Source organism: Perissodus microlepis, chromosome 14 (genome assembly GCF_051167445.1).
Source record: "Perissodus microlepis isolate ML-2025 ecotype Zambia chromosome 14, ASM5116744v1, whole genome shotgun sequence".
NCBI classification, from domain to species: Eukaryota; Metazoa; Chordata; class Actinopteri; order Cichliformes; family Cichlidae; genus Perissodus; species Perissodus microlepis.
This window is the reverse complement of record NC_140474.1, coordinates 5222750-5346410: the sequence shown is the minus strand read 5'-3', so window position 1 is coordinate 5346410 and position 123661 is coordinate 5222750. Positions and strand designations below refer to the sequence as shown.

Genomic DNA, 123661 nt, shown 5'->3' with positions numbered 1-123661 from the left:
TTTTTTATGTTAACCAGTCCTTAAAATATATCCTGGGGGAAGAGTGGGAGGAGGAAAGTCCTTAGTTCAACCCTTAAAATATGGAAGAACATCAATTTTTATAAATGATTTTAATTAAAAACATACTAAAAAGTAATGTTTGTTGTCACCAAATATGTTTTTTTAAACAGGCTAATACTGTGCAGCCTTGTGTCGATCATGCATGAAGCTTTTAATCTGGTTTGACTTGGTCACTTGTTACAGTAAGAGTGGCAGACTCTGATGGGCATTTGAATCCTGCTTTCGTGTTTCATAAGTGTTCTCGGAGCAGAGTGACCGGAGTTCTCCCTGTTATCACATTTAGCAGCTAAAATAACCACTTTGTCTTGGATTACATCACCGTGATATTCTGGATTACAGATTGGATTTCACTGAGCTGTGGCCCTCTCATCGACCAATTTGTTAAGTGGAGGAGTCTCCATGTGTGACTTTTAGATATGGGGTACAGCTCCCTGTGTGATGTAGGGATGCATAGTGACAGGCTGTGCAAACTCAAAACATTTGGCAAGTCAGAGAAGAGAAAACCTGAATGCCTCTTTACATGTTTATCTCTGAAGATGTGAGAAGTTAAGCGTCTGTCTGCTTCCTGTTCTCTCCTCTGGATTTTAACCAGTTCCACTCAGTATCCTGTCTCGTGTGGTTCAGATTGCTCAGGTCCTGCTCTGTTATGTACAAGCGCCAGCATCATTACCCTCCCAGCAGTAATATGATAAACCTGGGTAATCTACACGTAGACAGATGCTAAATCATCCACATCATGTGACAGAAAGTAGACACTGTGGGGTGGAGCTGAGAGGCGCTGCAAATGGCAGTCTCGCGTAAGATCCAGGTTTCCCCAAAGCACAGCAATAACTGAGATTACGCCACATTTCATATCTCACATATTTCTATGCATTCATATCAGGAGATGGATTACAATTATCCCTTCAATCTCACCAAATAAACCTCTTATCTTCTCAACTAAATGAATAATCAGAGTGATGGGAATAAAAAATTGGTGCAATATGTAACAGATAAGTGCAAAAAAAAGCCTGGAGGAAATTTTAGTACAAAAGAAGGAGATTGTACAAAGCTGCAGAACCGGTTTGGAATCAGCATGATTACATGTTAGCAGGAACACCGACCCTGCATCTGACAATAATCACAGCTCTGCTGACGTCTCTGAGACTGTGGCAGTCATAGCTCACGTTCCTTCCTCTAAACTCTTATTGGCTGCAGCTTTAACTGTTCACAGAAATTACTTGTAGCATACTTAAGTATGTCACTTGTACCATGGTTGCTTAAGCGTAAGCATGCAGTGTGTTCCAGCCTGCAGGACAAATGTTGACGTGCCGTCAGAGCTCACAGCCTGCCTGTGGACATCCATCTTCCCAGTGAACTAACCAGACACTGTGTGCTGTATATAAATGTTAATAAGTGTAATTTAATGCGTGATACTTGCAGTCTTCTTGTCTGTGTTCTTATTCTCTTTGAAGAATCGGACATTGCTGGCTGGGTTTTAGAAGACGAGTAGATTGTGTATACATCTCTAGCATTACTTTCTTTGACCTCCATGTTTTAGAAGCAGCTCTAGTTGTCCTGAGAGAGGTTCCTGTAGTAAACTGAGATTTACAAATCACTTATAAGTGTTAACTGCCCTTGTCTGTGTAGTTAGAAGTGATACCTGTCAGATGAAAGCGACAACTTTTTGTGCTACCTTTGCATCAAGCTGAAGTCAGCTCGGCACAGATTTCCTTATATGGTCTTCTTGGGCACTGTGTCTTTGGAAGTGGAAGTGAGCATAGCAGGTCACCTTTAACTTGTGCTTCTGAAGTCGTTGTGAGTAGCAGTGAATGCACGATAGAGCCCAGAGTGTGGAGCATTTAAATCAGCTTATTTTGTAGCAGAACAAGTTTGACATTCAAACCTGTAGAGAAAACAAAACCAAAGACAAAACCAAAGACGTTTCTGTTTAGTAACCGTCACAGGGACGTCATACTGTGTTCAGGTTAAACGGTCCACCGGTCATTTAAATGCCCAGTTTTCTAAAATTTGCTATCATTTGAATATAAATGGATCATCTGTGATTCAGTGTACTTTCACAGTCAGTGTGGAACAACTTTTGTCTTCACACAACACGTTTCTGCACATTTGTGGCTTCAGATTTCTGCAAGAGTGTTGTGTTCATGAGTGCAGGACTTTAGAGAGTCACCCTGAGTCTCTGCTCCTTTGCTCTAAATCAACCAACGGGCTCCAGTTTCACAGCTGTGGCCTGACCATCCACAGACATGGCTTTCCAAATTAGTCTTTCCCTCATGTCGCTGCATGTTGCTCGCCCGCTGTTAACACGCGCTCGCATGAATGAATGTGCACCCACTTATTACCATAACAACCAGTAACAGGACGTCAGTGTGTGCTCTTTAATATAAACAGCGACACTCATGCATAGCTTTTAATTAGTCAGCAAACAAATAAATGTATCCCCTACATACCTCTAACATGAAAAACAAAGGGATAGCCGTTCATATCTGATTCAATTGCATGAATAATATAATATCTAGCAGCCCATAACTGGTCTCTAAACTCTATTTCACATTTTAATGTGCAGTTTTACCCTCCACTGCATCCTTTCAACACAAATCCTCCTCAATAAAATTTAAAGGTCAGGCTGACTGACGTGTGATATCTGCTGTGTGTGTGTCTTCAGCCCATTCAGACCGGTTAGTTCTGTAGCTCGTTTGCCACTGAGGCACAGCTCCAGCATCCCAGTTTAGACTGTCACCCTATCCCCCAGCACTCGCCCATACTGCACTCCACCTCTCCGCCCTCCAACACGTCCCCAGAACCATGCAGCTGCCTTGGGGGAAACGGGCACCAAGGACAGTTATGTAAACCAGGAACACTGTGTGACTCATTTGTAATGATTTTCATCTGAAACTCAGAAGCACTTACATACCGAATAACACAATATTGACGTGAGCACATAATCCAAGTTTGTTCGTTTTTTTCCCCTGATGTTAAAGCGATGTGTTGTTAAAAGATTTGTACATTAGCTCTGACACTCATGAAGCAACAGGATAAAATAGTCTGCACAGATTCAGTTTGTGTGTGTGCAAATGTGTGCATGCATAGTTGCATAATTTATTATAATCAGTTACAACAGGCTTATATTTTTGCCTAGTTTTAGACTAAGACTTAATAGTTTACTTATTAAAAGTAAACATTTTTAACATCCATCCATCTGAAACTGAACTGAAAATAAAATAATAAAAAAAAAACCAAAACACTCAATATAACAGCTGTGGGCGAAGCATTCATACAAACATGCAAGCTCTCATAACAATCAAGGATGTGGCCTTTACCATTATGTTGATGTATCTGTTAGCACTGCATGTTTATTTGTGCTTTTGAGCAGTTATGCTTCCTGATTCCCAGATATTGTTTTGAGCATTAAGGCAGGAGACACGGAGTATTTCATAAACTCTGTTTGGGTCGGCTTCAGCGTGATAGTAGATTCTTATTCACAGCAAAGGCTTCAGGGAGCAGCTGAGGGCTGCATGCATTCACACATTCACACATGGGTGTTGCCAGGAACAGCTGGCAGCCTAGGCCACTGATGGCATCCCCTGATGCATGTTTGTGATATTTCTTTCTACGTTATTAAGCAACAGCTTCTTAATTTGCTGTTGTGGTACTTGTATTCAGAGAAGAGAGATAAATAAAACCCAGAGGATTTAAAGTTTGTGACGCTTCAAAGGCGTGGTGTTGTTTCGAACTTAACCTGAAACAAAATCACCTCTTAATCCCTGGGATAACTTCATTAAGTCTCTCATGAAAGATGTTAGAAATCTTAGGAAGTGGCAGCAGCCAGGATTTGGGATGCTCGTGCCTTCTTAGCTTCTGATCTGGACTAACAGCTTCGAACTAACAAGTCCTGAGCCAGAGGAGCAAAAAATTATGTTAGCAGTTTGCGGCGCCTGCAAATAGACTCGGGCATTTGTAAGACAACTCTGTGGACCTGTGTGGATCGTGTGAAGGTTAAGGCTGTTACACAGTGGAAAGTGCCGGGCTCACTGAAGAAGAATGATGTATATGTATGTTTTAGTTTAGGGTAAAACACTGATGAGGACAACAAGATGTGCACTGAAGAAAAATAACTGCCTTTTCTTTATTTAGGTGCACTTAGGCTATTTTAAAAAGTTCTGCAGGTGAGTAATGTCACCTTCCGAGGTGTGTGTTATGTTCACATAAAATTCATGTTTAATTTAATTTCTATAATCTTAGTTTAGCTCTTTTTTTAAAATAAACTGGAAGAACAGAATTTACTCCATATGTTAGGAGATGAGATCTTAGTTTTTTCTTTTATCCTTGTGTCCAGTGACTGCACACTTACAGGAACACTGGCTTTATTAACATTTGAAGAGCAGCACTGAACAGTCACTGATCATTGCAGAAGTAGCATTCATGGTGGCCTGTTAATACGCTGTCCTACAAAAATAAAATAAAAAACATTAGAAACTATCTGACACATTTACACGAATTCAAGTCTGAACACAACATGACTGGAAAAAATCATCACAATCACAAAGAAAATATTTTTCTTGAAATAACTGTGATGAATTTTTACACATTAGTGCAGAAATGTTTCATAATTGAAAAACAAAAGTAGAGATGCTGAACTAAACTAATACGTATGTGGCCGCAAAATACAGAAAACACAATAAATTCAATTTTCAATTCATTTCAATTTTATTTATGTAGCGCCAAATCATAACAACAGTCACCTCAAGGTGCTTTATGTTGTAAGGCAGATCCTACAATAATACATACAGAGAAAAACCCAACAATCATATGACCCCCTATGAGCAAGCACTTTGGCGACAGTGGGAAGGGAAAACTCCCTTTTAACAGGAAGAAACCTCCAGGAGAACCAGGCTCAGGGAGGGGCGGGGCCATCTGCTGTGTCCAGTTGGGGTGAGAGACGTAAAGGTAAATACATTTTGAATCAAGTAAAAATTTATTAAACTTAATAAAGTCAAATGCACTAACTTACTCCCATTTACCATTTGAATGTATGGTTGGTTGAAATTAGAACATTTTTCAGAAAGTTCTTCCTGATTTTAAAAGAGACTCCTCTGTGTTTGTAAATCAAAGTCTGTCCAGATGTTTGGAAGTGTGAATCCTTATAGTACAACCTGACACTGTGGCTAATGTATTAAATATATGTCTTTGTATTTTCATTTTATTTAACAGTAGAAAGTAAAAGATTTCCTTCTTAAACTTGCCTAAACTTTATACACACAGGAAAATAAAACCTGAAAAATTATGTAAGTCACTGCTATCAGGGGTTGAATGTGCCCTCGTGCAGCATCACCAGTTCTCAGAGAGTGTTTGTCAGTCTAGTGTCCATATTCAGTGATCAGTAAGTGATATCAAAACCAACAGAATGGACACAAAGCAGGGAGATTTATTGAAGAATGACAGGAAGATGATGAGCCATCACTGCAGCATCACTTTTGTGTGAGGAACACAGTGGGAGGGGTTTTTCTGAATACAACATCATGCAACTAGTTTATACGCTTTTCAGATCCCAGTTTGTGACTGTCTGTGATCTTGGTGTGAATCCTGTGGAGGCTGTGGAGGTGAAGCTTCAGTGAAACACGAGCTGCTCGTGAGGGGAGCTCGAGGGTGATCCGTGGAGGTCTATCTTTAGCCCCGCTTTACCGGCCCTCGGATCTCCAGTGCCAGTTCTCCTGATTGAATTGCACTGACTCAGCCGTAAGTCAGGCGTTCCCTCGCTCTGTTCATTCATTCGCCGTCAGTTGAGTCGACAGAGAAGAAGACGGTTTAATAGACACACACCAGGAAACAGTTAATATTTAACAGAGTTTTGTTGTAAAAGGCATTCACGTTTTATCTGGGATTAACTCACAGTATTTATTATTCATAATTTTCCTTTCAGCTTCACATGTATGTCTTTATTTACTATCATGAACCTGCAAAGGTTCATGATAAAAGCCATGCTAGCAGCACAGGGATAGCCCTGTTGGGTGAGCAGGCCACCTCTTTGGTTCACATCTGCTTCATGGATTGCAGTAAAACTTGATATTCAGAAGATGAATCATGTTGACCTTGATGATGTTGTCCTTTACATTTCATCTGCCCAGCTCTTTGGTTTCCAACTAAATGAAACATATTTCTGCCCAGTGCTTACTGGCAAACACAAATTATACAACCATACTAAAATGAGATGAGGAATATAGCCTCAACATGCCCTCAGTGTAGAGCGAGCAGATCTGACACATATGTTCTGGCCTTGCCCACGATCGTCTCCCTTATGGTTAAGAATTTTTAACATTTTCAAAGACAATTCGTACATTATGCTCTTGCATAATAAACTACTTCAAAAATCAGTAAAAATTAATCTAAAAAAAGAAAGGGAGGAAGAGTGATGTTGTTTCTAAAAACATGGATGTTGTTTCTGAGTCAGCAAATTGATGCTAATTTAAAGTGCTCTAAAGCTGCATTTTTAAAGGCCATCAGGGGGCGACACATGTGGTTCCTAAAAGACTTCCTATAGCAATCTCTGAGAGAACAAAGCTCTGCCCTGACCTTCGCTCACGCTGAGACTGAAGAAGTCACTTGGATGAGTGACGAAATGTTTCTCCCACTGAAAACGCTACGTCCAGATGGACAGAACCTTTTGGGACTTTTATGGTCTGAGTAGCAACAACTTTCCCTGAGGGGGACAATAAAGTATATTGTATGGTATCGAATTACTTTGCTGGATAGCCAAGATGGCAGCAGCATGTCTCCTTGTTGAATGTCTGCTTTGAATTTTTGGGGTATTTTGTTTTTGTTTTTTACTATCTTAAATGGATTTTAGTTTTTTCTAACAAGCTTTTTAAGGGTATTTTAAACTATTCTGTAAATTCTTGGAAAGTGATCTTTTTTTGGGGGGGGGACCTCTGCTACTACCAGAAGTTGTCTGCACCACACCAGGGCCTGTGCTGCTAGCATAAACCAACTGAGCCTCAACCAGGGCCTGTGCTGTTTTCTGAGGCCATCTCACTGCACCGGGGCCTGTGCTGCCAGCTGGATCCATCGGCACCACCCCAGGACCTGTGCTGCTGGCTGGGGCCATCTGCACCGCACCAGGGCCTAGCTGGACCCATAGGCACCACACCAGGGCCTGTTCTGCTAGCATAAACCAACTGAGCCTCACCAGGGCCTGCACTGCCGGCTGGACCCATAGGCTGTTCATAGCCTGTACATAGCTTGTACTCACTACAGCCTGTACATACCTATAGTTATAGAATATTCACAACATACTTCATACCGTGTACATTATAACATACCATAATAGACCCATTTCTGTAATATACTTACATATCTATATTATTGCTAATATATATTGTAATATATCTATATCACTAAAGCACTTCTGGATGGATGCAAACTGCATTTCGTTGCCCTGTACCTGTGCATGTGCAATGACAATAAAGTTGAATTCTATTCTATTCTATTCTATTTTAGGAAGAATCACAGTACTATCACAGCTGCAATTAGAGTGGTAAATGATATTACTATTGCACTTGATAAAAAAACAACACTGTGCATCCCTTTTTATTGATTTGTCAAAAGCATTTGACACTGTTGATCACTGTATTTTAAAACTTAGACTCTTCCAGTCAGGACTCTCTGAGAGAGCAGTGTCATGGTTCTCAAACTACCTCAGTAACAGGACTCAGTGCATTAAATCTGACGGTCTATGTTCTGACTTTGTTACAGTGCACAACGTAGTGCCACAGGGTTCTGTATTAGGTCCCCTTCTATTTATCATTTACATAAACAATCTTAGTCTAAATGTGCCAGATGCAAACTTGCACTTCTATGCTGATGATACAGTTATTTACAGCTGTGGTTCAACTCTTGTCCAAGCCATTGACTCCTTGCAGAAAGCCTTTTCTGCTGTCCAGCACTCATTACTTCAGCTTAAACTTGTTCTCAATGCAGACAAAACAAAGCTCATGTTGTTTTCTAAATCAAGGAGACGAGCCCAAACAACCCCATCAGTAACCACTCTTGAAGGTAATAACATAGAGTTGGTTCACACCTATAAATATCTGGGAATCTTAATTGATGACTCGCTTACCTTCAAACCACATGTAGAGAATCTTGTGAAAAACCTGAAGTTAAAACTGAGATTTTATTTTCAAAATAAGTTGTGTTTCTCTTTTAATACAAAGAAGCGGCTTGTTGCTGCAACATTCTTGCCTGTGCTGGATTATGGTGATATTCTATATATGAATGCTTCTGCTCAATGTCTTCGAATGGTTGATTCTGTGTATCATGCTTCTCTGAGGTTCATCACTAACTGTAAATTTCAGACTCACCACTGTGAGTTATACTCTCAGGTAGGATGGCCTGCTTTGGTAAGTCGGAGGAACTCTCATTTATACAGTTTTATATATAAGGCAATACTTGGGTTGCTGCCTTCTTATATATGTTCCCTGCTTGTAATGAAACATGCTGGTCGGTATTCTCTTCGTCCGCATGGCTACTTGTTGCTTTCTGTTCCATTTGCCCGAACTGAACTTGGTAAAAGAGCTTTTGTCCATTTAGCACCCTTGGCCTGGAACAAACTGCAGAAGGAATGGAAAATGACTGAATTCATTTCATTAAGTGCTTTTAAATCTAAACTACGAATCCTTGAGGCCAAGTCCATAACATGTAACTGTAACAATTAGATTGATTGTCATTTTAACTGACTTTTTTATTTTTATTTGCATTTTATTGAATTTTATTTTTTATTTTATTTGTATTCTTTCACTTATTGTTGCATGTGTGTTGTTGCTGCCTGTGTTTGAGTAATTTCTGTAACTGTGAGACATCTGCTGCTGCCTATCTTGGCCAGGTCTCCCTTGAAAAAGAGGTTTTTAATCTCAATGGGATCTTCCTGGTTAAATAAAGGTTAATGGAATGGAAATACTTTTTCATTTTTGCTATGTCATGCTGGGAAAATCCCCATGAACCTGCACTATTTCTGATGACCAGCAGGGGACAATTGCTGTGGCTGCAAAAGAACAAAGAGGTCCATAGGAAAACAACTCTGCTGCCCTAATTGGAGTTGAATATATGTTATCTTTTATATACAGACACCAAATACCTGTGGAATATCTGCATGTTTTTTCTCTACCTTAGTGTATGTGTGTTTTGTCATTGTTCCCCGATCATTTATTTCTCATTTTAAATCAGCAGTGTTGGCCAGACCGCTGTGTGTGTGTGTGTGTGTGTGTGTGTGTGTGTGTGTGTGTGTGTGTGTGTGTGTGTGTGTGTGTGTGTGTGTGTCCGTTGCATTATTCTTTGAGCATGCTCGTTTACATAATGAATCCCTGAAGTGTTTTAATGTGTATCCTTGTCCATGACTGTGCATGCAAACAGGGTGCAGGGACTTCCTTCCTGTCAGCTGCTAGTTGGATCGCCAGCATAAAATACCAGCACCTCTGTAATCCTAGCTTTGATGTCAGTTTCTCATCTATCTCGCCTTTGCACCCAACCCCACCACCCGCAAAAAAAAGAAAAAAGAAAAAAGAAAATAGCAAATATTCAGACATCTCTTGCCTTGTGTCGCAGTCACAGGCAACTCCATATCTGTCATACATGTGATATTTAGCATGTTATGTGTTCGTTAAAAAAGTGTAGAAAAATAATTAAGGATGCAGAGTTTTAATGTTGGTATTTTTAGTGTTGAGGCTGTAATGATAGGCAGTGCTGCTAATGTGTCCTCAGAGCCGGTCACAGTGAGGTGACAGCAAAATGAAATGATATAGGATATCCAGTCATGAAAGTAAAGTGTGTCTCATTAGGGATGTGTGCGTATGAGTATGTTTGAAGATTAAGCCCCTCAATAAAAAAGCTTTCGTTGACATTATATTAAATGATTTAATAAATACAAAGTGTTTAAACATGCCAATTAGAAATGGAACACTTTGCAGAACATTAAAGAAATAAGGCAATGAGTAAAAACTGCTGCCTTAAAGCTGGCATGACTTTACGTTTCGCTGACTCAGCAGCCAAGTCTTAACACATTATTATGAAGGTCATTTTGGTTTATAGAAAGATCTAGAGGGCTGAACTGATTCGGTGGGGCTTAACCTTTGCAGTGCTTGTCCCCACAGGTCCTCAGTGTATAGTTTTAAGGTAACACCAGTGGTTCCAGTGCAGTTACAGTCAGAGAACAGTTAATATTCATAAGCTAAGCCATGAACCAAGGAGAGAAAATTAACCAACCATCAGCTGTCACGGGGCAAGAAGCAGGCTACAAACTGGAAAGGCCACCAGTCTATCACAGGTCTAACACAGAGACCATTCACACCTACAGCTGATTTAACCTAACATGCATGTCTTTGGACTGTGGGAGGAAGCCGGGATATGCAGACAGAACCCACACAGCCATGGGGAAAAGATGCATAAAGGCTCCAATCACCTGGTGGAGTCAAGCCCAGGACCTTCTTCCTGGGAAGAAACTGTGCTACCCACCAAACCACCATGCTGCCCTGAAAATAAAGCAATCATTTTCATTGTTTCTCAAGTATATACTTTAAAATTATTGCTTTGTTTTCAGTTATTGGAGGACCTTTGTAATAAAAGTATATTATTAATACAAACTGCTGCATTTGACTTCTTTCTTTTCACGCTTTTTACTATTGTTGTTTGCATCACCCCCAGCCCTTGTCTGGTGACTTACAAATGTGAAAATATATGGCCTAATAAAAAGACTCACTTTCCCACAATCCTTCTCTACCTCTTCTGCTCCAGATGTGCATGACTAAGCCCATTAGGTCCTCCTGTGAGTTATGGTAAATCTAAGTGACAATCTACAGTTTGAATTACACAGTAAAAGACACTTAAACGTCTCAGTCTGACTCCTCCATCAGCTGGTGGGCGGCGAATCTTTACTGATTCAGTTTCAGAGGCAGGACAGCTTTGCTCTTTATTATTGTGTTTAAGGCTGAGTGGAACTTTCTAAAGACCAAAATAGTGTCGATCATTAAGGCCATTGTGTAACTCCTCTGAGGGATTTCTTTCTTTAAAGGTTGATCACTCTTCTAAACAGCTGTGGTTATATACATGTAACTCATCATCAACATCCCTTCATTTATCAGCATTTGCTTTATTCTTCATAATATGTTACTGTGGTTATTCTTGTATTGTTTTGTGATATTATGGTTAAGTTTAGCTGTGCTGCCTGTAGATGATCAGCTGTAAACAGTTTGCATACATCATTTCCACCTTGACAAACACCAAACGTGGTTTAAAGTCCATTGTAACTAATAAAATCAATTAATTTTAGTAAATTTCCAGTCTTTGCTGTTCCTCTGAGGCTGATGAGTTTCCAGGATGCACTGCAGACTTCAGTGATTACTGGGCTTCCTGTATTAAAGTTTATTTCTTTATTACAGCTGCACAGAATACTGAACCTAAAGTTATGTTAGGAGCCAGTGATGTTAGTAAAACTATTTTTAATTAATTCTGGAACTGACTAGCTCTACTTTAAGACATATGACCTGCGTTTACCTGCAAAATGTCAGCGAAAGACAAACAAAGAGACTGCTTCTAGTTATTCTCACCCAGTCTGCCTTTGCTCCTGTAAACAAGGGTGTGTGAATTTTACATTGTCTCACACTTCCCTCTACACACACAGACCCACACATACACATTTTTCAGATCCTGTTTGTTTGCAGTTGTCTGTTGTTAAGCTGCTGAGCCGCAGCCCCGGTGACTCCCATTAGACCTGCTGTAATGCTCATTTGACTTTAATAAGACTAATGCTGGTTCAACAGTGACCTCTAGGTCTCTCTCTCACATACAGGCACACGCACAGACCACCCAGTTAATCTTACTGAAAGGACGTGCTAATCTCTGACAACGCAGCAACAATACAACAAAATGAGAAAACAGAGGAAGCAAACAGGAACTTAAATAAACCACAGCACCGAAGGGAGCCTGGCTGTTAATATAACTGTCTCCATGGATACATAGCAAAGCTACAACCACCAACCTTTTTAAACACAGGACTGTTTTAAGCAGCAAATAGTCTGCATTTTAAATGATAAAGAAACCAAGATCCAAGTTTGTTTGTTTATTTAAATAAATAAATAAGTTTACACCCACAGTTGTCACTTGTAAGGTATAAGAAGAGAAAGTTAAGAGCAGAGAACAAACAGATGACGTAAATATAATGAAGTGTTATGTGAACATATGACTGATTTTACTTCAAAAATAACACTATGATGCTAAACTTAGCCTCAGATGTGCATTCATCCTCACTTTACCTTTACCTTTAATTTTTAATCGTTTAAAAGTTAAAGACAAAAGATAATCACTTAGAAAGACACCAAATTTTAAAATGCACATTATTGTCAATATTTTACCATTAATTTTAATATTAGAGTTATATTTGACTAATTAATATTAGCTGAAAAAAAATCAATTAATAGCTGTGAAAAAAGATAGATAGATAGATAGATAGATAGGCAGTTCGTCTCTTCTGCAGATAGGTGGCTTTGTCCTGGGACAGGACGTCACAGTCGCGGTGTATGATGGGAAATTTGGGATCAGGTAAGCTTCTGCAAGTCGTTCAGCAGAGCGGACACAACAAACAGACAAATACCGGAAATCATGCGAGTTTACCTTCAAAATTAAAGCCTTTCTTTCATTATGGATTTCTCTTCCTAAAACGATTAATATTGGGGTTTTTAGAATCAGGGATCAGGGAATACAATTTCTTGATGTGCAATTTCTACAGTAATGTGGAGCCATAATACAGCTTCATTTGTCCATCGTACTGTGGAACCCTTGGGTCAAACACAGCATTTTATGTCTCTTTGCTTGTGCTGAGAAATGCCCATCATAAATGTGTTTTATGGAACACGATACCAAGGAACAGAAAGACAAATTATATTCTTCAGAATTGGCGAGCACCTTGTGCCAATTTAGTCTGACTGATTAATAACTTTACCTGAGGGAGAAATAAAATGCAAGCTGTGTTAAAAATAGTTGTGAGGAAAAATATTAATCCATCCATTCATCTAGTGACAGAATGCAGAAATCGAGCTCATCTGACAGGAATTCACTTTTCTCAGTGTTTCCAGTTATTTTTCTTCTTTCGATTGCTCCATTTATGACTCACTATAGCGGATCATCTGTCTTGTTCTCACCCTATCACTAGCATCCTCTTCTGTCACATCAACATGACACACTCTGCATGTCCCTCCTCAATATCTTCTCTTTTCCTTCTGCCTGGCATCTCCATGTTCAACATCCTTTGTCCAACACATTGTTGAGGTATGCAGTCATTAATAATTTTTATCACTAATAATTGCAGTTTAACATTCTTAAACTGAAAATAGATCCATTGATTAAGAATATATATGGATTAAACAAGTGAAAAATACAAGTGAAATCATGAAGTACAGGGTCCTTTGTACAACATTTATTTTGAAGTCGATAAGCGGAAGTTCAGTTCTGCTAAAGCTAGCTTGATGCTAGCGGCTGCGTAATGACAGGAGGAGGCGGCAGGTGAACGATTAACAGCGTTCACTTTTCTCCGTCCCTCCTCTTTAAAAATAAATAAACTGAAAGTTACTGTGAGCGGAGATGTTCCGCAGTGACTGACGGGCTCCAGTTTACACATAAAAACCATTATTTCATTCAAACTGTGGATCAACACGAAAGCGCGCCGCGGGAGTTTGGACTTAGCAGGTAGGCTATAAATAACTGTCGGTTGTTGTGGATCTGAAATGAGGCGCAGCAGTCTGTGTGAGAGAGACATCTTTTGTTTTTGTTTTTTTATTGTGTTGTTGTGCAGGAAGATGTTTCTGTCTTGTAGCTGCAGCAGCCGGTGGTGTTTAGACTCAGTGGACACTTTTAAAACTGTTGACAAACACACAGCTGAAATGTGCTGCTGAAATGTGACGCAGTGCTGTTTGTGTCCAGCAGCATTTTATTATCACCAGCTTCCTTATAAAGGTTGGAAAAGACACTTAAATCCATCATGGCTGCTTGGACAGATGGTCAGACATCCAGTTATAAACACATGGGCGGATTATGAGATACTTGGGCCCTGGGCACAGACATGTCAGAGCCCCCCCAGAGGAACTGTCAGAGGAACTACAACCCCAGTGGCTGCCACTGTGGAGGGATAGGGTGGCACATGATACACACTGGTGCCCAATAAAAGGAGCCGCCAAAAGAAGAAGCAGCTCTTGTTTGTCCATGTAGAAGTGGATTTTGTGTCTTGTCAACTTGTTTCTATTATACATTTGTTTTTCTTAATCTTAAAAGTCTTAAAAGTGTGATCCTGTACTAATGCAGTTGATGACATGACATGCAAAAGAGGTGTTTAATAGTGACTAAAGTGACCTTCATGTTGTTTGTTTGCTTGTGAACCCTCGTATTTAGCTCCAGAGGCTCACTTCGCTTCTGTGTGTGCCCAGAAGAGATCAGAAAAAAGGAAACTGAAAGCTATGAGTTTTTCTTTGTGGTGAAGTTGCTGACAGCTGTGAATTGTGTTTCTGGATTTTATCCGCAACATTCCTGTAGCGGAGTAGCCAAGTACTTCCTGACAGTGCTGAATTACAGTGTTCTTTACATTTTTAATCCACTTTACATTGAAAAAAGTGCATTCAGTGAAACCAATAAGAAATCTGCTTCTGTGTAGTTTTAGGTTGGAGTTACCTGTGAAAGGTAACTCTCCTCACACACTTTGCATTGAGAATTAATCACATTTAATACTGTTTAAAACCAGCAAGCCTTAAAGTGGACCGAGTTAACACAGGATCTGCTTTTATTCAGTCTTACTGACCTTTCACTGAGAACGAGTAGGTCTTTGTGTGGACACAAAAGGCTAAATTTACCTTTGTACCTGCTGTATTTATGTCTAGTGGTCACTCACTCAGCGTTATTGTGGTTTTAATTCTTTGACTAAATAGAGTCTAACATTTTGAGACTGTTTTCTATAAAATGACTATAGCAGAAACTATTTTGACTCAGAAGGAATCTCAGCTAGAAGATGAAACACATGTCAACATGTAGGTATGAGTGAGACGTACAGGGTGATGTGACCCTTGAAGTTTCCTGAAAAAGCAGCAGACATGGTCTTAATGAATCCATCTATTGCACTATAAGTCAGCTTCTGAGTGGTTGTTCCTGTTTCCATTGGTCCCAAAGCTTGTTGCTGTAGTTCTGCCACAGCCCTCGCACTGAGGGACCCTTCAGCAGGCATGAGGCTGACTCATCAGAGAGTCACTCCCTTCATGGGGCTGGATTCAGATTAAACAAACATTATCAAAGTTTACTTCTTCTTTTTCTTGCTTTTCTCACAGACCTTCCATGTAGTCTATTTATCCATCAGCTGTGTCACGTATACACTTCACCAACAGCACTTTTAAATTATGCTTTAAGCCACCTTTCATATTTTAGAAAATAAATCCATCTGTGTTTACTATTGCACTGCTGCTTCTACTACTAGTACTTCAGCGGTTTCAGTTACTGCTGCTGTCAGCTTCTGTTATCACTTTTACTCATAAATATTTCAGCTGCATGTAGCACTGATCCCCCTACAGCTCTCACTCTGCCGTTACTGCTAAATAAATGCATAATAAACTCTCACTGCAGATAATGCTGTAACGATGTGCTGTTCTCAGGTCGGTCACAGTGAGAAAAGGAACCTCGGAGCAGCAGCCATGTTGTCGGGGGAGGAGATCCTGTGTAGCACGCAGCAGGTGATCGCAGGGCTGGAGGCGCTGAGAGGGGAGAACCGCAGCCTGCTGGAGAGCCTGCAGGAGGCGCTGGAGAGCCGGGCGGTGCCAGAGAGCAGCAGCGTTGAGCAGGAGAAGACCAGCATCATCCACCAGTCGCTGGAGAGGATAGAGCTGGGGCTGAGTGAGGCACAGGTACCACCAGGAAATAAAGAAGCAAGCAGTCGCAATGAAATCTTGTGTCACACGTCTTTGTCTTCAAGCTTTTTTTTAAGGCTGAAATGGAAGAAAATAACATTCCCAGATAATTTCAAATTGAACTTCTTGTACTTTACATAAGTGATTTTTTTATGAAATAGTTTTGAGTTTACGTTTAGTTTTAATTATTTTAACTGACTGTGTTTTTATTTGAACCTTAACAAACAAACGTGTTTAGCTTGCCAGGCGCAGTTATTTTGAAAAAGAAAAAATAATTTTCAGACTTGCATTTCTGTCATGAATGGTTGATGACAAACTTAAATTAACTGACACATAAAAATATCTGATGTCTGTCATTTTTTATTTATTTTTTTAAATTTCTTTTTTGTGTTGTTGTTGTTCCTGTTGGTGTCCCGAGGCACTGATGACTGTTTTTCCTTTGATTTGTTTTGTCTGAAGTCGGGCTGTTGACAGGTTTTGAGCTCATTTACTGAAGCATAGTCGTTAAGTCACTGATCTCCCTTCATGGTACACGCAGTCTTCTTTCTGTTGTTTCTGTTTCTGTTGGGTTTACACTTTTAAAATTGTCTTCAGGTGATGATGGCGTTGTCAGCTCACCTCGGTTCTCTGGAGGCAGAGAAACAAAAGCTACGAGCTCAGGTGAGTTTGTCGAAAAGACCTGTATACTTGTGTTGACACTCATCATAGGCTACTTCATTTGGTCTCCCTTTTTAAATGTTTGTTAAAGCAAATATCTAAGTTAGCATTCACCTGTCGTGGAGGCAAATTCATATATCCGTCTTTAGACGATATGAAGCATCATATGTCTTGCCGAAGAAGAAAACGTCCTCTTCACCAAAGAAACAAAATGCAAAGGAGGAAACGATGTCTTAATAAATTGTCTTCCTCTCCCTGCTCATCTCACTCAGGGCTCTAACACATGTGCATAAACATGCTAATCTAGTCCTAATTTAGTCAGCAGATTTGTCTTGTCAGACTCCTTTTACTCGCTCCGCCACAGTAGGTAGAAAAGCATGCTTCACACCCGGCATTGACAGCTGAGGTAAACAGTGGACTGACAACCTGCCACAGAGGGGGGAAAACTGCAGTCTGGGGTCACTTTGCTATCTGTAGAAAACTCGCTACAGATGAACAGCGGCAAGAGCTTTTGAAGTGACTTGGATGAAAACATAACTGCAAAATATTTAAATGGCACATATTAGTTTTTTGTTTCTTATGTATTGATTATTGTTGATATATTTCAAATATGTTAAAATAGAAGGTGTACAAAAAACTTTTTTTTTGTAATGAAAACTGGTAGAAATATGCTGGCGGGATGTGGCTGAATGTAATGTTTTTGATCTCTCTTGGCTGACTAAAACATGTTTGTCCTACAGCGGCCACCGTAGCTTAGATTAGCACTCGAAGTGCTAAGAAAACAGGATTCAATTGGCTGCAATCTGCATTCTCCTGATATCTACTGGTGAAAACTTTACACACTGTAACTTTAAGCATTTAGATATGGCAGTGTCTGCGTTTTTGTTGCATGGCTCCTTCATTCTCTCGCCTGTTTCCTTCCTCTTCTCTTTGTTTTGTATCATCCTCGCTCTCATTTCTGCATCCTCCCTCTCAGGTTCGTCGTCTCTGTCAGGAGAACCAGTGGTTGAGGGATGAGCTGGCTGGCGCTCAGCAGCGGCTTCAGGACACAGAGCAGGAGGTGGTCACCCTCGAGGAGCAGAACAGACACCTGCAGTTCATGTCCTCCATACGCAAGTATGACCAGGATGAGCCGCCTCTGGTGAGGACAGAAAACATGCTAACCCACATATGTCTGCAGAAGAATCTGTTGGTATTTACCAGCCAGCTGAGAGTTTGAGTGACAAAAAACAACCTGCCCTTCAAGATGAGTAACAGGGAGAGTCAGCGCTTCGCTGTGTCAGCACAGGAATCTTAACCATGGTGTTTGTGTGTATATTCATCAAATTAATATGCTGAAAGTTTGTCTGCAGCTGGAGGTTTGGAGGACTTTACTAAAGCTGTTGTAATTATATACTGGGCAGAAGGACGTCATGTCCCATCTTAGCAAGTTTAGCAAGTTTTTGCTGATGTGTTGGCAAACTGTTTAAGCACTCTAATGTCATAGAGCAACATTAGCATTCATTTGGATTCCAGCTGGTTTGCATCTGATGACTGTACCACCACTTTTCACTCTCTCTGCTTTAGCTTCACTCAGCTGCCTTCCTGTCATTGCCAATTAGCGTGTAGGACAGTGTGCAGGTGCGGGTTTATCAGAGCTCGCTGACAAAAAGCAGCTACTGAAACCACTATATGAACCATATAGTAAACATTTAAGCTTACTGTTAGTACTGCTGTCTTCTAAGTCGTGCTGTGTGTGTTTCTTATTTCAGGATGACAAAGACACTTCCTCCAACAAAGAGTCTCTGGATGACCTCTTTCCTGCTGAGGATGAGGAGCAGTCTTCGAGTGAGGCTCTTCTAGGCTTTGAAATGTGTTTTTATTATCGCTTTGAACACCTCCCTGTCTCCAAAATGACAAAACCCTTTTTTGATGTTTTTTTTTTTTTGGATACAGAGGAGGTGTTGAGTAAATGCAAACTGTTTTTAATTTAAATTAGTCAATACATTGAGCACCACTCTCATCGTGATTTAGTTTGAGTGCTTTAAGAAGTCTCAGCGTTGAAACTGGAGGCAGATACTGGTTTACATCTTCACTGGGCATAGATAAGCTCAAGGTGTAACTGTCGCTTCTAATCCTGATATCTGAGTAACTGCTGACACACAACAAACACATTTTATCAGCTTACACATGAATTTAGAGCGCTTGAAGGTGGAAGCATGAAAGCGATCTGTGAATCTCTGTAGTGTGAAATACGACGCCAGTCTGAAGTTATCTTTTAGGACAGCGGCTTCCTTTTAGAAAATGGTGAAACATGAGTACGCATCGTTACCTCCTTTGACTTTTGTTTTTTGACAGCGTTAAAGCCTGACAAAAACTTAAAGATATAAACTTTAATGTTTTTAGAGGTTAGACGACTGCAGGTTGAGTGACCAGGGAGAAAAGATGAAATGGGAAAATAAAAATTTTCACCTGCATTTATTGTTATGCTTAAACTTTTCTATTATGATCAATTTTACTTAATTGCCTAAATAGCAGTGCAATTATTCAGCCAGTTTTCATGTAACATATCTTTATTTGGGCTTAGAACCATCCATCCATTCATCTAAAAAATAGTTTTCATCATACTTTATTTGTGATACATACAGTATAGAAAACAGGTCAAATTAAATATTAGGTTCCACCCTGCCTTGTTTTTGGTCCTCTCTGTTAGACCTGTTAAAATGATCCAAAATGAGTTTCCGTAGCAGGAACTGGGCCCTTCTAAAGTCAGCATGGTCTTGCTTTTATTTGTTTGTTTGTCGTTTAGTGTCCCAGCCTCACCACAGCAGTGCAGCAGCTGCAGCCCAGCAGGGCGGCTACGAGATCCCCGCCCGCCTTCGAACGCTCCATAACCTGGTCATCCAGTACGCATCCCAGGGACGATATGAGGTCGCGGTACCGCTGTGCAAACAGGTGGGAGGGGCTTCCACTGTCCTAACTGTTGCTAACCAAAACAAATCGCCTGACAACCATTTAAAATGATCTCATCGTGTCTCCGCAGGCTTTGGAAGACCTGGAAAAGTCCTCTGGCCACACCCACCCAGACGTAGCCACCATGCTCAATATACTGGCGCTGGTGTACAGGTGATGTCAGTTAGCATTGCAAAAGCGTCTGTATTGGTATTTACAGCTACCGCGGTGGCACTATCAAAGCTGGGTTAACCATTCGAGGTCTTCCAGGCGACTCAGAGTTCATGCTTTATTTGTTCTGGTCGAGTACGTCGTGTGACTCTCCTTCAGTTCAGAAATGTCCTCCCGGCTTTCGTCTTGTCTAACCCATCGGTGCCGTTTAACTTATACGGTGCAGGTTTCATACACGTGCACGTCTTTTCCTTCAGCTCTGCCGGCAGAATGATGCACTTTAAATGTTAAATGTCTTCAAATGTTAAAGACGTAATGATGCTGCAGATAAAGTGATTTATTATTCAGTTTTAGATGGAAAAAAATGGTTTGTTGTGCTTGTATCAGTTGAGGTAGGCGTATAAATGCTTTTCCTGCCCGATTTGAGCCGAGCGTCCTGTGTAAGCAGTTTAATTGGTGTGCAGTAATTGAGCGGATCGTCTTCTCTGTCATCAGCATTATATTGCTCTGACTGGTTGTGGCTTTGACTCTTGCTTGTGATACCTGGCAAATTTGAGGTTTAATAAAAGTTTCTTGTAATAGATGATAGATTATCTGAAACTCTTAGAGAGGAAGTGTCCTTAACAAGCCAAACGCTTCTCACTGGGTGAACAGTGTGGTTTGTGTTGTTTCCCTATAGAGACCAGAACAAATACAAAGAGGCCGCCAACCTGCTGAACGATGCTTTGGCCATCAGGGAGAAAACTCTTGGGATGGACCATCCGGCTGTAAGTTACTCAGCTGCACTGGAAGAAAACTTATAATGAGGCGGCTAAAACTGGTTTCAGCGTTGAACATGAAACATAAAACCTTGTGGGTTACAAGAATTTTGATCCTCATTTGTTGTTCGTTGCTTCCGACATGCCTGACCTGCAAATATTGGCTCCCTTTGTAGTCATTTCATGTGGTTTAGACTTTAGTGAGTGAGCTGGTGTGTATTTGTGTGCGTGTGTGTGTGCATGTGTGTATGCAGGTGGCAGCGACGCTCAACAACCTGGCAGTGCTTTATGGGAAAAGAGGAAAATACAAGGAAGCAGAGCCGCTTTGTAAAAGAGCTCTAGAGATCAGAGAGAAGGTAAGAAAACACGTTTGTATTACAACAGATATCCCAAATTCCTACTAATAACTCACTTTAACCTTAATCTAACCTAGATTATGGATGCCGGACTTATAACAGACTAAATGTTTTGCTAATTTACTTCAATCCATCCATTCTCTGCTGATTATCCTTTTCAGGGTCATGAGGGGGTCTTAGGGCAAGAGGCAGGGTACACCCTGGACAGGTCACCAGTCTGTTGCAGGGCTAACACATAGACAACCATTCGCACTCAATTTAAAGTTTCCAATTAACCTATCTGCATGTCTTTGGACTGTGGGAGGAAGCCGCAGTACCCGGAGAGAACCCACGCACGGGGAGAACATGCAAAGACCCCAGCCTGATGGTGGAATTGAACTCCGGAGGCAACAGTGCTAACCACTGTGCCACCGTGCTGCCCTTGCTAATTTACTTAAACATCTAAATATGTCCTCTATCCTTCGATGTCACAGAGCTGAGTGAGCAGGCATCCCCTGTATCACATACTGGAAGTGTTATGGAAAGAGTAACTGGTTGATCGTCCCTCACCGTGCACCTTTTTTTTGTCGCCTCCTCAGGTTCTCGGTACAGATCATCCAGATGTGGCCAAACAGCTGAACAACCTGGCTCTGCTGTGTCAGAACCAGGGGAAGTACCAGGAAGTGGAGCAGTACTATGAGCGCGCTCTGCACATCTACCAGAGCAAGCTGGGACCAGACGACGCCAACGTGGCTAAAACCAAGAACAACCTGGTGAGAGGAAACCTTGTTGTCTGGATTACTGAGGCTGTTGTTAGTTTACAATATTATTATTTCAATCATCATTTAAACCCCTCCTCCCCCTCTCCCTCAGGCATCATGTTATCTTAAGCAGGGGAAATACAGACAAGCTGAAGCTCTTTACAAAGAGATCCTGACCAGAGCGCATGAAAAGGAGTTTGGGTCCGTTGAAGGTACAAACAGATTACTTCATGTAACTGCTCATGTTTGTGTAATTGTTCTTGTGACACGATGACATTTTAAGAGCGTGAGATAACCACAAGGGATCAGTTCCACCACTGAGTACTGAGAAAACTACCTAACGCTGGCATAACACATTCATTTTTATCATTTTAAAATGAGCTGTGATTCATTCTGCTCAGTTTTAGCTTTCTGTGTTGTCTTTGTGTGTTCATGTTGAATTTGGCTAATGTACCTTTTTTAATGTTTGCATGATTTGCATTCAAATATAGGGGCCGCACCCTATATTTACCCTATAAGCCCCGGAGTTTGTCCTTTCGGCTTCTCTGACAGCAGATACATGACACATAATAGCTTCTTTGCCTCATACACTATTTCATCATATAAGTCTCAGTCAGACTCAGTGGAAATCTGTCATTTTTGTAGTTTTACTTCAGCAGTTTTCATATTTTTAAATGTAGGCCTGTCTCAGTCTTTCTGCAAAAACAGTTTTATTTAGATTTTTTTCGTATACTGTACAGTTTTATATTGTTCTTATCGTATTAATGTCCAACTGTGTCCAAAAAAAAGAAAGAAACGTCAAATTTCAATATAAACAATTGCTTGTTTTATGTCTGTTGTCCAGGTGACGGGCGTCCTAGCTGGTCCGGCGTGGTGGAGGACGGCGGGTCCACACAGGACGGACTTAAGCGCAGTGGCTCCTTCACCAAACTCAGAGAGTCGATCAGGCGAAGCAGCGAGAAACTGGTCCGAAAGCTGAAAGGAGTCGGAATGGAGGAAACAACCCCAAGGAATGCTGGGTAATATTCTGTAAACAAGGTGTTTTAGCTCCAGCTGAATGCTGAAAAACCACCTGATGAACAGTTTGTTCTGCCCCGTTTTCAGGATGAAGAGGGCAAACTCGCTGAATGTTTTGAATGTTGGCGTCAGAGAAAGTCAGGATGGCAGCGAGGTGAGCAGACTGTTAACCATACAGTCTGAAAACCAGAAATCTGCAAGCATCTCATGCACATTTAAGATAAACGTCACCTCTTAACACACATTTTGTGTTTTTGTTGATCAGTCGAGTCAGCTGACGGATACTCGAGGCCTGAGCTCCAGCACTCAGAGTCTGATGAGAAGAGGCTCGCTGGGTGGGAACAGCTAACGCAAAAATAAGAATATCCCCTAAAAACACAACACCTTTCAAAGATGACGATCGGCACAGAGCAATGTGTTTAATCAGTGTGGGAACATCAGGCCTGAGTGGATTCATCATTTTTAGTCTTCAAGGAAAAAAGATAATTGACTCGACTAAGATGCTTCCAAAAATCTGACTTTTAAAATTAGTTTGTTTCATTCTAAAAACGCACAATTTCAGTTTTTTCTTTTAAAAAAAACAAAACAAAACAACAAAGCATAAATAGAGGGCTGGGTCATGTGATGAATTTTAACTTGACGTTATCTGAGTTGCACTATGACATTTTTTTCCAGATCACTTGAAGTTTTAAATCCCGTCATTCCTGGTTTTAGGTTCAGTTCTATGATTTCCAGTTAACTTTTGATCTTGAACTCGTAGGACCTGGCGTCCACATATGTGGACATCACATTTTGGGTTGTCTAGACCACAATACAAGATTTTTCCCAATCAGCTCAAATAGCAAACAGAAATTAAAAATGCATGCCAAGAAAGAGTTCGGGTCTTAGCAGGTTAATTTTAAATTGTGCATTTCCCCTGCAGACTGTGTTTTTACACAAACGTGACCACGTTACACTAAGGAAAGCGGCAATCTGTAGGTTAACATTTGAACTATGGGAAATTTTAAGACACTTCACTTGATGCTTTGATACTAAAGATCATATTTTTTAAATGGAGTTGTTTGTAATTTGAGAAGCAGTGCAGGGATGTAAAGTTCTTTACACAATGATCAAAATGTAAAGTGTAATTTTACGTTCGAGGAAGATGATAAGCTATCAAAGTTTACACTGTTTAAAGTAAAAAAAAAAAAAAATGGTACGTGTATTTTGCCTTTAAAATGTGCTGGTCATGTATAATTTATATTGTTAGACTGCTGCGTTATTGGACCAGAAGTCCTGCTCGGACATGATGAAAATAAGGAACAACTTTAAAGAAAACAAAAAAACAAGTAGGAGCAGTTTCAGGATTCCAGCTGTTGGTTTGCACCTTGTGAAAACAGATTGTCTTTACAAAAGCAAATATTTGACTTTTTAACTTAGTACTTTTTACAGTCAGTACTTTTGCACATATGGACGTAAATCATTCTCTAAGGCTACGTTCACACTGCAGGCGAAAGCGCATCAAATCCCACTTTTTTGACCCTATGCGACTCATATCCGATCATGGTGTGACAGTGTGAACGGCACAAATCCGATATTTTCAAATCCGATCTGGGTCACTTTCGTATGTGGTACTGAATCCGATACATATCCGATGTTTTAGATAGCGACTGCTGTTTGAACGGTCATGTCGCATTAAATCCGTCTTTTACGTCACTGACACAAGACAGACGCCAATTATCAGCGCCGGAGAAGACATCGCGAACGCTTCCTGGCCATCCAGTGTAGATGTCAGTGAAATTGTTGGGAAGACAACGTTGGAGAAACGTGAACATTTTATTTGTACTGCATAATCTGCAGATTCTGACAGAAATCTGCAGCTATCCTTTGAAGCACCGCTCCTCTAAAACAGCAATAAGGATCATTATTAGGTTATTTACATTATTATGTAAATAACAAAATAACTTAAAGCAAAAATTGGGAAATGTCAAGTCCGAAGTCTTTATATTAAAGGGCCATCAGTCAAACAATACTGTTTGCTCTGGGTCTAAACAGAGCGCGTTGTGTGACGTCTTTTGCGCATGCGGGCCGCTTTGAGCGTTCACACTAGAGCGCGTTTGCTGTCGCATTTTATTTGTAGTGTGAACGAGCAGACAAAAAAAAATTGGATTTGATCAAAAAATCGGAATTGAGCATTAAGACCTGCAGTGTGAACGTAGCCTATGTTCAGTATTTATTGATTATCTGTTTGTTGCATTTTGAATTTCAGATGTGTAAAAGTCTCCCTAGGTTTGTTGCTGTGTGCCCAAATGTCAGCTTTGGCCTGATAATTTTAAACTGGTTTTTGAGGTTGAGATGAAAGTCTTTACCGAAAGCCGCCGTGTAGATTTATAAAATGTTTCCAAGGCAAAGCACAAGAACAAGTAGTAAAAATAGCAGCGGCGGTACAGCTTTGCAGCCAAGTTGAAAATGTTTCTGGCAAACATCACTGATGTCTAACCAGGAAAGCAATCAAATCATGAGACAGCCAACGAGCAATGAGAGAGCAAAGGAGGGGACGGGTGGATCGCTCAGCAGCCGAGTGATACATAAATATGATGGTGCATTCGAGGCTTTCACTCTACGCTGGTAGAAGTAGCATTATCAACTACTGAGGTAGCCTACGTTTAGATATTGAGGTATTCGTCTAATGTTACATCTATGCTTTTCACTGAAATGCCTGAAATCTACTACTACAAAAAGATTCAAATAATGTGGAATGTCATTCTACTTTCTGATATTTATTAGAGATATTTTTTAAACTAGTTGAACTGAAGATTTGTTACAAAGAGCGTTGAATAACAAGTTTTACACAAACACCTGAGAATTCTGATAATAGGCTGGGTCCCTGAAAGCAGCATTACCACCTGATCCATGAAGATTTTTATTCCATGAGACTCCTCGTAGGAATCTTGTTTTGCATTTGCAGTGGTAGAAGACAGCCACTGCAGTCTGTTTAAAGGGCTGAAGTCGCACCGTGTTAGCTGCTGTTAAACCACAGTCTGTTACAAGCTGAGTGAAGCACATGTAAGAATGTGGAAAAGATGAATATTTGTTTTATATTTGCAAATTTGAGCTGTAATAAATTAAACTAAGACACTGATAACCCTTGTATGTGTGTGTTTTCTTTCCTCTCTGTGTTTGTGCTGTTTGTCTGTTTCATAAATTAAAGCCCTTTTTGTCTAAATATTAAGATCAGCGAATGATGGATGGACACTTTAGATTCAAACACTTCCCACAGAAGAAAAACAAGTCAACTGTTACATACAAACATTTATATTCCAGCTTCCTGGTTGGAAAACAGTATAAAACAGCATTTATGTATAGCTGCAGTAGAAAAGTAACCTGACAGTATTCTTGTCTATAAGACAGACGCTGCACAGACACCAGTGTTAGTGTCACATCTCTGATGCAACACGCTGACCTACTGACACAGTTTTCTTGCTTCACTCAAAAACATTTCACCAATCAAAAGAAATTTAAAAAAAAAACTAAATGAACTGAAACTTCTGCATTACGGTAATGCTGAAGACTGAAACACACATTTAGAACTTAGTGTTGCTGGATTTTCTGTAGCATGTGCGTCTGCAGAAGCAAAGGCTTCTTCCTTTGATTAATAAAGGGGAAAATAAGTTTCATAGTTTACTGCTCCGTACTTCAGTGAAAAGCTGAACAGAGTACTGAAATATGTACTTAAGTGGTTCAAAGGTCTGCAGATGGTCTACTCTGCAGACTGAGTGCAACCTTAAATACCGACTGACCCATGAGCGGCTTTGACTGAGGCTCACATCGTTGGTGTGGGAGCGGCTCTCCTGTCAGAAGTCATTACTGTCACCAGCAGAGCTGAAAATACTTTAAATACTTTTACAGTATTTTTACCACTTGAGGGAAAACAGACACTTAAAACATAATTCTGAGTTTTTCCTTCCTAAAGTTAAGGTGGACCTGCCCTTTTAGAGCAGACCCATATTTAACCCTAATCTGGTGACAGCTGATGACTCTGTTTATGGTGCTGCTGTGGTAACTGTCATACGGTTCGTGTCACCTTCAGGTCTGATGAGCAATCTGAGTGATTTTCTGCAGCATTTCCTCCGACTCCAGCTGCTCGAGAGTCAGCAGAGACAAACCCAACTGGTCCTCCTGGAGAGAAAGAGAGAAGCAAGCATGGCTGCCTGGTCAGCTGTTGTCCGGAAACGTCAGCGCTCATAAGAGCTGTGCAGCTCCGTGCAATTCAAACTGCTTTACAGCAGCATTTATTCATCTGATCAACAAAGTCAGGTGGCTCATGATCTCGATGGCAGTGGATTTATTTTTCTGGTGCCAGAGTTGTGCCAGTAAACAATGACACCAACAACTCGTCAGACACTTTAAGATTAATTTGCTAGATTATAAAACTTTTCCCCATTTAAGGTATTAAATTATAACATTAAGTTTCATTAAGCTTCAGAAATGAAGCAGACTCTTAGACAAGAGGACAGATGTTTGAGCCAATCACGGGGAGAAGATCACTAAACCCAATGCTTTGCTCCTTTTAAAGCCAGTGTGCTGTCCTGTGTTCGTTTACTCGTTGCAGTGGTGCTTGTGATGCTTGGCGCGTTGTACCTGTCTGAAAGGCTGAGCCATCTGCCGCAGGAAGTGCTTGGAAAGCTGCACGGCCTCGTCCACGGTGAGGTTCAGACTGCCGTCGTTGATGTGCTCCTGAATCCAGCGGGGTAGCTTCCCACGTTTGTCTGCTCGTGCGTAACGCTGCAGAGCACAGAGGAGGTTAGTACAGGCTTCGCTCAGCTACTTCAGCGTTAAACTCGAAGGACTGCCGCTGTGAAGCAGAGTGTAGAAGCCTGGCGTACTGCGGCAGGATCAGACAAATATTCAGACACACCTTGTCAGCAAAAATCATGAGTCCATAGTCAGTTTTGCCTCGGATGGCTCTGCCTACGCACTGAGCCGCGTGGCGCATGGCGTCAAACGTCAGAAAGTCGTTCTCCCTGATCTGAAACTGATCCCGAAGGTACTCCAGCCGAGCCTGAGTCGAGTTACAGAGAGAGAAAAACCCTTAGGGAATCATGACAAAACTATCCAGACTGAGAAAAGGGAACGAACACAAACTAAAATGTGTGGTTTTGTTACTCGTTTGATAATATAAATCCTTGAATAGCAAACATCACAGCTCAAATACAAAATATGAATAGATTTAACTTTCTAAGCTTTGACCCCACACAGAGGTGATTCTGACCTTTAGGATGCGGCTCTGCGTATAAACATACGGCACTCCAAACATGATGACAGCACGGCCATAATGGTGCACTGAACAGAAAACACAACGAGACTCAGAGTCAGCGACAAAACGCATGTTTGCTTCATCTTATCGTCTCCAGCCACGCAGGATTCTTCTTCTGCTGTTTGCTTTAATTTGTCCTGCTGGAGCCGCACAGAGCAACTCGATGACTTACCGAAATCGATCCCTTCAGACACTTTTCCTCTGGCCACAGACAGGAGGATGGCTCCTCGGCCGTTCTCACACGCCTAAACAGCAGAGACAGGAAGGTCAAAGGTCAAAGTCTGTCAACACAAAAGATCTGAACATCTGTTTGTTTGTTCACGGCTCAATTTATGATTTTGGTCTCTTTGTTCTCTCTGTTAGTTAAATGCTGTATACTACTACAATAATGGGTCTGACCTCTTGGTATTTCTCCAGGGCCATGCTCGTCTCTGCAGCATCCTGAGTCTCGATGAAGATCAGCTTGTTTCTCTGGATATTCTCCAGGATACCCTGCAAGCGAACGTGACCCCAGAAACAACAAAAACACACAAAATTAATTTATTATTAATATATTAGTTACTAAACGAACTGGGATTAAATAAGAGAATGCTTCTTCCGGCTCATTTTTGAACATATAAAGTTATCTATTGTGATTATTTTTCTCTTTATGTTTTATTTTGTTTGTGTTTTTTTCCTTCATTGTTCTATTTTTTTACATGTTTAAAATAAAGCCACTTCACAGATTACAGAAAGATATGTCAGATTTCTACAGCTTCACGAAAGAAAAACGGCGGTTGTTTCAGTTACTCAGATGCTTGTGGATTACACACACACTGACCTGTTCATACCAGGACGCCACGATGTTCTCCATGTAGACGTAGCTGGTGAAAAACGCCACAATCCCATCAGGAACGACCGCAGACATCTCCAGAAGCAGGTTACCATAATTCCGAATCACAGCTGGAGAAGAAAACATGAAAATGATCTCGTTACATGTTGATGAAAACACAGCGTTGCAATTTGTAGTTGTACAGCCTTTGATTTGAGAGGTCACGTTCAAATAGCACAAGTTATTTTTACTAACCAAAATCTTCTCTGGTCTCAAACTTGGAGCTCAGGGCCACCTGGTCGTTTCCTCTGCCAACAATCTGTGGAAGACAGAAACAAAGTGATGGAAATGATCCAGCTGATTATGTTTCTCTCCTCTTTTTGTTCATGTCTCCAAGGTGGTGGTGCTTTTGTGACTCCACCCAGGACCACAGTTGTTTTTTAGTTTTTTTTTTCCATATTAAGTGTTGTTACAGACCAGAGGGCAGAGGCAGGTGCGCGCCAGTGTCATGGTGAAGGACGCCATGGTAACCGGGCGAAAGTCAAGGATGCGGGGATAGATGTCCAGGGGGGAAAGTGTCTGAAGAGAGGAGAAACATCAGGGGTAAGATGGTGAAATTAGATCAGGCTTTCATTTAGATCCTTCGAATCAGATCTTTCATTTCAAAGGCTTCAAAGAGGCGATGACCTGATGTCTGTTCACTCAGGAACAAACGAGGTGCTTCTAACGGCTTTACTTAGACGTTTAAAACTAAGAACAAGACACTGCAAGAAGGAATTCAGACTCCTGCACATGTAAGAAAAACTCAGCAGTCACACGTGTCGTTGAATAAACAACGGGATTATATTTCAAGACAGAACGTGTTGAATGGAAGTTTTACAGTATTATGATGTTATTATCGGAGGTCTGCAGGGAAAAAAATGAAGTGAGAACTTCACCTAATTTTGTTTCAAAGAATAAAAAGGAAACTTGATTACTTCACTCACTGTGCGGACGTCACCAGATTGTTTTTGTACCTTTAATGAATTAAAAATTGTAAATTAAATGTCACCGGACTGAAATGAGCAGAAAGGAAGTACGTACCCCTGAGGTGATGATGACTGACTGGAATCTTTGGAAAACTGGTTTGATGGCTATAGACGGGTCCATGCAGCTGAGAGGGGAACAGACAAACACACTGACCTGTGATACACAGATATCAACCTGGCATCTCCTTTTACTTGTGTTAAAACGATTTGTGTAAAAGAATGAAACTAAATGACAATCACAGGTAATCTCCTCTGCAGACGGCGGCACATGAACTCGTTCAGAATTCATTGTGCAGCTCACCTGAAATGCAGCACGGGGTTGGCGATGGTCGGAGTTCTGTCTTCAAAGGGCTCGATGATGATGGTGAAGCCTTTTTAGACACAGAGAGATACTACAGATCATAATCCAACAGCATCTACGTTTATTAATGCCACCGTGTTACTTGGAGTTGAACAGAGGCGGGACTTTTTACTACCTTGGCTGTAGGTGCTGACGAGAGTGGCGAAGTTCGAGATGAGAGTAACAGCTGAGAAGTCTGTGATGTCGGCGATCTCCAGAGTTCGAAGCAACGACTGCAACCGCTCTGCACAAAACCTGGAGATACAAGGAGGATGGATCGGTGATAAAGAGACGGGAAACAGAAACGACCAAGAAACTAAGCGAGGCTGTTCGCATTCGCATTAGAGCAGAAAAGAAGCTGAAACTGACCTCAGAGGCTTGCGGTCGATGCAGACTTTTTCGAAAATGTCTTTAAGGAACTGCGGCGCGCTCTCCTGTACGACGTGTTGGACCCTCAGACGAGACTTCAGATACTCCAGGAAGCGTCTTATGAAACCTACAAAGTGCTCGGCTGTACGAATAGAGCCAGGCACCGCCTCTGACAGAAAGAGAGGAGGACAGTTTGTGTTTTAGATTTTTTTTTGGCTCATGTCTACAATAAGATTCGGCTCTTCATCTAAACCCGTCCAGAAAGATTACAGTTCCAATGTCTGGAGTTTGATGCGGACGGAGGACTTAGAGACAACTTGAAATGCTTACTACCAAACTCTGCTTCTAAACCAGCGCTTCAAAATTTACTCTGAGCTGAGAGAACAATTAAAGGAAAAACCTTGAAGGATTTCATCAGGCAACACCGGATTTGCGAGGTAGATGTCGGTTTCTCTCGCCACATTGGCTTGCTTCAGCCCCTCCACCAAGCGTCTGTACTCCTCCCTCAGCTTAGCAGCATCCGTCTCCTTTATCCTATAAACACAGCAGAAGAGGCAGATTACAGTAGCTTAGATTAATACTCATTCGTAAGATTTCCTTATTTTCTGTCTCTTTAATCTGTTCTGCAAAATTACAGCCAGTGAGAGGAGCAAAGACGTTCCGATTATTGGTGCAATCTTTCATTCGTTCAGGAAAACATGGATGCATTTCCATGTTGCAAGTAATGATGCAAGCATTACTTGTGTATGGTGTTCTGGAGAGTGTCCACGTTGTTCTGACAGCGGTCCAGCGTTCGCCTGGTGATATTTACGCTCATGGAGTCGATGCACACGTTGTCTGAGGAGAGAGTGAAAGAAAGTATGAATTCTTTTAAATAATTACTATAAAACAAATTCCTAAAATAGACAAAAACATTCAGCTAAATGCACCGAATGTGCATATTAGACTCAGATTAATTGCTCACCGATATTATGAGCCTCATCAAATACCACTACAGATTTCTTTGCCAGCTCTTTAGACACCAGATCAGCTATCTTGGGGTCCAGCAGGTAGTGGTAGCTGTACACCACAATGTTGGCATGCAGGATCTGAGAGAAATCAAGAGGAAACAAGCTTCAAGATACAACATTAAACTCTGGATTATTCAGTAATGAGAAGCTGACGTGTTATCATTTATTTTCCAATTAGAGCAGCCAGTGAGAAAAATGTTTTTCCTATAAAAGCATGCAAACAGCATTTTACATGTAATAAAACACTCAAAATCTCATTCATGTTCATATACATTACATGGTCACGGATTTGGCATTTTCACAGTAAAGGTTTTCCCAGTAACTCACTGAATAGCGAGCCAGATAGTAAGGACACCAGCCCTTCCTCCTGCCAAAGGCCTTGAGGTCATCAAGGTTGTAGATGCCAGCAGGAAGAGGCACCTGTCGGCCGACTGAATCGAACTCCTGCAACACAAACCAGGTTTTCCTCTGTTTCCCAGTTTTCAGGCATTGCAAACCTACACAGTTTGTATCTGAGACTCATAAAACTTTATCAGTTCCTGAGTTCATGTAAGTGACAGCCAGAAACCAAAAACACTTTTCTAATCTGCATATCTGATGGTGTCGAGTAGTGGCTGGATTTAAATTTTCAGACTGATTAAATGCTCCTAACTAATCATGTCGAGCCAGTACGTTGTAATCACCCAGCACAGAAATGAAAAGATTACTAAAGAATAGAAACCTGAACTTGTTTTTAAACTTTTAATCCATAAAGATCAAACCCCACCCGTTATGCTGAAGCCTGATGCTGTCATGTCATCGGCCATTACAAAAAACAAAACAAAAAATAACTTCTGCTTCTGTTGAAAAACACCATCTGATGTGAGTTCTTACCTCGTAGAAGCGACAGACGGGCACGTTGGGGTTGCTTTGATGTTGTGCGCGGATGTACGATGCTGTCAGACTGTGGCACTTCCCATCGACTTCCTTACTGAAGCGCAGAGAGCTCACCTGTGTGAAGACAAGCGTGTCGGTCACTTTTGAAAGGAGAAAGCTGAATCCTGAATCGCTCTTCTGGCTTTGTGGGATGCAGGTGTTCATACCTCAGGGTGGATGCAGAGGTTCTTCCTGGAGGAAAGAGCAAGAGCCAGGAAGTTGTTGCTCTCTCCTGTTTCTTTAGTGTAAAACTCCATCAGCTTCCTCAGCTCCTCCACAACCTCATCGGAAAGAATCAAACACAGTCTGAGACTTCGGGGCTTTGAAAGCTTCTTCTTGTGTAACTCAAAAAGAAAGTTACAAAGTAGAAACACGCTTCACTGACGACTGATTTGACGTCCACTCACCTTCTCGATCTCTGGAACTGTTCTAGAGCAGTAAATTAACTTGGTGACCTCCAGAGGGAAAGCCTGAGAGAGAGAGAACATATTTACATGCTAATCTGCCACCAGCTGTTAGTATGAACCGTTTATGAGAGAGGCTGAACTCACCCTTTGGTAGGCCACAATGAGGGACAGTAGAGAGATGGTCTTCCCTGTCCCTGATGGCATCTCCAAGACTCCATGACCCTGAACAGGAACAGGTTCGGTTAACACAGAAAGCAACAGCTGAAAGTAAACACTTTTAAACACGTGTTTGTGTGTTAGTAAAATTTGAGATGGACACACTGTACTTCCCTGAAGGAGCAACAAAACACGACACGATGACACAAAAGGTAAAATCTGGACTAAACACTGTAACTTTAGGAATCATCTCTTCACCTCCAAGGAAGAAAAGGAGGAAAAAAGTAACTCAAATTTCAAAATACATACATGCATGACTGGACTGATCACATCAAGAAAAATGTGAACTTTTCTTTAACTGGAAACAGCAAAGAGCAGAAAATATGATCATCCTAAATAACTGAAATAACAACTGGATAAAAAAGATGACTCGTCTTCCATCTTCTTCAGACCAAAATGAATTTATCGCATCGCTTCCTCCTCTGTCCCCAACAGCAGCTGTACAGGCTTTATATATCACATGTCCTCCTTCACCACATCCATTTCTCTGAGTTCTTCCTCTTCTCTCATGCCTGGCAGCTCCATCTTCAACACCCTCTGACCAATATATCCACTATCCCTCCTCTGCACACGTCCAAACCATCCCAGCCTCTCTAACTTTGTCTACAAACAATCTCAACCCTCTGATGTATTCAACTGTAATCTAACCAGCCTGGTCACTCACAATGAAAATCTCAACATCCTCAGTTCAGCCTCCTGTCTTTTTTACAGTGCCACAGTCTTCAAACCAAACATCATACCAAGTCTCACTACCATCTTGTAAACCTTGCCTTTCACTCTTGCTGATATCATTCTGTCACAAAACACTGGTAACACTCATCTCCATGCAATCCACCTCTCATCTCCACTGTTCATTACTCTCGTTCACACGTGTCATCCAACCCAGGGTATTTGTGTAGATAGGAGCACTGTGCATGAAAACCACACCTTCAGATTAACCTCTAACGCCACCCACCTTGGCATCCAGCGTCCTCTTCAGCTCCAGCATGTAGGAGTACTGCTCGGGGTAGATGTAGTCATAGGGAAAATACACCAGCAGACCCTCAATGTTGAGCCTGCAAGGAAACAGCAACGATGCTAACAGTGCACAGCAGCTGTACAGGCTTCATACTGGACTATCTTTAAGCCAAGTATGTGTGAATGAGTGCGAGACATCTAAAATAAAAGTTAAAACAATGATTTGGATAAACTAGAGCCACAAAACTCTGATTTTATGTGGACTTGGCTCAGGTATGTCACAGCCCATGTTGTCTGTTTGTACTCAGTAAAATACTCACTTCATCTTCACAGCACGTTTAGCGGCAGCTCCTCTTCTTTTTACGTAACTTGTGTTATTTTAAAACAGTCATTAAAATTTGAATGTGCGCCAAAAACACAAAACAAAACGCCGCATTAGAGACGCCACAGCCTGTTACAGCATTTAATTCTTCTTCGTTTATCGTTTAAACGCTATCAGACGGATTACCGCCCCCTGCAGGCCAAAAGGAAAACTAAATACTCCTCTGTAATACTTTGAAGTTACATTTAAAAACCCGTTATTTAATCAGTTTATAGTTATTATCTCCTTTTATTTATTTTATTTATGTATTTATATTTAGATTTGACTACGACTACTTCAACTGGAAGTGTTAGCCTGCTGCTATCGACGCTAACTTGCTCTTGGGGGGGGGGGGGGGGGCACATTCGAGTCATATAACAGTTTCATTTCCGGTGAATAGTTTGAAAAAGAAACGCTAACATAAATGGTATACTGTGTGTTGCCAAACATCGACACAACCAGCTGTTACATCTTACTGTGTAGCGGTAAATGTGACTTTTCGGTCGTCTTGCTTGTTACGTTATAGTTAAAATTCACAGCTGTGCTTTCTCCATGCTTTCGTTCATTATTTAGGCTTCAGCGTCTACAGCAAAGGCATGCATGTGTTGGGTAATTTCATTATATTTTTTGTGTTATTTGGAATACCCTATTATATAACTTTATTTTCACAGGCTTTTCCGGAAGTAGTTCTAAGTCAGCTGCATTAATGAGATTTTAATCATTTTAAAGAGTTGCCATTCCAAAGAGTGACCACACGGGGGCAGCACATAGCAATAAAATCGCCCTTGTGCACACTAGAATCACTAGTCCTTTCAAAATACTCCTATTAGGATGAGTTTTTCATCAAAACAAAGCAATCTGAATTCTCAGAATATATTAATAAATAATTTTAAATAGACCGTCAACAAAATTACAGTCCTTTGTTGTTGTTTTTTGCTTTCCAGGTTCTTCAGTTTCACACATATTAACATTTATTATACAGATTTACACTATTACTGCATCTGCACTGAATTGAAAACTAGTTTTTAGTGATTTGAAATTTAATCTGAAAACTATTAAAAATGAATCTTTTTTTTTTTGTAATTACATCACTGTGGTTCAGAGGTTTGGAAATCTTTATTCACCTCATCGCTGCATGTGAAAAACACCCATAAAGTATGCCTACTAGTATTAATGTCTATAAAGTGTGTGTCTGCGAAGAAGCAACCGCAAAGTTTTTGCAGTAGGAAACATTTTATTCGTACATTTACAGATTAATTATACATCATAGATGACATTTGAATAATAGGCTACTGTGAACATGCAGACAGTGAACGTCAGGGAGGCAGAGAGTGAGCCACAGCATGTATAAAGACAGATATCTCAAAACTCAAAGCAGCACCTTTTCTTATTCTTACCCTTAAAGCTTTTAAACAACACCAACATTAAGCATACCCAGCTTCTCTCTGATGATATAAAAAAAAAAAAACAAGGTTAAACCTGCCAGTGAAATGTTGATTAAATGGGATACAATCATATTAGAGGATGACAGTAAAGTCAGCAGCAGCAGAGTTGATGTAAAAGAGTGAAGATGTCAACATTTCAGCCCCAAATCACACCTTAGAAAGCCAAGATGAAGAATTTAACCTGCAGCATTAAACTAGTAGTATTAGCAGTTTGTAGCTTAGTCTATGTACGCAACGTTAACTCTGCTGCATAAATACACATTTATCCTGAAAGAATTAATAGCTGTGCAGCTGGAGATTCCTCCTGGTTTCCCAGGCCGATCTGGAGACAAGTATATTTGACTCTGCAGAGAAGTGAGCAGGAAATCCTCAGTCAGAGTCACATTAACAGGCGATACAGATTAAAGGGAGCAGTGGTGATGTTACTGCAACTGTGCTGGTTAACTTGGAGCAGGGCTGCCAACTTTCTGCTCTCAGTTGGGGTGAGATGAGGGTGGCGATGTTTATGTGGGACAATTAAACACACAAAAATGATGCATGTCACAGGTGAAGGACAGCCTGTATTTCCTCTGATAACTTGTTTGTTTTGCACATCTCTATCCCACGCTCTCAGCTGGGATGTACTTGTGGATCAGCGCAGCTGTTTTACTTTTCTATACTAGGTCCATTAAAAATGTGGGAAGCTGTCTCAGAATGTGGGACAGATGATAATCCTTTTTTGTGTCATTTTTGGATGCCTCCTCGCTTTAAATAACCCAGAGAGAGGAGCCGCGATGTATTTTAGGTAATTTTCAGGATAAATCTGCCAAATTTGTTTTGCTGGTAAAATTCTAAACACCTCTTGGCTTATTTTATTGGTTAAATTAATGATTAAAGGTGTCATCCTCCTATACAGCCTGCTGTTACGGTAAACATCCATAAACACTGTAAGTTGAAAAGGTTTTTTTGAAAAGCTTTGTTGCAGGGTTAATTAATAGTTCTAAATAACTAATACAGTTAGCTCTGTTGGACTGTTTGGTTAAATATGTGCAGCTGTTTCGCTGTGGGGACTCCCACATGTATCCTTGTGAAACTGCAGGTATTTAATACACTCACAGGAAAGACTTCCCCCATCAGCTGAAAGCAACAGGATGTTTATGGACCTGTTTTGGTTCTAAAATGGGCGGAAAACACCTGCCCAAAAAATAGATGCAAATGGGTGTATTTGTTTTAAATAAAGGAGGGTCTGCAGGTTTGTTTGGACACCGTGAGACTGATGGTGTGCATGTAACCGTTGGCAACCCCGTGTTATAGTTTAAATGTCTATGTGCATGAGGTTCAGCTTTGAAGGCTCGAGCAGCAACGTCCTGCATTTCAAGCTTCTTGAAGTCTTTTATCACCTTCAGACTCGGCTCTCAGGAGTTGGTGAAAAAAAAAAGTTCTCCTCCCTCCTCCGTCAGTCCCTCCATCTTTTGTCTCCATCAGTCTGTTCAGAGTTTTAAAGGATATATTAAACCATGTATAAATATATCTTTTTGTCTCATTAATCTCAATCACAGCTCGCAGTGGTTGTCCTCAGCTTTGTAGCGGTCCATGATGCTTAATACATCCTCCAGGATGGATGGGCCCAGATCCAGGTTCAACCCCGCAATGGAGTCAGAGCGCGACACACCAGAGGGCTTTGTGAGGCCGGCGTGGTGGAAGACGGTGCAGGGCGACTCGCTGCGTTCGCTCCGAAGATCCTCGTTGCTCAGGTAGGTGTCGGAGTCCAGGCTGAGGCCCCGGCGAACGTCCTGTGGCCCGTAGATCTCTGACATGGAGTCCTCGGAGGAGCCCTCAGAGAGGGAGCCGGAGGAGGGGACGAGTCTGCGGATGGCTGGGGAGAGGGAGATGTCACGGCAAGGCTCGGACGCCAAGCGACCCACCACGCCGTTCTCACAGAGCGACACAGTCGGGTGCTGCTGGCGCTGACCGTCTGTCTGGCTGCAGCCATTGTTTTGTTTGGGGCTAGCCGCAGGAGGCTGCTGATGGTGGTGGGAGGGACCATCCAGATGGAGGCGTGGCGGTTTGGGTGGAGCCTGTTCGTGAGCGATGAACACAGGCATGGAGATGGTGTTCTTCAGCAGGCCGCTGGACGAGTGCTGGTAATGGAAGCCGTTAAAGGCGTAGCTGTGCACGTCATCTTTCACGGTGAGGCCCTCTCCCAAGTCTCTCTCCACGCTGTGCGAGCGGGCGTGGCCATTCTGCGTCCGGCTCGTGGGTGGCAGCATGTCCATCTTACCCTGGAGGAAGCCCACGTCTCCAAACATGTCGCCCTCGCCTTCGGGCCCTACGTGTGCGCTGTGACGCACGTCGCCCAGCGGGGGGCTGATCATATCACCTGAGAGGACGTCCCGGAGCTTCAGCTTCTTTCCCTTCTTGGGAGTCGTTGTTTTTAGGTACATGGGCGTCTTTGCAGGCATCTTGATGTGGCGGTTGGGTTCCTCGGGCCGTTTGAGCTCCAGCAGGAGAAATTCAGCGGGAAGCAAACAGTGCTTGATAAGAAGCTCTCTTGGCTGTTTTTCCCACTCTCAGCTCAGATATTCAGTCTGTGCTGCTTCTCCAAGCGAGTAAACAAGTATTTAGGTCGGTCAGAGTAGCGATAGCAACCCGGCGGTTGAGCCTCACACTGACATGTGACTCAGGAAGGGAGAGGAGAAAGGCCTTGATCTCAGATCAGCTCCCTCTGTCTTCCCCTCCTACGCAGAAAATCCATATCAAAGCGAACGCCGAGCCCTCGTCTCCTCAAACTCTCGTCTTTATCCCGGCTCAGGCAAAGAGCACGCAGGGGATCAAGAGTGGGATCTTTGGCTGCCTCGCCGTCTGCTGCCCGGTCGGTCCTCCAAGTTCCTCAGAAACTTCAGGAATGTGACATCAAAACACTGGAGATCTGTGAGGAGAAATCAGAGCGAAAAGGGAGTCAAAAAGAGGCTGAAAGAGATCGAGGGGGAGAGGAAAAGCAGATAGATGGGACAGAGTGAGGAATGAAGCCAGGGGGGAGATTTACAAGCACTTTTTCAGAGAGCCAGAGGACACTTGAAGGAAAACACTCCAAGAATCCACAGTGTTTGCTCAGAGGGCCCTGCCTGCCCCACACTGTGTGAAAATGTGTGACTGGAGGTCCTCGGGCTGCTCTTACAGAGTCACGCATTAGTCTTGCATTCCCAAAGATCCTTCAGCTTCATCAGTGGAAACGCAAATTACCACACCGAAACTGTCGGTTTCAAAACACCTCGTGCTTAATCACAGCATGTCTGTGAAGGTTCTCAGTCATCCAGGTCATCGTAGTCAAAGGAATCACAGCATCTCATCAGGAAATAAAGTGTCTTTCCCGAGAAAGACACAGGGAACACCCGAAGCCTCGAGATCAGAACTCCAGTTATTTAACTGGTTAAACATGTAGAAGTGCAGGTTTTTCAGGACCACAGTTTATCCACAGCTCTTCAGTTTCCACTCTTTTACTTCAGTCATAGCAGATTAAACCTACTAACACTGAGAGTCGTCTCACCAATGGTTAGAAAACAATAAAGGGGTGAAAAAAAACAGGGAAATATCCGATACTGACAAAGTGTCTGAGGTGTGAATTTGTTCTGTGCTCAGTAACACGCTGACCTTATGCATCTGTGTTAAATTGCTTAGGAATGGAAAAAAACAGCTAGTGTGAATGGCTGAAAGAGGCCAGTAGTAAAAAGCAGTTTGTGTGCTCAGTAAGAGCAGAAAAGAGTAAAGTGCCAGTCCTTTTACTCACTTAAGTCCAGTTTTTACACCTACAGTGCTTAAAAAAAATGTATTAGAGCATCTGTCATAAAGACAAGTACACAAATAACTTAGATATCTGTCAGGAAAAAAATGACTGAATTTACGTTTAGATACCCAAATCTGAGCCGGCAACCTGAAGTCTGAGAAGTGAGAAATTAATCAAGCATTCAACCGCTAAAACAAATTTTTTGTTGGTGTTTGCGAAAAACTGTAATTTGGTGCTTTAATTAAAAAATGTTTTAATATTTTTTCAGTATTTTTGGTAAAAGTACATTTGAAAATTCACAGATAACAACAATTATTATAATTTAATATTAAAAATATAATTTAAAGAGTAAATCACCATTAGACAAATATAATAGCTAATTTTTGGTAATTACCAGTTCTGTTCATTTAGGGCAGCTGAGGCATAAACCTTAGATTGGGTGATGATCTATTTATTTAGTTTATTTAAGGTTACTTTAATAACCCTGGAAACGGCAGTACTTCCCTTGGTAAAAGCTACACTCGCTCTCTCGCTGTCATTTTTGACACCGTCTCTGCTGCACAGAGCTGTTGCTTTTGTTTCTGCAGTGACCCAAAGACTTGCATTCTCCTGCAGAGGAAATCAGACAAGCCTCCATCATTTAATAGGCGAATTAGAGAAAAGCTTTCCATGCATCGTTTAGAAAAACAGAGAAACAGTAGAACCAGTTCAGAGCCATCTGGTCGTATGTTAAAAACCAGTTGACCCACTTTTGGCCAACCTTTGGAAGAATTTGGTCTTGAATAGTTTGTTTTCTTGTATAATTTTCAGATCTTGAGAGTCAAATTGCTGCTTTATGTGCGGTCCCCATGTTTAGAAATGAGAGAAGCACGCTCGCAATGAGCAGAAAAACATTTTTCTTTAAATCGCACAGCTGTCATGTGTTTCTTGTGACTGCCCGACCCTCACTGGGTGTGTTTACTGAGGAAGTACATTGAGAATACTTTGGATTGCTTAAACAGATCTCTTTCAACAAATAAAAACTGCTGTCTTGAGTCATATTCGTGCCTCAGTCTGAGTGAAAAAAACTGTTTATCAGCAGGGTTGATTTGTGCAGCTCTGAATCGTTACTGTCCCGGTGTTAAATCTTTGTGTTTCTGATGACTCTTATCAGTTCTGACTCAGTCGTGGTTATTTTTTTTTTAGCTTTTTAAATACTTAATAAACATTAAAAATACCAGAGTGAGATTTTTAGCTCAGCTTCAGAGTTTCCCGCACATCACAGAGGCATCTGAAGGGGACCTGTGAATCTCACACTGGGGTCAGACTGAGGTCAGGTTAGAGTACAAAAAACATGTGGCTTGAAATTTGAAAGAGGGTCTGAAATGAGTAAACTTTGAGTTCAGTTGGAGATTGAACTGTTTGCTTCTTTTATACAAGTTGCTTCACTTCTTCAGAAATTCTCAGTCCTCCTGTGATTTTGCTCCGGGACAAACTCTCATCAGTTCATCAGGATTTTATTTCCGTCTTTTCGTATTTTCCAGCTGCCCCGTCAAACGGAGTTCTTGGGAAACCGCCGGCACAAACGGGAGAACTTTAGCTTTGGTGGGGTCTTTTCGCGTTGCAACATGTATCCTGCGACACATGCAGGCCACCCCGGGGACACGCTTTAATGAGGCCTGAAGTTTCAAAACACTGCTATGTGGAAAAAAAGATTCCTCACAGGTTACACCCTGGAATAAAAACAGTCAAACGAACAGGAGCAAACACATGCAACACAAGTGAAATTTGCTTTTCTCAAATTCAGTGAACAGAAGGAGAGGGGGAGGTTTCTTTAACCAGCATTCAGAGTGTGAAAACAGAGAGTGTGGCTTTGGGTTCAGGTTCATTTAAGACTGAGGTCAAACTTCACTGTGCTGATAAATGATTAGAAACTATTCAGCTTTCATTTATTCTTTTAATCAAACCGACTGGATGTGTTTTAATAACATTACAAGTAGTTATCCTCTCTGTCACAACAGAGCCCACTGAGCATTGGTGGTTTTTAGATATTTGAGTGAAAAAAAAAGTGAAATCTTATTTAAAAGCTGCTAAAAACAACTATGAGATACACTCCCCGGACGCTTCATTAGGTACAGCTTGCTAGTACTGGTTTTTCGTTCAGAACTGCGTTAATTCTTCATAGCACAGGTTCAACAAGGTGCTGCAAGCTTCCCTCTAAGATTTTGGTACATATTTAGTTGACAGCATCACACAGTTACTGCAGATTTATCAGCTGCACATCCATGATGTGAATCTCCTGTTCCAGTACATCACAAAGGTGCTCGATTGGATTGAGATCAGGTGACTGAAGGCCACTTGAGTAACTGTCTGAGATGATTTGAGGTGTGTGACACAGTGTGTTATCCTGCTGGAAGCAGTTATCAGAAGATCAGCATGGCTGTAAAGAGATGGACATGGTCAGCAGCAACACTCAGGTGGACTGAGGACTTTAAATGTTGGTACTAAGGAGCCCAAAGTGTGCCAAGAAAAGCTGACAGGAGTGCGCACTGTGGTCTTCTGCTGCCATAACACGTCTCCTTCAAGGTTTGATGTGCTGCATGCTCAGTGATGCTTTTCTGCACAGCTATTTGAGTTAGTGCTGCCTTCCTGTCAGCTCAGCGCAGTCTGGTCTTCTCCTGTGACCTTTGACATAAACAAAGCATTCTTGCCTAGAAAACCGATGCTCATTTTCTCTCTTTTGGACCCTTCCCTGTAAATCCTACGGATGTTTGTGTAAGAAAATCTCAGCAGATCAGCAGCTTCTGCAACACTCAAACCAGCCCGTTTGTCACCAACAACCACACCACACTCAAAGTCACTTAAATCACCTTTCTTCCCTTTTCTGATGCTCAGTTTGACTTTTAACAGGTCGTCTTGATCATGTCGAGAGTTGCATTAATGAGCATGTGAACAGTATAAAATTAAATTACTGTCTGGTGCAGAGAAACGGTCCGGGCAGTTAAATAAAGCGGCTCCAGTTAAGCAGACCTGAATCATTTGTTGTACCGCCTGTTTTAATTAGCTCAGCTCTGACACACGATGGTCTGATGAACTCAAATCTCCGGGATGAAGACACAAGGCTCTTTTCTGTGATGAGCAATCGGATGTTTAGACAGTGTCTGACGGGTGAAAACACCCCAAACCCTTCCCCCGATACTGGCAAAGACATGAAAGGGTAACTTTCCACTTATTATTAACACTCCAGGTGTTTTCAGCCCAGTTAGTGTCAGGCCTCTATGGAGGCCTAAAGACTTTCTTAATGAGTTTATGGTTTAAATCACGAGTTTGAAGTCTCAATTAACACAATATGATATTCACTCAAAATTTTGGTTTCCAGGAATTAGACCAACAAGGAAGATGAAGCAGAGTATGATTTAGGGTGTGGCTATTTTGTGATTCACAAGTCATCATGAGCGGTTTCTCCCCCAGTTCCACCCCCAGCTGAAAAAAGTCAAAATGGTAAAAGGCTTCAAAAGCCCACTGATGGGTGACGTTACACTGGTTAGATCCATGCTTCTTCATCATTATCATCATGTTTCAGATGTCAGATCTTATCCTGCACGACAGCAATTACTGCAGGATAAACATAGTGTAGTAAAAAGTGAAATGGTTCCTCCTGAGTCTAAGAATGTGGCTAAACTCCAACAAGACTATTTAAAGAAAAAGACACAATTGAGGTCACAGATAATCACGGGTCAATAAAAGGCAATACAGGTCTGATCTGTAACAACAACTGAAACCTCCTAAACCAACGTGGAAGTGCCAAAAACTGCAGTTCCATGAATGACCTCTTAATGTAGCCGCAGTGAGGACTTCACCCACCGGTAAAGTCCTCTGATGAAGCCTCGAACTGAGCGTTTTTGAGCGGCGTATCCAACTTTGAAACGAGGGTCACTGCGTACTCATATCCCAACTAAGGCCAGCTATGAAACATGCTTTATCCTCCTTTGTGACTCTAATGCAGACCAACAGTGCAGTTTAACATAGTCCAAGTTCAAACATGAAACTGATGTAACGCACATAAGTTTATAGCTATTGCTAATTTTCAACAATTGTCCCTTGTTGGGCTGACAATCAAAATTTCCAAAAATAAACATTGCTCTGTGTTCAGTATCACGTCAAACAAGCAACTGACACAACAAACTCATCGGGAAGGTGTTTACCAACGTCATAGAGCGAAGGGGACGTTTTCTATATATCAAGACTAACGACAAGTCGCCCCCTGCTGGACAAGTAAATGCCGGTTTAAGGTATAAATCACTCATTTAACCTGTTTTCAGGCTCTGAGCTTGAAATTATTATCTGAATGACAAGTGGATGCATGCACTGGCGTAGGCTGCCTCTCCACTAACTCACCTCACTGAATTGCACGTCTTGAGTGGAATTTTTGGAGCATTTTGAATGATAAATAATGTGGGTTGTTATGTGGATATTTGTTCTATGAGCCCATCCAAGAAGCTCCAGTTCTGATGGGTGAAATTGAAGCCTATGATTAGGGACAAAACAAGACTTCAAAATATGACTTCACCATCCCATAGATGACATTATGGCATCTTTTATTGCCTATTGTACCAGATGTGATTTACACCCTCATTTCCTCCATTTCTCTCTCTGCTCCTCCATCAATACTTTGCACAAACAGCTACGAGCAGCAAAGGAACCGAGCAGAGCAGCAACTCTCTCCGTCTGACAGCCAGAACATTAAGATGACATCATAAACAGCTCTGTCTAATTTGAGCCTCTGAGAGTCATAAAGAAAGCGACATTAACTTGTCTGCGCTCATTTTAACACAAAGGGGGCAAAAAAAAAAAAAAAAATACCAGTTATATTTATGCAGCACAAGTCCAAGCAAAGAAACACCACGCCCGATGAACTAAAAAAATATAATGAGACAAAGACAAACAGGAATAATGGACCGGTCAGAACTGATACAGAAGGGTGGAGGCATCTTCAGGTGCTGGAGAAACACTTTCTCTGGAGTTTTATGGTTAAATTTGCTAAATTTGACTCAAAAGGCCTGGAAAAGGAGACAAAATGCTTTATTTTTACCCATATTTTTAATGGATCTCTACGTGTCAAAGCTTTTTACGCTATTTATCTATTTTCACATTTGCCAACTAAACTTTCGATAACGTGGCCATCAAAACGTATTTCCAGCAGCTTCATGGTCTAACAATCCCAATATGCATCTACAATTACAACACCTACAGACTCAGGAACAGCTGAGAGCAGCAAACAAACTGCTGGGCCTCTATTTTTGCTCCGGGGGGGGGGATATTTTTTCTTGCATGTCCGGGCACTCTTGTAAATTTGAAGGAAGGGTCACACCAACAAAGCTGGTCAACTTTTGTGGAGAGGTGGAGACTGAGACGTGTGTTTGGGAAGCAGAGAATCTGTCATGTCGTTTATTTTTACTCTGGCAAAAATACTGTAACAGAAAAAGTCATGTTTGTCCACTCACTCTCAACGATATCTTAACAAATACAATGAGGACTCAGGTATAGAAAGAGTTTTTAAATGTATCCCTTAACTGTTTAAAAGAAAAATCTCAAAGAGTTACTCGAGTTATTCCAGTTAATTCATGAAAAAAAACGTGTAAGACGCTTTTAAAAAAATAGTATCAGATATAACTCAATTTCTAACTAACAGGCTTCATTATTAGTTTTGTGGGATGGGCATGGCTGGCTGGCCTCCTTTCTGAGTGACTGCTTTTATCCGGTGATGAAATAATCGGGGAGGTTTCTTCTGGGATGAAAGCAGAGCCTGAAGGTTCAGTAACTAGTCTGATTAGTTAGAAAATGATATGAATCATATTCTATTCCGTCACAGTCATCAGTCATCTTGACCTAATTGAAGTATTTTTGGACCAGTGCTCCCCACCACCATCATCAAAACACCGAATGAGGAAGAATGGCACTCCTTTTCTCCTCTGGAAAATCATGCCTCAAAGTAATCAAGCTGTTCTGGCCCTGAGTTTTCTTTCCTTTTATTTTAATTTGTCACCCATTTGTAGGAGAAAACGTGGTCATATTCCTGCAGCGAAGGCAGTTTTGTGCAGAAGGAGTCGCAGAGCTACAAACTTAGCTTGCATCTAAGTGACAGAGAGGAGACTGTTGTGTAATGTTATTAGTGAGGAAATTCAATCACTGAAGTCATCACGATCACACAGAGAGACGCTCACACTGATGGCTGGGACAGACTTGAATTACTTAATACAAGATCACAAGGAGTGCAATTAATTATGCAGCCAGTTCCCAAAACATCAGACAACCAATCGCAGCGCTTCTCATTTTTTAGTAGATCTCTCTAAAACCAATTTCTTATCCCCGGCTTTTACCACCGTTTCTAAAAACACACACACGTCGGGTATTCCTGTCTTGTGGGGACATCTAATTGACATAATGCTTTCCCTAGCCCCTTACCCTAACCATGAAAAATGAATGACTAACCCTCACCCTAAACCTGACTATAACCCTGTCACCAAAACGACATTTTGAGTCTCAAAATGCCTTCAAACTTGTGGGGACCAGGATTTTGGGCCCCACAAGTAGTAAACTTAGAATTTTTGGTACCCACAAAGATATGAATACACGAATACACGCTTATACACATCCCTACTGGGAGCTTTGTAGTGTCGATGAAGCGTGACTCCAATGTTTGTTGTCCTTGAGCTCAAGCGTGGGTTCCCAGCGCAATTCTGTCTCAACCACAACATAAAACTGACTGACCTCTGAGCGTCACTGTGACACACCGAGGTGGGCATCACATACATGTGTACTCCTCCTATTCGCCCTATCAGCCTAAATACGAACGGAGGGAGAAACTCTCTCAGACGGCTGGTTGGTATTTCTTTGCATCACCTTTCCTGGAAGCTGGAATTTGGGCCACTGGTGATGATGCAATCAACCACAGAGGAGGCCGAACTAACATCTGTTTCTGCTCTCAGGCCCAGTTTGTTTAAAGTCTCTCTACCAAAACGGACCGGAGCCACCCATGAGTCCTGTCATCTCCAGGGACAAACACGCACTACACGCCTGAACGCGCGACTCTGCGGCTGCTTTCATTGTTGTTATTCTCCGCAGAGTGGCGCGTAATTGCGCTCAGCAGGCGACTGTTGACAAAAGCATTTTTTTCTCCTCCTTTAATCCGTTTATTTTTGCCATAAAAGCAAAGCTTACTCCGTCTGTTATCTGGCTGTTTTCCCACAAGGTGGTTTCACGCTAATGCAGTTTGTGTCTGAGAGTTGATGGTGACTAATTTCCCATCTATCATTCGTGCCGTGGGTGTACATCCAGCCTGCTTCTCCTTGGCTGATAACTCACGGCGATTATTGTTAAGTACAGTAAGCAGACTTCACGTGAAACCCCAGGTGACGCAATGTGCGCTTTAACGAGTCTTTAATGTTGAACAAACCCTTTTTTTTCAGGCTTTAGGTTTAACGTTACTGTTCCTCCCCCACCCGCTCATAAATGTCTGGAGGATAATAATCAAAAATATTCTATTTTCTATTCTATTCTACTCTAAAATGCTGCCAAACTGAATGAAGGCGAACTCTAGTTAACTTCCCCTCTCTCCCTCCGTGCGCGTTATGTAACTGCAGCCTCTCAGATCATCCCATGTCCTCCTGAAGCCTTCCTGCAGCTGACTGATTGGTACCATTGGAGCAAATCGACACATGCAGCCACAGATACAGGTCCAGTCAGCTCTGACTGACCCACGAGGCTTTTGTTTTTAAGTATTAATAAACTTTAGCCGATATACTTACATATTTTTTACAAAAACAAAACATCAGACTCTTACAGCGAGTGTCTCCTGGCTGTGACCTCCACTCTTGGGTAGTAGTTTGCTCCTGAAGCAGCACATGTAGCAGTGACGTGCTATAAAATGGAGTAATATGCCAGGCTCCCCCGTCTGGGGGGGGGGGGATGTCTAAGGCGCTTCTTCTGCAACACTTAATCTTCTTAGAAATTAGATCATCACGAGCCCAGATGGGGAGCGATTGTCCAACATCGCCTATTCTGTCACTGCGCGGTGAGTCATTGACTGGTGGATGAAATAAGAGTCTGGCTGTATTGTGTCACCAGAAAAAAAGTATTTTAGAAATTAAATTCTTTAAACACGCATAGATTTACGTTGTTTATGACGTCAGGAGTCGGGGACACATGCTGAAACCTTTATTTTTAAACACTGCGTTCCTTCAGATTTGTCTGCTCGTTGAGCCAAACTGCGCAGGCAGCGCACGCTGAAACTAAAGGGAGTGCCTCTCAGAAAACACACACACGTTTATAAATAAAATCACACACTGCTTCATTCTTCTTATTTTTGTTACACAAAACTACAAATCTCCTCAAAGTGTAATCTGTGACCACAAATCAACAGCTGACCACACACAAAAAAAGATAAAATAAAGTGATTTCTCTGATATTTACCTACAGTTCCGTCATTCTCCGGGAAATAAACCCACTCTTCTAGTTTGGTTGTAAAATCCACCGACACAGGGCTGAGGTGCAGGGCAGGTAAACCTCTTAGTGACGGCTGATTACTGTCTCTTGAGCGCTCTGAGCGGAGAAAGTAAACCGGTCACCTCTTCTTCCCTTACAGGAGTCAAGTCTGCAGCACTGAGCAGGGAATGCTTCCGGTCAGGATTTCCAAAATAAGATAATCCTCCTCTAAAGCGCTGTCGCATTTTGTATCACCCACCACCCTTGGACTCAGTGGGGACACGAAATAAATAAATAAATAAAAAGTATAAATAACCTTAAACGTGATATTAAATCTTGAACATTTTTTGAAATATTTGTTACTTGTTTTATAAAATGTAAATATAAAAATAAATACGTATCCTTTAGTCCTGTCTTTGAGAATCACTTTGATAATGAACCCATTTAATGCCTTTTAATCAACACAGAACAACTCTTTTGGCAAAAACGTGTGTGAGCTTTTATTTTTTTAAAGGTAAAGATCAGCTTCCGGTGTCACTTTGCCTCACAGGCACTGAAGGTGCAGACGCTGTGATTAATAAACTGTTACATGAGCACGTGGGACTGAAACCACCAGAACTTCTCAGATAACACACGAGCGACAATGTTAATCATACAAATGACCATGAAAGAGCAGCGAAGCCGCCGAGACACTGAGGTGATGAAGCACCTCTGCGAGTCTCTTTGATCTACAGGTGCGAAACCATAAAAGGTCACAGGTCACAAGGTGAGAATTAGCCTACTATCAGGACGTAGATCTCAGTTTATGACTTCTTTACTGCAGAATGAACTCGTTCATATTTAATTGATCAGTAATTAAATCATCCCCACTGACCCCGAGTGAAACTGAGCAGTTTACTGACCATCTGTTCACTTTAACCAGCCAATTACAGAGCTCTCTTACTGTTGATCTCCTGATGTGACAGACTGTGGAGGTGATGAGGGTACTGCTCTTTAATTTGATTAGCAGCAGGCGCGAAACCACAGACCTGCTGCTTTGCAGTCAGCAGCCAGCCTGATGCAGAGTGATTCAGAAAACAGAGCAGGTCTCTCAGATGCCTCACCAGACTTTGTTTAGTGTTCATAAAGAAAAATATGGTGAGACGTTTGGAGAGCTGTGAGCTGCATTCAAAATCTCAGCAATTCACGCTGCAGTTTCTTTTTTTTTTAAGTTGAGCACAGAAGATAAATGCTGCTTTATTAATCTGTTTAGACATCGTGGTGCTGTTAGCTTAGGAAATATATCTGACTCAAGGAATGTGAATCACTTAAAAATATCACGACAGAAAAACATTTTGCTTCTGCTGAACTTGGTTCTGTAGTATATGAAGTTATCACAGAGTTTGTACTTGAGTTCATATACCGACGGCTAACAGTTATGTTAATGTCATATATCCTTCTGTTGTATCTAGGTCAGTGAAATAAACATTTATCCTGTTGTCTCCACAGAGCTATAAAGTCTCAGCATTACAGGGAATAATTGTGCATTTTAATTGGCCTTCAGTTTATTTTACTGCTGGAGCACAAAATTTGGAGGCACAGTCTGGTGCTCCCAACAGCATTGGTGCTGGGCATAATTGCTGCAAAGTAATGAGGACTCAACAAATGGAGAATGCAGACGTTTGCTGTTCGCAGGTCAGATTGCAGACACATCTTGTTTACAGCTCCTGAAGGACGCCTGCAAGGCAAATTAAATCCATTCCCTCTTTGCTCATCCACTCGAGTGTGCTTCGAGCCCTTCTGCAAAGAAACGCTGGCGTCTTTTCCGCTGAAGCAGCATCACACAATAAAACTGCACACGTGCAGAACAACCTCCAAAGCACGGGAGATGTTACTTTGGGGATTTGAGGTTTCATTGTGTGCGTTTCTGGAAGCGCTTCATCTTCTTCTGTGACACACAGGGAAGCAAAAAGGGTCCCAGAAGTTCAGCAGCGGTTAAATCTCAAAGTTTCCCGTGGAATTCCTCAAAGCAAGACCAAAACGACGCTCGCTTTATCTTTCTTGCCCACTGTATTACTCTCACTCGCTATCTGCAAGTGTTTGAAGGCGTGTGGAATGTGTAAACTAGATAAGCAAAGAATTACACAAGATGTGGTTAGATCACTGAATCGCAAACACACACACACACACACACACACACACACACACACACACACACACACACACACAGATTTATGACATCACCTAAGTAATTCAAGATGTAATCAGGGCAGTATGGGGTGGGTCCATCTGCAGATCCATGAGACCACTATCATTTGTCTCTCCCTGACACACACAAACGCACAGGCCGCCAGGCCCCCCAGGTGCTGCCCCATGCAAAGACCCCCTGAGAGGTTGGTGTTTCTCCACTTCTTAAACACAAAGTTGGGGGTGGAGGTTTGTGTTTGCATTTAATAACAGAGCTTAACCCCAAAGCAAGGACGAGTGTGAGGTCTGTTTAAGTTATTCATGTGAGAACAAAAACAAGAAGGCTATTAAATTAAATCTAAAACTATGAATTGCTTTCATATGAAGCGTTCTGCTTTGTTTTTTTGCCTGCAGTTCGTTAAGAGAGGGAAGAGAAAAAAGAAGCAGGAAGAAGGAAAAAGGTTGCATTTCCTCACGCTCTGGAACATGGCACCACGTTGGTCCTGGAAGGCGATGCTGGCAGGCAGGATCACAGTCAGGGCCAGTCTGTCCTCTCTTATTGTTGGTTATTATGCAAGAGGCTAACTCAGCCAGGTGGAATTAATCTGTCCCCACGAGACACAGATTTCACAATAAAAGACCTGAGATTAAGTTCCAGTGTCGAGTCATCTCAAGACTCACTTCCCAGGAAGATTACTTTCTGTTACACACAATTAAACCTCCGTAAAACTCATTTAAATATAGATTCCGATCATTTAGTATAAATATTCCATATCTGCTGAAGTTACACAATATTTTTAGTCTACAGTATAAAATTTAGCTTTCATGGTTAGTTTCAAGTTCATTATTTAAGGTTTGTATTGATGTGAAATGAACAGTGCTACTTAACATCTGCTCATTTATTCTTGTCTTATTAGCGCTTGTGTCCGTGTGTCTTTTTTATCTGTATTAGCTTCCTAAAGTACTTCAGATAAACCCAGAAAGCCATAAATCTCAAAAATGCTGTAGCCTCACTGGTCTTGACCCACACAGTCCAGCATGCAGCCCTGCAGTGGCTCTTGGTGAGCGTAGGCGTGTACTTCCATTTCCGAGCAGCGAGAGTCACGAACAACATACAACGGAGACACAAAGTGACCTCATAGGCAGGAATTCTGGGAATCTGTGAGCAAATGAGCCTCCATGTGTTTCCATTTAGTTTGCAGTGATTGAAGCAAACTGCTGCTCCTCAGGGGTGATTGGCCGAAGGAAGAGGGAGAAAAAGAGGAAAATGAATCCTGGAAAACAGATGAGGAAAGACAAAGAGGAAGAAAGACACCAGCTTTGAAATGAGGTAAAGGAAGTTAGTAATACTGACTTGGTTGGAAGTTAGAGGAGTCAATTTCAGATTATATTTACAAATTTCTTTGGAAATTTTATCAAGCCTTAATAATTTAATGGTAATCTAAAAGATCAAACTGGAATTTTTTTAAAGAAAAACACAAGTACACATTCATAAACACAAACACAAGAGACATAAACAAGCCCTCTGAGTTTCAGCAGTGGGTTTCGGCCCTTGACAAAGACACATCCACTGTGAGGACCTGCAGACTGGCCATTTCACGTCTCTTTGCACGTGTTTCTGATCGTTTTGTGGATTTTCACTGCCTTTGTGGTCCTGTGTCTCTGGGTATGGTGACAGAAAATATCTCAGAAACTACACGGTTTGAGATTTTATATAAACAGTCATGTTCCCGATTAATCCTATGAAATATTTTGTTCCTCTAGCTCCAAACGCAGGACAGAATTTGCATTTATGTTGCATTTATTAGGTCAAAAACCACTTTACAGCCACCTGGGTAACATCTATAACACTCGAAGCATTTAATGATGCTGATTTCTCTTTATTACAATTCAATTCTTTCTTATATTCTTCCTGGCAACAACAAAAATGCCTGTGGTTATTAACCCTGTATCACCAAGTCTATCATCTTTGATACACAAGCTTTTGAGACCTCTACATCATTCATTTGATTACCTGCATAAAATACTGGATGTAACAAAAATGATACAAATTAAAACTGATATCTGCAAATTGATATTTTGTTTCTTTTTTACTTTTAATTTGTCTGAAGGTTCACAGTTAAACTTGATTTTAAAAATCGATACACGCTAGTTTACACCCAGCGTCACGGGTGGATGGACTGAATCTACAGGCGGACGCTCCAACGGTAGAATGTTGGTAGAAATTTAACTTCGAGGGGATAAAAGCTTTTTCAAACCTTTTTTTGGGCAAAGCTAAGAAAGTTTTTAAGCTTTATTCATTTATTTAAAATGAAATGTGCCAGCTGAGCTTATAGAGGAGGTTTTTATGTACCAGTGATTGTTGAAGATTATTTTCAGCTTCAAAATAACTGCCCTGATAATTAAAGTAGTCTCTCATATGCTATTGGAGGGAGCTTTGTGAAACTGATAACATGTAGAATGCATGAAAAAAAAGGTTGACTCAGCCACTGTGACGTCACCGGCTGTGTTGTAGACAATTTGAGAGCCTTTTGTTTGGGATTTTGGTCATTGCCATATTTATCCAGCATCTGTTACGAACCATCATATCACAGTAAATGTAAGTCTGGTTTTTGCAGCGAATCGGTCATCGCGTGTAAAATAAAACAATACTGGAAAAACTGGATGCTTTAAAATGTGTTTAGTACAACTGACACGAGGGCTGGATGTGAGGTCACTGCCTGCTCATCATGTAGTGACTTGTATCCACTTAGAGTATGAAATAAACCTGTGGATAAACTACTATAAATGTTTAAATCAACCAAATCTATCTGTTGTTGCAACACAGGCAGCCCCTTTTGTAAATTATCTTGAACATCCTCAGACTGAAGACATAAAATATCAGAGAACAAGTAAATTCAGCAGTGAACAATACACCGCTCCTTTAAAAATAACCACATGGATCAAATTAGCCAGATAAAATCAGCTGGCGTGGCTTTGAACTGTGGGGAGTTAAGTTAAAGTGCTTCATGTGCCACTGGGCTTCCCTGCAGATTGACACTGTAAATGTCATGCCATTTTTCCAACTGGGTTTCCCAGAGAGTCGCCCGGCGGTGGAAACCAAAACAATGAATGATGTAAGAGGACTGAGGGCATGAAAACACAGGACACTGTAAATGTGTCACTGTGGCCTTAAAATATTCAGCTGTTAACATAAATGCTTGACAGAGACGTGCACACTTACACAAATACATACGTTCACCTCGACAACTGCAGTGTGTCGTCGCATTAGACATAAACCTAGTCCATATCTTTCTTATACCATCTACCTCAAAACAGTGTATTAAACACACCCTGAGTTGCTCCTTCAGCCTCTTCAGCCTCCTTCCTTTCCCACAATGCTCTCCTCTTCTTTGGTCTCCCTGCGTTCCTCCCTCTCTCCCTGCACTCCTTCCTCTTTTCCCCCTCCTCTTCTCTGTCAAGGCTCAGAGGTCATGTGGAGGGTCAGAGCCCCCGCCCTCCTGGAACAAACACACCGAAATAAATAGCAGCAGAGAAAGAGAGGAAGGGAAGCGGCCGGATGATTGCTTTTCTACTTATCGCTGTGCCTGAATGAAGCAGGGAAACAGGCTGTATGTATGCGTCCAGAAATTCATTTTGAAATCTCGAAGGTGAGGATGTGTAGCATGGTGCTCACTTCCTCACAGGGGTGTTTCAGGGTCGAAGTGCAATTCAGATGAGCTGGCAGAAGAAAGCTTGCCCGCTAGTGTCAACACACGTTTAAAATACTGGAAGTGCACTCAACAAAACTGGAGATCTGTTGGTACAATTAAACACACAACAGTCCTATTATTTCATTTTTATTCATATATATCGCCAAATCGCAACAACAGTCACCTTGAGATGCTTTATGATAAGATAAGATAAGATAAGATAAGATAAGATAAGATAAGAGAAGAGCCCGGGTTCGAGTCTGACCTGCGGCCCCTTGCTGCATGTCTTCCCCTCTCTCTCTGCCCTCGCTTTCCTGTCCTTTCTCCACTGTATCTGTCAAATAAAGTTGTAAAAGGCCAAAAAAAAGGTAAGATAAAGAACCTAGTCGAGAGAAACCCCCAACAACCACTGATAACCAAGCATTTGGTGACAGTGGGAAGGAAAAACTCTTTTAACAGGAAGGAAACCTCCAGCAGAACTAGGCTTAGGGAGGCATGCGTTTAATTACATTAAAGGAACAAACACCACAAAGACGGCTGATAGACACAGTTCAGATTTTAAAATGAGTTTATGCTTGAGCTTATCACACTGGCACACAGGGGTTAAAAGTGACCTCACAGCTGACACGTGCGGCCGTTTTGCCTCGTGCACCTCGATCATCAAGACAGTTGTTGCTGTTTTTCCTAAACCAGCACTGAAGCTGTTTTTTCTGAGTTGCAATCATGAGGCGTTTGCTGCAGTAAGTCTGGTTCTGAGGTGCCATTAAAATCGTTTATGGGGCTGCGGTGACATCACAGTTCATGTGAGCGTTCACCAGTATCAACCATATTCGCTGTTTGCCTTGCGGCCTAGACGGCGCTCTCCTGTAGGCAGTCTTTACTAATCACTACATCTGAAGCACTCATCAAAGCAGACTAATGCATAGGTTCAAGCCTTAATGTAAATTAAATAAGTGAGTTATATAGTTAAAAAAAAATCTCCCTCACCAGCAGGTATCGTGAAGGGGGACATTCACTAGAGGCCAAAACTGCAGTTGTTTATTTCTGGGATTTTTACCATTACTGAGTTTTGGAGTCAGCCTTATGTGGCCATTAGAGGAACTGGAATTCTGAAGTAGCCTAATTTTTTACAGAACTTACAGATTTTCAATCTATCGATGCAAAAAAAAGTTTCCAGCAACTTAAACAAACAACATATGAACTGTATGTGTGAATTAGCGAGCTGGCAGGTTTATTTTGGTCAGATTTGCTGTGCCAACTTAGACTGGCTAAACACAAGGTGTAGCATCATATTTACAGTGGAGACCTAAAAGGGATATCAGTTTTCTCATCTAACATTCGGCTGAAAAATAAATAGATGGATTTCCCAAAATATCAAACGTTTCCTTTGAGGTTCAGTTCAAGGGTTAAGGTCAATTAGTTTCACGTTAGCGGCAGGTTCAGGGGCTATATGAAGTGTAGTCGAGTTTACAGTCCAAACACGTGTGTTTATATGCGAGTGATTGACAGACAGCATAAACCTGGGAACCTCAATAGTTGAAATACAAGACAAACAAACATCCAGCATGCTTTGTTGGTCCTGGAACGTTTCCAGGGCAACTAAGGTGTGTGTTTGTGTGTGAAGCGTAGGAAAAGCAGAGGAAGCTTAACAGATGGAAGCTTTAAAACACTCACCAGTGTTTATCTTGTAAAACATCAGGACTGAAAGGCAACCGGTGCTTATGTGCATGTGCTAAATCCAGCGTATGTGTGTGCATGTCTGTGTGTGTTTGTGTCATTTGGATTAAGAAGTGTGTATCTCCATTCTTAAGAAGCATCCAACAGAGGCGAGTCCAAAGTCCGGTGCCAATGTTTACTGCACTGTGTGTTTAAGTGTGTGTTTGTATGTGTGTATTTCTGCGTGAGTGAGCGCGGTTCTGGGAACACGCCAGCTGTGGATAGCTACTTTTAAATTTGGCCTGTGGACTGGTTCAGTTTGCTCCACAACAGGAAGTTGAGATGTTGATGTTGGGAGTCTCTGGGAACGGAGGCCTCGCGCAACACTACAAGCTGTGCCGACGTCATCTGAAACGATTCCCCGGAGTTTAATAAAAGTCGGTGAGCTGCAGCTCCGTTTGAGGAATGTGTGTTCAAGCCTCCGAAATGTGTTCACGTAGCTTTGGCAGCTTTCTGAATGGCAGGTCGTGCTGTCATCTTCATTTAAAAAATATTTTAATTGGTTTGTTTTCCTGCTCTTACCAGCAAACTTAGCTGAAGATGATTGTGTTAAATGGTTTAGTGTCATTCAAAGCTACTGTGTGTATTTTCCATCGGCATGCTGCGGCATGCTTTAACAACGCTGAGGCATTCTTTGCTCAGGCGATATCTTCCTGATCGCGCAATCAGACAAACTAGAGTCATGAACACTTGGGTGAAAAAAAATAACATCAGCTATCCGTTTTATATTCCCAGTCAGACACATGGGACATTTTTCACAAATGTAATTTAAGATTTTAATGTAATAATTACTACAAATAAATCTTAAGCAGATGAGAATCATTGATATTTCTATGTTTTGGGTCTTAAAATGATTTAATGAACCTCTAGGCTTGAAAAATAAGGCCAGCGTGGAAGGGCCAAAAACAGCACTTCCTCTTTGAGGCTGACTTCCAACGTGTGATGACGCCCATGTTGAAATACTACTTTACAGCTGAAATAAATATGTTTATATTCTGGTGGAAAAATGGTTTCTTCCTTCATAAAAACTGTGCAGTGCAAATATTTTATAACTCATCTAGGCTGTCAAGTGACAAGTGTTTTGATCCAAGAAGGCGTCGTTCTCTGCTGATTAACAGAGGTGTGTATCTGTGCATCCATCTGTGGAGGGCTGCTGCTTGCTAATCAAGTTTGCTAGCGTTACCTGTTAGCTTCACGCGCCACCCTTTTGTCCAAATATGGCACCTTCGACTTCCAATAACTAACACCGTAGCAGCAAAAACACAAACACTGAGTCTAAAACCAATGGTGACGTCACCGTGGCGATAGCCATCTTACATATACAGTCGGTAAGTGGGTGTATTTATTTACGAGCTTTTTCTCCTTCAGTGATTCACACGTATACGGCAACTATATACAGCCTAGAATGGCAGCAAGTTGGTGGCCTGACCTGCTGAAGTCTGCTCCATCCATACTTTGGCTTCCCTCACCTCCATGCGAGGGTCAAACCATTATACCTGTGATTTGACAAAGCATTCATCATCCTGAGCCACAGCAGCCCAGACAAGATGACACTGGGAAAAATAGCACATTTAAACTGTTTCAGGCAGTGACACGTCCTGCACTGGAAGTAACAAAGGTTCTTTTCCCCTGTTTTCCAGTTTTTCTTCCACAGGTTTATAAAGGTGACGTTTAGTAGTCCTTGTACCCGACCATTTTCAGGTGAATGTTTCTTTTGCTCATTAAGCCACTCAACACTGATCTATGAATCATTTAAGGATTAAAAAAAGACACCTAACATAAAGAACCAATTTTAAATTGTATCTTTAGACACTTTGTTACTTTGTCGCGAAAACATTTGTTCCATTTCCTCCTGCTGAATCCATGAAAAATGCCAACGATAACAGGTCGGCAGGTATAAAATTCTGTTTTTACTTTAGCCTTGAAGGTCCAGATGAAAGACCATACTCTGTTAACTTTCCTCCTGTTTCAGCCGAGGTGCATGGTGACACACTTTCAGACAGTTTGTATCACAGGCTTAAATTTTAGGACATCACAAAACTTCATGAGGAAAAGTCTACTTTAAAAACAGGATCTTATTTTGAAAACATCCAGCCCCTGATTCTCAAGACATCTGTGCTGCACTGCACAGACTCTGTTGACTGTCCCTTTCTAAATAAACAGCGCAGCCTGAACACCAGCATCGCAGTCTAATAAACTATCTCAGATTACACTCAGGGTTTTGGCTTAATAACTTTTAGATGTTTACATATTTGCTGAAAATATACTCCAGGATTTTATAACTCTAAGAGCTCTCTCCCAAAATTCGCACAGCATTTGAAGAATGACATTAAATGTCAGTTTCAGGATGGTTATCAGTGTAGAGAGGAAAACGTTTTTCTTTTTTCAGACTCTGGCCGGGCTGAGAATGTGATGTTCCTTTTGGCTCTGACAGGAAAGCACAGCATTGTTTAGTTGCACAAGCGATCCATCATGGAGGAGGAATGGGACCAGTACAGAGGATGAAGAGGAAAACGGAAGGAGATATGAAAAGAGTTTGTTTTGATGGCAGCAAGGACAGTGACCATCAAACCATGAACTGTAGTAACCTGAGCACAAGGAAAGAAAGAGAGAAAGGAAAGAAAATGAGGAAAATAAAAAGGACAAGGGAGGAAAGTAAATTTTTAAAAAGGAAAAGAAAGGAGGAGTCTTCCCAGGATGGGAGCAGCAACGGGAGGAATTTTTTTTACACCAGGCACAGGAAGCGGCGTAAATGTTTATCTTGTGGGGACCAGTTTGGAGTTATAGACCTTTGGAAGGCTTCCCACTTTCTGCCTTCAAACTGCTGTTTGAGGGTTAGGACCTGGCTCCTGGGTTCAGGTAAGAAAGAGTTTTAGGTCAGGCTTAGGGTAAAGGTTCGGGTCAGGCATGTAATTGTGGAGAGTTAGGATAAGAGGCTAGAAGAGCCTAGGGAATGCAGTATGACTGCCTCTGTGTGTGTGTGTCTGTGTGTGTGCATGCGTCAAGGCCTCGTGGGAACTGCAAACTTGACAATCCCAGACTCTTAGTTTGATGAAGTGGGGGCTAAATGCTGTTATCTCACACACACACTCTCTCACCCTTATGCAAACAACATAACATACATGTGCTCAGGCTCTCAGTTCTCCTTGAAGTCTGATTGTGGAGCTTGGTTTTTGTTTGTTTGTTTGTTTGTTTGTTTGTTTGTTTGTTTGTTTGTTTGTTTGTTTGGTTGTTTGTTTGTTTGTTTGTTTGTTTGTTTGTTTGTTTGGTTGGTTGGTTGGTTGGTTGGTTGGTTTTTCAGATAATGTGTTAAATCAATCAGCTGTTGATTTCATCATCTCACATTATCCGCCTGTAAAGTCCAAGTCCCAGTTAGATATCCCTGACAGCATCAGGAGCAGAGTTCCCACGACACTCTGGGGGGTCTAAAGGTCTCCATAATAATCCAGCAGTCTTTAAAAACATCTAAGTGGAGGCTTCACAGACAGATACAGAAGCAACCAAAACATCAGGACCACTGTAGTCAAAGGGACGTCGTTATTTCCATCTGCATACATGCATGATTCTGTTTTTCCATGTGCACATGTGGAAAGCGTGAGTCCGAAAGTAGCATTAAGATCCCAGCACCGAACAGAGCAGGCCTCAGTGGCAACAAGTCAGATATGGCATCCAGGGAGGAGGTGGGTTGCAAAGTAGCTTCACGTTCACTATACAAACAGACACACTTATGCAGACAGACACATTTGTGGAACCATAAATTACACTTAAAGCAGCTTGAACAGCTCCACCTGTATGATGTCTACCAATCGGATATGTTGAAGGGTATCAGCTGAGCCATCAGCTGACGTTGGTAGGAATTGGCTGAAATGGACGGTGTGGTCCAGAAGTAACACAATTCTGCATGAAAACATGCAGAATTGCAGGGTTTCTTTCGTCCACATGTCGCGTTCATTCAAGGTGATTCAATCAGAACATACAGTGAGTATTTCCAGCACTCAAGGTTCTTTGTACTGTAAGTTAAAGACCCTTTAATAATAATTTAAAAAAACCAATATTCAACCAACCCCCTGTGAGAAGGCACTTTGTGACAGTGGGAAGGAAAAACTCCCTTTTAACAGGAAGAAACCTCCAGCAGAACCAGGCTCGGGGAGGGACGGGGCCATCTGCAGTGAACGATCGAAGGTGAGGGAGGGCAAAAGGGCAACACAAACAGTGTGGAAGAGAGTCAGAGATTAGTAATAACTAATGATCGAATACAACATGGTGTATAAACAAATAGGAGATTGAAGAAGAAACACTCGGTGCATCATGGGAAGCCCCCAGCAGCCAAGGCTTATTGCAGATAACTAAAGGGAGAGTGAGTCTACAGTAGAAAGGGTTCATTCTGGTCAAGATTATCTAATCCAGATGAGTTTGATATCAAACTCACCCTTTGCTACACTGTCACAAAAAATGATCTCAGGGTTGCATTTACTGTAAGTGAAATGATGATTAATACAAACAGCCACACACACGAAGGCCGATACAACACAGATACTGAGCTGTGAGGCTGATCTATAGGAACACACACAGGCACTCATGTGCACAGGCACAAGCATGTGTCTTCCACAAAGGCTCCAGTCACATGTTGAACAGATACATACCAGCACAGTGATGTCAGTTTGTTCATCCCAACCTCACACTGCTGATCTATTCATCAGAAACTCTGCAGCTGAAGGCCACAGTGAACACTGCCAAGTCTTTTAGCTGTCAGAGTCTCTCAGAAATCATTTGTTCTTAGGGTCTTTGACGTCACGATAGGCTGTGTGAAACTCATCGGGTGTAGCTGTGCGCTTACATTTTCTGGAGCACCAGATGGGTGGAGTCAGCACAGTAACAGAAGATGCAAGAAGTGGCACCAGGCGAGTTTTAAAGAAAATCCTTGTGACGCAGCAGGTGGAGCTGACACAGAAGGGAGCCTCCTGTTCTCGACTTTTCTTCTCATGCAGGAGAACCGGTCACGATTCCTTCACCATCTCCAACCAAAAAAAGTCGTTGCAGAACTCGTGTTAATCTGATTCCTGGTGGATCAAATACGTCAGACTTTAAGGGATCGATCATATGATTTGATACATTGTAAGTCTGATTCCCTCAAGAAGGATTCAGACTTTTAATTACTGTAAACAAAAATATGTTTTTAAAATAGCTGATGTTTGCAGAAAGCATCAGCAGAAAATAGAGGTGTTAAACTCAGTTGGATATCAATTTGCTGTATCCCACCAGGTGCGGTTTGCTGAGGGATGTTGCCAGTTTGTGTAGAGGTCACAAACTGGCAACATGCCTCAGCAGAAACAGATTCATGGCTCACCTTCAGGGTTTCTCATCATTTCTACCCAAAGCACAATAAAGAGTCCTGATATTACCACAGAGACAGTGTCATCAAACCTGAACTTGATTCTTTAACAAATTAAACGTTTGATTTTATGTTTTTTTCCTCAGCACATAAAAATAACATTAAAGGGACATTCCACACGTTTGAACTTTTTATCGTTTCCTGCATTTTCTGTACATTTCCTCCCACAAACGCATTACATGAGGCCTAATATGGTCAGTCTGAAACATTCCCAACTGGCTGTTACACTACTGATCACACGGACCACATAGCATTAACATTAGCTCAAAAAAATTAAAGGAACAGGTTTTAATCAGCGTCAGTTAAACTTCTGGGATACCGATCTGGTCGGTAAGTAGCAGAGGGCGCTGTTAATCAGTTTCAGCTGCACTAGAAGGGCAACAATGGAACAAACCTCAAAACAGGAATGATTTTACAGGTGAGGGACACAGAAATTTATTCCCTTCTCATCTTTTCTGACTGTTATTTCACTTGATTTGCATTTGACTCGGGTCATGGTCACTACTGGTAGCATGAGGTGATACCTGGACCCTACAGGCACATGCTTGCTGAGGATGCACAGGTAGTCCAACTCCTCCAGGATGGCACATAAATACAAGCCGATGCCAGAAGACTTGCTGTGTCTCCAAGCTCAATAGCATGGAGGAGATTCCAGGAGACAGGTGCTTACTCTATGAGAGCTGGGCAGAGCCGTAGAAGATCCTTAACCAGTCAGCGGGACCAGTATCTGCTTCTTAGTGACAGGAGGAACAGGATGAGCACTGCCAGAGCTACAAAATGCAGCTGGTGTGAATGTCTCTGACCAAACAATCAGAAGCGTACTTCACGAGGGTGGACCCTGTGCTCACTGCCCAGCACCATCGAGCCCGACTTGCATTTGCCACAGAATACCAGAATTACCAGGTGCACCACTGGCGTCCTGTGCTTTTCACACATGACAGCAGGGTTACCTTGAGCACACGTGACAAACATTAAAGGGTCTAGAGAAGCTGTGCAGAGGGTTCCTCCTGGTCCACGACAATGTCTGGCCTAAATCCAATAGAACACCTCAGGGACGTTATGTTTTGGTCCATGCGACACCTCAGATTGTCCAGTGTCTTTGAATTCAGCCCTCTGTAGGCTGATCATTTTCATTTCCATCAAATAAGTCATTCCATGATAAATCATCGTCATGGAAAGATTCAAAACACATTATCCAGTCAGTATATCTATACAGTCTGATTTTCCCCATTGAGATCTGCTGTTTCTTTATATTTTTCAGCAGTTTAGTGTTACGTGTCATTGAATCCTTAATCAGATGTAAAAGGTCACGTTTCGCCAACCAAATGTTGTTTGTGTGATAAGCTCAGGTTCAAGTGTCAGTGAAGGCTTTCCACATTTGTACATGGTTTTGGAATATGTGGCATAACCAGCATATAACAGTTATTAGCGCTTGTTTACACAACAATCAAAACAACAAAGTAATATCCGGTGGGATTAGGATTTCAGTTAAGACGGCTATGAATCAGGTCAAAGTTTGAGTCTGTTATTTAATTTATTTAAAATAAGCTTTAATCAGGTTACAACACAGCATCTGAGGTTTTTTTGTGTGTATTGTGGATAAAAACTACTACCGTGTGCTACTAACGGTAATGAACAGAACTATGTATGTATGTGGCATTTTCTTTGCTGCTCTGTTTGGTTCAGCGCACACAGTTCCTACTTTCCTGCCAAACACGAGGATTAAAAATAAGCCTAATAACGTCTAATAAGTCTCTGAGCTGGACCTGCTGCAGGTTTCGGTCGCAGTTTTCACAGAGTTCAGAAAGACTTTCTGGCAGTTGTGTTCAAATGATCAGCTTGGCTGTCCCAACATAATAATAAGACAAAGAGGAGAAATGAGAGGTGGAGTTTACATTTGTGTATTTCTGGCATTAACAGACACTCTTATCTGAATCAGCTTCCAACAAGCAGCTCACAGAGACAGACAGACTCCCTGTCTGGAGAGCGTGGGCGCCTGGGAGAGAAAACGACCACAGGACAATAATATGTTCTTTTATTTGACGCAGATGATGGGATTAGTTGGTTAATTGTTTAAGCAAAGAAGCTCTTTAATAGTAATTCCCAGTCCTCTGGGTGCAATAAATCCCTTTAGTCCTTTAACATCTGTGTCCTCCACTCTTCAGCGTGCAGCATGTGGGAATTTTTTAGAGACTCTCATGATAGCGAGACAGACGGGCACAAAAGAGAGAGACATAAGAGATCTTGTGAATGGAGATTGAAAGTTCAGCCTGGCCACCAACGACACCCTTCTCACAGGCGCAGGACCAGCACTGCGAGCACTGCGGCTCACAGACCATCAGAGTCCAAATCCAAGCTGAAGTCGTCCTCTAAGAGGATCACGTCTTCTAAATATACTCTCACCACAGGTAGTTTCCCCGAACAGGGAGCTAAGCAGATTACTGATAACAGATACGCCGAACGCACAACTCAGAGTGTGAGGGAACTCTGGGAAAACACCACTATCAGTACAGGTCATCTACTTAACAATACAAAAAAACCCAATGCATCATACTAAAAGCAGATGACAGCGCTCCATATTTCCCCATTTCAGCAATGAGGTTGCATGTTCTCGGAAGTCTGGATCACCATATTCCATCCCACGGATCTTATCTGGAAAACTTCAGCTGTGCTGAAGAGTGAAGAACGTTTTTGTGATTTCTTTTTTTTGTTTGTTTTAAATTTAGTGGATTTTCCAGACTGTCTTTACTTTACTTTCAGTTTTGTCATTACTAAAAATGTAAACCTATTTAGCTGTTTTAATGTTTTATAAATAAATTATAATGGAGAAAAAGTTGAGAATAGATATTACAATACAAACCAAAGTTTATTGAAGGCAGTTCACGTGCAGATGTCCCAAATTTTGATAAACATCTGCACCACAGCCTCCTCAGGCCAAATTAAGAAAGACCCAAGTCAAAGATAAATGTGACCTAATCAGGGCAGTCTTTACAGAGTTTTAAAAGCGCTTTGTCACATTAAATTATGATATTTTTATTTATAACCATGCTAAAATATTTTCTGATAAAACAATACAATGGTTTAAATCATAGCTGTCTTACCATGAAATATATTTTATTGTCAAGAATGAAAAATCTTGACTTCTAAAACGTTGTTCCACAGGGTTCTGCACACACTTGGGATCATTGTCCTTCTGCAGAGCAGAGCAACCAACCTGTCAGACGGCCTCACATTTCACTCTAGATTACTTTGGTAAACAGAGTAGTTCACTGTCGACTCGGTGACTGTAAGGTGCTTAAGCCTCGTGGCTGCAAAACCAGCCCAAATCATCACCCCTCCAACAGCGTGCTGGCAGTTGGCTTGAGGTGTTTGTGCTGATGTTCTGGGTTCTTTAGTTGATGCTGTGCATCATTGTCAAACATCTCCACTTTGGTCTGCCGTGCTCCTGAAGTCTTTTGGTTTGTTCAGATACAACTTTGCAAACGTGAGCTGGAAACACATCCAAACAAGCCCCACTTGTTCATTCTTTTTATAATTTTGTCGTCATGAACTTTCAAACTGACATGCCAGCCGAGGCCTGAACATCACCGTGGGGTGAATTTGCTGAGACATTTGCCGACTCCATGTATGTCCAACGCCTTACAAAAAGTAGTGTACAACTGATAATCACTGCCCTGTAGTTTTTGTTAAATAATTTTGTAATGTCATACTTTGTTTCTACCTAATCTTTAGACAATATTAATATTTTCCAATTTCTAAAACCTTAGAATTTAAAGTTGAATTTATGATGTTGTAGATTTGGTGTTTTACGTTACTTCGTTTGGCCAAGGAAGACATACGAGATTTAATGTCTGAGACTTCCTAATTAAATAAAGGTAATAATCATTTTAATTAGCTATTGGATAACCTTGTATAACATTGTGTTGTACTGTGCTGAAGGTCACAGGCGGGTACAACACGTAGAACCAAACTGGCAGAGGAGAACATGTGCGCTCGCGTGTGTGATAGGAAACCTTTGAGGTTCGGGATGAATAGTTTGTCTTCCTGGAGCCAGCGCTGCAGGATGGGAGGGTAGCAGGAAGTGAGTCAGTAGTGGATCGTACTTAACCAGGAAACAGCCTGTGTGCTGCTGAGGTACTGATCCAAATCCACAGGGGCCGAGCCAAGAACTGCACGGTTCAGGTCTAAATATATAAAAGAACAAGATAAAAAAAAATGACAGCCTGCTTGTGAAAAATACATCTGAAAAGCAGGCCAAAGGGCGTTTTTAGATAATCTGTGATCTGACTGGAGACGCAGACAGACAGCTCAGCGGTCACAACCTTCATCCGGCTGAACAATCGTGACTTCAATGAATTACTTAGAGACTTTGACAGAAAACAAAAATGCGTCAAATGAATCATCCGAGGTACTGACAACACAGGAAATACTTGAAACTGGTTGATCATGTATTAATTTTATTTAAATACTTACAACCTCACCTACAGTGTACAGTTAGAAAACTCCACTCCTCCAAAGACGGGAACTGGATACTGGTCAAATTTACATAGTGAGGAAAAAAAGGAACCAAACAATAAAAAGAAATCCATAAAGGAAAAAACAAACAACTTTCACACTTGCTATAGCTGACACTCAGCCTCCTGACAGGCTTTTAAATGGACTGGCAGGGAGGAGGACACAATAGTGAATTTTTCTTATCTGAATCTTCATACACAAAACCAGACGTGAACGTCTTTCCTCTCCTCACACAGCTGCAGCACGCCAACGCCCCACTGAGGTGAGTGGTAATCTCTGACATACAAAATGACTCAGCTCAAAATTTACAAGTGAGGAAGTATATTTACTCAAGTATAAAAAAATAAATTAAAACGTTTATACACAAGACGGACGAACACGATCCTGAGAGCTGTTGTACAATCTTCACTTTCTGGAGGTCAAAAACATCTGAACCCGCCACAACTGACCGCTCACGTACAGATTCACCAACGAGACTGGCAATGAAACCGCTCCCTCCTTACAACAAACAGGAACAACCGCTTTCCCTCACCCTGATTCAGACGCTGGATTCACTTCTAATTCACACAGTTCATGGTGTTTATGGCAGACGTTCTGGAGAGAAGACTTGCACTCTCATCTAAGCTGCGAGTCCAAACCGTGAACATTTCCACAATTACACGTCCACTTTTTCAAACTTTTTTTTAGTTTGTTTCATTTATTTTGGTTGGCATGGTTCAGATGAAAAGCAGAGGGGGCACAGATGAATGCGACATGTACAAGTCATCTGAATTTTAGGTCCAAATGTAGTTTATGATTGTCATGGTGCCACCAGCCAAGCGTTTCAATTGAGAATGCAAGGCAGAAAACTTCTCTATTCAGAACAGCTAATAAAACAAAACAAAGAAACTAAACGCTGAGATGTAGATGACTTTTAATTCAGTGGTCCAAATTCGAATGTAATTAGGAGGAAATACATGGAAATAACTTTGACAAAACCAGTTTTGGCAGCAGAGATAAAAGGACATGATTCAATGGATAACTAACCGCTACCTAAATGTGCCAATGGAGAGCGAAGTGACAGTCAGTCATCAGTCTGAGCAGCTAAACCTGTTTCCTGCTTTTTCCTAACGCCCCCTTAAGCTTTACGGAAACTAGAGCTTAAGTGCTCTCCATATTCACAAACCGATAAAAATAAATGTTCAAGTGAAAGTCTGTTTCTCCTCACAGCAACAAGACTGGAGTAAAGGCAAAATCTGTGAGAATTAGGGGCTTCAACGGTTGTGTAGTGGTTAAAGAGCCTGTCACCTGTAAGAGCTAAACACCTGAAATGGAGCTGTACATGAACAGCCTGAAGGGTTACAGCCACTCAAAATATAAATACAAGCCTCAGAGACACAAGCTGACAGTGCAAAGGAGTAGAAAAATACTTAAAAAAGCATTTAAGTAGAATAAAGACCATTTCAGTCATTTCTGCAGAAAAAAAAGTAACGTGGAAAGAAAAAAAATATGCTTTAGTTTGATTTGACGCCAAAGACAGAGGACAGTGGATGAAAGCAAAGGCAGTGATATGGAGGGCATTTAGTTTTTGACAGGTGTAAAGTAAGTTGCCTCAGTGCTCTTGATTCTTTTTAAAGAAACACCAAAAATAAACAATATATTGTTGGGAAAACCAGATATAAAAAAAGCTTTTAATTTGTTACAAAGAGCACAGCCATCTGTAACTAACCAGAAAATATGCATATATACACGAGCACATCAGCTTTAAGAAGAGAAGAAATATGAAACAGAAGGATGTGAGAAACTTAAATAAAAGGAGATTTAAACACATGTGATGCTTAAAGTTTCATTCCATATAAATGTGTTCTGTTGTCAGGATAATCATTTTCATTAAGCACTGAGATGAGAGAATACATCTATTTATACATCAATAAGTCTGTTTAAAATAGAGATTTCACTTTAAACTTTAAATGCTACCCGAGAGTCTTTTATAGAATCTGAAACACTGTGTTTGGGTGTGTGTGTGTGTCTGTGTGTAATATGTCTGCTGCCAATCTTATCAAAACTCGTCTTACAGGCAGTTGCCGCAGTGCACGTTTCTCTTTTCACTGACATTTTCAGTGTCCAAAAACCTGAAACAACCCACACCCAGCTGCCACATCTGGGGCGTCAGGGTCCCAGGATCAGTGTCACTGGCAGAAGGGAGAGGCTGTGGGGTCAAAGCCTTTGAAAACTTCCTTCAGGGAGCCGTTGTCCTGCTCTGTGGCCGCCTGATCAGACTGTGCAGGGCTGTTTCCTCCAAAGGGGCTGCTTGTCCCGCCAGGCTTACTAGCCTGCTTCACAACACCAAATAAAGAGGATACTGGTAGGTTATGGACCCCTGCGGGCCCCTGGTCTGCAGCAGATCCAGGAGCACCCTGACCTCCAGCTGCAGCCACCCCAGCTGCAGCAGCCCCGCCCTGAGCTGTGGAGTTAGGTGAGGGCGCAGGTTTGGGCCGGGGCCTGTTATAGCTGTTGTATCTATCCGTGCCTTGCTCTGTACTTTTCTCTGGCTCAGGTTGGTCCAACGCAGACTTCCGAACAAAGAGGGGCTCCTTGGATTTAGGTTTACTCGTTGTGGGGTCACTGAGTTTGGACTCAGTTTGGCTGGCTGAGTTAGGCGAGTTGTTAGAGCCACTGCTGGTACCAGGGCTGCCTGGTTTGTTAGTCCGAGGGTCATACAGACTAATGCTGCTCAGCACACTGGCACCCCCTTGTGTCCCGGCCCCTACACTGCGCCCTGCCCCAACTGAGGAGAGCAGCCGTGGGTCATAGGGAGCGATGGCAGGTGGAGAAGAACTAGATGTTGGTGCAGGAGATGTGGACGGAGGGGGCACAGGTTCTGATGGCTGCTTCAGTGCCGACTTCGGTGGCTGGAGACGGGGATCAGAGGGGACTTTGCGGGCAACACGGGGGTCAACAGGCTTTTCTATAGAAGCTGCAGGCATGGACTGAGGTTGACCCATAACTGGCATAGTGGTAGGGGGTGTGGGTAAATGAGGAGGAGAAGGAGTCTGGGACGTGCTGGAGTTAACATTCTTCAGGATGCGAGACAGAAATTCAAATTCTGGGAGGGTAGAAGCTGAGGAGGAGGGAGCAGGGGCGTCTAAGGAAGGAGGAGGCTGTACGGAAGGAGGTTGCGAGTGAGAGAGTGGCGTGTGTAACTGCTGCTGCTGACCGCGGGACAGACGTGAGTCAAGGGTGGACACGGGAGGGATGCCTGGGGGTAGAGGAAGAAGGTCCTGCTTGGGAATAGGGAGCGGAAGCAGATCTTCAGGAGACCAGGTGATGGTTTTAGCGAAGGCTGGCATGTGAAGAACAATATCCTTCTTGATGTGGCTGAACTGCTGCAACTGGGAACGTGGGTCTTTCAGAGCCATACCCATGAGCGGATCCAGAGGAATCGGCACGGGCTTGTCCCGTAGAACCCGCTCAGTCTCCTCCTCATCCACTGCCGGGGTCGTGAGCGGAGGGGGCTTATAGACCAGGGGAGGTTCAGGCTTAGCAGCTGGAGGCGAATGGGAGGCAGATCCTGCTGAGGCAGCAGCAGCTAGCCTAGCTAGCCTGGGGTCTGCAGGTGGTCCAGATGACGATGGAGCGAGTGTGGAGTGGGTGGGGTCAGAGATTTGAGCTGACTCAGCAGCACGTGCCAAGCGTGGATCCCGAGCTAAGCGGGGGTCTGCTGGGCGAGCCGGAGGGTGGGAAGGAGAGGCTTTCACAAGGCGTGGGTCGCTCGGATGCCCGTCAGATTTTTGAGGAGCCTGGGTCTGCTGACGGAGGGTCTTCAGGATGGAAGTCACGCTACCACCGCCATCCTCATCCTCACTAGAATACCAGTTCCCTGAGTCACCTGGGAAAAGAGGGATTTGACATTTTGGTCAACTCTAAGCAATCACTGAAAGGATCACCTCCATCTCATTTCTGTTACACACAAAATGGTTTTAAGTCTTAAGTCTTTGGTTTTACAGGTTTCTCCTGTTTTTAGACAGTCATACGGAAAGAGGAATACTTGCAAAGGATGCTACATCTCACTATGCCACAGGAATCATTTATACACAGATGCAGGTGCTGTTCCTCTACCTTCAGTGTCTCTGCTTTTTTCTGCTCCTCCCTCAGCCATCCTGCGAGCTCTTTCCTCTTCCTCTTGCTGCTTCTGTTGGATCCTCATGAAGAGGACGCGCTGAGCAGGTGGCAGAAAGTCAGGCACAGAAATCCCCCCCTGATTGGCTGTGGCTCCATTAGCAGGGCCTTCCTGGTTGCCTGACTGATTTCCAAATGTTCCTGTGCCTCCTCTCTCGTCCATACCGGAAAAGCCCTGGTAACTGTCACCTGATAGGGAACAGACAACATTCTCATAAGTTTAAGAGCCACTATTGTTTGAAGTAAGCTGCTCCAACTCTATTTTGGTATTTAGTATAAAATGATCTCACCTTCTTGAACCACACCCTCCATCTTCATACCCTCTTGCTGATTGTAGAAGTTATTGTAGAAGTTTCCTCCTCCCTGAGGAGGACCTGGAGGCATAGCACCTCCATGTGGAGGGCCTTCTCCTGGTGGAAATCCTCCCATCATTGGTGGTCCACCGGGTCCCATGTTGGGAGGGCCCTGGTTCATTCCAAGGTTGGGGCCCATGTTCTGCATGTCAGGGGGCATCATACCTGGAGGGGCAGGGAATCTGGGAGGAGGGGCACCAGGGGGCCCTTGAGGTCCAGGTGTTGGGGTCTGACCCTGGTTGGTACTGGGGGCCTGGCTTCTAATACAAAAGCGGGAGTGTGATTTAGAATTCGGATAGTGACTCTCAAAGCAAACTTTTTTTTAAATTATTTAGAGTTAATTAAAAAAATGTAGATACTAGTTCCTGTTACACATTATTCTCTCTGCTAGTTGTGCATTTCCTAGAAGTCTGACAAAACCAATAACCAAACACTAAAATAATTATTGCACTGAAAATCCTTTGTCTACTCAACACTCAGGGCCCGCAGGTTTTGGGAGGAACCTTTGAGCTGTTGTGAATCTAAGCAGCTGCTTCTCAGCCTTAAAGCAGTTTCACAGATGTTCAGAAAACATTTTCAGTTCTCAGAGTAAAAACCTCAGACGGTATTCCTACATTCCAAAAACTGAGAACTTGGATCTTCTTACAGACAAAGTCAGGATGCGGATTATACAAATACTCTCTTTAATTCTTTGCATTTCCGATCTCTTACCTAACTGCGAGTTTCTGGGCCAGCTGTCCTGTGGGCTGAACTTTAATCTCAAACAACGAGGGGATCTTCTTCCCCATGCCTCCTCCTCCTCCTCCACCAGCAGGAGGTGGGGGACCCATGTGGGGAGGAGGAGGAAGGCCAGGGGGATTCGGCGGGCCACCTTGGAAGGGACTTCCATCAGGACCGTGGACAGGTGGACCGACGCAGGGACCAGGGACAGGAACAGGCCCTGGTCCTGGGGGACCTTTGACAGCTATGGGCACCTGATTAGGTCCAGGAAGACCCCCAAAGTCACCAGCTGGAGGCCCAGCAAAATCCACACCACCTGTGTTGGTTTCAACAGGAACAGGCCGGGGAGGGGTTGGAAGGAGGCCGACTCCAGGAGGGGGCTTAGGAAGCGGGTTAATTCCTTGCTTCTTCAGCTCCTCCACCTCTTTTTCGTCCTCAGCTCCAGCTTCTGCATCCTCTGCCAGCATCTACAAAACCAAGAAAAATACTCTGCTGGGTGAATCTTAAAAAAAACACAACTGAAGGCAAACAAAAACAACAGTCTGTCAACTTAAACTGGCAGACTGTGCGAGTGACAAAACTTATATACACTTAATATTGTGAGAGTTTACAGAAAATAAACGAGGTGACTGTCTTCGAGGTCGGAGGTTCCTACCTTGTTAAGCAGCTCCCGAGTATCATCATTGAGTTCCTCGTGGGAGAACATACACTCGTCACCATTGACACACTTCCCTGTGGTGTGGAACAGCTTACAGGGGAATTCACGTAGCACAGGAGTCAAGGAGAAACACTCGTGTCACATTATCAGTTGTGTCAACATAGTTATCAGACAAAGTGGGTACGACGACTGATACAGCACTGCATCACATTTAACCTCACTCACATACAGCAGTACATTTACCCTGATTATTGGATATAACAATTTGCTAGTTCATCTTTGCTTCATAGTGTTAATGGTTGTTAAAACTAATATGAAAACTAAATGGTCATTTTAACGATTGGAGCTTTTAAAAAACAAACAAACCCTGAAACAAAACACTGGCGCACATATCGAGCAAGGGGTCAACTTTGGCCTGGTGGCCCGCTGGGATCAGAATAAACTGGTGTAAACCCTGGATTGATTTCACTTATGCAACTTCATACTGGTAAATATTGCCAGCTTGACTCTTAACTTGACTTACTAGTCAGAGATTCAAGTTTAATTTGATTGGAAAAACTGGTTCTGATCCACAACTCCAGACTGCCTTATCTATACTGATAAATAGGCTCTCCATGTGGTCAACAGCAAAGGATATCATGCATGTAAGGACAGTGGTCAGCTCGGGCACAGAATCCAGTGATGTAGAACTTGCACAACTCCTTCTTCTTTGGCAGCTCAATGTCATGGCTGAAGTTACAGTGGTCGCCCTGTTGTATGGGAAAAAAAGTGTGTGTTATGGATGTCAGGGCTGAGACAGCAGCCCACAGATAATTTGTAGACCAAAATAAACAACACAGCAGACATTTCCTCTGCATCTTGCAGCTGTGGTTATTACATGCTGCTGTAAGAGTTTATGTTAGTATAAAACCTTTTATAATATTTGCATTAAGCTATAGATTCCTGGCACCAAACGTTGAAATTTCCACTGGAAACAGTTATATTTTTATCCAGTCAGGAGGTAGCTAGTGTGCTAAACAGTATAGTTGAGTGTAAATTTGTTTCTAAAACATCTTTATAAAACTCTAAAATACTATTTTAAAAATGTGTTTGCGTTTGAGGTCTGAAATCATGAAAAACTATTAGAAAGTTACTTTCAGCACAGCGGACAACTCTGCATGTTTGATTTGGCAGAGATGTGCGCCGGATGCCCTTCCTAATGCAACCTCAAAGGAGATGAGCACATGTCCGATTGGAACTAATGTAATACAAAATTTGTATATGTGCACTTTGAAAAGTGAACTTAACTGTATGTATACAATAAAAGAGCATTAATAATACATATTATTGATATTTGTGCCATCCTACCCAAGTGCATCTCCCCTCGATGTAGTACTTGCAGATGGCCTTTCCTTTCTTGTCCTGGTGCTTTTCATTCTGATTCCTCCTCCCCATTCCCGGTCCATCACCTCCAACACCATCCTGAATCCACCGCACACAACAAGCAAATACAAATTAGCTGTACTGTCCAGTTTGTTACCAGATCAGGGCGCTTTAGGCTGAGCTCATAATAATTATGAAAGTTTTACCCCGTTGTCCATGTCTCCGTTGTCATCATCATTCCCCATGTCTCCTCTTCCTCTCCCTCTGTTTCGACCCTTTGCTCCTCTAATCATGCCACGCCCTCCTTTACCTCTGCCTCGCCCGCGGCCGCCTTTACCACCTGGTGGAGAAATCAAGAGACAGTGTGAGTGAACTTTTGGGCAAAAAAAAGGATATATTTCCCCATTAATTTTGCATAAATCCTAGTTTTAGCCATTTTAGTTCCCTTAACCGTCCCTTTAATGCAACTTTCTGCTGATTGGCCTCACAAACAGGTTTGAACAGCATGTGGGGCTTCAGTGCTCAGCTAGAGCTGTGTGCCATAGTATGGACATTTAGCTTCTACGACATCAACAGGATGAAAGATTTTAAAAGAAATACTGAAACTGAGTGTTTAGAACAGTCTGGTACCTCAGTTTTTGGCTCACAGAAACACTTGCACATACACTGATGGCATTATTTGAGTCTTTGTCCATATTTAATATGTGCACACACAATTATCTCAATAATATATGAAAACAAGAAAAAACAAACAACGTAGGTCAAATTTAAATAAAAGGAAACTTTAGATTTCTGCAAGAAATTAGAGACGAAAAACAAACCTCTGCCTCTGTCTTTGGACTTCTTGTACTGGTTGAGCTCTTTCGAGTAGTCATCATAGTCATCATCACCCATGTCGTAGTCATCATCTCCATACTGTAAGGACAGGGATTATTATTGTCATTTAACTGACTCTTCGTGAACTTGGAGCAAAATATAAATAGAACAGAAGTTGTATGTTTGTCTAAGCCAGATCAGGCTCGTTTTCTGAAGTAAATTATTGCTCCATGTGGTCTTTGTTTACTGGCACACTTCCAGTATATTTAAACAACTGCACACACACACAAAACACAGGAAATGTAGGAGGGAAACATTTTTGCCTTCTAAACTTTGACCAAAGCAAAAGACAATGGGTTTTATTCTGAGCTCTAATCCTCACCTCCATTTCATCTCCGTAGCCGTCTCCATCATCATCTCCTCCCATCTTTCCTCCTCCGCCTCGCCCTCCTCTTCCTCTGCCTCCTCCTCTTCCCCTCCTCCCTCCTCTCATTAATCCACGGCCTCTCTGGTTCTTCATACGACCTCTGGCCCCTGCACAAAGACAAAGAGAGAAGTAAGAATAAGCTACAAAAGTGGGACACCACCTGTCAGCAACTTATCGGTGAAATTTGTATTGATAAAAGAACTTGTATGTATGTGTGTATGTATGCAAATATGCTCGAGTGCAAATTCAACTGTGGTGCAGGTAAAATAGTGAACTTTGAAAGCATCCCCAGAAAAGACGGCTGGCCTTGTCACAACGTTGGATCTTAGGTTTAATTTTTCCGTGTACAGTCTTGCTATGAAACCGTGTTGACTTGTCAGCTGAGCAAATATTTAGCATACAGCAGAATATGTTTAAAAAGTCTATTTTTCAAACTGCCGTGAAATTACCTCGCCCACCACGGCCGCCTCCTCCCTCCTTGGCCTTTCGGTACTGGTTGAGCTCCTTGGCGAAGTCATCGTAGTCGTCATCCCCCATGTCTTCATCTTCCTCTCCCTCAAAGTTGTCATCTTCGTAGTCATCGTAACCTCCGTAACCCTGTTTCTCCATCTTCATGTAACCACCCCTCTTTGAGCCACCGTAGCTCCCACGAGACTAGAGAGAGATAAGACATTGATAAACTGAGAATACTTTCATAATGTTCACATTATATTATGGACACGTAACGTGTGTTGGGAAAGTTTTCTTTTCAGACTTACAGAACCGTACTGGGGGCTGTACTCTCTATATTTCCTTTTCTCACTGGGACTGTAGTCAGACTCATCACTGTAGTCTGAGTGGTCATCATCCGAGGACGCATGACGCTGAGAGAAAAAGGGACAAATGTTAGAGTTGATATCTTTGGGTTAAGCCAGAAAACAAGGGTGTTTTCATCTCTGCGCTTACTACAATTCTTACTTTATGTCGTGATTTGCGTTTCTTCTTGGACCTCCTCTTTTCTCTTTCCCGCTCCTTCTTCCGCTTCCTCTTACGACGGTGGGCTCTCTCGTCGTCTGAATCGCTGCTAGCGTGGCGCTCCCTACTTCGCCGAGGCCGCTCCGCCGACCCATCGTGGCCTCCTTCACCTCCACCCACTTCTTCACCGTCTCCACCTGGACCGACTGCTGACACACCTCCTGCCATTTCTTCCTCCTCCATTTCTCCCCCATCATCTTCCAACTCACCCTCCTCCAGCTCTCCATCTTCTGCCCTGTATATGAAAAGAAAGCCATCTTTAATATTATGGTCACAAAATTTTACAAAGATAAATGCACAATAAATTTATACAAACAAAGAGGAGGAAGCAAGAATGACTTTATACACGCAGCTGGGGGTAAATCGGCGAAAACGAGTACAGAGGCTCGGCGAATTTAAAAATTGAAGATACAGGAATACATGCACAATTCAAGAACGAGTCATCGATCATAATCTGCTGCTAATATCATAGATGGTGCCATTTTTTCACGTTTGAGCCGTTGCGATTTCAGACTTTTCAGAAAATTATCGGTCAAATTAATCTAGATCCTTGTTTACTGTTTGTTGTATTTTTGTATCCTGGGTATGCCGCTGAGAGGAGACCCTGGGATAGATACAGGACATGCTGGAGAGATCATGTCTCTCAACTGGCTCAGAAACCCCTCCGTGTCCCCTTGGAGAGCTGGAGGATCTGGCTGGGGGGGTCTGGGGGTCTCTGCTTACACTGCTGCCATGTGACTGTGATATGAAACACGAGCTGATGGTTGTATATAATTCTAAAAGAGACTATTAATCTGTAGCACGTACCACTTTCTGCCAGGAAAATTTCTGATGCTGAAGATTTACAAGGTTATACGGTGTATTCTGATGGACCGTCTGTCACACCGTTAGATGGATAAATGTAAATTTAACTGCAGAATTTGAAATCTATGGCAGGTTGATGTTAAAGTTAATGATTTTGTATTTGTATACACATGCATTCCTGTAAAGACTGCACATAATAAGTACCTGGGACTGCCATAAGAATCAGCCCAGGATGACCTTTCAATCGTATAAGCCAGGTGAAGGCAACACTAAAATGTCAAACACAACACTTTATGCATACACTGGGAGGGATATATAATCGCACTCAAGATTAAAAAAACAAACTCAAACGCTCCTGCAGTGAGGTTGGACTGCACAGCTGCTTATTGACATATTATCTAGGTCATCCAAATAGAAGGATAGATAAAAACACGCTGAATGGTGAACTAAAATACTGTGTATTCAAGGCGAACTTTCTACATCGTCTACACAGCTTCCAGAAAGCATCAACAGCTTTCCTTTGGATTTAATCTCATAACGTGACGAGCACGAACAATTTCAGACTTCAAATTAGGTCATGTGTATATGTAATACTGTGCTCCTATTATTAACACTCACGACAGCAATACTGGTGTATTTTCACCTCGTGAGCCTCTGTGCGTGTATTATCATACACAGATAAAATGCAATCATCACTCCTACAGCAGCAGAAGTAACCACAAAGGAAGTCTGCGCAATATGCCAAGTGTTTGTGTTTTTGTCTATATGCAGACAGATTTTAGCCACCACAGCTGGAACACTGCCAGAGTAAAAGGATTCGGAGGTAAAAAATACCCTATAAGGCCTTTTTTTTCTCTTTTGAATGTATTTTAACTTCTAATATGAAGGACATCCATCTGGTGTAGAAAGAAAAATAAACAGAGACAGTTCCTGATGTTTGATGTCTGCTGCAACTGAGGACTACCTCAGAGAAGGTTGAGTACTTTAACGTGTTTATGTTTGGCCATCTCTCAAAACAACAACAAGAACTTGCAACAGAGTGCTGCAGTAATGAGTCTTAATCTCAGATTAAATTGCCGAACAAAATATGTATTTATCATAAACTTTTATTTCCCACAGAGCACATTTCCTGCCACAATCTAGAAGCCCGTGGAAACTTCCTACTGGCTTTTAGTTGAGGGAGCCAGATCGATGCCAACTTCTGGGCCGGCCCACAAAAGGAAAAGAAAAACCCTGTGGCACTCTGTTACGTCAAAACTGTGCAAGACACACGTCATAAAATGTTGACACAAAAATGTTAGTAACAAAGAAAAGAAAAAATATTAGTACCTCCCTATTTGAGTAAGACGCTTGTGTGTCTCCTGCAAAGGCCAACACCCAAAGTAGGCTGACAAGCAGTGTCCAGCAGTCAGGGAGAGGTCTGAGCTCTGGATGATGTGAACAGGAGTTAACTGATTCACTGAGAAGACTACTGCCATTCAGTATCAGACTCTCAAAGGCAGGTTTTGTCCTCCTCTGAGCCCACAGTGAGCTAAGATGGAGCAGGTGGTGGAAGACAGTTGATCTGCTTTTGAGGCAAAATGTCAACTCCACTGTACGTGTAGTCTGCACCACATCCTCAGCTCACCAGCTTTCTCAGGGGAAGCAAATTAATCAGCCTTAATCATCAGAGCCCAATTTCTCCCCTCAAAACAGCAAATATATTATTAAAAAAAAAGAGAACGCCACAAACACGTTAGCTTAAAGAATGAAAACTGTCTCCAGCAAAGTCCAACTTCCACCACAAATCCTGGCTGCTACCAAGATGTAGCCTGCCAAGGGACTGCTTCAAGGAGTACAAAGGTCATCTTTCATTAGTAGCTGTTCCAGATTTGACTGATTTTTAGGTTTTACAGTGCAAAGATATCCACAGATGACCTAGTAAACTCTCACTTTTATTAAAAATGGGCTCATAAAACCTGGATTCACTGCCAGAAAAAAAATCAGTTATCTGCTGATTGCTCACAAGACACAATCCAGAATAAACTACAAAATCTGTCTTCATATTTGGTACTCGGGACCATGAGCCAGAATTAAACTACACTTATTCTCTCGGGAAATATGTAGAAAGACACGCAGTATCAGATACCAACTAACCCAGTCCAGTCCATTTTTGACATATTATCTAAAACACTTTAACAGACTCTAAAAGATGATTTGTCCTAAAAAAGCTATCAGCTTTTAATCAAACACCACAAACTCAGTCCCCTACTTTATGACTGGCATTATTGCACAGACCTGTTACAAAGGAGGGCTCCCTTTCATAGCACAGGGATTTGGCTGTATTGTGGAGGCAGGTTGTTGTGAATAGGGGGTGGCTGGGAATCGCTATGGGCACAAGCTGTTGGCCCCCCTGCAATTCTGAAATACCCCCATACACACACATAGCACCTGCTGCTTCCTAATTTAGGGAATAACATAAAACAGCAAACCCCATTCAAGCATACTCTATACTACCAAAACAAGCTTAGCTGTACAGAGCTGTGGAGAGGAAAAACTGTTATTTACTTTGTTATTTGTAAGCTGAGCACAATAAAGTCCAGTCCTGTGCATGATCAGTTCGCCATGTTAGTTACACCAGACAGTTTCCATTTATATCCAAAGTGTAAAATCTCCAAACAAACCTCCTACCAGACAGCTTAGGTTTAGCAGAGCACATGATTATTCCGGATCAAATGGTTTACCATGCATTATGGCACATTATTAGCTCAATATTCGACTCCATAACTTAACTCTATAAACACAAAGGGCCACGATTAAAATGGGGAATACTTACTGTGACGGGCTTTCTTCACATTTTGCACTCAAAACAACAAAAAAATAAAGCTTCTCGCTAAACTTTCGGGGACACTAAGTGGGAGTTTGTGGGGATTGGAAAGTGGGGGACCAACCGGGTACAGCAAATTTTGCCAACTGGGGATAGTGGAGAAGGGAACTTTTGTGTTTGACTTTAAACACTTTTGGGATGCTTTGCAGACGTTTTACACATTTTGGGGGAGGTGGGGGGACTTCGGGGGGATGTTGGGGACGAGTCAGTGTGGGCACGACTGTGAATAAAAATGGCATGTTAGTTAAAATACATCCATAACTACAGTAAAACGAAAAAAATCTAAATTTAACGACAATTAAACTTAAATGTTTGAGGGCGTTCATAAGGGGAGCTAAAGGGTTTTTCTTATTTGAGTTATTTACAATTAATGAGACGATAACAATTTTAAGTGCGTAACGCCAAGGGTGCAATTAAGTGCTACGCTCCGCCAACGGCACAAATGCATTTGAACCGATAATAATCGACGATAGTGATCAAATAACTTAAAGTTGGGCTACTTAAAAAACAGCAGCCATTAGAAATATCGACGACCTTAAAAATCACAGTCAACATAAGTATTAGCCGTTAGCTTAGCCTTTCTCTGTTGTTGCCAACAGCATACGTTGGTAACACCAGCTAACATGCTAACGCTGCTAGCCTGAGAGTAGGCCTCACCGTTAGCAAAAAACCCACCAGTTTAATGTTTGTTTTTTCCTTGTACCGCTGTGATCGCTACTGATACCAAACACACACGATTAATTGAACTAATTAGTTAAGTTTTTTAAGAGAGGGTGATTAGTTAACCAAGGCGCCGTGATCAATCGTCGAATTGTTAAGTATGGTCGCTTAAAGTATGATTTATCAGCCGTTTCAACCTCATCTCTTTTCCTTGAGACAGGCTGGCTCGAGTCGATTGCTCGTTGATTGTGATAAACGTAAATAAAACACAGGGAACAGCGTTATCCCAGAAGTTTTTTTGGCCTCCCAGTTGGCGTTGTCGTATCAACATGGCGTTACCTCTGTACTCGTTTTCCAGAAAAGGCGAATTTAATCCCTTTGACAGAAAAAAAGGAAAAAGAAACCCCGGGCTTTTTGTGTAAAAGCACAGGACAAATAAATAATTTCATTTAAATATGACTGTAGAATTACTCGACCTTTCGTCAGTCAGGAGACTGTTGTGTTCGTGGTTGGTAGTTGGGGAGTTTGGATGGACAGTCATGCTTTCCACAGCCATTTCCTCTAGCTACATTGAGGTGCAAAAAATTACAACTCGACACTGGAAACTACTGGCTTATGCGTCACTTCACACTAGGATCTAATTGTTTTGATTTTAGGAAGAGTTTCAGTTCATAGTAGGCAATTCTCCACTACAGTTGTAAGAGAAATATTGAGTCCTGACGTTCTCCGTCCTACTGTAGCGATGTGAAATGACGACTGATGAACCTAAAATGGCCGACCGTCTTCTCCAAGGAGAAAAGGGGCTGGCCTTCCCGAGAGTGACATCATGACGAATAGCGTACGCTCCTCACGGAAATCAACGAATGGCAAATTTACAGGGTAAATTGAGGCCTGGATGTTGACTTGCAGGTAAACCGTCTTCCCCAAGTAATCTTATTCGATTATTAACGATTTCAAGACGTATATAGTTTTTTAATGTTCGTACCAGATCGATGTATTTCTCCCTGTTATTTACGTTGGCTTGAAGTCAATTTCATTCACTGTATTTTATTCTTACGTCGCTGTATTATCTTTCGTATAATATTTCGTGTTAGTGAATAAAAGATTGGTCATTCTACATCTCATTTTCTCCCGTGGCCTCGTACTTGTTAGGGTCATTATAACACAAAGGTTCAATATGTTCTTAAATTCTCGACACTCTGCGGACAGTCTGATTATAAGGCAATACCCAGGGAAAAATCAGCCCCATTTCCTGCACAGTTACGTGACAAAGCTGAAACTTACTTAATTACGTACGCTTTCAAGTTTAAAATTTAAGGGCTCAGTGACGAATGCTTACGCTAAATCGCAGCACGGCGATATATATGTATATGTTTCTATGTCTATATTTCTAATACTGAACTCTTTAAAAGTTAAAGCGACATTAATTATTATTATTATTAAGTGACATTAATATAAATATAGCATTCTATTTACAACATGTGAAACTACGAATAAGAAAAAGTACATATCCTTAAAAAAAGTTCGTTAGAAAAGGAGCGTTAAAAAAAAGTCATCTATTGTTTTGTTCTGTCGACGTCATCAGCTAGCGCCTGTTCAGCGGGACCGTCGCGGCATTTGAAACAGCTCCATCTGTAGCTGCACAAAATATTCATTTACCCCGGATTTACCTTGATTGGAACGAACTGAAGTGATCGATATGATCGAGAAGGAGGACCCGGTTATTAGTGAGGAGGAAGCGGCACAGTACGACCGCCAGATCCGACTGTGGGGACTGGATGCCCAGAAGAGGTCAGTTAGCTCGGGAGGCTAATCGGTGCAGCCGGAGCTTTGGCTTGCTGTACTTACTCTGCACCGATTTTCAGCAGAGTACATCGTTAAAGAAATCTATCTTGACAAAAAGCCATGATTAAATTATATAATTTACTAATGAATAATAAATGTGTTATATGATCTTACTTGAAAATATTGATAATTAGCTGAGTAGGTAATTTCTGTGATTGCTTCATTCAAACAGATGATGTAAATAATATCGGCACAGACTTCTTGTTCAAACTGGAATTATTACATGTGAATTAACTGTTTAAGGATATATTTCAGTTAATGCTCACGTGATATTAAAGCTTCAAAAAGGCTGCTGAATCTCACAAAATCAAGCTTTAGTTTCACTCTTACACGGCTCAATATGCGTTATTTGTAACAGCTGCTCGTTTTATTCTGTCTGAATGTTTTTTTTTAAGAATCTCTTTAATGTAGTCAAAATGTTTACAGAACATTTCATTATGATTTTCTTCCAATCAGTACACAATAACTTCTGAAACCACACAGTAAGCAGTACTTAAACTGGTTTTTAAATTCTGTCTGTATTCCAGGTTGCGAGGGTCTCGAGTGCTCCTGGCAGGTTTGGGTGGTCTCGGGGCTGAAGTGGCCAAGAACTTAATCTTAGCTGGCGTTAAAGGACTCACCTTGCTGGACCATGAACAGGTAAGCACTCTTCATCGTTATCCCTGATTAGAGATGTCACATCAAGAGCAGCAGGAATTCTTTTACACATTTTTCAAACAAAACACATTTACTCAAATCCAATAAAACAGTGGAATAGTATGCGAGACCTTTAGATTTGCAGTACTAAAAATGCACACTAGGTGGTTCCAGTAGCTAGCTTTTCAAAGCTATTGATAAAAAGTGCATTTAAGTATTAAAATAACAACAAATGAAAAATGTTTTAAGTACAACAAAAGATGAAATGCAGTCCTTCAAAATGCAAACCTTTTTTTTTTATACAGGTAATCCCAAGACAGAAAAAGAACAGTTGCTTTGGGACTTGTTTCTCCCACTGAAATGTTGCATCCAGAGAAACTGAATTAGTTTTTGAGGAAAGCAAAGTTTAGTTTTTGACAGAAAGGATGTAAATAACTAATATTCACTTTGAACATTTCCACATCTTGCCATTGAAGATATCTTCTGTTCAAAATTTTAAATGAGGGTCTTTCTTTTTCTTGTCAGTACAGTATTTGTCTGATAGCCTCCAACCTCAACCCCACTCTGTGCATTTTTCCAGTTCAAGGCCAATAAGACAAGACTGATCAGGGTTTATTTAAGCAGTTTTTGTTGTTGTTTCTTTCAAAAACATCAAAATTCATATAAAAAAATGTTCCTCTGATAATCTGACGACAGGCTTGTATTATTAAGCGTGTTTGTATCAAATTACATCAAACACCAATGTGCAATCTGTCAGCGGGAATTCACATTTTGTGGGAAAGTAAAACTGAACATTGTAATTTAGCTGTTCTGTGATGATTTTATAATAAAAGTTACACACTTCTGTCTTCTTGTTCCTTGTTCTCTGACACTACATGAGGGAAAAGTGGAGTAAAAATATGATAGATAATTTATGTTTATGATCATATATTAACACCTGTCTGTGTGTATTTAGTCTAAAAGGAGATCTGTTATGTGAGCACAACAGCAGTAACGGTTGCAGTAAGAGCCTCATCCAGCTGTGCGCTCCCTGTCGGGGTGTCTTCCAGGTGTCGGAGGAGTCATGCCGAGCTCAGTTCTTGGTTCCAGTCACGGCTCAGGGCCAGAATCGTGCCAAGGCCTCTCTGGAGCGAGCGCAGAACCTCAACCCAATGGTGAAAGTGCACGCTGACCCAGACAGAATCGAAGACAAACCGGACGACTTCTTCCTCCAGTTCGATGCGGTGAGTTTAACACGCTGACTCCTTTCTTCGCTGACTCCCCTCTCGTCACCAGAGGTGCAAGATAAGGAGGTGAGGCGACAGAAATTAAAACAATGAGACATGCTTACCTCAGAGCTGCTGTTTGAAAGTAAATTCCAGTTAAAAATGACACCCTCATGCGCAGTGCAGGCACAACAGTGTTCATGAGAGCTTTTATATTTACGTCTGGTTTTATTTAAATTGATAGTAAAGCCCAATGTGAAAAGATTTAACTTTTTAACGCACTAAATGTAAAAGGTGGAAAGTTTCATCAAATATTTTATCGTCTCTAATAAATAAAACAACTTATGAATGAAAGGAGCATTTGGTTGTTGTTTCACCTCCCACTGTGGTTTGTGGGAGGTGCTTTCTTGATTCATAGCTTATTAACTGACTTCCGAGCCACAGGCCGGAAGATACGTCAAGTCTAGTACATCAAGTCTTGTCCAGATCAAATACACTCCTAAAAAAATTAAACACTTTGAAAAAGAATCAGATCTCAACACGGGGGGAAATGGCTACAAGGTGCCGGGCAGTGAGCACAGGGCCGAAGAGAGGCCTCAGGCCAGCCTCTTGAAGTCTGTTTGGTCAGAATTCACACCAGTGGCCCATTGGAGGTCACTTTATAGCTCTGACAGTGCTCATCCTCTTCCTCCTCACCTAAAGGAACAGATACCGGGTTTCTACGGTCCTGTGCAGCTCTCTTGGAATAACTGTTTGTCTCCCGGAATGTCCTCCATGTTCTTGAGACTGTGCTGGGAGACACAGCAATAACAATAAGTAATCCTGGAGGAGGTGGCCTACCTGTGCAACCTCTATAGGCGTCCAGTATCGCCTCATGCTACCAGTCTTCACACTGACCCAAACCAAATGCAAAACAGTCAGAAAAGATGAGGAGGGAGAAAATTTCTCCACCTGTAAAACCATTCCTGTTTTGAGGATCGTCTCATTGTTGCCCCTCTAGTGCACCTGCTGTTAATTTCAGTGACCCCAAAACAGCTGAAACTGATTAAAAACCCGCCCTGCTGCTTAACCGACCAGATCGATATCCCAGAAGAAGAACTCTGATTAAAAAATGTCCTGTTACATTTTTCAGCAGTGTGTTGACTGACTGCACCTCGCAGGTTGACCACTAGGTGGCGCTAGCAGACCACGTGGTGCACTGAAACACCTGCGGTGAGATAATGTCTGCAAGGTGTGGTAATGACATGAGCTTCATTGTCCAGCCAGTGAAAATAGTGACGTTTAGAATTAGATGCTACACTGATATAATTATATGCAGATTATAAACACAGCCATGCTGCTGTGTATGTGAGGAGATTAAACCTGAAACTGAACAACTTAAACCCCGAGAGGCTGGAAGAAAGAAGGGCCACATTAACCCCCCCCCCAACCCTTACCCACCTTTCACTAAGACCACACTGACTTAAAGCATCCACCTGTCAAACCACGGTGAGCAGACTTTCCCTGTTTGTGTAGACTTTGCCTGAGGGAATTACCCACACTTCAGACTGTTGCAACATTAAACATGGGGGTAACAGGGGAAGCCCTGAAGCTTTAGGGAAAAGGGCAAACAAGGAATAAAAAGACTAAACTAAGCGAATGGATTATTTAACAGCGTCGTTCACTCAGTGAGCCGGCAGAAGGATGTCCGGGTCAGCGAGTCGGTCTCTTTGCTGATTTGGGTGTGAAGATAATCAAAATCTCTAATCAAAAAGCAGCACAGGACACGTTATTGCATGATACATAACATAAGATCAGGTGGTGCACTCCTGTTTATTTAGTCTGAGTCACCTGTGATGGTTTAATGCCGTTTGGGATGGAGCCCTAAATATTGTCACGTATATTTATTTCAGGTAAAGGAGGAGTTCTTACAGTTGTTTTCTTTTTTTTTTTATTAGCTTTTGATTTCTTGGAGTCTTTATTTTATTTCAGTTCAGTGTTTTCATTTAGAGTTTCGGAGCGGTGACGCAGCGGTGCAGCATGGAGGTTGTGGGTTTGAATCCGGCAGCTGGCTGGCTCGGGCACTTCTGTGTGGAGTTTGCATGTTCTTCCTTTGCCTGTGTGAGTTTCTCCGGGTCGTCCAGCTTCCTGGTTGTCTTCCTGATTGCTACTTGTCCTAGGTGCCTTTCACCCTACGCTAGGTGGGCTCTGGCGCGCACGCCATTACCAGGAGATCATGAAAACTGGTTCCAGATCAAGACCTAGTTGAATTTTCTTACTGCATCACCAGGATCAGGAGATACTTTTAAAAGGGGAGTAATAATAATTACCTTTTTCATAGTGTAGGAGCTCAGGATTAAGATATTACATTTCTGTTTTCCTTGTAATAGAAATTTACTTCCCTCTTTGAGTTCATCGTGTAAAATACGATGTAGTGAGTAGCTGGTGCTAAATACCGTGACAGTATTTTTGTGTTGTTGTCAGGAAAAACAAATGAATGATTGCATTTTACATTCGGTTTCATTGCTTAGGCGCGATCTAAGTTTTGTCAGCTGACGGCGAGAATTCATTTGAACACCATCAGAAGAATAACAGATTTTTTTCCCCTCCCATTGAGCCAGAATCGTCGGCAGTCTTCCTCCCTCTGGGGGTGCTAAATGAGTGTCAGGAGGAGGGAAAGTAGTACAGGAGGAAGACGAGGGTGGGAGCAGTAAGACAAAAAAGAGTGAGGACAGGTTGAGAAGGATGTTAGTAGGACAGATGGAGGGAGGACGAAACTTTTAAAGAAGAGAAGGTGAAACAAAAAAATAGAAAGAAATGATTAAAAAAGGTGGAAAACAGAAGGGGGTCTCTGCTGCTTTTATCTGCTTCCACTGATGTATCTGTGTGTGGCTCAGCGGGAAGATGGAGGGTGATTAAAGCGGAGCAGTTGGAGTGTGGTCGCAGTTTTCATCTGAGAAGCCCAATTACTGAGGGATGAATACAATAGAAAAGCACACAGTGTCCATCTGTGTGCCTGCAGAGAGCTGCCGACAGTGTTTACAATTCAGACTCTTTGGTTTCAAGTCGGAAAGAAAAGGAAAAATCGCACGTCATAACTAACAAACACGCTGATGAATCTGAAATGTATCCTTTTACCCTTTTTTTATTTATGTATTGCTAAAAAAATATAATTATCTGCATTTTTTTCCTTTAAAGACAATAAGTCTGTGCTGCTAATTTTACAGGGTTTTCCTGTTATATCTGACAGTTTGATCAATAAAATGCAGTGTTGTGCACGAGTAAATAAAACTCACAATTAACAAAATGGTTAAAAAATAGATGCTTGTCATTTCCCTCTGGCTCGGTTTGAGGCAGGCACCAAAATTCACCAAAGTTTCTTGTTTAAAAAACCTCCTCAAACGTCGACCTTTGAAATGTAATCCAAGGTTTTCCAAGCGTGCAAGAGGTGTTTCCTCTCCCAGTGGCCCAAACTCTTCAGTGTTCAGCCGAACTGAAACATCTGGCTACAGCGAGCCTCTCGTGGTTATTTCTGATGCTGCTCTTATATATAAAACATATCTACAAAAAAGATTTCAGCCTTGCCTCAAAGGAGAATCTGTAACTATTTTATTTTTATTTAAGTGGACTTAAATGTACTTAAGCGTGAAATGGTATTTGATTAATGTAAAGGTAAAACACTGGCTTAGACTCACTGCCTAATCTGTATGCCGATGAATCATGCTTCATTTCCCAAAGGCCAATTATGAGGCAGAACAAACCCAGTCGTGTTCTCAGAAGTTCTTATTTTTACCTCCCTGTTATTATTCCACAAAGACGCTTTTAACAGCTATGTGTTTGGTCCTGCATGCGTCTCTGCTCGTATCTTCATTTTTCTACATTTTCTATATTTGGATGTGAACAAAGGTCCTCTTAAATTATGCTGTTACAGTGAAAACACAGGCACACATTAAAATACCCGTGGTTATCTAATATGAAAAACATAAACATCTTCTTCGGACACTGGTTTGGTTGCATGCAGCTTGTTTGTGAGCAGTAAGAGGTCGTGCATTTGCTGAGACTTGGAAACCACCAGCTATCGTTGGCGTTTGATTTAACTTTTATTTAGCTCCTCAGAATTTATCTGCCATTTATCCTGAAAAGGATATCCAGGCTAGTGTGGGGCGTTTCACTTTGTAAAAGCACTCTGACCTGTGCAACAGTGCATACTGTGAAATGTATAACTGCTATCAGTGTGTTCATTGGACTATAGTTATGCCTCAGTTAAACACTGAAAAGTAATTAATGCTGGAAGTATTCAAAAACGCTGTATGTTTCCATACAATGGCTCACCAGAGCGTGTGTGTGTGTTTGGGTTTGATTTTGTTTGTCTGTGGCTCGACCCCCAGGGGGCGCTTTTGTCTCTTTTTTTCTCGGGTTTATTGAAATTGTTTTCGTGAACCATTTTTTGCAGTTTGAAGCTGAAGTTTTTGCATATTTTCTGACTACGTTCGTTTAGAGAGTAAAGTTTATTTTCACCTCCGTTTTTTGACACAACACTACACCGAATGTCTAGAAGACTCGGCAGGTTTCTTGATTAACATTTGACTAACATGTCAGGTTACTCATACGAAGATTCCCATTATGAAAGCAGTTTGTGCAGCTGCTCGCGCCTGTTGTTGCTCTTTCTATTAGAAGTGAAATGGGGACATTTCGTTTTAATTGCTGGGTTGTGTTTTCAGCTATCGGCCGTCTTGCAGATAATGTGTTGTACTGTACAGCTTGTCATAGTGTGGGTGTGTAAATGATAACAATTATTTGTTATCTCGAGACTCCTCAAATCTCCAGAAAGTGTTTTAAAAACACTGGTCCTGGAGCCCCGGTCTGCCCGGTGCGATGAGGGGGTGTCGGCAGCCGTCTTATCTGTGGGTTTAGGGTGTTTTGGGTGTTCTGGACTGGGTCAGTTGGATAAGGTAGACCCTGCCCACCGGTCAGTTGTTTACAGTCATACATGAGCCCACTCTGGTTATATCATAGCCCACTGCGTCTCTCACCACACATATCCTCATGTTGGTGTTTTTTCTACAACTTCATATCATCATCGCTCCAGGAAGTTTGGCTTTGGTGCTTCAAACACAGAAATACATTTTAATACATGATTAACACTGTAAAAAGGTGGTGTTTTTGTTTTTTGAGCCACCCAAACCGAAACCTAAAACTGAAAATATTTTTTATGATGATTCCACTGGGTCTAAAATAATAATTCTGCTTTTGCTTCTGGTTTCACAAGGGACACCAACTCAAGTGTTGTGGGTGAAAATCATTTGTTTAACCCTTTCACCCACCACAACCTACACTTCCTCTGCTGCAAGAGTAGCCACAAGACTCAAATAATGAGGTGCCTAAAACATAAAATCCAGTTAACCATAAAAAAATTAATGACTAAATAAATAAAAAATACGCCAAACAAACAACCAGGGCTTGTGTTACATGTAGTGTTTATATTCATTCAGTAAATGTAAAAGTATTAAAGGTATTTTAGATTACTATGAAGTGCAGGTAAGTGCCTGCTTTAGTATTTTTTTTCCCTAAGGATGCCTCTGTGGTCTCGCAGCAACGTGATTGGTCAGTTCAGCGATGATCCCGTAGCAACACCAACACAAAGACATCAAAAACACCATCAGTCAGCCTGGCTTTAATATAGTACACTGTGTCACTTTAATGACTTTAATCTCGTTTCACTCGGTGGTAAACTGCTGCAGTAGGTGTGTCTCGAGTGTTTTGGCAGCTCACCAGCTGCTGTTCAGCATCTCTGTTGTTCCAAGAATGAACATGCAGTGAAAGTTTCAGGTGTTTTTTGCTTTTTTTGTTTTTTAAAGGGGGATTACAGGTGATTTTTTACAAGTAAAATAACTTCTTTTGGGACCAAATGTTTCTAAGCAGTTGGGTCTTTCCACGTGAAACCAGTAAATCTGAGAAATGTCCTCAGAATCAGCTGATTTTATTTTATTTATTTATTGTATAACAGCTTCATCATTTAAATTTTACCTTCACAAAATGAAAATTGCGAGAGTTGTAAGCCCTTGAAGTGCATACGGTTGGGTCAGAATTTAGTTTCTTAATTAACGTTTTTTAACTTGCTCCAAGTGTCACAATCTAATTACTGTAAGATTTTATCGACAACTACAGTAATTTAATGTCTGACATAGAGATGAAGTTGTGTGCGCTTATGATGCCTAAAAAATGAGGAAAATAAGACGACTTGTGACAAAAATTTCCACGCACCCCTGTGTTCTTCAAGAGCCTGAACCTCAGAAAGTATTTATAGTATGAAGATGAAGATGATTATTCATTAAATATAGTGACAGTCTTGTACACAAACAATCCTTTAATTCTGGGATTAATAGATGTTTTTCATAGAATGTTTATATCAATGGGAAATCCAGCGTATTTCTTTTGAAAGCCCGGTGTAGAAAGGAATAAGCAGCTGACGTGGTGTCATGTTTTTTCCAGAGCAGCTTACTGGGGCATAGGTCTGAATTTATGGTGTGCAAGTTGCACCCGTTAAGGAAAGAAGTGCACAAAACACAAAAACAGCCAAACAGGATGCAAAAGAGGGTAGAAGTTCATGCTGAATATAAAGTAACTTTAAGAATTTTCCTTTATTCTGCTCAGCCTGTGTGTCTCATTTTAATAGAACAAAAATATTTTATTTAATCTCTGATAAATATTCACGTTTGTTTAAAGGTATACCGTCACAGAGGTGGTTTTCTAGGACGGAATAAAAATAATTAACAGTGCAAAGACAAAACTCCCAACGACTGTGGAGTGGGAGTTAAAGTCATATGTTTCAACCAGTGCAAAAAAAGTGTAGAGATTTTAGAGTAAATGTCAAATTTTCAATAAAATGTAGCAGTAACCATGATCATACGACTTGAAAGTTGTTTGTGTCTCCGTCTGAGAGTGTTACGAAACTGCTCGGTCTGCCCTGAAGAAAAACTGCTTTGTTATCTGTAACTGGAAAGATTTGCTCGTTAGCCTTCAGGTTCTGATGATTGAGATCAAGATAAGACTGGGAAAACGAGAATTTTTTTTGAGTGGGAGAAAAGACTTGATATTAGTAGAACGGGATTTAAAAAAAAATAATAATAATAAAAGGTCACATGAAAAAGAAGTCTACACTTTCAACCTCATGTTTGCAAACTGTAGGATTTGTATTAAAGGGGACCTATCATGCTCATTTCCACCGCAGTATGTTTACTAAAGTATCTTTGCATGACTCAAAGATCATAATAATCCTAATCCTTATCTCATACTGGTGCAGCCTCCAGTTCGTCCTCTGTCTGAAACAAGCTGTTCCAACTCCTTCCCCTTTACACAACCTCTATTCTGATTGGCTGCCCCTCACAAACAGATGGTTTAAATATGCTCGAGATGACCTTATTAGGGATATCTGCACTCAGTGTCATCACACAGAGCCAAGGGTAGAAAAAAGTGTCTGAAACAGAGCATTTAGGTAAACCTTTTTACTCACTGGGATTAATTGTACATATGTTGATCTCATTATGGCTCTCTTCCAGAGCATGTCTTTATCCTGTTTTCCTTCTCTCACCCCAACTGGTCCCGGCAGATGGCCCCACCCCTCCCTGAGCCTGGTTCTGTCGGAGGTTTCTTCCTGTTAAAAGGGAGTTTTTCCTTCCCACTGTCACCAAAGTGCTTGCTCATAGGGGGTCATATGATTAACTTACAATATAAAGCGCCTTGACACGACTGTTGTTGTGATTTGGTGCTGTATAAATACAACTGACTTGAATTAAATTATTTCAATATCTGAATCCCTAACGAGCCTTTAACACTTTGTTTTTGTGTTTTTTTTGGGAATTTTTTGTCCCTCAGGTGTGTCTGACAGGCTGCTCCAGAGACCTGATGATACGCGTTGACCAGCTCTGCTCCAAACACAACATCAAAGTGTTCTGTGGAGATGTCTACGGTTACTACGGTTACATGTTCTGCAACCTGGGACAGGCACACAACTATGTCGAGTAAGTGCGATGGGGGCAGGTTATATTCCCAGTTGTTGAGAATAAAGCTGGTCGTTGTGTGTTTTGTGTATTGTAACACAGCCTCAGACATATTAAACCTTCCTTTATCTTCATTTTTACTTTCTTCTTCTTGTTTCTTCTTTAAAGGGAGAAACCCAAAGTAGTAAAACCCAGCGGTGAGTCCAACGACGGCCCGAAGGCAAAGAAAGCCAAAGTCGACCCCAACGAGACCACCATGGTGAAAAAAGTACGTGCACAATTATCAGCTTTCACCGTATCACAGGTTTATTCGTCTAACTGTGTAGACTGAAAGAACTGACATAAACAAAGATATTTTTTAACTTAAACAAGGAGATGTATTAGCAATCTTGCCTTTAGTTAAGAGAAGGAATATTGACTATAACAGCACTTACCCTCATTTTTAGTTCTTTCTTTCTCAAAGGTTCAAACTAAAATCAATCTTTCTTTTGTATTCTCTTTCTAATTTGTGTTTTTAAAAAGGGCTTTTATGATATCACATTAGCAATAACAGTATCAGACAAATTCATTACTTGTTTTTTGAGGAATTAAACTTGTAACTGGAAAAAAACATAGAAAAAGAACTGTTACACGCTATTTAATAGTCACTTATGAGATGATATTTCTATTACTGGCACATTATCGATGTTAAATGTTTAAAATTAGCGTTCTATTAAATAGGAGGTTGTCATCATATAAATTGCTTTATATTTGTCCTAAAAACAAGGAACGAACAAATCAGTTCAAAACCTATTCACTCCATATTGATCTTCTCCAACCAATCAGACGGCCAGTTTTTGCACTCTGAAGGAGGCTCTGGAGGTCGACTGGACAAGCGAGAAGGCCAAAGCCGGTCTCAAGCGAACACCAGTGGACTACTTCCTGCTCCAAGGTACATAAAGCCATTTTTTGTTTCCAAATGTGGGATGATTTTAAATGTTTTTAGAGTTTTTAAATGTAAAAATAAACTTTCCAGCATAATTTTTAGAAAATCTGTTGTAGTAACAGCTGATAATTTTTCAGTTTGTGAATTAAGTGAAATTATAATCAGAATATCAACATGTTACAGAAAATTATAAAGAATTTTTCGAAGTCAGTTTAACAGTTTCTGGCGTGTACTACTTTTAAACTTTGTCTTTAAAAATGACCATTTTAATTCTGTATAATTATTTCTCATGTGTATGAATACTTTTCTCTAAAGTTTTAGCCTTTAAAGAGTTTGTGAAGAAGTTGCAAAGGTTTTTTAAATTTAATTTAATTTGAATTCTCCTTTAGGTGATGTTGTTTCATTAGCACGTACATGTGAATTGCATAAAAGAGCTGAATATTTGTTGCATTTCTGTGGCAGGCAAGATTTCCCATGCATTGATTTGGGCAAATAACATAAAGAATCCTGAAGGGTTTAAAAAAGTATAGAAAATGGAAACTGAAAAAGCGTAGGGTCCTGCAGCTAGACTGAAACACATACCATGAACATGCAAAAATCACTGTTCCAATTTAGCTGATGAAATATCACCGCACATGCGTGGAAAGTCATGTCCGTAAAGCGTGGTAAATGTCATCTAAATATAAACGCCAGTGGGATTTGAGCAAGATTGTCTTCTAGATAAAACACAGTAGCTTTAGATTTTGTCAAATATATTCGGTAACTGTTGGAAAATAAAGAGTATTCTTAAAACACAGCGATGGTATACTGCTCCAAATGATATATTGGAATCATTTCTGTTAAATGCTCCGTAACCGTGGGCCCAAATTTTGATCCATGAGATAAATTTACCTTCCTGTTTTTCAGGTTATTTATGTGTGTCTGATGACCTTCTCCACAGAGTTGTTATTGTCCCTCCTGTCACCTGGCCCTGCACCATTCCCACACTCTGCACGCTAGTTTCCATCACAAGCTGTCCATGGCCAGTCATGTGCACTGAGCGTAGAACAGAGAGCGGCCCGACACCTACACCGCACGACAACAAGCATATCAGAACAGGAAATACAAAGACAACTATTGAAGGTGTTAACTCAGAAAACACTTGTGTGCATAAATACGCTAAACCACAGTTTATGGGAAATTTCACTGGATGAACTGATCACAAATATTAACCACAATGCGCTACGTTCAAAACGTTTCGTAGAATTTCCCCATGGGGCTGCGTCGATAAGGGCATGCAGCGTAAAAATCTGCCAAATCAAATATGCTGAGCTACCTGCTGTGGAGTTCCCCTGTGAATAAGGGAGCTGCTGAGAGTTAAAGAGTTTGCAGTTACCCTCTATTATCAGCATTTTATTTGTATTCATTTTATTTTTTGCAATAGTCAGTTAACATTGTTGACTAATGCTGTCATAGACTAAATAAAACTGGTATTTTATTAATAAGCTTTTAAATACTGACCTGGAATGATTTCAGAGTTTAAACATCTAAGTGTGTTTTAATCAAAGACGTTTTTAAGTGGAATACACACATAATGCTTTCATATTCAAGCTGTAAAACAGTTTTACTCAAAGCACAAACCTATTATTAACCCCTCTCATTACATCTGTTCCATTTTGATGGAATTGACGGGGGCTGAGTCGGACCGATTGACGCCGGTATGTGAGGAAGTCTTTGATCCGGGAGCAGGCGGCAGGGTGCGATCTGAAGGTGGTCCAGTTTGGTGGTGAGGATGTCTGGGATTATGGTGTTGAACGCTGAGCTGTAGTCCACAAAGAGCATCCTCACGTAGTTCTTCCTCAGCTACAGGTCTGTAGTCATTGTCTATACCAGTCTTTCTGTACGTGATGGTGGAGGCCTACAGACAGGTGGGAAGGGTGGCATGAATCAGGGAGAGGTTGAACAGCCTGGTGAGGATCCCTGCCAGTTTGTGTGCACAGGCTTTAACCACACCCTCTGAGATACCTCTCTTGGGGTTCACCGCGTTCAGTCTCCTCCTGACCTCATGTTCCTTTAGGGAGGGGGTGGTGAGGTGGGTGAAGGGGGAGGGGCGGTCTCAAACCAAGCAAACAGCTCCTCTGGAGTTTGAGGTTACTGTCGGGGGTTGGGGGGCTCTGGCCTTTGTAGTTGTCGAATCATCAGGCCTCATCTGTGCATACCTTTGTCCAGTAGCCCGCCCTACATCGATATATCCTGGTACCTCAAAACCTGACGCAGACTTTAAGTTGGATGATATCTGAGCTGCTTCAGTTATGTATATCTTGCTCATGTTCTGAGGTAGGCTTTAGCACTGGATCTCAGCTTGGGGATCTTTACTGGATGCATAGCCTGGCTGGGATTTGAGCTCATGATCTATTGTTTCAAAGATCATAATCTCTAATTTGATCATCTCAGGCACACAGTTCTGACTGTGAGTGCAAAAGCTCCACCCACTTGTGTTTGACAGACAATCAGAAGAAAGTTGACTTAAAGAGGGACGGGCTAAAGTGGCTCGTTTCAGACAGTGGAGCTCCTCAACGCATCCTCTAAGGCAGTGGTGTCCAAACCCAGGCCTCGAGGGCCGGTGTCCTGCAGGTTTTCGATGTGTCCTTGATCCATCACAGCTGATTTAAATGGCTAAATGACCTCCTCAACATACCTTGCAGTTCTCCAGAGGCCTGATAATGAACTAATCATTTGATTCAGGTGTGTAGACCCAGGGTGAGATCTACGATCTGCAGGACACCGGCCCTCGAGGCCTGGAGTTGGCCAAGCCGGCACTAAGGACTGGTATAAGATAACTATTTTGATCAGTGAATCATGCAAAGCTACTCTATTAGAGCCCAAAAATAAAAATAAGGTTCTGAAAAAGAGCATTAGAGATTCCCTTTAAGACTGTTTCACACCCACTCACAGCAGCCACATGCAGTCATGTGACAGTGGCTGTCTGCTTTATTTGCTTACTAAACAGTCAACCTGCTCCTCAGTTTCTCATCTCGTTCCGGGGGATTTTGCATTGAGGCAGCCTTGTCTGGTTAATTTTAGTTTTTGCCAGCCGTCATGGCCTTTAGTCTAATAGCACCCCATCTGAAACCCACCTACCCGCTGCAGCCTCGCCCTGTCTTCAGTCTGCTGAGTTTCAGGCTAATTTCTGAGTGGAAACACCACCTAGTTGTTGTTTTTTTGTTTTGTGAAGGCGAGATGGGAGGCAGTGTTATTATTCGTCTGCTGTTGCTATAATTGGAAGTTGTGGTGGTTGTTTGGTACCACCAATGAGGAAGTGGCTCTTCCTCTGTTATAACTGCTTCCTGTCTCACTAGGAACAGTCGAGAGATGTGAACCGTGTGTAGGGTGTATGCCTTTGTCTTTGCTTTTATGATCTCTTTAATTCCTCTTTTTATTTAAGATGTAGTCAGAGGGAAAAAAAAATGACCAGCAGAAGATAAGATGACACTTGAACACAAGCGTTTCCTCCTTTTTTTTAAAAAAAAAAAAACAACTTTTATCTGAAACTAAGGCTTTAATTACTATTAAAATCAGCCTCACAGAGATTTCTGAATTGTTTTTCTTTCCTAAAATTATCATTTAAATATCAGCCCCATGCATCCAAGAACTGGGAGAAGCGTAAATTCAAATAAAATTGGCCATTCAGCCAAGATTTTTGCAACATGGCTGAAACTTGTACTACAAATGTGTGTGAGGCATTTTGTATTCTGTGCAGAAAGTATTTCAGACTTCAAAGGATGCGATTTTAAATTCAAGCTCCAGTGTAAGCTGTTTCATTAAGTTAGCTCAGTGGTTCTCAAATAGAGACTGTGCTGTGGAATTTTGTGACAGCGGTACATCATGAATGCACAACATAACAGCACAAAGGGTATCAGTACTTTATATGGACTCATACAAAGTACTCTAACGCAATCCTTTAAAAAGCTCCTGTCATCGAGAACTCGTCGGTTTGCACAACTGTCGACTGCGTGACACATCAAAGGCCCCAACTGACAGCGGGGAGGTTAATAACGGGAAAAGGCATTGCTTTCTTGTGATGAGCAAACTAAAGACAACAGAAAATGTGTCATAAATTCTACATGTCTTATGATTTCAGCTGAAGCAAGGATGTCAGCAGCGCTCCACCCAAGTATGTTGTCTGTTGGATCGTTAGCTAATGCAAAACAATGTGTCAATCAAGGTAAAGAGGCACGTGGAAACCAAATGTTCCTTATAAGAGGAAGTTTTCAAGAGATTTCACAAGTATATATTAGTGGTGTGGGTGCAAAAGATAAATAAATAAATACGAGTACTTTTCCTTCTGCAGAGTGCTGTTTGATTTAGCACCATTAGAAAACCACCATCCATCCACACTTGACAGATAATCACTCCAGTGTGTCCTCCGTGTGTGGTAAGATATGCCTCGAACACCTTAGGTGCCCAGGAGACATCCCCAGAACCACCTCAGCTAGCTCTTTTTAATGTGATCTCCTCATCACCCTATCTGTTAGGGAGAGGCCCGAACCAATCAGAAAGTTCGTTTTCATGGTCCCTGTCTTCGGTCACTACCCAGAGCTCGTGGTCAGGAAAGTAACGTAGACTGCCGACCAATCAGCAGCTTTGCTTTTACACTCAGCTCTGTTTTCACCACAACATCCTCATCACTGCTGACTGATCCTGCTCCCCTCACTCGTGAAGTCCTCCACTCAGGGCAGCAACTCATCCCTGAGTCAACGTGAGCACTTCAGCCTTTCCCTGCTGAGAAACTGTCTGAGGGCATTAGAATACCTACATGGATGTTACATTCAAACCTCACCAGTTTTTGTGTTAGAGGTCCTGATGATGGAGGGATTTCTGGAGTTTCATGTGCTGTGTTTGTGGTTTGTTTGTTAAAACAGTCTCATTTATTTGTTTTAGTCAATTTCAGAGTGGAAATGTTATTTTTCACTTTCACTTTCTGCAAAAGTAAAAACCAATGAATAAAAGAAGAGCTTGTTGGACGATGTCGAGGCTGTTTTACGTAGATAATGCGACCGATATGTTGTTTTAATGTGTTTGGTGTGCCGTGGACACAAACAGGTTTAGTTGTAGGTGCTAATATGGAGATAACACACATTTTTCGTGTCTTAAATCCGAGGTGTACATGTAATAAAGGAAAGATTTAGTTGTGCTAATAAATATCCACCTGCCTACCTCTGCAAGATGAATATGATTCTCACTCTGTCCATTGTTTTTGATCTGAATGTGCAGGATTTGGCATTAAGGACCATCTCGAGCATTTCCCCTCCACTCTAATCTGCGATGGTATCACCGCTGCCTGTGTATGTTCAGAGATGGTATCTTTGTTCCATCCATGTTCACATTATTATATCGTGTTATGAAATTCAGTTTGATTTCCTTCCCGAGCGTGATGCCATTTGTACCAGCCTGTAACTTTCTACTAACAAAGTTTCACTGATAAAGGGCAGAGCCGAGGTGTGAGAATGATTCATCGCTGCTGCATGTGAGCATGTACTGTGTGTGCGGTGTGCCACGCTGGTGGAAATGGCCGTGGGAGGACTTGACTTCCTCATGTGGTTTTAAGTTAATGGACGAACAGGAAATACGGGGGCGAGGTGTTGATGTGTGCATCTGTGTGGTGCAGCTGGAGAAGTCGGTTGTTGTTTGAAATATTGCACATGACCAAATAGTTTGTGCTTTTGATTTTTAATTTCTCAATCGGTCCTAAAGCCGACACAGGAAAGGTTTGGGTTTTTTTTTTTCATCTTTCTCGCTCTGAGAGGCAGACTTAATACTTCCTCTGTGATCCTGTGCAGGTGGATGTGTGTTGCACGCAGGAGTCTGTGACTGCGCGCTCTTAATTTGATGTGGGGGAAACGTGGGCCTAATCGGATGAAATGGTTGATGGTGCAACCACATACTGATGTTATCCTGGTTCAAAGGGAGCAGCAGGGGAGATGTTGTCTTTCCATAAGATGATAATTCACTGTGGAAGTCACTTAAAAGCGTGATGTAATTATAAATGGCAATAGTGCAATAGATTATGTGGAAAATATTGCCTTAGTTAAATGGTTTAAACTTCTTTCCTGCGTCTCAACTGTCATTTCTTTCCTCCCGTCTGCTGCTCTCCACAGTTCTGCTGAAGTTTCGTACAGACAAAGGCCGTGACCCCGACCCGCAGTCCTTTCCAGAAGACAGTCAACTCTTGAGGCAAATCCGTGACGACGTCCTCGAGTCCCTGTCATTGAACAGCGACCTCCTGAATGACGACTTCATCAGGTGACTTTAAATTTACACAGGTCGATTCAGAATAGATCATCTGCTCTTTCAAACACAAACACACCAAACTTCCCCTGATAGACATTATTTTATATAATCAAGATGAATGTACTTTTTTAGAAGGTCGAAGCCACCTTCCTCACTTTGACCCTCTTGTTGGCCATAATGCCTCTCCATGCATCTCTTCTGTGACCTTAAGGAAAGTTAAATCTCTAAACAGGACCATAACTGCGCATGCAGCCTTTATTCCTTTATTTATTTATTCCTTTATTCCTTTACAGTAATGTGTGATCTCTGCAGAGATCAGAGAATTAGAGGCACTAGTTGCAGTTTAATGTCAGCATAAACAGCGATCCACCACAACATAAAATCTCTGAATAACGTTGAAGGTGTTTGCTTTTCCATATTTCCTGTCACATATTTACTGCCACATGGGTGGATGTTCATATTAAAGATGATCAAAATTTCAAATAATGAGCTCACTGTATGTAGAATACCTGTGAAATCCTTTTTGTCTGCTATAAAAAATGCTTCTCAGAAGCCACCAAGGCCCAGTGTTCATGAGAAGCTAGTCTAGTAGTTCAAGGATAAAATTACTGAGCTGGAAATCGCAATAAGAAGTTCACTTTACTGATCCCAGAAAAAAGTCTGAAGTGTTAGCCAAGCTTTCAAAGTCTTCAGACTCCAACCCAGACAATCCCAGACAGCATACATGTACACACACAGCAGTATAGATGTGATTTTAATGTCAGTGCTTGTTGATGTCTTGCATGGCTGTTATCAGCTGTTCTAACAAGAAAATTCAACTTTAAAAAACGTAGCACACACGGGCACGAGGGCCGATGAAGACTCAGCAGCTGGCTCTGATTAAAGGCCGACTGTTAGCTGCTCTCAGTCTGCAGATGAGTTTCCTGGCTGTAATTTCACCTTCACTGCTTTTGATTTTCGACACGGTGGGTTGCCAGTTTTTGGCTTATAAACACAAGCTCATTAATCCACTACTACACCCTCACATCCACCCTGATGGCAGGAAGAAGCACATTAATGTTAGCTTTTCTCAAAGTCTCTCTAATCAATTTCTCACCAGTGTTTTGAGACAAAATAACATCACCTGGGTGAGGGGGCGATGGCAAACCGATTTACCCAAACACACATGCTTCTAGTGTCAGTGAAAAGATGTTTATTTAGTTCACATCAGCCATAGCAAGACAAATAAATCAGCTGGCAGATGAGACTATGGAACATTTTTTTTTTCTTTGTTTTGTGGCTCTTGTGCTCTTTTTTTTAGTTACTTAGTTAGTCACTTCCTTAGCGTTACACTTTCTATTTAGTGGTTAATGTTTCCTTGCACTGTTTATCCTCAGCTACTGCTTCTCTGAGATGTCTCCAGTGTGTGCAGTCGTGGGAGGAGTTCTGGGACAGGAAGTTGTTAAGGTGAGGATGTAAACATGAAGATTTTTGGGGCAGTGTGCAAATTGCACACAGAATTGTATGAATCTTGCAGCTTCAGGAAACGTTGTGAAAGGGCTGATGTCATCCCCTCTGAAGTGTCTAACGGTATTCAGTCGGTGACTTTGTGATGAAGACGGCAGGTCTGGTGTGTCAGCTGACATGTGGCCACTCGGCTGGTCGCTGGGTTGGATCCAGAGAAACGGCGGCGGCTCTGCTCGGTGCAGAAGCGATTTTCGCTGTGACCACAGTGCAGCTCGGTGTGACGCTCTGGCAGCAGCCGTTTAAATGGAGAGATGATTTGTACTGTTCTCAAGCTGAAGCCGTAATAACCCCATTCATAAAAGAGCCTAATGAAAGCTGTTAGTGGGAAGAAAAGCGACTGAACGGTGACACCAACACCTTTCCTACATGCTGTAATCTCAGGGTAACAATCAAGCCTGTTCTGTTGTTTTAATTCCCTCAGGCTAATCAGTTTATTAAAAATAATAAAAGCTCCTTGAAATTGTGCCAAAATCTATGCAGTGAAATATCTTACAGAGCAATCACTCTTTTCTTTGTTTCTACATGAATCAGTTTGCTGATAATCAACAATACTTAAATTCATAAATTCAGCTGATCTCCTCTTCAACCCCTCCTCCTTGGGCAGCATAGCCTCCATGTTTAGATCCCTCTGTGGAAGTCTTGTTCTGTGAACTCTCAGACTTCACCGTGAACCTCAAACTGCAGCACGGAGGTGCTCTGGCTCCCATCCACAGTCCAAAGACATGCAGTTGGTGAGGTTAGGTTCATAGGTGATTCTAAATAGCCCAGAGCTGGGAATGGTTGTCTGTCTCTCTGTGTTCGCCCTGGGTCAGACTGGCCACCTGTCCAGGGTGTACCCCACTTCTCGCCCTATGGCAGCTGGGATAGGATCTAGTCCTCCTGCCCCAGAATTGGATATGTGGAAAAAATTAATGGAATATTGGAAACTGACCTGACTTTCATGTTTCTCTGCTGACATCACACTGGTCCACCTTGCTCTGTTACCCACTCTCTGACAGAACAGTGAGTTTTTTGACAGAGAACCACGTTGCCAGATGTAGAGATGCAGACTCATCCAGGCAGTGACCTTCAGAATTAATCAACAGAACACAAGCAGGAGTACTACACACTGATCACTCAAGCTACGCCTTAAGGTCCTGTCCATAAACATAACGAACAGATCTGAGGACAAAGGGCAGCTCAAGGAGTCCAAAACTCACTGAAAATGTGCTTGACTGTGCACCAGATGTTCTCAGTTCTCACTTTGAGTATACAGGGACCCAACGGCTCGTAACAAATTCGGATCAGCTCTCAAACTTCGTACACTACAGCCCACAGGTGTCCCAGGGGTCGCCCAGTTTTCAGCATTCCTGAAGTTCCCAAAAAATGTGTAGATTGGATGGTCAAACTCCCATACTTCCTCCAGAATTTGGAGGGATTATGGGAATAATGTTATAGTCAATGATGCTATAGTGATTTGATGCCTGCATGTTTCTAATACAACATCCAGATCAGAATCTGGGAATTCTCCTGTCACATCCCGATGGAGACGTTCAGGCTAAAGCTCCTGAACTGTGTCAGTCTCCACTCGTCAGATGCCCTAGTTGCCAGATTTGACTCTCTGTGACTTTGTCCTATTCCCAAACTCAAAAGTCGACTCAGAGAATCCCCATTTTGACGCCTGGGAGGAGATCAAACGCAAAAAGCAAATCCGGGGCATGGAGGGAAGGACAGGCGAAAGAGTTGCAGGGCAACAGCCTTTAAGGGAAGATCAGCTGGATTTAAATTGATATTGTATTTTATTTTTTATAAGTGAAGTCAGGGAGCTTTCTAAGTCTTTAGTGTGATTTTTGCTTACCAGCGACTCTTGTGGTTAAACCCAACAGTCAACATGTTGCCTGTTTTTTGACCTAAAAACATTTCAGATAGGCGCAGTTAAGATTAGAAACCTGTTTTTCTTTCTGGGGTGAGCGCAGGGCGACTGCCGGCTGACACAAATGGGCGAGTTCATTTCAGGGTGAGTGTGTGAGACAGGCCGGGGGGGGAAAGAGAGGACAGACAGTTCAGAATCAGGCTGCGTTATATTGGCATAAGGCCAACCTGCTGTCTGGATGATGATGATGATGATGAAACCTGCTGCAACAGCCAGACTGATGTCTCTCACAGTGAATCTGACTGAGTTCTCTTGTACACAGAAACATTAAGTCCATTTATGAACTGACAGAAGTGTGACAGGCTCTAGTCAAGTTAAACCCCGGCACTGAAACTTGGTTAGCTGCAGTAGAGTATTTCATCCTGCCGACGGAGCACGTGGAGGTTTTATTTCTCACAGATTCGACGAGAGGCCGAACTTTTACAAACTGCCACTGTAGTTCCTCTTTAAATAACATAACATAACATTTTTCTCCCCTCTTTGTCTTCAGGCTCTCTCTCAGAGAGACGCTCCTCACCGCAACTTCTTCTTCTTCGACGGTCGTAAAGGCAACGGCGTGGTGGACTACTTTGGACCAAACTGAACGTGTCAGGTTGCCCTGTCTGATTATTTATGGCAGCGCTTGTTCTACTCGTTCAGTTTCTTTTCTTTCTTTCTTCCTTTTTTTTCACAGTTGGATCCATTTCGCCCCAAAATCTGATACAAGAACAGCAGGAAGTTTTTTTGGGTTTTTTTACATTTGTTAATAAAACATTGTGTAGTAAAATGTTTCAGCTTCTCGTGTCTGCTTTTTATTAAATCTTCCACCAAACTGTACTGATGATTCTCCTTCCTTTGCTGCTGGGGACATTTTAAAGTCCAGGACTTGAGCTGCAGCGTTGCATCGGCATGAGGGAGAAATCACACGCAGGCTAGATTCAGGGCTGATATCAGTGTGGTTTATCTGAAGGGGAGAGACAACCGACAACACCAACAACACATGATGTCTCGCAGAGTGTATGACTGTATTTGGTCATAGCCTCCCATCGCCTGACATGTGACTCATCCAGCCAAACATGGTGGTGTAGTGAGTATGTCACAGCACAGCAAAGAAATAGGAAAGGGCGGTGGCTGCCATTCAAATGAGACGTGACATAAAGTCACAGCATTTCCTCTCTTATGCCCCAAAACAGGGCAGCAACAACAGCATTAGCACAGAAAGGCAGCATCATTAGATCAGCCCCTAGGTGTGGTGTTTATGTTGCTGCCCTCATACCTGTGAAACCTGATGCTCAGTGGAAAAAGTGACTTATGTTTTGATCTTGGCTCACCTCGGCGAGTGCTGACTGCTGCATGTCGGTGATCTCTGAAAGCAGTGCAGATTATAACTGATGCAGCACGTTCACCAGATAAGTGCACATCATCATGATACTGTGAACCTTTGCATGCAAACGAGGCTGTCAGACATGGTCTGCAATAAATGACCTTTCTTATTTTAAAGAAAATATAATGTAAAGTCTTGTTTAAATCATAAAGAGTGAAAGTTACCTCAGGCTCGTCCTCGTTTTGGTTGCCTTTTTCCTTTGGTAACACTTTCTAATACAGCCTCTGACTAAAGGCCATAATTTCTCAGTAATTAAAAAGAATTCCAGTGTATTTTATTTGAAATTACATACAAATACCTAAAGGTAGGTACATTAGAACAAGGGAATAACAACAACAAATAATTATATCTTAAATATTTTTAAGTACTGCCTAATTTCCTGGTAATTTAGCAGGAAAAACAAACAATATTTTCTCATCTTGCAGTACGCTGTAAAGTACTTTGTACTTTTTGAGACGTGGGTTGTGTTATGCAGTGTCTTAACCTTGTCTAACCTCAACTAAATAATAGAAAATCTATTGTGTAAAAAAATAAATAAATAAAGGTTTAAAAACAATAAAAGGGTAATTCACTCAATATGGCCTGCACCCCAAAAAGCATAGCACACTTATGATGTAAGATTGGGAAATTGTGTTTTTCTGCAAAACACTACTTAAAATTATTTACAGTATCATTTGTGTCTCCTTTCCTGTAAAATACCCAAAATATTCTTTCGCACATAAAGACGACATCTGACAACCTCTGTTGTACCCTTAAAGATGAGTTTTGATACCTTATCATATATCATTGAAGTTGTGGTTTGATGACTATTAGAATAGTAGAGATCGGCCTCACTAACGTCTGATGTGAACCCAGTCATTTTGTCTATAAGAAGGTCTTAAAGGAAAGCTTTAATGGGTACTCCGAGCAGGATTTTAAGAGGTAAAGAGTTAATGTTGTGGCTGAACATCCAAACTTTTAAACCACTGAGTTCACTGTAATTTGTTGTGTAAGATTTACACAAATCCTGTAAAGGAAAGTGTATTTTTAAGGTATTTTACAGTAAGACTAATGTGGGACTTGTATCTGCGTTTGTAGAACAGCTCTAACACTCATTCAAGGGGTTTTATGAAAAAGTAAACAAGAAATCTCGGGCAGCTGTAACTTGCCCCACATAAAAGCCGTCATGTCAAATTGGTATTAGTCTGATTCTGTCAGAACTCAAGACTGAGATATTTCTATCCCTTGACTCACACTTGTTCTTGGCTCCTGCTGCAGAAATGAACATATTTTTAAATTAAGATGGGACCGGGTCTATTCACACACGGGGTTCACTGCAAGTTCAACGCAGAACGAGGAGAATGAAAAGAGAACGAGGTTGAGTCCGGGTGCGGAAAAATACCCACGTATGGAGTAACTCCGTGTACTTTTGAGTGGTGTCGTGTTTTTGTCTGATTGAGGGCTATAGAGCACCAAAACAAGCCGAGCCTTGTGATGAAACCAGAGGGGCGATTAGGCAGCACGGGGTGCTGCTCTTTTCCTGGGATTAGCAAAGCAGATTAATTATGGAAGGTCCCTTTAAGCTCATTCTGCCCCTTTAATTAAACCTAAACTCTTATCTACCAACACACACATTCATTTCACTCTCCGTGCTCTCAGGACTACATGCTGACTCCACTGCACTTTATCTCTTTCTCTCCATCCCCTTCTTCTCTCAGCCTCCTTCTTTCTGTCCTGTCCTCCTCCTCCTCCTCCTTTTTCTTCTTCTTCCCCTCCACACACAGTTAAATCCCAGCCCGGTGCTCCTGCTGTGTGGTCACTCTCTCCGTTTCGGCCTCCACTTAGCAGCAAAAACCAAGTGCCTATTGTGGCAGCCAATCACATCCCGAGTTTTACTCTCAGAGCTAAGTGATTGGCTCTTTGTGCTGAGCAGTTTTAGTGAGGCTATCTAGTTCCAGTGCTGCCTGTTGACTCAGTAACAGACAGAGTGTGTGTGTGTGTGTGTGTGTGTGTGTGTGTGTGTGTGTGTGTGTGTGTGTGTGTGGGCTCAGCAGCAGGTCTGTCTCTGATAAAGTTGTGTCTTTTGTGGATTATGTAAAATTTATCAAGGCTCCAACTAACACTCATTTCCAATTCCAGTTGATCGCCCAAATATTTTTTCTTTATCCATTTAGTCTCATAAATTCGTAAAACATGTCCTAATGTTCCACAGGACGGCTTAACAACCTTAAAATATCTTGATTTAACAGAAAAATGTGCTACGTCATACGCTGACATCATTACTTCTAACTGGTCGTGTTTAATACAAGCATCTTTATATTTTTCAGGAAACTTGAAACTTGAAACAACCTCCTTGCTCAGTATCACTGACGCAGTTATTATTGTTGTGTTTGTGTACGCTGAATTTTCTGAATTTGATATCTGAATATGAAACTTTGCCAAAAGATTCACGGAAATATAAAGAATTATGCTTAAATCAATAATTAGGAGTGTCATAAACATTGTTTCAGTCATCGTGGCTTCCAGTGTTAGTGTGGCTGAGAACAGGCTCACCAGAACTCTTTTAGCAGTTAATTGCATGTCTTTGGACTGTGGGAGGAAGCTGGAGTGCACACAGGGAACAAACAAACAAACTGAACAGTGGATCTGAAACCAACTGTTGTGGGCCAACAGCCCTAATGTAGCACCTACCACATGAGCTATCCCAGTCCAGGTGAATACAGCCTGGACAGGCCGCCAGCCAATCACATAACATACAGAGAGCCAGGAGAGGCTCCAGCGCCCAAAAATCAAATGGATGTGTTGCCTCTTATTTTATTTTTCCTTTGTCTTTAAATATGACTTAAATAATGGTTAAATAAAATAAGGTTTCTATAAATAAAATGGCTTTTATTTTTCTCATGCACTGAGTTTACACACTCTTCTTTAACTAAAGCTAGCCCATTACATCAACAGTGCACTGCTAAGAGGAAGTCTAAAGAAAAATTGCACTTTATTACATTTTTAAAAAATTAATCAACCACACAGCAAACAATCCTAAAACTGATAACTGATGAAGTAAATGTGATAGAGAATCTGTTATCAATATCTCAGAGTAAACATTAAATGACAGAGGAGTCACACATGGCCTCTTTAGAAGCCCCCAAACATGTGCCTGCGTACGTATTTCAGTCCTGATCTTGTGTCAGATTGTTGCATTGATAATCGCTGTAAACACTTGTGGTGTGTCTGCGAGCAGCGAGGGTCTCGACCTTATGTCTGCTAATCTGCTCCAGATGTGATGAACACCACCCGCTGTCACGCAGAGCCACAGAGCGCCAACATCTGTAAACATCTGATGAACAACATCCTAAAACGGTGCTGCTGTCCTCGCCTGTATTACCAGAGTGATGTCATCCCACAAATCAAAATGAAACTACAAGCTTCCAGCTGGGCTTCCTGCTAATATTAGTGCGCATATCAGAAAGACGCTGGTTATTTAAACGGATTTATTATTAGCTTTAAATGTATTTTCTTACATTACATCACCACGAGAGAGAATTAAGTGAGCATCTGCCAACGTACACACCTCGGCACCCTTTATGTATTAGCTTTAAGCTAATAAGCCTGCAGACAGTCTTTATCTTTAGACCTTAAAGGCAGTATGAAATCATTGTAAGGTGATAATTAAAGCTGAACAAACAGCAGCTTAATAATCTGTCAGTTGCATGAAAACAGACAAATCCTAAAATCTGGGAACAGATATGAACATTACTGAAGGTAATCCAAAGTTCTCAAGCCACCCCTCATTTCTTTACATTTTGCCTCCAAGGGGCCAGACTTTCTCCTCAGTCTTAAACTGTTCTTGAATCATAGTTGTTTAGACATTTGGCTGCTTGTTCACTCATTTTCAGTCCAGTCCTTGTACCTGACAATTTCCAGGGGAATGTTGTTTTGTTGTTTTGTTTGTTAAGCCAATGCACACTAACCAATGAATCATTAAAACATTTTTACAAGAACCAAACTCCAGCGATGAGCCTGTGTTGTGTCTACATGTGACAGTCAACTTTGCAAAGAAATCATTTAAAACTCTTCCCACCCCCAAGCACGGTGGTGCAGTGGTCAACAGGTCCTTCCTGTGGAGAGTTTACATGTTGTCTGCGTGGGTCTTCTCTAAGTACTCTGGTTTCCTCCCACAGTATAAAGACATACAGTTAGTGAGGTAGGTTTATCTGGTGGTGTGAATGCCACCTCTCACCCTATGGCAGCTGGGATAGGCTTGAGGCTCAGTGCCAACAGGTCTTCTGAAGTTATGAATCCACATTGCAAATTTTTGATTCAAGTAATTTGGGAGGTCAGGTGAGAGGTACAACAGTGACTGTCTACATGCAGCCAAACTTCTATCAAAACTGATGAATAAAGAAAAGTAGCATCAAATTTGACTGTAAAATCAGATGCAGGATCCTCTGGAAAAGCATCTGATTGGAAACGTAATCATATTTCAGTATGATAGTTATCCCAAACACACTGCCAGGGGAGTAAAAGCATGTGAGGATAGAAGAAAACAGAATGGTCAGCCATTAGTTGGCCTCCCCAGAGCCCGGACCTCATCGTTATTATAAAAAGTGTGAGATCATCCTGACAAAGAGCAGAACAAAAGTCAGCCAAAGAGCTTTAAGAATCCTGGAGACCTTTTCCTGCAGAATAATTAAATAAATGTAGAGAAAGATGCCTGGAGAATAAAAAGGGTCATACCAAGTATCGACTTTCAAGCTTGTTGGAAATGTGCTTTTGTGTTTTTGTCTCATAAACTGTACTTTTGTGTATGTTTGCAGATGTTTCAAAAAATCCCTGCACATTATTTCGATTTTCATACTAAAGTATTAAGAAACTACAGGTGGCTAAAGACTTTTGCACAGTACTGTATAAAGAAGTAAACCCTGTGAGTTAGAAGCTCAGGCTTTAGACTCAAGAGAATTTTATGTTTTTACTTTTAGCTCTGGAGCTCCTGGAGTTAAAATCACTTGTGTGAAACAGGTAATGAACTAAAGGCCCGAGGAAAGGTGTAGTATAACACAAATGTGGATTATTTTGAACTGAATCATGCAAAGCTACTCTAGCAGAGTCAAAGAGTAAAAATGTGAAACTAGAAAACAGCATAGGACCTGAAGGACACATCATTCATCCCACTGTCGTGATAAAAATCAAACTCCAAACACGGAAAAATATTTATTCTTATCTTTATTGTATAAAAACAAAAAAAGTACAAAATTCATGTAGAAATTTTACAATAGAAAAAAAGTTGAAAACAGCAAATACAAACTGCATGTGACTGGCCGACCGACACTGAGCTTTGCTGGTAGGAAAGAGGCGAGCGCTAAACCAGGAGAAACATCAGCTGTGAGCTCGCAGAGTTCACCGGCAGCTCTGATGACGGCAAACACGGCTAAAAGCACTGCGAGCAAAAGGCTGGACAAATATAAATATACAGGCTGTGAAGGAGAGTCTACGGAGCGAGCGGTTTAACCTCTGCTCAGTTCAGAGTCAGCTGAACTTCTACAGGCTGTGGTATCATTACGACTTTATACACAAAGGCTTTCAAAAGTCTTAAAAACAAGGCCCCGTGCTAGAAAACGGCGTGGCTAAGGCCGAGTGAGAGCGGCGTTTCAGACAGGCTGAAAGGCCCCACGTTTCCTGAAATAAAATGAAAACCGATAAGTGGGCACTTTAATCCAAAGTACGTTACAGTACATCAATCTGCATTCTTGAGCATGTGTAGCACCAGCAGCACTACAGCTGTCGAATAAAAACAGAAATCACACGGTTTTGGAAATAAATTTACAAAGAAAAACGTCACTGACGATTCGGCGTCCGTTTGGTTCGGCCCAGTCGATTCAAGCTGCTAAACACTGAGTATTGCTATGAGCCTGCGACGGCAGATTTCTTCTTCTTTGTGCTTTAAAAGAGGCTAAAGGGAAACTTTTTGGTACCATTTCTTCCCCATCTCATTTCATATTCACAAATGTGGCTTTCACATGGTTCAGTAATGCTCCTCACAGCTCATTTTTCACATTTGCTTCATGGCCAAAGACAGCAGAGAACAGAGTGTGAGTGAGGCCGTTTGTAATGCTTTCTAACACAGTACTGCTGAAAGTGTTTCTGCATGAATGAGTGTTTTCACTGTGGGTGATTTCTAAATCAGTCTGTTTTTTAACTGTTTCAACTCAAGTAGCGCTTAAATTAAAGTTTTTGATCAGGAATGTGTGAAAAAAACAAACAATAACATAAAAAACCCCAAACAAAAACCATGCTACAGCTAGGCTACTTTTCAAAATAAATTATGCTCTTAATACGAGCAATCGACCCCCCCCCCGCTTTTTAAACTACAATGAAAATAATCCCACAACCAAAGGGCTCACCTGACAAACATCATCGAATACTTTCCAACAATCATAAAGATCCAAATCATATATTTCTCTTTTGCTGACGGAATATCTTCCCAAATCCACTGGATTTAAATTCAGACTTGCTCTACAGTTACAACATAAAAAACAAAACATCTTCCGACTGGGATAAGTTTCATCTTCCAAAAGAATATTTACAGTTCATCAAGTAACTATGAACACTGTCAACACAGGCGGGCGAGCGAGTGAAGCTGGAACGTTTGAATGTAATGTGAACGCTCGAATCCAGTGACTGCAAACCTGCAAACAAGCCACTCCAACATTAAGTGTGTTTTATTCACTGTGTGTGTGTGTGTGTGGGGGGGGGGGGGGGCTGATTGTCCTGGTGTTGGAGATTAGACCTCAACAGAGCGCCAAGCAGAAAGGCACATTGTACACTGACATGAAGCAGATTGAGAGAAAGGTTCGGTCTGTGCTTCGGTCTGTGCTTCGCTCCGTAGCGGAATAACACCCGACTTTGTTTCGTTTTGTTTTTCCCTGCGATGCAACCACAGCGCCCAGTTTTCACAGTTTATAAGAAGAGGGACACAGGTTGCACGATAAAGACACAACGGCAACACGCACACATCAGACGAGGGTCAAATCGTGCCTTTGACAGTCCTCTAATGCTGAACGCCACAGCAGAAAAACACGTTTTTTTATATATTCAGAGGGAAGAGCTGGAGAGATGCAGTCTATTGAAACTGAAATGATTTTGCATCCTCCAGCTGATATTAAAATCAAAAGATTTACCATCCTAATTTTAAATATCATTTCTGTACTTTAACCCTGGAAGAGCATCACAAATCCCAAACTCTTGACAGCACAGCGTTGGAATTAGGGCTGAGGCTCAGAGGTTCACATACCTCATACACTTCTAGTGGCTTTAAACTTTTCTAAGGACCTCACAGCTTCTGTCTGACCCACATCTTCCATGTGTGCACACACACATACACTCCGACTCACACGAGCTGAGTCACACCTGCTACATAAAGAGCTGAGCCCCGAGACACGACATGGAGAAAAAAAAAAAAAAAAAAAATTTTACAAAATATACAGGTCAGTCCATCAGCAGCGGTCCGTTCCAGCAGACGGGCTGACGGGCTGACTGACAGGCAGTCAGATGGACAGGCAGGGTCCAGTTTCCACAGGAAGCAGCCCGATCCAGCTGCCGCTTTCATCTTCCCAACGCCTCTTTTGTTCAACGGATGTTTTCAGTCGCACTTCCAGGTGTGAGTGATGATGAAGAGCAGCAGCCAGTCCGGGTTGTCTTGTTCGCTACAGCAAGTCTATGTGAGCCTGTAGAGAGTGCTGAGAGTCTGGGTGATGAAGCTGAGGAGGCCTCGGCAGACGTCTCTGAAGTCGTGCCAGTGAGGGCCGCCGTGCTGGAGAGAGAAAGAAAAGACCAAATGAAGTCCAAATAAGATTCAACAACATTTCATTATTCAACAACTGACCTTTTTAGATGCTAAAAATGCGCATGCATTGACAAAATGTCCCCGAAACAGCTCATAGAAGAGACTTAATCACATGGCTGCAGCTTCATGCAAGTCAATGTTGTCTCCAGATGCCCTTGTTGACACATGGAGGAGCAGCAGCAACAACAAAGTGATTGAAACTATATAAATGATGTCAGCTGATCATTTATGAACTTTCAGAGATGCTACATTGGTTGAAGATTATGAAGAAAACTGTGCAGACACCTCTTCCTGAATGAAGAGAACGTTTATATACCAGAATCATGTTTAACCTCGATTTACTCAAATCATATCAGCTGCAAACATCTGCCCAGTTATTTAATCCCATTTTTAACTTCTTAGGTGCAAAGGTTAACTCAGGCTCAGTGGATGCTGCTCAGAAACCGCTTATCCTGCAGAGGTAGCCCCGTCGTGACATGGCAAGTACTCGTGACGCTGTAATCGCCTAATCTGACAAAGTCACCGTGTTATTGGACACAAATGTCACATAAATGTGCCATTGTCTTACTCCTAGGAAGAGAAGTAACCAGAAAAGACACACACGTCAACCCCACTGTGACAAAAATAACATCTACTAAAGGAAAAATCTCTCTTATTAATTCTTGAATGGACAAAAAAAATATAGATGCATTTAGATGTTTCCATGTTGAGCTATGAAAGGTGCCTTTTCCTGCTTTTTGATTTGTTTTTCATGTTTTTAAAATATTAATAAATATATGCTTCTGAAACAAGAAGTGTCCAGAAAGAGATAAATGGAGAGAAAGACTAATAATGAGGAGCGCTGAGCCCGAACACGAGGAAAACAAGAGTGTTTCTGTGTGGAGGACGATGAACCTCTGTGGCTGTGGTTGTGGTTACACCTCCCTATATGCTTCCTTTGCAACCTCCATCCCTCCTTCCTCCCTTTCCTCATTGCTTTTGTTTCAAAGTGCTCGTTCAGAAAAACTGACTAGATCATAAACAACACGCACAGTTTCCTCAGTTTCCCCCAGAGACTGAAGTATCTCTCTCAGTGTGAAGACAGAGCGGCAGACAGTTACACGAGAAGCAAACCCTGAAACCTGCTGCACTCGTCTGCAAGGAGGAGTACGCGGGGAGGCGGGTGTGTGACTACATCCTCATAAAGTGAGCAACTCATGTCTGAGTGCGAGCCAGGAGGAGGTGACGTCATCTTTGTTTGTGTGCAAAAGGCGGGATGGTGAGGGAGTGAGAGAGGAGAGGAGGTGGGAGGGAGGAGGAGGGGAGGGGGGGAGGTCACTGCCGACTCCTCACGCGATGTAGAGCACAGAGGCAGGGCGGGGCCGGAGAGGGAGCGAGATAAAGAAATAACAATCAAAAGAAACAGACAGTAAAGGGAGGAGAACGCTGTCATTCAGACAAAAGGAAGAAAAAAAAGGATTAAAGAGCTCCATGTGTGACCTAATTTCTGAATGAAAGGAGAGAAAGAAGAAAGAGCTAGATGATGCAAATTCTGGAGAAACCTCAGGATTGCTGCTATTGCAGATCTTAGTTTCTTACCTGCAGCTGGAAAAAACAAATACTAGACACAAGGCCTTTATTGTGCTTTTATTCTTCATTTATAACTAACTTGGGGCTCTTATTGTGAAAATCTGACATAATTATGACCATTCCGAGGGTTTGATATCTACAAGGGACTTGTAATTTGAAAAATCCAGCAGAATTAAAGCATCCTAATAATTTCCCATCCATAACTGAAGGCTTTTATTTTGAAAACAACAACAGTTTAACATAATAATAGGTTTTATTTTGAAAATATGAAATGCCTGATCTTTCTGATTACTTTCTTCAACTAACAGTGGCTTTTATTTTGAAAAAATTGCATATTTTAAAGCATAGTGTAACGTGTTAGTCCCCGTAGGGAAATTACTCCTCTGCATTTAACCCATTCACCCAGTGAAGCAGTGGGCAGCGCCCGGGGAGCAGTGTGTAGGGACGGTACCTTGCTCAGGGGTACCTCAGGGTAGCTATTCAGTGGAGTTGAACCCCCAACCTTCCGATCATGGTGCAACCACTCTACCTACTGAGCTATCCCTGCCCCCCTAACTTCAACTAACAGTGGCATTTAGTGCACACATAAAGCAACTTTTTATGGAGCAGCTGTTGCCTAGGCTACCATCTAACGTATCTGCCACACCCTCATGTATCAACAGTATCCTTTGCTACAACTGCTTCCCTCCCTCACTTGCTTCAGGGTGAGAAAAGTTTAACTATGGCCTCGCAGCATTCATTGTTGCTGAAACTCAGTCACTACAGAGTCTTTGGGCACCAGGTTGCTCTAAGTCACTTCCTGTGTGGATGCTCCTTCATGGCAAAAAATGTATTCAAACAACTAAGGGCTTTTACTTTTAAAATCTGACATGATCTGCTAACATCCAGCGACTAACTGTGGGTCCTTCCCTGCTGCCCAGATAGAAAACAGATAACTAATGAACAGGAGCAAACAATGAATAAAAGATGGAGATAGGAGCGCACACAGTTGTAATTGATCCACTCGCTCACACTCACAAATATCGATCTCTCTTCGCTCTCATGCACACGTGCAATTACTCATTGAACTCACATCCACTTATAAACCTGATAACAATGAAAGAGCAGGGCGGGGGAAAGAATCGATGTAACTGCGCTGCTTTCAAGGACTAGAAAGCACTTCGCACTTACGTCACCATCAACTCCACACTGAAAAAAACCCCACTGCAGTCGCCAAAACAGCTCAGCGACTTTAGGGTTAAAGGTTAAAACTGAGCCCAGTTATTTCCCGTCACCCTCCTTACCGCTCTGCGGCGGAGCGTGACGTTCAGCTCATCTCCAATTGTCCTCAGCTGGTTCGCCACCCTCCTGATCTCCTGCTCCTGCACTGCTTCTCCCCCAGGAGCTCTGCGGCGAGGCGAAGCCCAGGATGGCCGCTCATTTCGGGGCAACATGTTAGACTGAGGTCGCAGCTGGCTGGAGGGCTGCTGGAGCTCCTGTCTGCTCGAGTCTGCAGAAGAAAAGAAAACTGCATATAAGAATTTCTTTTTACCTTCCCCACGAACTCCATCTGCCTCTCAAGTGAGAAGAAATGTTCACGTGTGAACGGCCAGAAGCTCCTGCAGAGTTTCTGATTATCATCAATTGATTGTCAACAAGCAGCATACATTAATGGCCTCCTTGTGCAGACAGGTTAAGTCAGAGGGGATGTGTGCCCACACAGTAACAGACACTGAACTCCTCCACAGAGGAAAACCGGATTAAAAATTACATACAGAGGAATCATACTAATTTAAATTTTATGCATTTCAGTGGGAAAAGAGGCCGAGGAGGTGGATTTTCTTGACCTCCGAGAGTAAATCAGGCTAAAAATAAATGTTTAGTTTTCTCACACAGACCGACAAACATACAAATTTCTTAAGGAGGAGGCTGATGGGGTGACTTATGTTCTTCTTCATGGAACTTGGGAGAGTAATCTCTTAATCTGCTTAATAAGTCTGGCATAGAGAGCTTTTGTGTGTTTGTTGTGTTTACAGAATGATTTTTGTTTTGTTTTCTTGGACAAGCAGATACCTGAGCCTCCAGTCTGATTCCTCTGTCGTGACAATCCAAACTAAAATCAGACCTGAATCTGTTTGAGATATTATGACTTTAAGAAAACTCGATTTATATCATCTTATTCTTTTCATTTACATATCTGTACTTACTTTGTGCATTTTGGTTTAAGTGTTTCTTAAATCCTTTTTCATAGTGTGGGAAAGCATCGTAACCGGATAAATACTTTAACTACCTCAGTCTTTTAATTTTGATGGAGATGAACTAATTAAAAGTTAATCATCTGCTGGCTTCGGATTTCAGCCTCTTTGATTTGAACAACTCGTCTGTAAAAGCTTAACAGATGCCCTCTGTGACCTCTATACGGCACACCTTTGGTTCCCCAGCTTGTTTTCTACTTCGTCCAATCATACAGCTTCTTTGAAACAACCCCTGTCTCCGGCACAACGCTGAGCGCCGTTGGCACCCCCGGCAACCGCAGCATCCACTTTGCTAGGAGGATTATAACTTATCCTTTAAAGATGCAGGTGACTAGACAGAGAGAGGCGGAGTGAGACGGCGAGAGAGAGAGAGAGAGAGAGGAAGAGAGAAAAGAGAGAGCGGCGAGGAGAAAGAAAAAAAAAACAACACAAACCGGAAAACCCTGGCTTGTTGCCAAGGTAACTCTGAGGCAGCACTCCTGGAGACATCTGCGTGCGATTGGAAGACAGCACAGGGGGCCGAGCTGTGATAGGATGACCTAGAGGAAAGGGGGTGGGTTTCTAGATGAACCTGTCCGTCTGATAGGCTGACGGGGTGACAAGGTGACAGAGAGACCCCCTTGACCAGTTAAATGTGGGAGCCACTAGAGACAGAAGGGGTGGGTGAGGTGAAGAGGGGGTGGCATTAAAAACCTCAGACTAAACCTAAAGACACACGGACGGGGGAGGCAGAAGGCTTAATGGTGAGCTGGATAACTCTACCTACTTTAGTTCTGTTATTAATATTTCACTAATATCTATAAAACTTGGGATGCAACAAGCCTCCAAAACCACCATTTCTAATGATCTTTAAACAGTACAGCTCTCATCAGGCTAATATGGCCATAACGTTATGGGAGGATGTTCCGTGACACGATACTGTGGACGTCTGTAATGCAGTGTCTTTACTTTTATAACACCCGTATAAGAAACAGATACCTGCAGATGAACCAAAACAGAGAAGAGCAAAACAGGGAACAGGGAACTATCTAGTTTATTGAATTTCCGCTGACTGCGCTGGAAGCTCTGAAACATTGTTTCCTTAACAAATACACAACCTAAGCAAATGCGCTGCACATGAGCCCGCGAATGACGTGACCGCAAAGGAGCGCATTGTACGGCAAAGCAAACTATCTCACCTTGATGACTCGCTGCGAGCTTTGGAGCAATTAACTAATGAGTAAACCATTTTAAGACTCGCGGCCACAAACTTTCCTAGACATCACCTGAAAGCATAAAAATCTGGCACATTATCCGGTCTTTAACCTGTCAGCTTCCTGGTAAAAGATAAAGAAAAAAAATCTGTGTAATGTTTGATTGCGGTGATGTGTGAATAGCAGCTATTCAGGTGTCTCTCTCACCTAAAGTACTTCCTGCAGCGACAGAACATTTGAAGCGGACTACTTCCTGCTGTAAAGCATCCTGACCTGATCCTCCAGGAATCATCCAACGTTCATGTGTGAAAACAGTCTGACCCTCTGGTTTATTAAATAATTGGCTGACTGATGATGGCTCAATAATTATTACAGCTTTACGACTAATTGATTAACTCGGTTTCTGTACAGATAGCTGAATAATCAACTTACCCACTCACTGAATAACAAATCCACTTGCCCATTAACTGGCTTAGTGATTGACTCATAAGCCTGCTTAGCAAACTTTTAATCTGATAAACCGACTTTTGTAAAGCTGTTTTTGTAAATAATAATAAAAAAAATACCTAACTGAATAAATCCCTGCAGCTTTGACTCTTTGGCCTCATTTCCTGCTGGTGACACACTGACAGGCTGACCTGACTCTGTGCTGCTGGGCTGAGCCTCTCATGAGGAGGAAACTGCAGATTGTTTCTTTATTGCAGGCGGGGACATGTCTCAACATGCCTGCATGCACAGCTGAACTACAGCTGAGAGAGGAGGAGGAGGAGGAGGAGGATGGTAAGATATTTGTTTACATTGCTACAGCCCTGTCACAACAGCATGGGTTAAAGTCAAACCTGCTGAGCCACTTCTGCAGCCTCACCCGAATTCACCTTTCTGATAAATTTTCCTCCAGGATACAGACTCTTGGGCTTACTTCACCTGATTCCTGAATCGCCCGGAGAGGTGATTTTCTTTCTAAAGCGGAGGGCTGAATGTCTTAAACAGCCTCAGGCACAAATCAACATCTTATCACAGACACCTTATTCAGAGCGACAGCAGCACAATGAGCTTTCAGAGCCCTTTTTACTAATATTACAAAGTGGCAGCGACTCTAATGTCCCCTGAAATGAATCCGGCCTTGCGCCATAAACTCTGAGCAGTTTGAGGCGTCTGTGGCGCCTTGGGCAGCTTCTTGAAAGATCAACATAAAGGCCAGCTGGCCTCAAGGTCACTCTGCCAAAGAGGGACCACATGTTGATCCCTGCGACAGCTGGAGCACATCTCATCTCTACCCTCCACCTGTCCCCACTCATCAGCGCTGCCCAAACAAACTCATGTGAAGTAAATAAAGCCACGGCTCCAGTAAACACATAACCAACCAATACTCTCCTGCTAACTGATAACGCTGGTGTTTACTTAAGGGTGGGGGTCTGGAAGGCAAACACTTGCGTGTGGTTGTGGCTGAGTCACATCTGATCACAACCGCTACTGCTCGTTGTGTATACATGCAGCTTGCTTCCTGCTGCAGCGGCTTTTAAAATCAGATTTGCTAAGGCTCACCTGACCAGCCAAGACAAACTGAGACAGATTCTGACATTTTGATCTGTTACACTTCAAAGAACTGTAAGACAGAGACTTTTTCTTTTCTGGAATATGTTAAAAACTACCACAAATTAAAAGAAATAAAGCTTCAATTAAAGCTGCAAGCTGAAATAATATAAGATGTTTTAAGTGTGCTTCTGTTGCTGCTAGGTGGCGCTACGACTCAGTGGTGGTATGCAGATGTTTTCGGGTTGGGACTCTTATCGCACATGAGAAGTTTGGGGCAGACTGGACGGTTTATATGTGAATTCATACAACATAAAGTGATCAAAATTCACCACGGTGCCACAGACACACCCTTCGACAAACACTTGCTGTAACATCCCTAAAGTCTTTACAGCAGACAGACCACATATGAAGACGAGCCGTCTAAATCACTAGGAGGAGACGTTTGTTAGAAAAAATAGTCCCAAAATTGCATATAATGAAAACTGGGAAAAACCTGCAGCTCAAAAAGATTTATCAGGGGATGGATTGATCTGCATAAGTGTACTGCATAAGACAAAGTTTAGCTTCCCTTTATCCTTGTATTCACGTAGAGTGAATTCAACAAGAGTTGTTGTATTTGTGCTATATCCCTGACAGAATGTGCCCCACATGGCTTCACACAAACATACTATGTCCCACATTTACTCTGTTGGAATCACTCTGGCTGTGGCTGAAAGGGTTAATGATTAACACCGCACTCGGGCTTGGTGTTACATTAACCTTCTTTTCTGCCTGCCTGTCAAAACAAGTAGAACTACCCCACGTAGTTTTAATATTACACCATGCTACAACTCACTGTGTGCAAAACTGTAAATATTCAATATTACCTGAACGCTCTCCTGAGATGTCACCGGGTGCAGGTGCACCTCTGCACCTCAAATCCCTCCGGTTGGGAGGCGATGCTGCGGGTAACTGCTGGTGAACTCGGGGGTCGTCGTTGTCGTCTGGGTGGGAGTACGACAGCGGGTACGACACATAGAGAGCCTGCATGGGCTGCAGGTGATGGTGGTGATGGTGATAGTGGTGGATGTGTATGGCACCAGTGCTGGTCCCGGAGGAGGAGGGGGTGTTGGTCGTACTATTGAGCATCCCAGGCCAGGTGTGGAGGGGGCAAGGCAGCTCCACTCGGCAGGTGTTGTGACACGGAAGAGAGGAGTTTCCTCCAGCAGGGGTTTCTCCAGCGCTCTGTATGGTCTGTGCTCTGGCCATATCAGTTGTAGCCTAATTAAGGAAGACAGAAGTTTTAAAATTTTGTGTTAATTTTCAATTCAGTTGTGTTTTTACAGTTTAAAGTTTTAGTTCTGTTTTTATTGGTTTCAGCGTTGGTTTTGGTTTTTGTTATGGCTGTCATTCATCAGAAAGTATAACACATATCCCAGTCTCCATAAACATAGGCACTAAAGCTTAAAGACTCAAAATTAAGACATCTCCTATATATAGATTTTTTATCATTTTGCCCATTTTTATAAATATACAAAATGATTTTAGTTTTCATTGTTTTTAAAGGTTTTTACTGGTTTTTAAAGGTTACGTTGTTTTTAAAGGTGCAAATATACAAGACTGTGTAAATTCATTTATTATAACAACTAAAAATACGTCAGACAATAATCATTTTAGTTTGTTGAGCGCACAGAGGCAGCTGTGTACGGTGTAAAAACAAGTAAACTGAAGATTTAAAAAAAATAAAATAAATAAAAACAACCCCACAAATCTATTTTTAGCGCCTCTGATTTTTCCTCCGGTATATTCTGCTGTAGGCCGCTAGGAGGCACCAGCGGCTCCATTTTCGGAGCACGAGACCTGTGTTTGTAAACAAATCCGTGCCGCCCGTGCACGAGGCAGCGCGCTCGCGAACTCACACAGTGAAGAACAGGGACGCGCGCGCTGATTTAACGGCGGAACACTTCGATGTTCGCTGTCACCGAGCAGAAAGCGGTGCACGAACAAAACTCAACAAAACCGTTTATTTAATATTTTGTCGCCACAAATGCACCCAATGTTGTTCATTTCCGGGCACAGAGTCAACACTGACAATTTAAAAATAAAATCCACGAGAGGCAAAAAACACAGAAACAAAAAAACAGCGCTGACTTTACGAACTTGTCCGCACTGCCGCGAAACAAAATTAGCTTATATTTATGTTTTTACCGCCACGTTGTTAGCTTTTCGTCCTCTGACATGTCGGGGCTTGTCTCTGTCAGAGCAACGCGAACATCAGCTCACTGCACAAGAAAATAAAACTCTGTGTAAAAATGCACTGTTTGAGTATAAAATCTGAGAGGAGCTTGAAGTAAACGGGCTCGTTCAGGTGAAGTCTAAAGCGCACTCCTGATGCCCACAGCTGGGCAGATGATGCAACTTTGCGCTGCCAACTTCTGCAGAGAGAAATCCGGCGAAAAGCGCTTACTTGGTGGAGGTTTTCTGAAGATCCGCGGCGAGGCTGTCTGCAGGTCTGAACCTGACGATAACAGGTGGCCATAAGACGGAATAAAAGCTGCCGAAAGAAAACGTGGATGCGCCGGTGAGAAGGCTCCGGAGATGTTTAAAGTCCGCCCGGAGGAAGCCGTGTCACTCCATCCCAGGTGTCCCGCTATGAATGGCGTCGGTGAATTTTTTTTAATCTCTTTTTGTCTCGGGTTACGTCATCAAAACAATAATATTGATGAAGATGAGGTGTAGCGGGACTACGTTCTGCCTGGCTTGCTGTCTGTCAGGGTTTTCCGTCTGAGCTGGTCCGTCTCGGCTTTTAAAACGCGATCGGTAAAACATCCGGTCTAGCCTTTCACAATAAACTCCACACAATACAATCAAAATAAACACATCTTTCTCTTTCGGCTTCTCCTGTCAGGGGGCTTACCTCCATCTCTGCATGTCCTCCTTCACTTCATCTTCAACATCTTTTGTCCAATATATCCACCATCCCTCCTCTGCAATTGTCTAAACCATCTCAGACACACAATATATCTGCTTTCCTTTTCCCAATCATAGTCCCTACATTTAATATTCCCCCCTCTCACCTGTATAGTCCCAATCACCGCCTCCAAACACACACCTTCCCTCTTGGACACCAGTCAAATCTAATAGAAAGCCCCCTTATCTGTTTGCCAAATATGATATTTTAAAAAGATTTCCCATCTTTTCTGTGACAGAATTTTCCCATTTCAATCCAAGGATCTGTGAGTCTCATGGCTCTTTAGCATTCAGTATCTGAGTTAAGCAAAATTGGACTCTAAAACTTTCTAGTTGACTTGCATAAAAATAAAATCACTAAGATGTATTTTAACACTTGTTTTAACAAATATCACTAATGATTCAAAAAATTAATGTCTGTGTAAAAAACACATTAAAGAAAAAGTTAGTGCATGTAATAGAAATCACCACATGTGGGCTCACTTTATGTGCAGACTGAGTCACCTATCCAATGATATGTGCTTAATTTACTTTTGCGTTTGCATTGTTCTTGCTTTAGCTTTTATTTTGATGGGGTTGTCTAACTTCCGGTCCCTCCCTCCCTCTCCTCCTCCACAACAAGTGCAGACATGCTCCTTGACAGGATGCTGCTGTCTTTAACTCCACCGCTGTCCCCTCTGCCTGCCTTCTCTCTTTCTTTTACATTTTCTTTATATTTGACATTTTATCAAAAACTTTTAAATCCTCTTCAGCACGTCTCCATGTTTTTTTTGTTTTTTTTAACTCACACATCAAACACTCCTTCATATTTAACAGTTAATGCCCTTCTTGTGCTCTGTTTTTCCTCCCTCCCCCCCTTATCTTTAACTTTTTTCATGCCACAGCCCCACACAGCGGTCAACAAAACACCCCCCACCTACACACACCTCCTTTCACTCACAACCCCCCCCCCCCCCCCTTCCCAGCTGGTTTCCCTCTAATTTCCTTCTCTTTTTCAGACACATCCTCAGCAGCTGTAAACAAACATGCTGTCTTCCTGTTTGGAGTGGAGCTGAGTCAGCCTTTAGCATACAGTAGTGCTGCTAACAACACATTCATTGCATAATCAGTGTGTGTGTGACCAAGACATTAGTGCTTCTGACTGTGGTGAGTTCAGGCTGCATGTGATTCATGCAAAAAAGAATGAACATATCTTCCGCACTGAGGTCACAACCCTGGGAATTCTGTTTGTTGCATGGGTTATCTGGCAGACTAATCCGAGTTTAGATCCAGGAACGTCACTGGTGTACCCATGGCTTTGTTCTGACTCACCTCAACACCGTCAGCAATAAATTCCACCTTATCCAGATCTGGATATGTCTTTGAAATGCAAAGTGAGTGTGTTGAAAGCTTCATTAAAAGTCATTTTAATGGCATTCATCAGGAATTTCCTGCAGCTAAACACTAGAAATTATAATCCTGTATACTCGTGTTTCTCATACCTACAGTGCTTCCTTTATCTTGACAGATGTCTCAAATGTTTTAATGTTGTTAATTATAGTTTTCTACAAAATCAGCAAAAAATAACTGACATCACTTTTCATCGAAATCTTTATGCCATACTTGGCTGGTTTAGAAGGGATGTGTTGCCTGAAGCTGCACCTGCTTCTGAAAGCTACCAACTGTTCATCCACAGAGAGATCAGTAGGAGGGAGAGAGAGGGGGAGTATTTTGGTAAACGGGCTCCAAACATGGTCTAAGAATCCCTGGAAACAGCAAGTTTGTCCATGGCCTGCCTGTGTGCTCCGGTTACCCGTGTGTTAAACCTGCATGTACTTCAGGATATCTCTAAATCTGCTCTGTCAGCCATGGCTCGCTGCAGAACATTGACAGCGTACAGAGATTAGAAATGGAAACTTACAATGTCCCCTATCCTCGTGGCACAAATAGGCTAATTCCTATAAAAAAAATGATGAAAAGCTGAAGGAGAATTAGACTGAAACATTCTTCTGAATATTAACACGACTGAAGGTTCGCAGTTAAAGGTTATTATTCTTTTACTACCACATAGTTACCCGAGCTGAACCCTTCACCTCACAGCAATGCTCATATTTAACATATTGACATAAACCTGCAGTAAAGTTTAAAGTCACAACAACAACTCAGCTGTGCAAGCTTTTGTTCCCCCAAGTCTGAGAGTTCTGCATAACATTAGCATCCTAAATGACACCAGAAACTCCGTCATCTCGACCCCTGACCCTCAGATCATTGTTTTCTGGATGCACCCCTCAGCTGCAGGGCATGTGACAGGGGGGCTGCTCAGCTGAGCAGCGGGGTTGGAGGTTGTTTAATCGGCTGGAAATGGCAGCTTGAGTGAGGAACGCTTTCCAACTCTTCCAGCAGCAGATTGCTGCACATGCCTTTGTTTTGGTGCAGGGGGTGGGTCTCCTGTCAGGTACATGCCCGGGCGAACACCCTCTGCCAGCTCTGACACGGGCAGACTTTGCATGACATGTGGTCAACAGTTAGCTTGTAGGGACGAGATAATGAATGGTAATCTGAGTCAAGACCATCAGGCTGCGTCTGTTACTGGTTTGATTATGAATACGATGAATTATTTTAAATATAATCAACTTTCTAATATTTGTCAGAAGAGTCTGAAATAACTCGATTATTACTGAAGGAGAATTTCCTTCAGCTTTGCCTCCCTCTTTGTTCTTCTTCTGTCGTCTTCGACCTTTCTTCTCAGGAGCAGCACATTCACCCTGCAGCTCGGATGCACTTCTGCTTTCACACATGCTAATTTTGTAGGAGTTTTACTGTCACACTCATACCTTGATCACAAACAGGGTTATGAGTGGGGCTGAGGCCTGGATCACATTCAGGAAAACAGATGCTGTTTACAGACTTTCCATGTAGAAATTTATCCCGGTCATTGTTTTGGATTTTTATATTTAAACACTGTGTTTGTTGTACACCTGCAGTGCATCTGAAAGCTGTGAACACACCTGTGTGGTTACTTCTCAAGGCAGTGTGATAAGCTGATTAGACTGAGTAAATCTAATCGAAATAAATGTATTTAAACATCCAGACGTTTGCACTTGTGTTTGTTCATGAATGCAAGTCCAATGTTTCCTCTTTTGTGGTCTCTACCAACTCTTGAGGATGATATCAAGCTCTCGCTGTTAAATGTTGTTGGTCTTTCTGTATAAGCAGGTCAACTATCAGAAAATAGTGCACTATTGTAGTTTTAATGGAATAACAGCCTCTCACTGCACAGTATCCTCTGAGGTACTGCTGTTGTGTCCTTGACAGGGGGCTTGTGTCTTACATAAACTAGACTTGAGCCTCTGGTAAAGATTTTGTACCTTAAAGCAGCATTTTATTTTTATCCATTTATATATATGTGAAACCCATCTGCACATGTGCAG

The 123661-nt window shown here is 41.9% G+C and overlaps 6 protein-coding genes across 11 annotated transcripts; 2 read left to right on the top strand and 4 right to left on the bottom strand.

Moving 5' to 3' along the window:
- Window positions 1–13557: 13557 nt before the first annotated feature.
- On the top strand, window positions 13558–25734 carry klc3 (kinesin light chain 3). The gene is made up of 14 exons (XM_084950647.1): window positions 13558–13785; window positions 15729–15977; window positions 16575–16640; window positions 17614–17778; window positions 18389–18464; window positions 19426–19571; window positions 19660–19742; window positions 20419–20506; window positions 20752–20853; window positions 21432–21605; window positions 21706–21805; window positions 22438–22612; window positions 22698–22764; window positions 22876–25734. The coding sequence occupies exons 2-14, from the start codon at window positions 15768–15770 to the stop codon at window positions 22957–22959; spliced, it is 1536 nt and encodes a 511-aa protein (XP_084806773.1). The 5' UTR covers window positions 13558–13785; window positions 15729–15767; the 3' UTR covers window positions 22960–25734.
- A 154-nt stretch (window positions 25735–25888) lies between these two features.
- Window positions 25889–34454, bottom strand: ercc2 (excision repair cross-complementation group 2). Its single transcript, XM_084950646.1, has 23 exons — window positions 34280–34454; window positions 33958–34057; window positions 32931–33008; window positions 32787–32849; window positions 32547–32660; window positions 32338–32454; window positions 31792–31908; window positions 31419–31542; window positions 31195–31291; window positions 30855–30988; window positions 30455–30623; window positions 30222–30340; window positions 30047–30116; window positions 29801–29870; window positions 29195–29296; window positions 28973–29036; window positions 28727–28848; window positions 28306–28398; window positions 28079–28151; window positions 27862–27932; window positions 27508–27651; window positions 27231–27374; window positions 25889–26768 (listed from the first exon to the last, which is right to left on the bottom strand). Exons 1-23 carry the CDS (start codon window positions 34282–34284, stop codon window positions 26676–26678), a joined length of 2283 nt encoding a protein of 760 aa, XP_084806772.1. The 5' UTR covers window positions 34285–34454; the 3' UTR covers window positions 25889–26675.
- A 1080-nt stretch (window positions 34455–35534) lies between these two features.
- LOC146373268 (cdc42 effector protein 3) lies at window positions 35535–48169 on the bottom strand. Of its 4 annotated transcripts, none has more exons than XM_084951094.1 (2): window positions 47980–48169; window positions 35535–38673 (listed from the first exon to the last, which is right to left on the bottom strand). In XM_084951094.1, the coding sequence occupies exon 2, from the start codon at window positions 38204–38206 to the stop codon at window positions 37298–37300; it is 909 nt and encodes a 302-aa protein (XP_084807220.1). In that variant the 5' UTR covers window positions 38207–38673; window positions 47980–48169; the 3' UTR covers window positions 35535–37297. The 4 variants fall into 4 exon arrangements, with proteins under 4 accessions (XP_084807220.1, XP_084807221.1, XP_084807222.1 ...); XM_084951095.1 differs by having other exon boundaries at window positions 47984–48169; XM_084951096.1 differs by lacking the exon at window positions 47980–48169 and adding an exon at window positions 47316–47966.
- Window positions 48170–65397: 17228 nt separating this feature from the next.
- On the bottom strand, window positions 65398–80111 carry zc3h4 (zinc finger CCCH-type containing 4). 3 transcript variants are annotated; one of them, XM_084950077.1, is made up of 14 exons: window positions 78600–80111; window positions 74924–75215; window positions 74725–74829; window positions 74416–74620; window positions 73922–74073; window positions 73545–73638; window positions 72930–73063; window positions 72709–72822; window positions 71999–72110; window positions 71359–71468; window positions 70695–71170; window positions 69921–70243; window positions 69571–69819; window positions 65398–69340 (listed from the first exon to the last, which is right to left on the bottom strand). In XM_084950077.1, exons 2-14 carry the CDS (start codon window positions 75161–75163, stop codon window positions 67641–67643), a joined length of 4014 nt encoding a protein of 1337 aa, XP_084806203.1. In that variant the 5' UTR covers window positions 75164–75215; window positions 78600–80111; the 3' UTR covers window positions 65398–67640. The 3 variants fall into 3 exon arrangements, with proteins under 3 accessions (XP_084806203.1, XP_084806201.1, XP_084806202.1); XM_084950075.1 differs by having other exon boundaries at window positions 79787–80111; XM_084950076.1 differs by having other exon boundaries at window positions 69921–70240; window positions 79787–80111.
- Window positions 80112–80201: 90 nt separating this feature from the next.
- On the top strand, window positions 80202–102356 carry sae1 (SUMO1 activating enzyme subunit 1). Its single transcript, XM_084950078.1, has 10 exons — window positions 80202–80219; window positions 80896–81101; window positions 81683–81794; window positions 82841–83014; window positions 90851–90996; window positions 91144–91243; window positions 91801–91906; window positions 98038–98182; window positions 99547–99616; window positions 102079–102356. The coding sequence occupies exons 2-10, from the start codon at window positions 81010–81012 to the stop codon at window positions 102169–102171; spliced, it is 1038 nt and encodes a 345-aa protein (XP_084806204.1). The 5' UTR covers window positions 80202–80219; window positions 80896–81009; the 3' UTR covers window positions 102172–102356.
- Window positions 102357–108133: 5777 nt separating this feature from the next.
- bbc3 (BCL2 binding component 3) lies at window positions 108134–120100 on the bottom strand. The gene is made up of 4 exons (XM_084951229.1): window positions 119749–120100; window positions 118169–118562; window positions 113623–113828; window positions 108134–110737 (listed from the first exon to the last, which is right to left on the bottom strand). The coding sequence occupies exons 1-4, from the start codon at window positions 119818–119820 to the stop codon at window positions 110642–110644; spliced, it is 768 nt and encodes a 255-aa protein (XP_084807355.1). The 5' UTR covers window positions 119821–120100; the 3' UTR covers window positions 108134–110641.
- Between the last annotated feature and the right edge of the window lie 3561 nt (window positions 120101–123661).

Excerpts from the sequence above, each read along its gene's own strand:
- zc3h4 (XM_084950075.1), bottom strand. The coding sequence starts at position 79,866 with ATGGCTGTGGAAAGCATGACTGTCCATCCAAACTCCCCAACTACCAAC. Across the intron at positions 74,074-74,415 it reads AGGCGGCCGTGGTGGGCGAG|GGGCCAGAGGTCGTATGAAG; the intron begins GTAATTTCACGG and ends GTCTTTGTGCAG. Across the intron at positions 69,341-69,570 it reads AAAAAGCAGAGACACTGAAG|GTGACTCAGGGAACTGGTAT; the intron begins GTAGAGGAACAG and ends CTCTTTTCCCAG.
- ercc2 (XM_084950646.1), bottom strand. Across the intron at positions 33,009-33,957 it reads AGAGGACGCTGGATGCCAAG|GGTCATGGAGTCTTGGAGAT; the intron begins GTGGGTGGCGTT and ends GTTCCTGTTCAG. Across the intron at positions 30,989-31,194 it reads CTCCAGAACACCATACACAA|GATAAAGGAGACGGATGCTG; the intron begins GTAATGCTTGCA and ends CTGTGTTTATAG.
- LOC146373268 (XM_084951094.1), bottom strand. The coding sequence starts at position 38,206 with ATGCCTGCAAAGACGCCCATGTACCTAAAAACAACGACTCCCAAGAAG.
- sae1 (XM_084950078.1), top strand. The coding sequence starts at position 81,010 with ATGATCGAGAAGGAGGACCCGGTTATTAGTGAGGAGGAAGCGGCACAG. Across the intron at positions 90,997-91,143 it reads CAGGCACACAACTATGTCGA|GGAGAAACCCAAAGTAGTAA; the intron begins GTAAGTGCGATG and ends TCTTCTTTAAAG. Across the intron at positions 98,183-99,546 it reads CTGAATGACGACTTCATCAG|CTACTGCTTCTCTGAGATGT; the intron begins GTGACTTTAAAT and ends GTTTATCCTCAG.
- bbc3 (XM_084951229.1), bottom strand. The coding sequence starts at position 119,820 with ATGGCCACCTGTTATCGTCAGGTTCAGACCTGCAGACAGCCTCGCCGC. Across the intron at positions 113,829-118,168 it reads CATCTCAGGAGAGCGTTCAG|ACTCGAGCAGACAGGAGCTC; the intron begins GTAATATTGAAT and ends TTTCTTCTGCAG. Across the intron at positions 110,738-113,622 it reads TCACGCTCCGCCGCAGAGCG|CACGGCGGCCCTCACTGGCA; the intron begins GTAAGGAGGGTG and ends TTCTCTCTCCAG.
- klc3 (XM_084950647.1), top strand. The coding sequence starts at position 15,768 with ATGTTGTCGGGGGAGGAGATCCTGTGTAGCACGCAGCAGGTGATCGCA. Across the intron at positions 19,572-19,659 it reads CGGTACCGCTGTGCAAACAG|GCTTTGGAAGACCTGGAAAA; the intron begins GTGGGAGGGGCT and ends GTGTCTCCGCAG. Across the intron at positions 20,507-20,751 it reads TTGGGATGGACCATCCGGCT|GTGGCAGCGACGCTCAACAA; the intron begins GTAAGTTACTCA and ends GTGTGTATGCAG.